General features: G+C 45.6%; 1 protein-coding gene across 1 annotated transcript; it reads right to left on the bottom strand.

Annotated features, from left to right (window-relative positions):
* Positions 1–16,786: 16,786 nt before the first annotated feature.
* On the bottom strand, positions 16,787–131,758 carry GSTCD (glutathione S-transferase C-terminal domain containing). The gene is made up of 12 exons (XM_038755132.1): positions 131,674–131,758; positions 126,907–127,335; positions 122,475–122,879; positions 106,848–107,102; positions 99,982–100,075; positions 66,190–66,305; positions 60,979–61,023; positions 58,796–58,924; positions 36,872–37,005; positions 31,296–31,326; positions 21,549–21,618; positions 16,787–17,335 (listed from the first exon to the last, which is right to left on the bottom strand). The coding sequence occupies exons 2-12, from the start codon at positions 127,312–127,314 to the stop codon at positions 17,199–17,201; spliced, it is 1,824 nt and encodes a 607-aa protein (XP_038611060.1). The 5' UTR covers positions 127,315–127,335; positions 131,674–131,758; the 3' UTR covers positions 16,787–17,198.
* Positions 131,759–137,400: the final 5,642 nt, after the last annotated feature.

Genomic DNA, 137,400 nt, shown 5'->3' with positions numbered 1-137,400 from the left:
GGGTGCGCGCGCCGGGGGGCGGCAGGCCTCGGGGCCAAGGCGCGCGCGCTGCGCCCCCAGACGGGCGGGCGGACGGGCGGGCGGACGGGCGGGCGGGCGCTCCACTGCGCCTGCGCGCCCCCGGCCGTTCTCCTCAGGGGGGCGGGAAGGGGGTAGGCTTCATAATAATAATGATGGCGTTTGTTAAGCGCTTACTAGGTGCACGGCACTGTTCTAAGCGCTGGGGGGAAATACATTCATTCATTCATTCATTCAGTCGTATTTATTGAGCGCTTACTGTGTGCAGAGCACTGGACTAAGCGCCTGGGAAGTACAAGTTGGCAACATATTCATTCATTCAATCGTATTTACTGAGCGCTTACTGTGTGCAGAGCACTGGACTAAGCGCTTGGGAAGTCCAAGTGGGCAACACAGAGAGACGGTCCCTACCCAACAATCAATCAATCGTATTTATTGAGCAATTACTGTGTGCAGAGCACTGTACTAAGCGCTTGGGAAGTCCAAGTTGGCAACATGTAGAGACGGTCCCTACCCAGCAGCGGGCTCACAGTCTAGAAGGGGGAGACAGACGACAAAACATGTTAACAAAATAAAATAAATAGAATATTAAATATGTACAAGTAAAATAAATAGAGTGATAAATCTGTTCAAGCCTACATACAGGGGCTGTGGGGAGATGGGGAGGAGGAGAGGGAAAAGGGGGCTCAGTGTGGGAAGGCCTCCTGGAGGAGGTGAGCTCTCAGTAGGCCTTTGAAGGGAGGAAGAGACACTGTTCTGAGCGCTCCTCTGGGGGGCGGGGGGAATACGAAGTGATAATACTTCGTAAATAATAAATAATGGTATTTATTAAGCGGTTACTATGTGCAAAGCACTGTTCTAAGCACTGGGGAGGATACAAAGTGATCAGATTGTCCCACGTGGGGCTCAAAGGCTTCATCCCCATTTTACAGGTGAGGGAACTGAGGCCCAGAGAACAATGGGGATGGTGTTTGCTTTAAGCACTTACTATGTGCCGAGCACCGTTCTAAGCGCTGAGGTGTGGCTCGGTGGAAAGAGGCCGGGCTTGGGAGTCAGAGGGCGTGGGTTCGAATCCCGCCTCCGCCGCTTGTCAGTTGGGTGACCCGAGGCAAGTCGTTTCATTCATTCAATCGTATTTATTGAGCGCTTACTGTGGGCGGAGCACTGTACTAAGCGCTTGGGAAGGACAAGGTGGCAACAGATAGAGCCGGTCCCTACCCAACAGCGGGCTCACAGTCTAGAAGGGGGAGACAGACCACAAAACACGTTAACAAAATAAAATAAATAGAATATTAAATATGTACAAGTAAAATAAATAGAGTAATAAATCTGTTCAAGCCTATATACAGGGGCTGTGGGGAGATGGGGAGGAGGAGAGGGAAAAGGGGGCTCAGTGTGGGAAGGCCTCCTGGAGGAGGTGAGCTCTCAGTAGGGCTTTGAAGGGACACTGTTCTGAGCACTCCTCTGGGGGATGGGAGGAATACGAGGTGACAATAATAATGGCATTTATTAAGCACTTACTATGTGCAAAGCACTGTTCTAAGCACTGGGAAGGATACAAAGTGATCAGATTGTCCCACGTCAGAGGGAGTCAGAGGGCGTGGGTTCGAATCCCGCCTCCACCGCTTGTCAGCTGGGTGACCTGGGGCAAGTCGCTTCACTACTCTGGGCCTCAGTTCCCTCATCTGTAAAAAAATGGGGATGAAGACTGTAGAGCTTAGTAGAGTGCTCTGCACCCAGCAAGCGCTCAGTAAATACGACTGAATGAATGAATGAATGACAACCTTGATCACCTTGTATCCCCCCCCAGCGCTTAGAACAGTGCTTGGCACATAGTAAGCGCTTAACAAATACCAACATTATTATTACAAGGTGATGAGGTTGTCCCACGGGGGGCTCACAGTCTTCATCCCCATTTTACAGATGAGGTCACTGAGTCACAGAGAATCAACCAATCCATCAATCGTATTTATTGAGCGCTTACTGTGTGCAGAGCACTGTACTAAGCGCTTGGGAAGTACAAGTTGGCAACACATAGAGACGGTCCCTACCCAACAGCGGGCTCACAGTCTAGAAGGGGGTGACAGAGAACAAAACCAAACATGTTAACAAAATAAAATAAATAGAATAGATATGTACAAGTAAAATAAATCAATAAATAGAGTAATAAATGCGTACAAACATTTGTACAGGTGCTGTGGGGAAGGGAAGGAGGTAAGGCGGGAGGGATGGAGGGGGGAGAGGAAGGAGGGGGCTCAGTCTGGGAAGGCCTCCTGGAGGAGGTGAGCTCTCAGTAGGGCCTTGAAGGGAGGAAGAGAGCTAGCTTGGCGGCTGGGCAGAGGGAGGGCATTCCAGGCCAGGGGGTGTATGGTGGATGTGTAGCGGGCCAAAAGCGAGGAAAATTGAGGAGCTGGATGTTCCCCAATACTGCAGGTGCCAGATCCAATTTTTCATTTCATTTAATCGTATTTATTGAGCGCTTACTGCGTGCAGAGCACTGTACTAAGCGCTTGGGAAGTACAAGTTGGCAACATATAGAGACGGTCCCTACCCAACAGTGGGCTCACAGTCATCATCATCATCATCATCAATCGTATTTATTGAGCGCTTACTATGTGCAGAGCACTGTACTAAGCGCTTGGGTAGTACAAATTGGCAACATATAGAGACAGTCCCTACCCAACAGTGGGCTTGCAGTCTAAAAGGGGGAGACAGAGAACAAAACCAAACATACTAACAAAATAAAATAAATAGAATAGATACGTACAAGTAAAATAAATAGAGTAATAAATATGTACAAACATATATACATATATACAGTCTAGGGGAAGCAGCGTGGCTCACTGGAAAGAGCCTGGGCTTTGGAGTCAGAGGTCATGGGTTCAAATCCCAGCTCCACCAACTGTCAGCTGTGTGACTTTGGGCAAGTCACTTAACTTCTCTGGGCCTCAGTGACCTCATCTGTAAAATGGGGATTAAGACTGTGAGCTCTCCGTGGGACGACCTGATCACCTTGTAACCTCCCCAGCGCTTAGAACAGGGCTTGGAATTAGAAGAATTAGAGAATTTTCCTTCATAAAACCGAGTAACTAAGCAGAAGCCATCATGAGGCCAAAATGAAAGGGTTCTGCTGAAGCGGTAGCAAGCCAAGACTAGATGGCTCCATCTTCACGCCTCCTAAAGACGACATATCATCATCATCATCAATCGTATTTATTGAGCGCTTACTATGTGCAGAGCACTGTACTAAGCGCTTGGGAAGTACAAATTGGCAACATATAGAGACAGTCCCTACCCAACAGTGGGCTCACAGTCTAAAAGGGGAGACAGAGAACAAAACCAAAGATACTAACAAAATAAAATAAATAGAATAGATATGTAGAAATAAAATAAATAAATAAATAGAGTAATAAATATGTACAAACATATATACATATATACAGTCCCTACCCAACAGTGGGCTCACAGTCTAAAAGGGGGAGACAGAGAACAAAACCAAAGATACTAACAAAATAAAATAAATAGAATAGATATGTAGAAATAAAATAAATAAATAAATAAATAGAGTAATAAATATGTACAAACATATATACATATATACAGGTGCTGTGGGGAAGGGAAGGAGGTAAGATGGGGGGGATGGAGGGGGGACGAGGGGGAGAGGAAGGAAGGGGCTCAGTCTGGGAAGGCCTCCATATGTTACCAAGACATATGTTACCAACTTGTACTTCCCAAGCGCTTAGTACGGTGCTCTGCACACAGTAAGCGCTCAATAAATACGATTGATGATGATGATGATGTCACTTGCAGGCATTGACCGAAAACGTTTGTCCGTGGGGTGTGAGGAAACCAATCCAATCATCTGTTTTGAACGGCCAACTCCTCCTCTAAACTCCTTGTGGGCAGGGGTCCCATCGACCGACTCCGTTGGAGTGGTACCCTCCTGACCGTTTGGTATGGGGCTCTCCGCGAAGCGAGCGAGCGCTCAGTACATAGCAGGGATCAATCGATCACCGTCAACAGATAAGCAGTGTGGCATGGCGACAGGGTAAAGGCCTGGGAGTCACGAGGTTTGCTGCCATTTGTCTGCTGCATGGGATTAGGGCATGGGCCTGGGAGTCACGACCTTTGCTGCCATTTGTCAGCCGCGTGACCTTGGTCGAGTCACTTTACTCCTCCGTGCCTCAGTTCCCTCATCTGCAAAATGGGGATGGAGACTGTGAGCCCCCCCGTGGGCTAGGGAGAGGGTCCAACCCAATTTGCTGGGTACCACCCCAGCTCTTAGAATGGTGCCTGGCACGTGGTAAGTGCCTAGCAAACAAATGATAATAATAGTAATAATAATAATAATAATAATAATGATAATGATAGCATTTATTAAGCGCTCACTATGTGCCAAGCACTGTTCTAAGCGCTGGGGAGGTTACAAGGTGATCAGGATGTCCCCCGGGGGGCTCACAGTCTTCATCCCCATCCTACGGGTGAGGGAACTGAGGCACAGGGGAGCCAAGCGACTCGCCCAAAGTCGCACAGCTGACAAGTGGCGGAGCTGGGATTTGAACCCATGACCTCTGACTCCAAAGCCCGGGCTCTTTCCACTGAGCCTCGCTGCTTCTCATCCAAGTACCACTGATCTTATCATTATTAGTAGTATTAGCATTAATCGGGCTGCACCTTGAATTAATTCAGTCCCAGCAGGAGGAAGGAAAGGATCATCGCGCCCAGCCCTTTTCACAGATGGGGAAACTGAGGCTCAAGGGATCCGAAAACCCCAGATCAGGCTAGATCAGACTCAAACTTCCCGCTGAATCGAACCTCCCCGATTGCTGCTCCTGCATATTCCCCTCAGGGCCAAGATGCCAGCGGTCCCTGCATCACTCATTCTCATCATCATCATCAATCATCAGTCGTATTTATTGAGCACTTACTGTGTGCAGAGCACTGTACTAAGCGCTTGGGAAGTACAAGTTGGCAACATATAGAGACGGTCCCTACCCAACAGTGGGCTCACAGTCTAAAAGCTCATTCTCGCTGGACAACTGCGGGAGAAGTGAAGTGACTTGCCCAAGGTCACCCAGCTGACAAGTGGCGGAGTCGGGATTCGAACCCATGACCTCTGACTCCCCAGCCCGGCCTCTTTCCTCTGAGCGACATCAACTTGTACCTCCCAAGCGCTTAGTACAGTGCTCTGCCCACAGTAAGCGCTCAATAAATACGATTGAATGAATGACTCTGCCTCGTCCACTCAGTCATTCGGGCGTGCTCAGCGCTTAGAACAGTGCTTGGCCCATAGTAACTGAGTAATAAATGCCATCATTACTATTTATTGAGCGCTTGTTCTCATTCATTCACTCATTCACTCGTTCGATCGTATTTATTGAGCGCTTAGTCTCATTCATTCATTCACCCTTCATTCATTCGTTTGATCGTATTTATTGAGCGCATATTCTCATTCATTCAACCGTATTTATTGAGCGCTTAGCCTCCACTCATTCACTCCTCATTCATTCACTTGATCGTATTTATTGAGCGCTTAGTCTCATTCATTCACTCATTCAGTCCTCATTCATTTGTTCGATCTTATTTATTGAGAGTTTAGTCTCACCCAAGCGCTTAGTACAGTGCTCTGCCCACAGTAAGCGCTCAATAAATACGATCGAATGAATGACGCTGCCTCGTCCACTCAGTCATTCAGGCGCGCTCAGCGCATAGAACAGTGCTTGGCCCATAGTAAGCGCTTAATAAATGCCATCATTACTATTTATTGAGCGCTTGTTCGCATTCATTCACTCATTCGATCGTATTTATTGAGCGTGTATTCTCATTCATTCATTCATTCACTCCACAGTCATTCAATCGTATTTATTGAGCGCTGAGCCTCCACTCACTCACTCCTCATTCATTCACTCGATCGTATTTATTGAGCGCTTAGTCTCATTCATTCATTCAATCGTATTTATTGAGCGCTTAGTCTCCACTCATTCACTCCTCACTCATTCGTCCGATCGTATTTATTGAGCGCTTATTCTCATTCATTCACTCCTCATTCATTCAATCGTATTTATTGAGCGCTTCTTCTCATTCATTCACTCCTCCTTCATTCAATCGTATTTATTTTTAGACTGTGAGCCCACTGTTGGGTAGGGACTGTCTCTATATGTTGCCAACTTGTACTTCCCAAGCGCTTAGTACAGTGCTCTGCACACAGTAAGCGCTCAATAAATACGATTGATGATGATGATTGAGCGCCTGTTCTCATTCATTCACTCCTCACTCATTCATTTGATCGTATTTATTGAGCGCTCAATAAATCATACGTATTGAGCGAGGGGGCCACTCCTCGGCTGGGGGGACCCGGGCCGGTGCCCAGCGCTTAGAACAGTGCTTTGCACATAGCACTTCACAAATGTCAGCATTCATTCAATCGTATTTATCGAGCGCTTACTGTGTGCAGAGCACTGTACTAAGCGCTTGGAAAGTACAATTCGGCAACACATAGAGCCAATCCCTACCCAACAGTTTGGCCGACTCCCCTCCACCTCAAACCCCCTAACTGTGGATGTTCCTGGGACCCCTTTTCTTCTCACTTTCCACTCACTAAATCAATCAATGGGATTTATTGAGCGCTTACTATGTGTTCTAAGGGCTTGGGAGAGTTCAATACAAGAGAAATTCCATGCATCATCATCATCATCATCACCACTGCCCTCCTCTGGGCCTCACTGCTTTCCTCTGGGAAAGGGGGGTGAAGGCTGGGGACCCCCTCCTCACCTCATTCATCATCATCATCATCATAAATAATAATAATGATGCCACTTTGTTCATTCATTCATTCAGTCAGCCAGTCAGTCGTATTTATTGAGCGCTTACTGTGCGCAGAGCACTGTACTAAGCGCTTGGGAAGTCCAAGTCGGCAACATATGGAGACGGTCGCTACCCAACAGTGGGCTCACAGTCTAGAAGAGGGAGACAGACAACAAAACAAAACATGTTAACAAAATAAGATAGAAGAAGCATGGCTCAGTGGAAAGAGCACGGGCTTGGGAGTCAGAGGTCATGGGTTCGAATCCCGCTCTGCCACATGACTGCTGTGTGACCTTGGGCAAGTCACTTCTCTGAGCCTCAGGTCCCTCATCTATAAAATGGGGATTAAGACTGTGAGCCCCAAGTGGGACAACTTGTATCCCCCCCGGCGCTTAGAACAGTGCTCTGCACATAGTAAGCGCTTTACAAATGCCATTATTATTATTATTATTATTATTATTATGTATTAAGCACTCACATTGTGGAAAGTACAATTGGGCAACACGTAGAGACAGACCTTACCCCACAACAGGCTCCCGGTCTAGAAGGGGGAAGACAGACGACAAAACAAGGTGACAGGCACAATACCATCAAAATAGTTCAATAGAATTATAGTTATATACACGTCATTAATAAAATAGAGTAAAAATACGTACAAATATACACAGGTGCTGTGGGGAGGGGAAGGGCTTGTTAAGCGCTTACGGTGTGCTAAGCGCTGTTCTAAGCGCCGGGGTAGATAGAAGGTAGACAGTTTGGACCCGGCCCCTGTCCCATGTGGGGCTCACCGGCTTCATCCCCATTGTACAGATGAGGGGCCTGAGGCCCAGAGAAGTGAAGTGACTTGCCCAGGGTCACACAGCAGACGCGTGGCAGAGCCCGGATGAGAATCTTCTGGGTTCTGGCCAGGAAGCCACGCTGCTTCTCCTGATCTCCCCCAGCACTTGGAACAGTGCTTGGCCCAGAGTAAGCGCTTGACAATCAATCAATCAATCAATCGTATTTATTGAGCGCTTACTGTGTGCAGAGCACTGTACTAAGCGCTGGGGAAGTCCAAGTTGGCAACGTAGAGAGACGGTCCCTACCCAACAGCGGGCTCACAGTCTAGAAGGGGGAGACAGAGAACAAAACAAAACATATTAACAAAATAAAATAAATAGAATAGATATGTACAAGCAAAATAAAGAAATGGAGTAATAAATACATACAAACATATATACTTATATACAGGTGCTGTGGGGAAATACAATCATTATTATTAACTTATTTGTCTCCTGTCCGGGGGACAATTGCTCTCCCCCACCAAGCCTTATTGAAGGCGCGTCACCTCCAAGAGGCCTTCAATCATATTCAGTTGTATTTATTGAGCGCTTACTGTGTGTGGAGCACTGTACTAAGCGCTTGGGAAGTACAGGTTGGCAAGTCTTCCCAGACTAAGATCCCCCTTTCCCTCTTCTCCCCCTCCCTTTATTCATTTCCCCCAATCCTAGATCCACAGAACTTGTGTACATGTTGTAGTGGATAGAATGGTCCGGGAGTTAGAGGGTCATGGGTTCCAATCCTGCCTCTCTGCCCCTTGTCTGCTGTGTGACCTTGGGTAAGTCATTTCACTTGTTTGGGCCTCCATTCCCTCATCTGTAAAATGGGGATTAAGACTGTGAGCCTCATGTGGGACGAGGGAATGTGTCTGTTTATTATTGTTATTATGGTATTTGTTAAGCGCTTACTATGTGCCAAGCACTGTTCTAAGCGGTGGGGTAGACACAAGGTAATCAGGTTGTCCCACATGGGGCTCCCAGTCTTAATCCCCATTTTACAGATGAGGTAACTGAGGCAGAGAGAAGTTAAATGACTTGGCCAGAGCTTACTATGTGCCAAGCACTGTTCTAAGCGGTGGGGTAGACACAAGGTAATCAGGTTGTCCCAGATGGGGTTCCCAGTCTTAATCCCCATTTTACAGATGAGGTAACTGAGGCACAGAGAAGTTAAATGACTTGCCCAAAGTCACTCAGCTGACAAGTGAGCCCACTGTTGGGTAGGGACCGTCTCTATATGTTGCCGACTTGTACTTCCCAAGCGCTTAGTCCAGTGCTCTGCACACAGTAAGTGCTCAATAAATACGATTGAATGAATGAATGAAAGTGGCGGCGGCAGAATTAGAACCCACGACCTCTGACTCCCAAGCCCGGGCTCTTTCCACTGCGCCACGCTGCTTCTCGTCTATTGTTTATTGTTATATTGTACTCTCCCAAGCGCTCGGTAAAGTGCTCTGCACGTAGTAAGCGCTCAATAAATACAAATGAATGACCCTGTGCTCAGGGAAGCCTCAGTGTGACCCGAAGAGGGGTGCAGAATTACAGGAATTTATCCCTGCACTGGAGTCGCACTCTTGGCACTATTTTTTCCTTCTAAAATAGAGATAACATTAACTCCCCTTTGGCTCAAAATCAATCAATCAATCAATCAATCGTATTTATTGAGCGCTTACTGTGTGCAGAGCACTGTACTAAGCGCGTGGGAAGTACAAGTTGGCAACATATAGAGATAGTCCCTACCCAACAGTGGGCTCACAGTCTAAAAGGGGGAGTCTTCTTCAGTTAAGATAATCGATCGCAGTTAGAAGAGTCTGTTTCGTCCGGAATTCACGGCCCGGAGGTAGGTAATAATAATTCCAATAATAATAATAATAATAATAATAATACATAATTCCCGTTTCTATTTTCATACGCTATGTTATGTAGCGTAGTCAGGGATGGCCCCCATTTCTGAAGTCCCGGGCTATGGAAGGGCCCCAAAGTCCATCCTCCCACCCGCCGACTTCACCTTCCCTCGGGAAGGAGAGGAATTTGTGCATCCCTTCCCCGCCACACTCCCACCCCCAATCCAGGAGGGTGATGCTCCCGGAGGGCAACTGTCAGTTCGTCCTGGAAAGATTAAATATTTAAAACTGTTTCTGAAGCGTCTGATTTCCCAAGTTCAGTGGAAGGAACGCCAGGACTGGCAGTCTTAGTTTCCCCGCTCTGCCTCAGTTTCCGCATCTGTCAAATGGTGATTAAATACCCGTCGTCCCTCCTCCTTAGGCTGGTGAGCCCCATGTGGGACGGGGACTGTGCTTCCCATCTAATTATCTTGTGTCTACCCCCAGAGTTTAGTACAAAACGAAGGCTTAACAAATACAACACAGCGTCACGATTATTATTCATCGTAAGTACAGTGCTAAGCGCTTAGTACAGTGCTCTGCACACAGTAAGCGCTCAATCAATACGATTGATTGATTGATTGTACTGGATTATTATGGGTCTTAGTTTCTGAGCGACTTGGTATCTGTATGTTGCCGAAATTGTGAGCTCAATAAAAGTAACAGTCCTTGTGGTTATTCGATTTATTTTCCCTGGTGCTTGAGACTTTGTAATGTATTTAATAATAAATGATGATAATGATGGCATTTATTAAGCGCTTACTACGTGCAAAGCACTGTTCTAAGCGCTGGGGAGGTTGCAAGGTGATCAGGTTGTCCCACGGGGGGGCTCACAGTCTTCATCCCCATTTGACAGATGAGGTCACTGAGGCACAGAGAAGTGAAGTGACTTGCCCAAAGTCACACAGCTGACATTTGGCGGAGCCGGGACTTAATAAATCATCGGGGTGATGATGATTTAGCATTTTATATCTGCCAAGATTCGTACTTTGAAGCAGCGTGGCTTAGTGGAAAGAGCATGGGCTTTGGAGTCAGAGGTCATGGGTTCAAATCCCGACTTCTCCAATTGTCAGCTGTGTGACTTTGGGCAAGTCACTTCACTTCTCTGGGCCTCAGTTACCTCATCTGTAAAATGGGGATTAAGACTGTGAGCCTCCCGTGGGACAACCCGATCACCTTGTAACCTCCCCGGCACTTAGAACAGTGCTTTGCACATAGTAAGTGCTTAATAAATGCCATCATTATTAACTATTGGAAATGGGACAGGCTTCTCCAGTTACCACTCCCACCAAGTTAAATCAAAGTTTAGGCAGAGTAATGGCCCACAACCCAATATCACTATCTAAACTGCATTCCTTTGACTCACTATGGTAGCTATTAGTAGGCTTATTTTATTTTAAGGCTTAAAATGTTCCTTTGACTCACTCTCGCAGATATTAATAGGCTTGTTTTATTTTAAGGCTTAAAATGCTCCCCAAATTTAGAAGACATTTTTGATGCTAGAGTCTTATGCGCCCGTTTTGCCTGACCGCATAAACTTTCCCTAAGAGTAGGCAAGATAAATGATTTCAACACAGACGACGCCTTGATTTCCAAATCGTTTTCAGTGAGCAAAACAAGAACAAATTTCTATTTTAAAATCAGGAAACATGATGAGTCCGTACCAGTTCAGCCTGGGACATTTTTTTAGGCAAACAGCTTGTTGTCATCTACTCCAGCTCCCGAGCTTAATGCAGCCCCCAAATTCAGGAATCAAAATATTTTTCTTCAAGTTTTTATTAATGTCATGCAGGCTGGGTTCCAAGATGCCGGGTTGCTGCTCCTCTGAGTTCTTGACCTGGATTAGAAAGTAAATTCATTCAAAATACCGTGGGTGAACGGCGGAGGAGAAACTGAAGCCCAGAGAGGTCCAGAGATTTTTACAAGGTCACACAGCGGGCCAGTGGCGGAGCTGGTCTTCTGCCTCTCAGATCAATGCTCACGTGTTTTTCTGCCCTCAAGGAGCTCACAGTCCTAAGGGAGAGAGACAGAGAGAATTATTTTCAAATATAGGGTGAGTAGGAGGATCGAACAGAAAGTGGTTTAAGTAACAGCAGAATTAGTATTTGAACATTCAAATGAACACCTTAAGAAAATACGTTTATTTACCTAAGTGCCGAGGATTGGAAAAAAATAGAATGGAACAGAGTGCTAAGGGGGGTTGGGTGTTGTGGATTATTCAGGAATAACATCCTGAAAGAGATGGGATTTTAGGAGGACTTTGAAGATGGCGAGAGCTATGCCCTAGGTACAATGGTGGCACATAATAAGCACTTAAGGAATGCCATAGTTATTATTATTATTCAAATCCTATTTTCTGGGCAGGGCCCTCATCCCTCAACACTGTTTTGGCTTCAGGGCCACTCAATCGGTTTGTTCCTAAACCTTTCAGCTTGCTGCTCACCTCTGCAGAGAGCTTTCCCACCCCCGTTAGCAGCCCCAACTCTCAACCTGTCTAGCTTTGACCTTACCTGGCCAAATTTTCATCTCCTATCTCCCTCTTGCTTCCCACTTTGGGCTCTGTGATTATTGCTTTTGATTCCTGCTATCCCACCCACCAGTGACTCTTCCTTCTCTCTTGTTCTGTCCCAAACGCCTAGTCCAGTGCTTTGCACCCAGAAAGCACTTAAAACATACCATTGATTGAGTGACACTCCAACGGAGCACGTAGAAAGGCAGAGCAGGCAGCTATTAATGATATTAGATATTGTCCTTCTTTCCTAGAAATCTGAACAAAAGGCCCAAGGTTTTTGAGCCCATAAACATGTCTAAGTGTCCCGGCCGTGATAATCAGCAAGGAGAGCGGGACACCGGGAAAAGGAACAAAATAAAGAAGACAGGGAAATAGAACGGGACTCGGGTTGTGGTAAAATGGGCTTGTAAATGAAATGTTTAGATGTGGGGAGAATATGGAATGGAGAAGACGTAAGATTCTGGACAAACTGTGAAAGTCGAGAAACACCAGGTGTTTGTGAAAGAAAAAGCTTTTCCGATTTTTTCCCGGTGGAGAGAGGTCAGAATCATTTAGGAAGCCACTGGCAGAGGGGGACAGTATGCCACTTCTCATGACCTTAGTTAACTTGACCGGTGAACACAAAACCTTCCAATGTCTCATCTGGTTCTATTCCATTTCATTAGGGAGTAAATGACTTTGGTTAAATAAAATCTAGTTTTGGTGGTCTTGGGAGCCAGGATGTTAGTGTGTCACAGATGGAAGTTAGGTCCCTTTCAGAGCGTGATCATCCAAGACAGTGCAAGCATTTTCAAGCTATTACGATTTCCAGACATTGATGGTTCTTGACTGGTGTATTTTGACTTTATTTAAAGCTGAAATGGATTCTGAAATGCACATCACGAGGCACTGCATCACTCAAATTCTTCCAAAGTGACTTTTAATGATCTCTGTCCGTCTTGTTGCGTTTTTGCAGGATACAATCATTATAGGGGTTTTTTTAGAGGTATTTGTTAAGGGCTTACTATGTGCCAATCACTAAGCGCCGGGTTAGGTACAGGGTCATCGAGTAAGCGCTTAGTACAGTGCTCTGCACAAAGTAAGCGCTCAATAAATAGGACAGGACACTGACCTTAGACCAGTGGAGTTCAGAGTACTGGAGCTTCCAGCTAAGTTCTTCCAGCTAGTGATACAGAATAATAACCACCACAACAATAATAATAATAGCATTTGTTAAGCACTTACTATATGCCAAGCGCTATACTAAGCACTGGAAAGGATACAGGATAATCAGGTCCCACGTGGGGCTCACAGTCTAAGCCGAAGGGAGAATAGGTATGGAATTTACATTCTGCAGATAAAGGAATCGAAGCACAGAGAAGCGAAGCTACTTGCCCAAGGTCACACAGCAGACAGGAGGCAGAGCTGGGATTAGAACCCAGGTCCTCTGATGCCCAGGCTCTTTCCACTAGGCCATGCTGCTTGGTAATATATTTTGGTGGGTGATTGAGTTGGTAGGAGAACACCATAACTCAGGCTGCCTTGAAAATAACTCGCAGTGACAACATGCTTGCATTCCGACTGATTTTTTCTTAGGGTGAAACTTTCCTGAAAAAGCCAAGGAAATCTCCAGGGAAGCAAATGTCCGAAGTCTGTCACTTCTGCAGACCGGGTCGGGAGAGAGCCTTGAGCAGCTTCTTTTATCGCTGAGTTTTCTAGGCTTTCGCACAGGAATACCTGTCTGTGTTGAGCTGGCCCGGCCCACAACCACCTTTAAAGAATTTCCCATTTCCACCCTGAATACCATGTTTTTATGTTAAAAACCGGATCATAAAATTCTTTTAAAAACCGGTCCTAAACGGGCAACTCCCGCTGTTCATTTTCCATTCTAAAAGATTGCATCTGGCAAACCCATTTTATGATCCGGGAGGTAAATGACCCTGGAAATTACAGACCTGCAGGCTTAAGTAGTCGGAAAAATAGGGGGAAAATAATCACAAAACCAATTTACAGATACCTTGAAAAGATCGGGGAGATGAGTAAAAGGTTGCATCGCTCTGGAAAGAATAAAGTCCACTTCGTCTGCTTTAATACCTACTGCGTTAGAGTAATAGGCCTGCAAGATTAAAGAGGAAACTAGATGAAATTGATCTCAACATTTAATAGGCTTTGGATTCTGACCTCGAGCCACCCGTCATTAATAATCTTCAGAAACTACGTTCTGAACTAATGCTGATCATTCCTTTTTCGAGGGCACAATATGTCAGAAATCAGCAAGTATCTCAAATACTCAAATGATTGCTGGCCTTCCCTCTCTACCCACTAGCTCGGCCACTTTCTTCGCAGTTCTTGCTTTACTCGGCCTGTCTGCGGATCTCAAACCCACCTTCCCTCTAGACTGCATGCTCGTTGTGGGCAGGGATATGTCCATTTACTGCAATTATGTACTCTCCCAAGCACTTAGTACAGTGCACATGGTAAAAGCTCAATAAATGATTGACTGACTGTCTTCATGCCCACCCTGTGATGCCTCTTAGTTCTTTCCCTTCCCCTCCTTTCGTTCAATTGTATTTATTGAGCGCTTACTGTGTGCAGAGCACTGTACTAAGCGCTTGGGAAGGACAAGTCGGCAACATATAGAGACGGTCCCTACCCGACAACGGGCTCACAGACAAGGCGCATCTCCTCCAAGAGGCCTTCCGGCTCAGTGGAAAGAGTCCGGGCTTGGGAGCCAGAGGGCATGGGTTCTAATCCTGGCTCCGCCACTTGTCAGCTGTGTGACTCTTGGCAAGCCACTTAACCTCTCTGTGCCTCAGTTACCTCATCCGCAAAATGGGGATTAAGACTGTGAGCCCCACGTGGGACAACGTTGATTACCTTGTATCCCCCCCAGCGCTTTGTACTCCTTCCCTCCAGGGAACCAGATTCTAGTAATAATAAGCATAATAAGAATTGTGGTATTTGATAACTGCTTACTATGTTCTAGTAATAATAAACATAATGAGAATTGTGGTATTTGATAACTGCTTATTATGTTCTAGTAATAATAAGCATAATAAGAATTGTGGTATTTGATAAGTGCTTACTATGTGCCAGGCAATGTGAAAAGCACTGGGGTAGATAAAAGCAAATGGGATTGGACACAGTCCGTGTCCCACATGGGGCTCACAGTCTTAATCCCCATTTTACAAATGACGTAACTGAGGCCCAGAGAATAATAATAATGATGGCATTTATTAAGCGCTTACTATGTGCAAAGCACTGTTCTAAGCACTGGGGAGGTTACAAGGTGATCAGGTTGTCCCACGGGGGGCTCACAGTCTTCATCCCCATTTTCCAGATGAGGGAACTGAGGCCCAGAGAAGTGAAGTGACTTGCCCAAAGTCACCCAGCTGACAACTGGCGGAGCCAGGATTTGAACCCATGACCTCTGACTCCAAAGCCCGGGCTCTTTCCACTGAGCCACGCGACTTGCCCAGGGTCGCACAGCAGACAAGTGGCAGAGCTTGTCACATTGTGCTATGGGGATGATGGAGAGGTGAATATCAAGGGCTTAAAGGCTACAGATAAATAATAATAATAATAATGATAGTATTTGTTAATGCACCAAGCACTTATCTAAGCGCTGGGATAGATACAAGGTAATCAGGTTGTCCCATGTGGGGCTCACAGGCTTCACCCCCATTTTCCAGATGAGGTAACTGAGGCCCAGAGAAGTGAAGTGACTTGCCCAAAGTCACCCAGCTGACAAGTGGCAGAGGCGGGATTAGAACTCACGACCTCTGTCGCCCAAGCCTGTGCTCTTTCCACCAAGCCACGCTGTTTCTCATCCAAGCGCATCGGTGACACAGAGGGGAAGCATCGCATGTCTAACAGGGCTACGTTTTCTTTGAGCTTCTCAAGGTGGAGGTGGGTGAGGAAGAGGTTTGAGGAAGGAGCATAAACCCAACCTGCCTTTCATCAGTCAGATGTGGGGACACCAAGAATCTCTGAAAAGGGTTAGGCAGTTCCCCAAATACTCCATTTACGCCGGCCCATCGCGGTCAGAAGTGCCTCGCCGGAAAAATCCTCTCCGCAACTCACTTGCCCGGTGCCAATTTGGTCCTTCTGGGAATGAGCTTTGTGGGAAGGCAATGGAACAACTCCCATCCCAAAAGGAAACAGCTTGGCCTAGGAGCAGGACTGAGAGAGCAGACAGTCAGTGGGGAGTAAAGCCAACTCGCTGGCTCCGTGGTCGCCCTTTCACGGTGGATGAAGAGACCGCATTTGTGCGTCCAGGACTACGAATCCCGGCTTCCTGCTCTCAAAATATTCTTCTTCCCCGCTTCCATCAGTGGCCAAAGGTAAAAAAAAAATGTAATTGGGGTTTCAGGACAGGTAAGGCAAGCGTGGACGCTAATGCCTGTGTTATATGATCGTGGAGACGGGAAAGGTTTCATAAAGGCAATTCTTCTGAAAACCCCTAACCTTCCCTCTTTGCCACTACTTTATACCATGTCTTTCTTTTAAATTAACCCAAGTATTGACTGATTCCTAGGCTCATACTATAGAAGAGTTTTTTGGGATCTATTAATTTCAACCTTTTTTATAAAAGGAGAATTAGTTCCAAAGCGTTGTGACCTTTCAATTTTTTTTAAATTAGGAATTTGCATGTTAAAATAATCTAGTCAGAGAAACTTTTTTACAAGCCGAATGAATAGGTTGACTGCATTAGGTACTCTGCAAGTTCCAATTTAGATGCTGCTTTGTAATAATCACGCTGTAAATGCACGAGTAGCTTTTAAAGAGTTTTATAGCAGAGGTACAGTTGAAACATTAAAAACTGAAAATAAAGCCTAGTCCACTTTCGGTTTTCATGGGGCGAGCTGAAGGGAGAGTATCACGTCACACAATCTTGCCAAACGGTCAAGTTGGGCCAAGGCAGTGAAGGGGAAATCGTTATTCCCTCCAAGAGGCCGGTTCCTTGGTTTAAAGGAGGCCCTGTGAATGGTACTGTTTCGCGAAGCGGCCGTTAATTACACGGTCACAAGCAGCTTTTATGACGCTCTGTAGGTAGCTCTCCTTCCTGGATTATCCCGCTGCTTTCTTTTCTTTAGGTCCAGGATGTGTGGTGTCCGCTCTGCCACGACGTCAAGAGACTCTGATCCCGAATACCGGTGGCAACAGATCGAACGTAAACGTCTCGATCTAAACGGGTACCCCCACTACCATGTTGTTTTTGGGGGAACAGCTTTCTGGCTCCATGGAGATCACTTGAACCGAGTAGCCGCATCCTTCCGCGGCTCTGGCCCGATCGAGGTCGACCAGACCCATGCAGTGTTTTCCTGGAAGAGAATGAAAAAACTCCCATGAGGAATCTGTCGGTAAACCTGGCAACAATCCATTACGCCGGGAGGAGTCTCCGTCGTGACGGAATTCGCAGGTACCGTGGCAGATGCGGTTTTTCCTGTCGTGTCAATCCTTTATGCCGGCCGGTTGGCTCATTTGGTTAGGCCGTGGTACTATTCATGGCGAGGACAATAGAAAGAAGGTTGGAAGCAGGTGCTTTAAGAAGGAACCCCAGGCCATTTAGGGGAATCCGACTACCGTGTCAGAGCCGGACGGGCACGGCTAAAGCCACAGCAGCTCATGTTGTCGGTCACTGAGGCTCTACGGGACCTCCAGGCATACAGCCCGGGGCTCCACGCCATCCCTGGGGGGGCAGAGACTGTCACCAACCCAACAACGTTGAGAAAGATTGGCTGGGCCTCTTGGGACGGATTAACTGGACTCTACCCAATGTGTGGTACAGTGCACGGCATGTAGTAAGCGTAACGAATACCACCATTATGATTATTCTTGTTATTATGACCAGTGGCCTCTGGACAGTCCGGCCTACGTGGAAATGGTTCCTTCATCCAGTGTTCTCCGAAACCTCATTGGGTATTTATTGTTGTCTCTATGTTCGGTAGCTGACTTTATCTCTTCGATCTTTCCTGCCGTGCTCCTAGCACCTTTCAGATGGTGAATTCCCTGAGAGCCCTATTTATCCTTTACTCTCCTCTCTCCCAGTGCTGGGTAGTGTCAAAGGTGTGGTAGTGCTCCTAGCACCTTTCAGTCCCTTCCCAGACTGAGCCCCTTCCTTCCTCTCCCCCTCGTCCCCCTCTCCATCCCCCTCATCTTACCTCCTTCCCTTCCCCACAGCACCTGTATATATGTATATATGTTTGTACATATTCATTACTCTATTTATTTATTTATTTATTTTACTAACTCAGCCCTCTCTTCTGCCAGACAAAACTATTTCTCCTCCCTTATTGACACCCATGCCCATCACCCCCGCCAGCTCTTCCGTACATTCAACTCCCTTCTCAGGCCCCCGGTTCCTCCCCCTCCTCCTTCCCTCACCCCCAACGATCGGGCCTCCTACTTCATTAACAAAATTAAATCCATCAGGTCCGACCTCCCCAAAGTCTCTTCCCCCCTTTCTCCAACCCCCCGGCTCTCAACATTCTCTGCTACTCTCCCATCCTTCCCAGTGGTATCCTCAGAGGAACTCTCCTCCCTCCTCTCAAGTGCTACTCCGGCCACCTGTGCTTCTGACCCCATTCCCTCTCATCTTATGAAATCTCTCGCTCCATCCCTTCTCCCCTCCTTAACTTCCATCTTCAACCGCTCACTCTCCACTGGTTCCTTCCCCTCTGCCTTCAAACATGCCCATGTCTCTCCCATCCTAAAAAAACCCTCTCTTGACCCCACCTCACCTTCTAGTTATCGTCCCATATCCCTCCTACCATTCCTTTCCAAACTCCTTGAACGAGTTGTCTACACGCGCTGCCTAGAATTCCTCAACAACAACTCTCTCCTCGACCCCCTCCAGTCTGGCTTCCGTCCCCTTCATTCCACGGAAACTGCGCTCTCAAAGGTCACCAATGACCTCCTGCTTGCCAAATCCAACGGCTCATACTCTGTCCTAATCCTCCTCGACCTCTCAGCTGCCTTTGACACTGTGGACCACCCCCTTCTCCTCAACACGCTATCTGACCTTGGCTTCACAGACTCCGTCCTCTCCTGGTTCTCCTCTTATCTCTCCGGTCGTTCTTTCTCAGTCTCTTTTGCAGGCTCCTCCTCCCCCTCCCATCCTCTTACTGTGGGAGTTCCCCAAGGTTCAGTGCTTGGTCCCCTTCTGTTCTCAATCTACACTCACTCCCTTGGTGACCTCATTCGCTCCCACGGCTTCAACTATCACCTCTACGCTGATGACACCCAGATCTACATCTCTGCCCCTGCTCTCTCCCCCTCCCTCCAGGCTCGCATCTCCTCCTGCCTTCAGGACATCTCCATCTGGATGTCCGCCCGCCACCTAAAGCTCAACATGTCGAAGACTGAGCTCCTTGTCTTCCCTCCCAAACCTTGTCCTCTCCCTGACTTTCCCATCTCTGTTGACGGCACTACCATCCTTCCCGTCTCACAAGCCCGCAACCTTGGTGTCATCCTCGACTCCGCTCTCTCATTCACCCCTCACATCCAAGCCGTCACCAAAACCTGCCGGTCTCAGCTCCGCAACATTGCCAAGATCCGCCCTTTCCTCTCCATCCAAACCGCTACCCTGCTAATTCAAGCTCTCATCCTATCCCGTCTGGACTACTGCACTAGCCTTCTCTCTGATCTCCCATCCTCGTGTCTCTCTCCACTTCAATCCATACTTCATGCTGCTGCCCGGATTATCTTTGTCCAGAAACGCTCTGGGACATATCACTCCCCTCCTCAAAAACCTCCAGTGGCTACCGATCAATCTGCGCATCAGGCAGAAACTCCTCACCCTGGGCTTCAAGGCTCTCCATCACCTCGCCCCCTCCTACCTCACCTCCCTTCTCTCCTTCTACAGCCCAGTCCCGCACCCTCCGCTCCTCCACCACTGATCTCCTCACCTGTACCTCGCTCTCGCCTGTCCCTGCCATCGACCCCCGGCCCACGTCATCCCCCGGGCCTGGAATGCCCTCCCTCTGCCCATCCGCCAAGCTAGCTCTCTTCCTCCCTTCAAGGCCCTCCTGAGAGCTCACCTCCTCCAGGAGGTCTTCCCAGACTGAGCCCCTTCCTTCCTCTCCCCCTCGTCCCCCTCTCCATCCCCCCAGCCTTACCTCCTTCCCCTCCCCACAGCACCTGTATATATGTATATATGGTTGTACATATTTTTTACTCTGTTTATTTATTTATTTATTTATTTTACTTGTACATTTCTATCCTACTTATTTTATTTTGTTGGTATGTTTGGTTCTGTTCTCTGTCTCCCCCTTTTAGACTGTGAGCCCACTATCGGGTAGGGACTGTCTCTATGTGATGCCAATTTGTACTTCCCAAGCGCTTAGTACAGTGCTCTGCACATAGTAAGCGCTCAATAAATACGATTGATTGATTGATTGATTGATTGTACATATCCATTCTATTTATTTTATTTTGTTAGTATGTTTGGTTTTGTTCTCTGTCTCCCCCTTCTAGACTGTGAGCCCACTATTGGGTAGGGACTGTCTCTATATGTTGCCAACTTGTATTTCCCAAGCGCTTAGTACAGTGCTGTGCACACAGTAAGCGCTCAATAAATACGATTGATGATGATGATGATGATGGTGAATTCCCTGAGGGCCTTTACTCTCCTCTCTCCCAGTGCTGGATAGTATCAACGGTGTGGTACTGATTGAGCGCTTACTGAAGGCTTATCTCTTGGAAGAGATGTGACCTGAATAATAATAATAATAATAATAATGATGGCATTTATTAAGCGCCTACTATGTGCAAAGCACTGTTCTAAGCGCTGGGGAGGTTACAAGATGACCAAGTTGTCCCACGGGGGGGGAGCTCACAGTCTTAATCCCCATTTTACAGATGAGGTAACTGAGGCCTAGAGAAGTGAAGTGACTTGCCCTTCTAGACTGTGAGCCCACTGTTGGGTAGGGACCGTCTCTATATGTTGCCAACTTGTACTTCCCAAGCGCTTAGCACAGTGCTCTGCACACAGTAAGCGCTCAATAAATATGATTGATTGATTGATTGCCCAAAGTCACACAGCTGACAGTGGCGGAGCCGGGATTTGAACCCACGACCTCTGACTCCAAAGCCCGGGCTCTGTCCACTGAGCCACACTGCCTCTGCTTCTCTGAACAATACTTTGAAGGTGGGGAGAGTGGGGGTCTGGCATATACTGAGGGGGAGGACGGGCGAAACTCACACAGCCAAAAAGGGGCAGAGCCGGAATTCGAACCCAGGCCTTTCTAACTCCCCGGACCATGCTCTATCGACTAGGCCACACGGCTTCACCACCGAAGCGCAAGCCCTCTTCTTTCCTCGCCCCACCAAAAATCTCTTTCTGAAACGTTTCAGAAGAAGGAGGAGGAAATATAGTTACAAAATATTCTTGAATCAGGGGCAAATATCCCGGGCCCTCTGAACTCGAATTCTGTGTTGATAAACGAATTGGTCCTTCCCATATATAGTAAATGAGCATAACCCCAAGCATACTTGACATCATCTTCTCTACAGCTGCTCTTTGAAAACACATACCTATGAGCCTGCGCTCTAGCGGGAGCTGAACAGCTGTCTGATCTGCAAATCTGCAGAGAATCATGTGCTCCTAGAAGAAAAAGCATTGGGATATTATTTTATTTCAGTCCACTGTTTCAGAGAATTAGTAATGAAAACTATCTGGATATTCAAAAGGTAGGAAACGATCCAACTCGGCTCAACCACGGCCTAGATAAATATTTTCCTATGAAAGCAAAACGATTTCTCTTCTAAATTAGGATTTTTTTTCGGCAGTGGTTTTTGCTTTCCAAAAGTGTGCAGAGTAAGCTTTTCCCAATCTTTTCGCCCTTCCGCATTTCAGGTGGAGGCCCTGAGGACAAGACTCTGCCTGAGAGACAAAGGTAGGGAAGCTCTCTAGTTCTTCCTTGACCTTTTTTTGTTCTTGATCAAATTCTGAAATCCAGATTAAACGAAGAACGGATTTGGACTCCATTAATGGGTTTTTGCTATCAACCAACCAATCAAGCAGTCTATCAGTGGTATTTATTTAGCATTTACTGGATGGAAAAACACTGTTCTATGCACTTGGGAGGCTATACGCTCTCTGTGGGCAGGGAATGTGTCTACCAACTCTGTTATATTATACTCTCCCACGTGTCTGCACACAGTATGCACTCAATAAATACGACCGATTGATGGATATAATACAAAAGAGAATATAGACATGATTCCTGCCCTCACGGAGCTGACCGACTGATGTGTTTCAACAGATCTGAAACGCTGACTGGGCTCGAAACCTTCAGTTCCACTGAAAAATGTTTTTGGGGAAGGAAAATCCTCTGCCACTCTAGATCTAAAATTCACTTAATAATTTCCTTTTCTAAACTGCCCGATTTGAATTGCAGGAACAGGGTTTCGTGAGGTCAGTTTCTAGCTCTTCCGTCAGAAGAGGAGCGAAAACAGGAGGTAACTGGCCCTCGACTAAACTCAAAATTTGAGTTTCCCACACGGCTTCCCAAGGAAGAAGTGTAGCCTAGTGGAAAGAGGACGGGCCTGGGAACCAGAAGACCTGGATTCTAATCCCAGCTCTGCCACCTAATCATAATAATATTATTAATAATTATTAATTAATAAATTGATATTATTATAATTATCATATTTATATTATTATTATATGTTGCCAACTTGTACTTCCCAAGCGCTTAGTACAGTGCTCTGCACACAGTAAGTGCTCAATAAATACGATTGATGATGATAATAATAACTATGGTATTTGTTAAGCACTTACTATGTGCCAGTCACTGTTCTAAGCACCGGGGCAGATACAAGATATTTGGGTTGGACACAGTCCCTGACCTACATAAGGCTCCCAGTCTTAATCCCCATTTTACAGATGAGGGAACTGAGGCACAGAGCAGTGAAGTGACTTGCCCAAGATCACACCACAGACAAGTGGTGGAGCCTGGACTAGATCCCTCGACCTTCTGAGCCCCAGGCCCATGTTATTATTATAATGGCATTTGTTAAGCGCTTACTATGTGCCAAGCACTGTTCTAAGCGCTCAGGGGGGATACAAGGTGATCAGGTTGTCCCACGGGGGGCTCACAGTCTTCATCCCCATTTTCCAGATGAGGTAACTGAGGCCCAGAGAAGTGAAGTGACTTGCCCAAAGTCACACAGCTGACAAGTGGCGGAGCCGGGATTAGAACCCGTGACCTCTGGCTCCCAAGCCCGGGCTCTTTCTACTGAATCACGCTGCTTCTATCCTCTAGGCCACGCTGCCCCTCTGCTGTGTGACCTTGAGTAAGTTACTTCTCTGGGCCTCAGTTTCTTCATCTCTAAAGTGGGAATTCAATATCTGTTTTCCCTCTCACTCAGACTGTTAGTCTCATTTAGGACTGGGGCCATGTCTGGCTTGTAACCACCCCAATTCTTAGTGCAATGTTGGCACATAGTTGGGGAAGCAACGTGGCTCAGTTGAAAGAGCCCAGGCTTTGGAGTCAGAGGTCATGGGTTCAAATCCCGGCTCCGCCAACTGTCAGCTGTGTGACTTTAAGCAAGTCACTTCACTTCTCTGGGCCTCAGTTCCCTCACCTGGAAAATGGGGATTAAAAAACTGTGAGCCCCCCGTGGGACAACCTGATCACCTTGTAACCTCCCCAGCGCTTAGAACAGCGCTTTGCATATAGTAAGCGCTTAACAAAAACCATCATTATTATTATCGTTCATTCATTCATTCATTCAATCGTATTTATTGAGCGCTTACTGTGTGCAGAGCACTGTACTAAGTGCTTGGGAAGTACAAGTCGGCAACAGATAGAGATGGTCCCTACCCAACAACGGGCTCACAGTCTAGAAGGGGGAGACAGACAACAAAACAAAACAGGTGTCAAGACAGGTGTCAAAACTGTCAGAATAGAATTATAGCTATATGCACATCATTAACAAAATAAACAGAATAGTAAATATCAATCAATCAATCAATCGTACTTATTGAGCGCTTACTGTGTGCAGAGCACTGTACTAAGCGCTTGGGAAGTCCAAGTTGGCAACATATAGAGACAGTCCCTATCCAACAGTGGGCTCACAGTCTAAAAGGGGGAGACAGAGAACAAAACCAAACATACTAACAAAATAAAATAAATAAATAAATAAATAGAGTAATAAATATGTACAAACATCATCATCATCAATTGTATTTATTGAGCGCTTACTATGTGCAGAGCACTGTACTAAGCGCTTGGGAAGTACAAATTGGCAACATATAGAGACAGTCCCTACCCAACAGTGGGCTCACAGTCTAAAAACATATATATATATATATACATATCTATATATATCTATATATATCTATATATATAAACATATATACAGATATATATATATATATATATATATACAGATATATAATATTCGTTATTATTATTACCACAGTTATTTTTATTACCACGGGCAGATGACAGAACCCCAGTTACCCTAACCCTTAGTGTCATCCAGAGGCCACCGTCCCCTCTCCCCCGTCATGAACTGAAGACCCTCTCTCTCTCCTCTTCTCCCTACAAGCAAAGGAAATATGTACAAACATATATACAGGTATATATATATATATATCTGTATATATATACAGATATATAATAATCGTTATTATTATTACCACAGTTATTTTTATTACCACGGGCAGATGACAGATCCCCAGTTACCCTAACCCTTAGTGTCATCCAGAGGCCACCCGCCCCTCTCCCCCGTCATGAACTGAAGACCCTCTCTCTCTCCTCTTCTCCCTACAAGCGAAGACTGTGAGCCCCCCGTGGGACAACCTGATCACCTTGTAACCTCCCCAGCGCTTAGAACAGTGCTTGGCCCATAGTAAGCGCTTAATAAATGCCATCATTATTATTATTATTATTATTATTAATCCTCCCTCCCAGAAGCATAACTGTTTCTCCAATACAGAGCCCAGATTAAAGATCAGGAAGCTACTCTATATATCGCGACTCTCGAGGATTACACTACGGTAGGGCATCCCGTACTGTGCTGAAAAACTGAGCCTGGGAGTTGTCAGCTGTAAGTGACCGAGCACTGGACAGAAAGGTATTTGAGAATCCTCGAGAGTCGCGATATAAAGTAGCTTCCTGATCTTTCATCAGGGTTCTGTATTTGAGAAGGGTCCCGCTGAAGAAGATGGGGGGAGACAGCTGTTGAAATTGGGGCAGCTGCAGTTACTATTAATAAGGATGATGATAATAATAAGGATGGCTTTTGTTAAGCGCTTACTATGTGCCAGGCCCTGTACTACGCGCTGGGGTGGATACAAGCAAATCGAGTTGGTCACGGTCCTTGTCCCGCGTGGCTCTCCCATTCTCAATCCGCAGTTTACAGATGAGGTAATGGAGACCCAAAGACGTGAAGTGACTTGCCCAAGGTCACACGGCAGCAAGTCACTTCACTTCTCTGGGCCTCAGTTCCCTCATCTGTAAAATGGGGATGAAGACTGTGAGCCCCCTGTGGGACAACCTCATCACCTTGTTAACCTCCCCAGCGTGTAGAACAGTGCTTTGCACATAGTAAGCACTTAATAAATGCTATTATTTTGTTGTCTGTCCCCCCCCTTCTAGACTGTGAGCCCGCTGCTGGGTAGGGACCGTCTCTATATGTCGCCAACCTGTACTTACCAAGCGCTTAGTACAGTGCTCTGCACACAGTAAGCGCTCAATAAATACGACTGAATGAATGAATGAATTTACTATTCTATTTATTTTATCTTGTTAATATGTTTTGTTTTGTTGTCTGTCTCCCCCTTCTAGACTGTGAGCCCGTTGTTGGGTAGGGACCGTCTCTATATGTCGCCGACTTGGACTTCTCAAGCGCTTAGGACAGTGCTCTGCACACAGTAAGTGCTCAATAAATACGACTGAATGAATGAATGAATTATTATTAAGTGGTGAAGCCAGGATTAGAACCCATGACCTTCTGACTCTTAAACTCACGTTCTCTCCACCACACCATGATTTCTGGCCATTTGCTTTTAGTTCCCAATTGGTAGTGGAGGGTCATGTGAAAACGGAGGCAATTAAAGTTTACAGGGAGCACGAGTCTTTCAGAAGGAAATATTTTCTGATCTTTAAGAACTTCGACCTCCGTTAGGCCCCGCGCTGAACCTCTAAACACGATGGGGTTTAGGGCTACTGAACATAGAAGCGGCATGGCCTGGTGGATAAAGCACGGGCCTGGGAATCAGAAAGACCTGGGTTCTAATCCTGGCTATGCCAACTGCTTGCTCTGTGACCTTGGGCAAGTCACTTAACTTCTCGATGCCTCAGTTACCTCATCTGCAAAATGGGGGTTAAGAGTGTTGAACCCAATGTGGGACATGGACTGTGTCCAACCGGATTAGCTTATATCTACCTATATCTATGGGAAGCAGCGTGGCTCAGTGGAAAGTGCCCGGGCTTTGGAGTCAGAGGTCAAGGGTTCAAATCCCAGCTCCACCAATTGTCAGCTGTGTGACTTTGGGCAAGTCACTTCACTTCTCTGGGCCTCAGTTACCTCATCTGTAAAATGGGGATTAAGACAGTGAGCCCCCGCCGTGGGACAACCTGATCACCTTGTAACCTCCCCAGTGCTTAGAACAGTGCTTTGCACATAGTAAGTGCTTAATAAATGCCATTATTATTATTATCTACCCCGGCGCTTAGTATCCCGGCTTTGCCACTTGTCTGCTGTGTGACCTCGGGCAAGTCACTTCACTTCTCTGTGCCTCAGTTACCTCATCTATAAAATGGGGTTGGAGACTGTGAGCCCCGTGTGGGACAGGGACTACGTCTAAACCAATTTGCTTGTATCCACCCCAGCGCTTAGTACAGTGCCTGGCACATAGTAAACTCTTAAGAAATACCGCCTGGCACATAGTAAGCTCTTAAGAAATACCGCCTGGCATATAGTAAGCGCGTAACAAATACCACAAAAGAAAAAAAAAACATATCACGTCTCTGCCTGCAAGGCATCTTATATAAGAGTGGCAGAGTGGAACTCTTCACTGATTCATTCATTTAATCGTATTTATTGCGCGCTTACTGTGTGTGGAGCACTGTACTAAGCACTTGGGAAGTACAAAACGGCAACTTATAGAGACGGTCCCTACCCAACGACGGGCTCACAGTCTAGAAGCAGGGGAGAGTCTAGAAGAGGGGGACGGTCTAGAGGGGGGAAACTCTTCAAAATCTTATCCCAGCCTTTGTAGAACCACTTAACTTGCAGCCTCCGACACCCAGATTTGAGAAAGTTCCTCTGAAACTGAAAAGATATTTGTTATATCACTGCGTCTGGAAAACGGTGTCACCTGAATGGAAAGAGGAGGGGCATAGGAGTCGGAGACTAATCCCAGTCCTGCCACTCGTCTGCTGTGTGACCTTGGGTAAGTCACTTCACTTCCCCATGTCTCGGTTCCTTCATCTTTCAGATGGGGATTCAAATTCTGTTCTCCCTCTTACAGCCTCATGTGGGACGGAGACTCCGTCTGACCTAATTATCTCGTGTCTACCCCAGCGATTAGGTCAGTGCTCGGCGCACAGTAAAAGGGCTTAACATAAACCAAAATTATTATCAAGCACTACTAGAATAATCTTTTGATTTTTTTTCGGCTGAGATAAAAAATCAAAAGACTGCCTTGCTGTGAACTATTATAAGCGATCAAATCCTGCTTCTTTGTAGAATGGAAGGTCGATTTCCCCTTCCTCCTGGATAAGTAAACATACTCTGGTCACCAATCTCACACAGACAACTTCAATGTTAAATTAACTCTAGGAAGCTGATAGCGTTATTCTTGGATAGAGCTCAGTAGGAAACAAGCTTAATCTTTAATGATGGAAACTGTACAAATGGGAATACTGAGGAATATAAGGAAAATGGTCCCAGGGCGGATAATTTACTTCCTAATCTACTTACGTGCAGCTCTGAAGTGAAAGAAATGGAGGGAAATTTAGGGAGTTATAGTTTTGGGACCCCTCAAGTCCCCTAAGTAGGCAAATCATTTGACAATATGAAAATGATATAACCATCAAACTGTCAGGGCTTTCGAAGTAAATTATTCCTTTCTTAGTGCTCCAAGGCTGAAGATACATAGCCTCTGTCCTACGGTGATCCATAGTGGTGTATTTTACATCAATACTTCTGTCATAGCTCTCATTCTGCTGAGTTTAAGGTACCCACTGATTCCTAGAAGAAGGTAAATTAAGCACTTTTGGCAACAAACACCCACAGGGGATATAGGAAGGCCCCCTCCAGACCCGCTCAATGTCCTCGGTAACTGAAGTGATCTAATTTAAGCTCAGATTAATCTCTATCAATAGGAATTATGACAAATCACCAGAAGTCCTTCAATATAACTGAGAAAAAAGAACGGAAAGTAAACTATGTGAAGTAAAGGCAAGATCCCTAAAGAATTAACGGAAGATAGATTATTTATAATATCTGTGGCAGTTGTTAAGTGCTAAACTCTGCGTCAAGCGTTGTTCTAAGTGCTGGGGAAGACAGGATGATCAGGTCAGACGCAGTCCCGGTTCCTCACAATCCAAGTAGGAGGGAGAACAGGGATGGAACACCCGTTTTACAGAGGAGTAACTGAGGCACACAGAACTTAAATGACTTGCCCAAGGTCACCCAGCAGACCCGTGGAGGAGCTGGGTTTGGGTTCTCATGGTATGTATGACTACAATTTAGCCATTAACCAGCAATCGTAAATAATGTACCATATGAAAATGGCAGTGACTTGGTCTTTGAAGATCTCTCCCCCAGAAAACAGACGCAAACAAGACATCACGACTAGAATGGCAAGAAGCGAATTCCATTTATCTCAAAGACATGTATTTTGGGAAAAATGGGGAGGTTCAACTGGAATAAAAGCCATCAATTTCCAAACTGAACTGAACTCAACCTCAATTTCCCTTTGTGACACAGGAGAAAAGAACTATGATGCCCACAAGAATGTAGGCATGAAAAACGGCTTCCTGTTTTTGCTTGGTTAACAAATGAACTGGCTTGGGAAAAGTGGTTTGAGTCTGTAATTGATGGATTCTTTGGAGAAGATCTGGCCGCCTGCTTTCTAATCTGTTCACCACTGGCCACTCTGGGGGTTAAAGATGTTCCGTGAATCCTCAAAAATTTTCGGGCAATTCCCGATGGAAAAAACTGAGGAGTCATAGATCAATTTCTCGGGGAATTTAAATGACTTCGGGACTGAGGGACACAGGACGGCAAGCGCTAAGAGTGCGAAAATATATGAGGTATTTGACAGGAAACTCACGTCTCCCATTCAACCCACGGATTCAGTCTATTGCTAAATCCTGTCAGTTCAACCTTCACGACATCGCTAAAATCCACCCTTTCCTCTCCACTCAGACCGCTACCCTGTTAATCCAAGCACTTACCTTATCCCTCCTGGATTACCGTATCAGCCTCCTTGCTGGCCTCCCTGCCTCCTGTCTCTCCCCACTCCAGTCCATATTTCACTCTGCTGCCCCGATCATTTTTCTACGAAAGCGTTCGGTCCACGTCTCCCCACTTCTCAAGAACCTCCCATCTACCTCGGCATCAAAGAGAAACTCCTCACCATCGGCTTTAAAGCACTTCATCACCTCACCGTACTACTCTCCTTCTACTACCCAGCCCACCCACTTTGCTGTCTAATGCCAAGCGACTCGTTGTACCTCGATCTCATCTAGCTCACGGCTGATCTCTCGCCCACGTCCCATCTCTGGCCTGGAATTCCTTCCCTCTTCATATCTGACGGACAATTACCCAATCTTTGAAGCCTTATTGACAGCATATCTCCTCCAAGAGGCTTTTCCTGACCAGGCCCTCATTTCCTCTTTTCCATTCCCTTCTGCATCACCCTGATTTGCTCCCTTTATTCACCCCTCCGGCAGCCCCACATATATAGCCGTAATTCATTTATTTACATTAATGTCTGTCTCCCCCCTAGACTGTGAGCTCACTGTGGGCAGGGAAGGTACCATCTCTGTTCATCCATTCATCCATTCTATTTATTGAGCGCTGACTGTGTGCAGAGCACTGTACTAAGTGCTTGGGAAGTACAAGTTGGCAACATAATAATAATAATGGCATTTGTTAAGCACTCACTATGTGCAAAGCACTGTTCTAAGCGCTGGGGAGGATACAAGGTGATCAGGTTGTCCCACCTGGGGCTCACAGTCTCAATCCCCATTTTACAGATGAGGGAACTGAGGCTCAGAGAAGTGAAGTGACTTGCCCAAAGTCACACAGCTGACAAGTGGTGGAGCCGCAATTTGAACCCATGACTTCTGACTCCCAAGCCGGTGATCCTTCCACTGAGCCATGCTGCTTGTTCTCCCCCAAGCGCTTAGTACAGTGGTCTGTGAGCCCGTTTCTAGACTGTGAGCCCGTTGTTCGGTAAGGACCGTCTCTATATGTTGCCAACTTGTACTTCCCAAGCGCTTAGTACAGTGCTCTGCACACAGTAAGCGCTCAATAAACACGATTGAATGAATGAATGAATGGTCTGCACACGGTAAGTACTCAATAAATATGACTGATTGATGACTGAAATAAAATTTACTGAATCAACTTTAACCAGTTGAAGACATTAAGTGGTAGAGAGGATGTAGAAGTCTCTTCTCAATCGTATTTATTGAGCGCTTACTGCGCGCACAGCACTGTACTAAGCGCTTGGGAAGTACAAGTTGGCAACATATAGAGGCGGTCCCTACCCAACAACGGGCTCACAGTCTAGAAACGGGCTCACGGACCACCGTACTAAGCGCCTGGGGGAGGACAATATGTTCCCTGCCCACAATAAGCTTACAGTCTAGAGGGGGAGAATGACATTATCCTAAATAAATAAATTACAGATAGGTGCACCAGGGCTGTGGGACTGAGGGAGGGGGGCCGATGAAGAAAGGGAGGAAATCAGGGTGACGCAGAAGGGCGTGGGAGAAGAGGAAATGAGGACTTTGTCGGGGAAGGTCTCTCAGAGGAGATGTACCTTCAATAAGGCTTTGAAGGTGGGGAGAAGAACGGTCGGTCGGATATGAATTTTGATTGGAAAGAATATCTGATGGTTTGCTACTGTTCACCATCTATTTTTAAATTGCTGGTTGCAAAATATCATTTTGAAAGAGATAGGAAGGCAAAATAGCAGCACCGATGAAAAGAATTTGCAGTGTGCAAACACGCAGTTAAAATGTGAACGCAGATTACCGATTTGAATCGAAAGGGCATAAAAAGAAACAGGACAAAAACGTAACTCACCTTATAGGATAAAACATCCCTGAACTGTTGACTGAAAAAGAAGGAAATGGAATCAATCATCTCTCGAAATAACTGTGCTCAGGGTATTCAATTACTTGATTGAATTCAAATTCAAGTAGGGTTATGAAGGAGAGTATTTAACAAGATTCAGAAGCAAATACTATAAATGATAAAGACATTAAGCTGTTCATTTTAGCAACTGGATGATTTTTAGTTATGAAAGTTCAAGTAACTATTTTTCATTCAAGATTATATTTAGTACTAATGCCCTTGGAGACACAAAGCCGTAAAGAAATTATTTTAAGAAACCATTCCAAGAACTGAAAAGAAAATACTTTTATGACAGTCTTTACAATGCAAAACAAATCATAAAAAAATGATGGCATTTGTTAAGCGCTTACTATATGCAAAGCACTGTTCTAAGCGCTGAATAATGGTATTTGTTAAGTGCTTACTATGTGCAAAGCACTGTTCTAAGCGCTGAATAATGGTATTTGTTAAGCGCTTACTATGTGCAAAGCACTGTTCTAAGCGCTGAATAATAGTATTTGTTAAGCGCTTACTATGTGGAAAGCACTGTTCTAAACACTAGGTAATAATTATGGTATTTGTTAAGCGCTTACTATGTGCCAAGCACTGTTCTAAGCGCTGAGATAGATACAAGGTATTCGGGTTGTCCCACATGGGGCTCATACCTTTAATCCCCATTTTACAGATGAGGTCACTGAGGCACAGAGAAGTCAGATATTTAAAAATGATTATTTAATAACTGTTATAGACAGCAGATCACTATTCACGGGAATGTCTTTGTTTATAGGGTTACTATAAATACTTTCATATTTCACCTTTATTGATTTTACCTTTTATGATTAGTAGCCTAGGAAAAATAAATAATATGTTTAACCCTCCCTGCTCATCTCACGCTTTTTTTTCAGTTTTATTATTACGGATAGAATAAGCCAAAGTAATGGCTTTGAAGAGACAGGAAGCTGTCCCCTAGACTGTAATCTTGTTATTCTTCTAGACTGTGAGCCCACTGTTGGGTAGGGACCGTCTCTATACGTTGCCAACTTGTACTTCCCAAGCGCTTAGTACAGTGCTCTGCACACAGTAAGCGCTCAATAAATACGACTGAATGAATGAATGATGATAACAATAACACTAACAGTACTTGTTAAGTGCTTACTACATGCCAAGCTCTGTTTTTAGACTGTGAGCCCACTGTTGGGTAGGGACTGTCTCTATATGTTGCCAACTTGTACTTCCCAAGCGCTTAGTACAGTGCTCTGCACACAGTAAGCGCTCAATAAATACGCTTGATTGATTGATTGTTCTAAATGCTGGGGCAGATTCATTCATTCAATCGTATTTATTGAGCGCTTACTGTGTGCAGAGCACTGGACTAAGCGCTTGATATAAGTTAATCGGGTTGACACAGTCCCTGTTCCACATGGGGCTCACACTCTTAATCCCCATTTTACAGGTGAGAAAACTGAGGCCCAGAAAAGTGAAGTGACACAGCAGACACGTGGTGATGGCGGAATTAGAACCCAGATCCTTCTGACCCCAGGCCCGGGCTTTAGCCACCAAACCACACCGCCGCTTCTCATTGCGGGCAGGGAACATGCCTACGAACTCTGCTATAGTGTACTCTCCCAAGCGCTTAGCTCAGTGCTCGGCACACAGTAAGCAAGCATCAGCGTGGCTCAGTGGAAAGAGCCCGGGCTTTGGAGTCAGAGGTCATGGGTTCGAATCCCGGCTCCGCCAATTGTCAGCTGTGTGACTTTGGGCAAGTCACTTCTCTGGGCCTCATCTGTAAAATGGGGATTAAGATTGTGAGCCCCCCGTGGGACAACCTGATCACCCTGTAACCTCCCCAGCGCTTAGAACAGTGCTTTGCACATAGTAAGCGCTTAATAAATGCCATTTAAAAAAATACCACCGATGGATTGATATTTTAGCAACTGAAATGAGTCCAAAAAGTGAACGTGAAAGTTCAGTATACCATGCAGCCACCTGTCACCATCACAACGAACGCTGTGGCGAATGATATTTGTGGCATTTGTTATGTGCTGACTTTGTGCCGAGCACTGCGGTAGATACCTGTCTCACCTGGGGCTCAGCTTAGAAATGTTCCAAGATATCTACAGATATAAAAGTTACTTCTCGTTTAAATTTAGAGCAACTACGTGGCAAGCTGTCATCCTTTCCCCCCCGCACCACATCCTTCCCCTCCCCACAGCCCCTGTATATATGTTTGTACAGATTTATTACTCTATTTTACCTGTACATATTTACTATTCTATTGATTTTATTTTGTGAATATGTTTTGTTTTGTTGTCTGTCTCCCCCTTCTAGACTGTGAGCCCACTGTCGGGTAGGGACCGTCTCTATATGTTGCCAACTTGGACTTTCCAAGCGCTTAGTACAGCGCTCCGCATGCAGTAAGCGCTCAATAAATATGATTGATTGATTGATTAGTACAGTGCTCCGCACACAGTAAGCGCTCAATAAATACGATTGAATGAATAAATGAATGAATTTGGGTCCATACCGGGGCCTCGAACAGACAAGATATAAAATAGATCTGGGTTCTAATCGCGCTCCGCCACTCGTCTGCTGGGTAACCTTGGGCAAGTCACTTGATTTCTCTGTGCCTCTGCTACCTCATCTGTAAAATGGAGATTGAGACTGTGAGCCCCATGTGGGTCAGGGACCGTGTCCAACCTGGTTCGCTTGGATCCACTCCAGCGCTTAGTTCAGTGCCTGGCGCAGTGGAAGCGGTTTTAATCAATCAATCAATCAATCAATTGTATTTATTGAGCGCTTACTGTGTGCAGAGCACTGTACTAAGCGCTTGGGAAATACAAGTTGGCAACATATAGAGACAGTCCCTACCCAACAGTGGGCTCACAGTCTAAAAGGGGGAGACAGAGAACAAAACCAAAGATACTAACAAAATAAAATAAATAGAATAGATATGTACAAGTAAAATGAATAAATAAATAGAGTAATAAATATGCACAAACATATATACGTATATACAGGTGCTATGGGGAAGGGAAGGAGGTAAGATGGGGGGATGGAGAGGGGCACGAGGGGGAGAGGAAGGAAGGGGCTCAGTGTGGGAAGGCCTCCTGGAGGAGGTGAGCTCTCAGCAGGACCTTGAAGGGAGGAAGAGAGCTAGCTGGTTTCAGAAGTAAAAAAAAATAAAAGCCCCTCCTACCGCCTACAAAAGTCAGAGTTAGAAATGAAAATATCACTGATAAACATTGCTCCAAATAAGGTTTAAAACCTGATAGAGTACTCATCAATATGGCATAGCATGAAGAGGGCTGAAGGCGACTCAAAGCCTTAAAGTCTTTTAAAGTCAGCTCAACCCGACTGTGAGCCCACTGTTGGGTAGGGGCCGTCTCTGTATGTTGCCCATTTGTACTTCCCAAGCGCTTAGTACAGCGCTCTGCACGCAGTAAGCGCTCAATAAACACGACTGAATGAGTGAAATTAAATCATAAACACGACTGAATGAGTGAAATTAAATCAGACTAGTGAGAAAGGGGCCACAGCTCTTGAAAATTCTTTAAGAAGCAGACAATTTTTTTGGGGGGGGTATTTAAGTGCTTACTATGTGCAAAGCACTGTTCTAAGCGCTGGGGAGGTTACAAGGTGATCAGGTTGTCCCACGGAGGGCTCACAGTCTTCATCCCCATTTTCCAGATGAGGTAACTGAGGCCCAGAGACGTCAAGTGACTTGCCCAAAGTCACACAGCTGACAGTTGGCGGAGCCGGGATTTGAACCCATGACCTCTGACTCCAAAGCCCGGGCTCTTTCCACTGAGCCACGCTGCTTCCCTCTATATGTTTGTACAGATTTATCACTCTATTTATTTTACTTGTACATATTTACTGTTCTATTTATGATGTTCATTTAGCTTTAATTCTATTTGTTCTGACGACTTGACACCTGTCTACATGTTTTGTTTTGTTGTCTGCCTCCGTCTCCGTCTGGGACCGTCTCTATATGCGGCCAACTTGTACTTCCCAAGCGCTTAGTACAGTGCTCTGCACACAGTAAGCGCTCAATAAATACGATTGAATGAAGGAATGAAGGAGAGAGCTCGGGCCTGGGACTCAGAAGACCTGGATTCTACTCCCGGCTCGGCAACTTGCTCGCTGTGTGACTTGAGGAAGCCACTTCATTTCCCTGGGCCTTACATTTCTCATCATTCATTCATTCAGTCGTATTTATTGAGCGCTTCCTGTGCGCAGAGAAGTGGACTAAGCGCTTGGGAAGTACAAGTCGGCGACATAGAGAGATGGTCCCTACCCAACAGTGAGCTCACAGTCTACGCTGTTGGGTAGGGACTGTCTCTATGTGTTGCCGACTTGTACTTCCCAAGCGCTTAGTACAGTGCTCTGCACACAGTAAGTGCTCAATAAATACTATTGATTGATAGAGGGGGGAGACGGACAACAAAGCAAAACACGTGGACAGGTGTCAAGCCATCAGAATAAATAGAAGTAAAGCTAGACGCACATCATTCACAAAATCAATCAATCGTATTTATTGAGCGCTTACGGTGTGCAGAGCACTGGACTAAGCGCTTGATCATAGCAGCGTGGCTCGGTGGGAAGAGCCCGGGCTTTGGAGTCAGCGGTCGTGGGTTGGAATCCCGGCTCCACCGCAAGTCTGCTGTGTGACCTTGGGCAGGTCACTAACCTTCTCTGAGCCTCAGTTCCCACATCTGTAAAACCGGGGATTAAGACTGTGAGCCCTACGTGGGACAACTTCATCATCATCATCATCAATCGTATTTATTGAGCGCTTACTATGTGCAGAGCACTGTACTAAGCGCTTGGGAAGTACAAATTGACAACATATAGAGACAGTCCCTACCCAACAGTGGGCTCACAGTCTAAAAGGGGGAGACAGAGAACAAAACCAAACATGCTAACAAAATAAAATAAATAGGATAGATATGTACAAGTAAAATAAATAAATAAATAAATAGAGTAATAAATATGTACAAACATATATACATATATACAGGTGCTGTGGGGAAGGGAAGGAGGTAAGATGGGGGGGATGGAGAGGGGGACGAGGGGGAGAGGAAGGAAGGGGCTCAGTCTGGGAAGGCCTCCTGGAGGAGGTGAGCTCTCAGCAGGGCCTTGAAGGGAGGAAGAGAGCGAGCTTGGCAGATGGGCAGAGGGAGGGCATTCCAGGCCCGGGGGAGGACGTGGGCCTGGAATCTTGATCACACTGTATCCCTGCCCAGCGCTTAGAACAGCGCTTTGCACGTAGTAAGCGCTTAACAAATGCCATTATTATTACTATTATGATTATCAAATCGAATAGTAAATATGTACAAGTAAAATAAAATGGCGATTCGCTACCCAGTTCCCCTTAAACCGTGGGGCCTACGTGGGACAGGGACCGATGCGACTGCGAGCTTGGCACGTAACGAACACTTCCCAGACAACCGTAATTATCATCCCGCCTCTTATCGTTTTTAGGACAGATGAGGGGGAAGCGGATTGCCGTCTCTCCCGCCCCCATTTTTTGTGTTTTTCTTTACCTTCGTGGGAACGTAAACTTCACCGTGTTCTGAACGAAGCCGTAGCAACATGGGCAGGTGACGAAGGCGGCCCGGGCGCGGATGCAGTGCTCAATCACCATGTCCGTGGCCACGCCGCAGGCGTGCAGGGCCACCTGGGGACAAAACCGAAATTCAGGATGGGCTCACCCCCGATCGGCCGTTTTTCGGGGCGAGAAGCCACCCCCGGGATGCTCCCGGGGCCTAAAACGTGTCCGCGGGCTTGTCCGGCGACGGTCCGATCCACCGACGGAGAGATTTCCCCCAGGTAGGAACAGGGCGCTTCGCCGGCACTAGAAAACCAGCTACGCCGAAAATGAACACGGCGCCACGGAAAGACAAATCGGTGACATTTGAGCGGGTTCTACCTCCCGCGCCCGGGCTGGGGAGCCAGAGGTCATGGGTTCGAATCCCGGCTCCGCCGCTTGTCGGCTGCTTGACTTGGGGCAAGTCACTTCACTTCTCTGGGCCTCATCTGGAAAATGGGGATGAAGACCGTGAGCCCCCCGTGGGACAACCGGATCACCTTGTAACCGCCCCAGCGCTTTGAACAGGGCTTTGCACATAGTAAGCGCTTAATAAATGCCACCATTATTATTATTATTATTAAGGGAGTGGGAGAAGAGGAAAGGAAGGTTTAGCAAGGAAGGCGCAGTAATGGAGAAGCTGCTGTGGCTCAGTGGAAAGAGCCTGGGCTTTGGAGTCAGAGGTCATGGGTTCAAATCCCAGCTCTGCCAACTGTCAGCTGGGTGACTTTGGGCAAGTCACTTCACTTCTCTGGGCCTCAGTTACCTCATCTGGAAAATGGGGATGAAGACCGTGAGCCCCCCATGGGACAACCTGATCACCTTGCAACCGCCCCAGAGCTTAGAACAGGGCTTTGCACATAGTAAGCGCTTAATAAATGCCATCATTATTATTATTATTAAGGGAGTGGGAGAAGAGGAAAGGAAGGTTTAGCAAGGAAGGCATGGTAATGGAGAAGCTGCTGTGTTTCAGTGGAAAGAGCCTGGGCTTTGGAGTCAGAGGTCATGGGTTCAAATCCCAGCTCTGCCAACTGTCAGCTGGGTGACTTTGGGCAAGTCACTTCACTTCTCTGGGCCTCAGTTACCTCATCTGGAAAATGGGGATTAAAATTGTGAGCCCCCCATGGGACAACCTGATCACCTTTGTAGCCTCCCCAGCGCTTAGAACAGTGCTTTGCACATAGTAAGCGCTTAACAAATACCGAAAAAAAAAGTATCTGTGGAGGTGTAAGGCACTGCACTAAGCAATCAGTCAATCCGTGGTATTTATTGAGCGCTTACTGTGTGCATAGCACTTAATAATAATAACAAATAAAAAACAAAGATTAATAATAATTTTCTAAGCGCTTGAGAGAGTACAATGCAAGATTTGGTAGGCACATTCCCTGCCCACAGTGAGCTTACAGTCTAGAGCACTCAGGAAAGAACCATGGACGCCCAAGACACGTTCCTTTTGCAGCGTGGCTCAGTGGAAAGAGCCCGGGCTTTGGAGTCAATCAATCAATCGTATTTATTGAGCGCTTACTGTGTGCAGAGCACTGTACTAAGCGCTTGGGAAGTACAAGTTGGCAACATATGAGTCAGAGGTCATGGGTTCGAACCCCGTCTCCGCCACTTGTCAGCTGTGTGACCTGGGGCAAGCCACTTAGCTTCTCTGTGCCTCAGTTACCTCACCTGTAAAATGGGGATTAAGACTGTGAGCCCCAAGTGGGACAACCTGATCACCTTGCATCCCCCCCAGCGCTTAGAAGGGTGCTTTGCACATAGTAATAATAATAATAATGATGGCATTTATCAAGCCATTAATAAATTATTAATTTAAATTAATTTAAAGCATTTATTAAGCATTTAAAGCATTTATTTAATTTAAATTAATTAAATTAAAGCATTTACTAAGCTATTTATTTATTAAGCACTTCATAGTAACCACTTAACAAATAGCATTATTATTATTATTATTATTATTATTATTATTATTATTATTATGACATGCTCACGGAGGAGACGGCCATAAAAAAAATTTACAGAGCATTCAGAGTTGAAAATTGACTGTACAGTTGATCATACATATTTTCACAGGTGCAGAGGGAAGGGCAGGGAATGTGTCTACCAACTCTGTTATATCGTACTCTCCCAAGTGCTTAGTACACTGTTCCGCCCATGGTAAATGTCAAGAAATACGACTGAATGAATATCTGCAATTTATTTATATTAATGTCCGTCTCGCCCTCTAGACCGTAAGCTTGTTGTGGGCAGGGAATGTGTGTCTTTTTATTGCTACACTGTGCTCTCCCAGGCGTGTTTGGCTCACAGTAAGCGCTCAATAAATATGACTGACTGACTGAATGAATGAATCTATCGGTGAGAAGCAGTTCCAGTCCCGGGAAACGGTGCGGGTGAGGGGACGGGGGTGGGAAACTCGAGAGCGAGGTAGAGTTGGCATCTGTTGCCAACTTCTACTTCCCAAGCGCTCAGTACAGTGCTCTGCACACAGTAAGTGCTCAATAAATACGATTGATTGATCGATTAATAGAGTTAGACATTTATCTTGGGAGGAATAAAGAGTGACAGCAGTGTGGCTCAGTGGAAAGAGCCCGGGCTTTGGAGTCAGAGGTCAAGGGTTCAAATCCCGGCTCCGCCACTTGTCAGCTGTGTGACTTTGGGCAAGTCACCTCACTTCTCTGGGCCTCAGTTCCCTCATCTGTAAAATGGGGATGAAGACTGTGAGCCCCCCGTGGGACCTTGTAACCTCCCCAGCGCTCAGAACGGTGCTTTGCACATAGTAAGCGCTTAATAAATGCCATAAAAAAAAAATTCAGGAGGTCTTCCCAGACTGAGTCCCCTTCTTCCTCTCTCCCTCCTTCCCCTCCCCACAGCACCCGTATATATGTATATATGTTTGTACGTATTTATTACTCTATTTTATTTGCACATATTTATTCTATTGATTTTATTTTGTTAATATGTTTTGTTTTGTTCTCCGTCTCCCCCTTCTAGACGGTGAGCCCGCTGTTGGGTAGGGACCGTCTCTATATGTTTCCAAGCGCTTAGTACAGTGCTCTGCACACAGTAAGCGCTCAATAAATATGATTGAACGAATGAATGAAAGCAGCGAGAGATGGTGGAGAGCCCCGAAGCCGATCACGAGGAGTACTTATCTGCTGAAGAGGGAAACGGGAAGCCAGTGGACATTTTTGACTCCTGTCCCGACGCACGGTCGGATCTGGGGAGGAAAAACTCACCGGATCGAGCGAAAGGCCGAATGGGAGAGGCCCAGAGGAGCTGAGGATGACACCATGGAATTGGGTTTCTACAGCAGAGTAGACAATAGAATTATTGACCAAGCTGGGGAAGTTTCGGGGAGGATCCGGGGATGTGGTGGGGCTGAGACGCGGCCAACTTTCAATTCGAGCTATTGGGCAGCGAGTCCTTAATAATAATTATGGTATTTGTTAAACGTTCACCATGTGCCAAGTGCAGTTCTGAGTGCTGTAATAAGAATAATAATAATAATACTGATGGTATTTGTTAAGCACTATGTGCAAAGCACTGTTTTTTAAATGGTATTTATTAAGCACTTACTATGTGCAAAGCACTGTTGTAATAATAATAATAATGATGGTATTTGTTAAGTACTATGTGCAAAGCACTGATTTTTAATGGCATTTATTAAGCACTTACTGTTCTAAGCGCTGGGGGGGATACAAGGTTGTCCCACGTGGGGCTCACAATCTTAATCATCATCATCATCATCATCAATCGTATTTATTGAGCACTTACTGTGTGCAGAACACTGTACTAAGCGCTTGGGAAGTACAAGTTGGCAACATATAGAGACAGTCCCTACCCAGCAGTGGGCTCACAGTCTAAAAGTCTTAAAAGTCTTAATCCCCTTTTGACAGATACCTCACATGCCTGAATGAATTTATTAAGCGCTTACTATGTGCAAAGCACTGTTCTACGCGCTGGGGAGGTTACAAGGTGATCAGGTTGTCCCACCGGGGGCTCACAGTCTTCATCCCCATTTTCCAGACGAGGTAACTGAGGCCCAGAGAAATGAAGTGACTTGCCCAAAGTCCCACAGCTGATATGTGGCGGAGCCGGGATTAGAACCCATGACCTCTGACTCCCAAGCCGGGGCTCTTTCCGCTGAGCCACAAGGCAATCAGGTTGTCCCTCGTGGGGCTCACAGTCCTAATCCCCATTTTACAGAAGAGGTAACTGAGGCTCAGAGAAGTGAAGTGACTTGCCCAAGGTCACGCAGCAGCTTGTGGAGGAGTCGGGATTAGAATCCACGTCCTCTGGTTCCCAAGCCCATGCCCTGAGGTAGCAATGTAGCCCAGTGGCAGCTAGACGCCTTCAGAATGAACAGAATTTTGGACTGAAAAATTAATTTAAAACAAAATAATTTAATAATTTAAATAAGAATTTAAATAATAATAATAATTTTAAACTCCCCTGCTTGTTGGAGACCACGTCCTCAAATCTGAGACCAAAGTATTTATTTGCGTGGGCCCAATCTTGCCAGTTAGGAATTTCAGTTCGGACGAGAATAGCCCACTTCTTTTTTAAGCAAGGGTGTTTACTGAAATGGGCATCCGGTCATCCAGAGATAAGCTCAGCCCCCTAGAAGTGCTTAGTACAGTGCTCTGCACACAGTAAGCGCTCCGTAAATACGATTGATTGAATGAATGAATGTGCGTACACACACACCCACACAAAAAACACACGCTCAAAACCCATGGCTCACACACAGATTCCCAAGCACTCCTGGGTTAGATGGGGTCCGCTTCTACCCTCCTTACCCGCGGCTCAATGGAAAGAGCCCGGGCTTGGGAGTCCGAGGTCATGGGTTCAAATCCCGACTCCGCCAATTATTTCTTTGTACATATTTATTCTATTTATTTTATTTTGTTAATCAGTTATGTTTGGTTCTCTGTCTCCCGCTTCTAGACTGTGAGCCCACTGTTGGGTAGGGACCGTCTCTAGATGTTGCCAGCTTGTACTTCCCAAGCGCTCAGTACAGTGCTCTGCACACAGTAAGCGCTCAATAAATACGATTGATTGATTGATTGATTAAAAGAGAAGACCGGGGGCGGGCAGCAGGACCGAATGGCTCCATTTCGTAGCGGGGCATGAATTCCGAGTCAGTCACGACTGCTGACGCTACGGGTCATCCAAGGGGCGGCGAAAAATAGGAATGGAGCACTTGTTAGGCGGGCTCATGGTGAGGAGCCCTCTGAGAGAGATCGGGGCGAAAATGGAGGGAGATGGCCAGGAGAAGGGAATCATCGTCATAATAATATCATCAATCGCATTTATTGAGCGCTTACTATGTGCAGAGCACTGTACTACGCGCTTAATAATAGTAAGTAATAGTAATAATAGTATTCCTTAATCACTTGCCGTGGGATAGAGACAAGATTATCAGGCTGGACTCCGTCTGCGTCCCACAAGCGGCTCGCAATCCGAGGGGGAGGGAGAACAGGTACTGAACCCAAGCGCTTAGTACAGTGCTCTGCACACAGTAAGCGCTCAATAAATACGACTGATTGATTGACTCCCTGTTTCACAGACGAAGAAACCGAGGAACTGAGAAGTTAATAATAATAGTAATAATAATGATGGCATTTATTAATTAAGTGTCTTGCCCAAAGTCACACAGCTGACAGTTGGCAGAGCCGGGGATTTGAACCCATGACCTCTGACTCCAAAGCCCGGGCTCTTTCTTACTGAGCCACGCTGATACTTGTACTTCCCAAGCGCTTAGTACAGTGCTCTGCACACAGTAAGCGCTCAATAAATACGACTGACTGACTCCCTGTTTCAAAGACGAAGAAACCGAGGAACTGAGAAGTTAATAATAATAGTAATAATAATGATGGCATTTATTAATTAAGTGTCTTGCCCAAAGTCACACAGCTGACAGTTGGCGGAGGCGGGGATTTGAACCCATGACCTCTGACTCCAAAGCCCAGGCTCTTTCCTACTGAGCCACGCTGATACTTGTACTTCCCAAGCGCTTAGTACAGTGCTCTGCACACAGTAAGCGCTCAATAAATACGACTGATTGATTGACTCCCTGTTTCACAGACGAAGAAACTGAGGAACTGAGAAGTTAATAATAATAGTAACAATAATGATGGCATTTATTAATTAAGTGTCTTGCCCAAAGTCACACAGCTGACAGTTGGCGGAGCTGGGGATTTGAACCCATGACCTCTGACTCCAAAGCCCGGGCTCTTTCCTACTGAGCCACGCTGATACTTGTACTTCCCAAGCGCTTAGTACAGTGCTCTGCACACAGTAAGCGCTCAATAAATATGACTGATTGATTGACTCCCTGTTTCACAGATGAAGAAACCGAGGAACTGAGAAGTTAATAGTAATAGCAATAATAATGATGGCATTTATTAATTAAGTGACTTGCCCAAAGTCACACAGCTGACAGTTGGCGGAGCCGGGGATTTGAACCCATGACCTCTGACTCCAAAGCCCGGGCTCTTTCCTACTGAGCCACGCTGATACTTGTACTTCCCAAACGCTTAGTACAGTGCTCTGCACACAGTAAGCGCTCAATAAATAAGATTGATTGATTGACTGATTGATTGATAGTAGGCACATGGGAGCGTAGGATGCAACAGAATTAGCAGACACATTCCCTGTCCATTATCGCAGGCGCCGGGGAGGTTACAAGGTAATCAGATTGTCCCACGGGGGGCTCACATTTTCCAGATGAGGGAACTGAGGCCCAGAGAAGTGAAGTGACTTGCCCAAAGTCACCCAGCTGACAACTGGCGGGGCCGGGATTTGAACCCATGACCTCTGACTCCTAAAGCCCGGGCTCTTCCCGCTGAGCCGCGCTGCCTAGCAAGCGAACGGAACGGGATAAAGGGCCTGTTGGGTAAAATCGGGAGGGCATCATGCAGTAGTTGAGGGCCGGGCGACTTCCAAATTGGACCAGATGGCTGCGGTTACCGCTCTCCAAACCTGCTTCCGATATTTACCGAGCAGCGTATCCAGTCGGAGCCGCGTAAAGCCAGGGGACGCGTGGCTCGCCCAAGGTCGCACAGCAGACAGGAGGCAGGGCCGGGATCAGAACGCAAATCCCGATTCCCAGGCCCGTGCTCTTTCCCCCAGACCCCGGGGCCGCAAATCCAGGGAGCGGGAGAGTCCGGCTCTTTCAACCGAGAGATGGGGAGACCTGTATATATGCCTGTACATATTTATTACTCTATTTATTTATTTATTTTGCTTGTACATTTCTATTCTATTTGATTTTGTTAGTATGCTTGGTTTTGTTCTCTGTCTCCCCCTTTTAGACCGGGAGCCCACTGTTGGGTAGGGACTGGCTCTATACGTTGCCGTCTTGTACTTCCCAAGTGCTTAGTACAGTGCTCTGCACACAGTAAGCGCTCAATAAATACGATTGATTGAGACTGGCTGAGAACTCGGACCAGACGGGGCTGGACTGTGAGCCCACTGTTGGGTAGGGACTGTCTCTATATGTTGCCAATTTGTACTTCCCAAGCGCTTAGTACAGTGCTCTGCACACAGTAAGCGCTCCATAAATATGATTGATGATGATGATGATGGACTGGAGGTGCCCCAGAGAAAAGGGATAGAGCCACAGCGGTTATAATAATATGGCAAATTATAACAATGAGAGTGGTATTTGTTAAGCACTCTCGCTATAAAGCCAAGGTAAGATGAGAAGCATCTACTACAAGAATTTACAGTTCTCTCAGTGTGGGGTTTTGTCAGATTTGAGGAGAGTTCCAGGCCGGAGAGGGGTGGGCGGTGAGATACGAGAGATTAAGGGTGGACGCAGTGCGTTTTCCCACGTGGGACTCACAGTCTTCATCCCCATTTTAGAGATGAGGTAACTGAGGCACAGAGAATAATAATAATGATGTTGGTATTTGTTAAGCGCTTACTATGAGCCAAGCACTGTTCTAAGCCCTGGGGTAGATATAAGGTGATCAGGTTGTCCCACGTGGGGCTCACAGTCTTAATCCCCATTATAGAGATGAGGTCACTGAGGCACAGAGAATAATAATAATGATGTTAGTATTTGTTAAGCGCTTACTGTGTGCCAAGCACTGTTCTAAGCCCGGGGGTAGATACAAGGTGATCAGGTTGTCCCACGTGGGGCTCACAGTCTTCATCCCCATTTTAGAGATGAGGTAACAGAGGCACAGAGAATAATAATAATGACGTTGGTATTTGTTAAGTGCTTACTATGTGCCACACACTATTCTAAGCCCTGGGGTAGATACAAGGTGATCAGGTTGTCCCACGTGGGGCTCACAGTCTTAATCCCCATTTTAGAGATGAGGTAACTGAGGCACAGAGAACAATAATAATGACGTTGGTATTTGTTAAGTGCTTACTATGTGCCAAGCACTATTCTAAGCCCTGGGGTAGATAAAAGGTGATCAGGTTGCCCCACGTGGGGCTCACAGTCTTAATCCCCATTTTAGAGATGAGGTACCTGAGGCACAGAGAATAATAATAATGATGTTGGTATTTGTTAAGCGCTTACTATGTGCCAAGCACTATTCTAAGCCCTGGGGTAGATACAAGGTGATCAGGTTGTCCCACATGGGGCTCACAGTCTTAATCCCCATTTTAGAGATGAGGTAACTGAGGCACAGAGAACAATAATAATGACGTTGGTATTTGTTAAGTGCTTACTATGTGCCAAGCACTATTCTAAGCCCTGGGGTAGATAAAAGGTGATCAGGTTGCCCCACGTGGGGCTCACAGTCTTAATCCCCATTTTAGAGATGAGGTACCTGAGGCACAGAGAATAATAATAATGATGTTGGTATTTGTTAAGCGCTTACTATGTGCCAAGCACTATTCTAAGCCCTGGGGTAGATACAAGGTGATCAGGTTGTCCCACATGGGGCTCACAGTCTTAATCCCCATTTTAGAGATGAGGTAACTGAGGCACCGAGAATAATAATAATAATGTTGGTATTTGTTCATTCATTCATTCAATCGTATTTATTGAGTGCTTACTGTGTGCAGAGCACTGTACTAAGTGCTCGGGAAGTACAAGCACTTACTATGTGCCAAGCACTGTTCTAAGCCCTGGGGTAGATCCAAGGTGATCAGCTTGTCCCACGTGGGGCTCACAGTCCTCATCCCCATTTTCCAGATGAGGGAACTGAGGCCAAGAGAAGTGAAGTGACTTGCCCAAGGTCACACAGCTGACAAGTGGCAGAGCCGGGATTAGAACCCACGCCCTCTGGCTCCCCAGCCCGGGCTCTTTCCACCGGGCCACATTGCTTCTCTAAAGAGCAGACGGTAATCAATCAACCAGTGCTATTTATTGAGTGCATATTATGCACTTACAGAGCACTGTAATTCATTCACTCATTCAATCGTATTTATTGAGCGCTTACTGTGTGCAGAGCACTGTACTAAGCACTTGGGAAGTCCAAGTTGGCAACATATAGAGATGGTCCCTACCCAACTGCGGGCTCACAGTCTAGAAGGGGGAGACAGACAACAAAACATATTAACAAAATAAAATAATATATATATTTATTCATTCATTCATTCATTCATTCAATCGTATTTATTGAGCACTTAGTGTGTGCAGAGCACTGTACCAAGCGCTAGGGAAGTACAAGTTGGCAACACTGTAATAATAATGATGGCATTTAAGCACTTACTATGTGCAGAGCACTGTTCTAAGCGCTGGGAGGGGGATACAGGGTGATCAGGTTGTCCCACATGGGGCTCACAGTCTTCATCCCCATTTTACAGATGAGGGAACTGAGGCTGCGAAGAGTTACCCAAGGTCACACAGCAGACATGTGGCGGAGCCGGGATCCGAACCCATGACCTCGGACTCCAAAGCCCGGGCTGTTTCCACTGAGCCGCACCGCTTCTCTGTACTAAACGCCTGGAAGAGTGCAATACAAGTTAAGTGACTTGCCCAAGGTCACACAGCAGACAAGAAGATGGAGCCGGTATTCTGACGTTGGGGATGATGATGTTCTCTTCCTTCAGAGGCACTTTCTTCCACGGAGCACATCGCTGCATTTCAGAAATGCCACCGGGTCAGCGTCTAGCCAGGGCTCCAGTCAGTCAGTGGTGTTTATTGAGCGCTTACTGTGCGCAGGACACTGTACTTAGCACTTGGGAGAGTACAGTATAACAGAGCAGAACATTCCCTGCCCACAAGGAGCTTACAGTCTAGAGGGTTCCATCGCTCGACCTGCGTGGCTCTTCTAGTAAGCGCTTAAGAAATACCACAATGATTATTATTACTATTCATTACTATTACTCTATTTATTTTATATTACTCTATTAATTTATTTTATTTGTACAAGTTTATCCTATTTATTTTATTTTGTTAATATGTTTTGTTTTGTTCTCTATCTCCCCCTTCTAGACTGTGAGCCCACTGTTGGGTAGGAACCGTCTCTATATGTTGCCAACTTGGACTTCCCAAGCGCTTAGTCCAGTGCTCTGCACACAGCAAGCGCTCAATAAATACGATTGAATGAATGAATGAATGAATGAATGAATGAATGAACCGGGTCCTTCGGACTGCTGAGCCCACTGTTGGGTAGGGACCGTCTCTATATGTTGCCAACTTGGACTTCCCAAGCGCTTAGTACAGTGCTCTGCACACAGTAAGCGCTCAATAAATATGATTGATTGATTGATTGATTGACTGCTACTTTTTGTGGGTTCCCCAAACTTTGGCCTTGTCGGCTGGATATTGATCATATCGGCTTGGACCCGGAGGTTGCGTAGCCTGCGATACAGTCTGATCAAAAGAGAAGCAGTGTTGCCTAGACCAAAGAGCCCGGGCCGGAGTCAGAGGACCTGGGTTCTAATCCCCAAACTGGCACACGTCTGCTGTGCGACCTTGGGCAAGTCAATTAACTTCTCTGGGCCTCAGCTACCTCATCCGTAAAATGGACATGACGAGTGTGAGCACCACAAGGGACACGGACCGGGTCCGACATCCACCTGGCACATAGACTGTGCTCAACGTAATTAGTTTGTATAATAATAATAATGATGGCATTTATTAAGCGCTTACTATGTGCAGAGCGCTGTTCTAAGCGCTGGGGAGGTTACAAGGTGATCAGGTTGTCCCACGGGGGGCTCACAGTCTTAATCCCCATTTTAATAATAATAATAATGATGGCATTTATTAAGCGCTTACTATGTGCAGAGCACTGTTCTAAGCGCTGGGGAGGTTACAAGGTGATCAGGTCGTCCCATGGGGGGCTCACAGTCTTAATCCCCATTTTAATAATAACAATAATAATTATGGTGTTTATTAAGCGCTTACTATGTGCAAAACACTGTTCTAAGCACTGGGGAGGTTACAAGGGGATCAGGTTGTTCCACGGCGGGCTCACAGTCTTAATCCCCATTTTAACAATAATAATAATAATGATGGCATTTATTAAGCGCTTACTATGTGCAGAGCACTGTTCTAAGCACTGGGGAGGTTACAAGGTGATCAGGTTGTCCTACGGGGGGCTCACAGTCTTAATCTCTTTAGACTGTGAGCCCACTGTTGGGTAGGGACTGTCTCTATATGTTGCCAACTTGTACTTCCCAAGCGCTTAGTACAGTGCTCTGCACACAGTAAGCGCTCAATAAATACGATTGATTGATTGATTGAATAATAATTATTATGGCATTTATTAAGCGCTTACTATGTGCAGAGCGCTGTTCTAAGCGCTGGGGAGGTTACAAGGTGATCAGGTTGTCCCACGGGGGGCTCACAGTCTTAATCCCCATTTTAATAATAATAATAATTATGGCATTCATTAAGTGCTTACTATGTGCAAAGCACCGTTCTAAGCGCTGGGGAGGTTACAAAGTGATCAGGTTGTCCCACGGGGGGCTCACAGTCTTAATCCCCATTTTAATAATAATAATGATAATAATGGCATTTATTAAGCACTTACTATGTGCAAAGCGCTGTTCTAAGCACTGGGGAGGTTACAAAGTGATCAGGTTGTCTCACGGCGGGCTCACAGTCAATCCCCATTTTAATAATAATAATGATAATAATGGCATTTATTAAGCACTTACTATGTGCAAAGCGCTGTTCTAAGCACTGGGGAGGTTACAAGGTGATCAGGTTGTTCCACGGCGGGCTCACAGTCTTAATCCCCATTTTAATAATAATAATAATAATGGCATTTATTAAGCGCTTACTATGTGCAAAGCACTGTTCTAAGCACTGGGGAGGTTACAAGGTGATCAGGTTGTCTCACGGTGGGCTCACAGTCTTAATCCCCATTTTAATAATAATAATAATGGCATTTATTAAGCACTTACTATGTGCAAAGTGCTGTTCTAAGCACTGGGGAGGTTACAAGGTGATCAGGTTGTCCCATGGCGGGCTCCCAGTCTTAATCGCCATTTTACAGATGAGATAACTGGGTCCCAGAGAAGTGAAGTGACTTGCCCAGAGTCCCACAGCTGACATTTGGCAGAGCCGGGATTTGAACCCACGACCTCTGACTCCAAAGCCCGGGCTCTTTCCACTGAGCCACGCTGTTGGGGGAACTGAGGCCCAGAGAAGCCAAGTGACTTGCCCAGAGCCACACAGCTGACGATTGGCAGAGCCGGGATTTGAACCCACGACCTCTGACTCCAAAGCCCGGGTTCTTTCCACTGAGCCACGCTGCTTCTACCCCAGCACTTAATACAGTGCCAGGCACATAGTTAGCGCTTAACAAATACCATTAAAGACGGAGGAATGTCCCAGGAGGGAATTTCTCTCCCAAACCACGCCTAACCCAGGCTCCCCCGAGGCGCAGTCGCTGAAGGCTACATAAGTTCCGTGGAAAGAGGCGAACGGGCTGACAGATTCATCTTTTATCTCCTTAACAGTCTCCTCCACCGTCAGCTACAATCCATTTTCCGATTACGCTCGAGACCATTTCACCTGGATCGTTAATCACAATAACGCGCACGGGGCAAAACCTTCTCAACCAAGGGAGAAAGCAAATCTACACGTTTGTCCTGCAGTGGTAGAAATATAAACGGCCTTGGGGTTATGGACCCTAAAGATGAAAGAATTCCTGAAATGATAGTCAATCAAAAGTATTTATTCTAGCCCATTCCCCCTGCCATAATTTGTCCTATTTTTTTTTTCCATTTCCAAAGAGGCAACTCCACCCACCCCGCCTCCATCAATAATAATAATGATGGCATTTATTAAGCGCTTACTATGTGCAAAGCACCGTTCTAAGCGAGAAATTGTTCCATCCAATGCAGATCTCTCAGGCTTCAGTTTAGGAACAGCACAGTTTAGTGGATAATCACTCAATCAATCAATCAATTGTATTTATTGAGTGCTTACTGTGTGCACAGCACTGTACTAAGCGCTTGGGAAGTCCAAGTTGGCAACATGTAGAGACGGTCCCTACCCAACAATCAATCAATCAATCGTATTTATTGAGTGCTTACTGTGTGCAGAGCGCTGTACTAAGCGCTTGGGAAGTCCAAGTTGGCAACATGTAGAGACGGTCCCTACCCAACCGTGGGCTCACAGTCTAGAAGGGGGAGACAGAGAACAAAACAAAACATATTAACAAAATAAAATAAGAGCACAGACCTGGGATTCAGAAATAATAATAATAATAAGGATGGCATTTGTTAAGCGCTTACTATGAGCAAAGCACTGTTCTAAGCGCTTTACAAGGTGATCAGGTTGCCCCACGGGGGGCTCCCAGTCTTACTCCCCATTTTCCAGATGAGGGAACTGAGGCCCAGAGAAGTGAAGTGACTTGCCCAAAGTCACCCAGCTGACAACTGGCGGAGCTGGGATTTGAACCCACGACCTCTGACTCCTAAGCCCGGGCTCTTTCCACTGAGCCACGCTGCTTCTCAAAAGACCTGGGTTCTAGTCCCAGCTCGGCCACTTGTCATCATCATCATCAATTGTACTTATTGAGCGCTTACTATGTGCAGAGCACTGTCTGCTTGTCTGCTGTGTGACCTTGGGCAAGTCACTTCACTTCTCTGGGCCTCAGTTACCACAACTGTAAAATGGGGATTATGACCGTGAGCCCCATGTGGGGCAAGGACCGTGTCCCACCTGTTGGCTTGTATCTACACCAGTGCTTCGTAGTGTGCCCGGCACATAGTAAGTGCTTAAAAGTACCGTTAAAAAAGTAAAAAGCTCATTTCTTGTCTTTCTCTTCCCTAGCATTCAGTAAGCAAAGACGGAATCAGGACTTTGGGAATGAGTATCTTCCCCTTGCCTCCTCCCCGCCACCGTTTTCCTCAGGATCCCCCCTCTCCCCATTCCTACTCGGGAGCACAGTCAACGGGAAGCAAAGGAATTGGGTTCTAATCCGGGTTCCACCACTTGCCTGCTGTGTGACTTTGAGCAGGTCACTTAACGTCTCTGTGCCTCGGTTTCCTCAACTGCAAAATGGGGATTCGATCCCTGTTCTCCCTCCTACTTAGACTGTGAGCCCCATGTGAGGCGGGAACTGTATCCAGCCAGATTAACTGATATCTACCCAGCGTTTAGAACAGTGCTCGTGACATAGTAGAGGCTTAACGAATACCGTAAAATGAAGAAAAAAAAACAGTAGCCAGGGCCACCTGTCTGGACGTTCTGACTGCTAGTTTTACTTTATCAAGAGACCAAGAGCTGAGAAATGTGGACAGACAGGCTAGGAAATGTTAACAAACACCATAAACAAACAAATTACCCTATATTCAGACCCATCCAAAAACTGACTAAACTTGAGAGGGATAATAATAATGATGGCATTTGTTAAGCACTTATTATGTGCCAAGCACTGTTCTGAGCGCTTAGAACAGTGCTTGGCACATAGTAAGCACTTAACAAATACGATCATTATTATTATTATTACAAGGTGATCAGGCTGTCCCACGGCGGGCTCACAGTTTTAATCCCCACTTTCCAGATGAGGGAACTGAGGCCCAGAGAAGTGAAGTGACTTGCCCAAAGTCACCCAGCTGACAGTTGGCGGAGCCGGGATTCGAACCCATGACCTCTGACTCCAAAGCCCGGGCGCTTTCCCCTGAGCCACGCTGCTTCTCCGTTGGCGAGGGTACTTCCAAGTATGCAGCCTCTCCAGAATGTCAGAGCTACCATGGATTACCAACAACTTCAAAAATAATTTCCTGTGCAACCACAATACCTTTTTCTCAAGCATTACTTCTTTATAATAATAATAATGGCATTTATTAAGCGCTTACTATGTGCAAAGCACCGTTCTAAGCGCTGGGGAGCTGACAAGGTGATCAGGTTGTCCCATGGGGGGGCTCACAGTCTTCATCCCCATTTTACAGATGACGGAACTGAGGCACAGAGAAGTTCATGAGGTTTGGGTAAATTGCCCATCTAACGCGTTTCTCGGTTAAATTCCTCAATTGCCCACATTGGCGCTGATTGTGCACGGAGTTACAAAATGAGGCTGCAATTAAGCAGTGAAGCATCAATAAATTCACACATTAAGCATCACGTCAAAAAAGGAGGAAAATCGCAAGCACAAGCAGGTCAAAAATTAAAGAACATTAACACCTACCCGCTAGTTCATTCATTCATTCAATCAATCGTATTTCTTGAGCGCTTACTGTGTGCTAAGCGCTTGGTTGGTTTCAGAGCTGATGGAGTGTCTTATCTCATCCCGGCCCTGCCTGCTGTGTGAGCTTGGCCATCACACCGACTCTGAGTGAGAATTTAACACCCAGGACGATCCAAGAGAAATGCGGGATTAGAAATGCCCCCCCGGGTCCGGGCGACAGCTTCGCAAAGACCTCGCTAATCGTGGTCAAACCAGACCCCCAAACAACAGCCAAAGTCAAGATTTAATCAATATTACGAACCGCGAAGAGGAGCAACGGAGGCTTGTGGCATAGGTCAGAAGGACCGGGTTCTAATCCCGGCTCCGCCACAGGTCGGCTGCGTGACCTTGGGCAAGTCACTTAACTTCTCTGAACTAGAGAAGCAACGTGGCATAGTGGATAGAGCTCGCGCCTGGGAGTCAAAAGGCCACATTATTCTGGCCCGTTCCCTTCCTCCTTTATATTTCTGGGCCTCAGTTTCCTCATCTGTAAAAGGGGGACTCAGTACCCGTTTCTACCATGAGCCCCAAGGGCGGCCAGCCTGATTATCCCACCTCATTATCCCATCTAATCTACCCCAGTGATTAGAACAGTGCTTGGCACATAATAAGTGTTTATCAAATACCACTGCTATTAAGTCCCTAATCCTCCCTGGGTCTCAGTTTCCTCATCCGCCTATTTCTACCTCACACGGGATGTGGGCGGGTTAAAATGAGATAATTGCTGCGAAACTCTTTGGACAAATCAAAGTGCTTTACAAACGCAAGATTATCTAGGTACCACAGTTTCATTTATGAAACAAAAACGGCTCCCAATATTCAAAATGCTGGAAACATTTTATGTCTATTAATTACAGTTAATGGAGATGCACGCTAATGTAAAACGTACTAATTCATTGTTTCTAATATTTCAAGTTCTTCTCCAAACCGTGATCACTGATTTCTATCAGAAAAGCAAGTGACCAAAAGTCAAGACAAGGTCCCTCATAGCTGCCTATTAGACTTCCCGTTCTTCCTCATTCATTCATTCATTCAATCGTGTTTACTGAGCGCTTACTGTGTGCAGAGCACTGTACTAAGCGCTTGGAAAGCACAATTCGGCAACAGAGACAATCCCTACCCGACAGTTTGGCTGACTCCCCTCCACCTCAAACCCCCTAACTGTGATGTTCCTCTCATTTATTCATTCATTCAGTCGTATTTATTGAGCGCTTCCTGTGTGCAGAGCACTGTACTAAGCGCTTGGGAAGTACAAGTTGGCAACATATAGAGACGGTCCCTACCCAACAGCGGGCTCACAGTCTAGAAGGGGGAAACAGACAACAGAACAAAACATATTAACAAAATCCGGCGCTTAGAACAGTGCTTTGCACATAGTAAGCGCTTAACAAATACCATTATTATTATTATTATTATTATTATTATAAAATAGTACATATATTCATTCATTCATTCAATCGTACTTATTGAGTGCTTACTGTGTGCAGAGCACTGTACTACGCGCTTGGGAAGTCCAAGTTGGCAACATATCGAGACGGTCCCTACCCAACAGCGGGCTCACAGTCTAGAAGGGGGAGACAGACAACAGAACAAAACATATTAACAAAATCCGGCACTTAGAACAGTGCTTTGCACACAGTAAGCGCTTAACACATACCATTATTATTATTATTATTATAAAATAATACATATATTCATTCATTCATTCAATCGTATTTATTGAGCACTTACTGTGTGCAGAGCACTGTACTACGCGCTTGGGCAGTCCAAGTCGGCAACATATCGCGACGGTCCCTACCCAACAGTGGGCTCACAGTCTAGAAGGGGGAGACAGAGAACAAAACCAAACATATTAACAAAATAAAATAAACATGTACAAATAAAATAAATAAATAAGAGTAATAAAGAGCCTCTCTTTATAGCCCTGCTGATATTCCACATCCTCTTTCTCTGATCAATTTTTCTGCTCCCTGGGCCATATATTCCCACCTAACAACTCAGGGCATTCCACCGCCAGAATGTAGGACGTCTGTACATATCAGTGTCTCACTAGTTAAGCGTGAATATCCGTCTTTCAGTCCTCCTCTTCCTTCTCTCTGAAACGAAGGGCCGAACAACAAAAACGCCGGGTTCGCAACTGATGCCGTTTCAAGAACGTCACTGATGGGGCCAGTTTCAGCTGTGCGGTGAAGGAGCTGGGCATTATGAAATTCAACAAAGGGGCAGGATCCACACACCCTTAGCAAACAAATCCTCTTAAGACATCTGCAGGAATTCATCTCTTTGGGAAGCCCTGAAAAAACGGCACAGGCACCTCTACAAAGTCACGTTCGGGATTTACGTTTCAAGTTCTCTGGACGTTTTTTTCTGCGTCCCCAAAGAAAAGGACGACACAAAACACGGCCTGAAGGACTCACTCTGAAAGAATAGTTCAACCCTGTTTGCATTTCCCTCTTCCTGAAATGGAGAAAGCAGTATCGCTAGGGGAACCGGTATCTGTCAGTTGAAAAGAAGTTGTGGGTACTGACATGAAACCAGCACTCCAAGCATTCCAAAATGGTGAAGCTTTTGGTTTTCAAAACTTGCGTACTTAAAATGATATGATGGGTTACGAAATTTGAGGAATTCCTACTCTTTCTTGCTTCTCAACTGTCTGTGGAATTTGAAAATATGGCAGTTTAGTGACTGTGAAGACAGTTCTTCTTAATCTATGCTTAACTTTCAGCCTGTTGACAGTTCGCTATCCACCCTTTGCTAATTCAAACCCCGAAAGGTCAGCTCTGCTATCTGAAGGAAATGTGAACGTCATTTTTCCCCCTTCTCCCCTGTCTTGTTGTCCGTGTACACCTTAAATGACACAGGATGAACTATGACAGCTCATTTTCATCTCAAGGATAACAAAAGAGTTCGGCATTCCTCTGACACGCCCGTAAAAAATGTCCACTACCATGTTGAAGCCTGGACTCTGGCCCAAGTACAATCTTTATCGGGGAGATTTCATCGAGTCGGGAGAAGTTCCGCGTAGCTTAAGGAATGTTTATTCAGTTCTGTTAAATCAACCGACCCTAGACTGGAAATGGGTTGGTTGCCCGCACACGATTTCTGTCCTGAATTTGGGATTGTTTAACTCAGTCTGCCATTTCCTGTCCATGGCCTTTATGACACCACCATGAGGAATGTGTCAATGCAGGACAAATCTGAAACGGTGATTACGAACCTTATTTGGGCTGTACAGAATCACTTCCTTGGAGCCGCGTTGCAATCGCCACTTTTATTTATCCTAATGATCGCCCTTTCTACTGTCTCATGGAAAAGGAAATCTTTTAAACTTTCACCTTTCAGTTTGCACTCTGAAAATCACAGCAGTGAAAGTAACAGATAAGAAAATCAATCCCTGGGAAATGAAAGAAAAAGGCAAATTCCTTCATTTACTACTATGGTGAAGGGGAAAGAAGGACCGCTAAGATGTGACTTCAGAAAAAAATGTTTCTCTGGTGAACTGTAGCAAAATGAAGGCTTATTGCAATCGACATCTCAAATTAACCTCTTAGTGTGACTTCAGACCTCGTAAAAGAAACAATTATCTGTATCTGCCCGCCGTTGACCCCGGCCCGTGTCCTACCTCTGGCCTGGGATCCCCTCCCTCCTCAAATCCGCCAAACTAGCTCTCTTCCCCTCTCCAAAGCCCTACTGAGAGCCCACCTCCTCCAGGAGGCCTTCCCAGCCTGAGCCCCCCTTTTCCTCTGCTCCTCCTCCCCTCCCCATCGCCCTGACTCCCTCTCTCTGTTCTACCCCTTTTCCTGCCCCACAGCACCTGTGTATACTAGTGCATATTTATTATTCTATTTATTTTATTAACGATGTGTCTATATCTATAATTCTATTTATCTAATCTGATGCCTGTCAGTTTGTTTTGTTTTGTTGTCTGTCTCCCCCTTCTAGACTGTGAGCCGGTTGTTGGGTAGGGACTGTCTCTATCTGTTGCCAAATTGTACTTCCCAAGTGCTTAGTCCAGTGCTCTGCACACAGTAAGTGCTCAACAAATACGACTGAATGAATGAAGAACTGAATTGTCTCTATCTGTTGCCAAATTGTACTTCCCAAGTGCTTAGTCCAGTGCTCTGCACACAGTAAGTGCTCAACAAATACGACTGAATGAATGAATGAACTGTCTCTATCTGTTGCCAAATTGTACTTCCCAAGTGCTTAGTACAGTGCTCTGCACAGAGTAAGTGCTCAACAAATACGACTGAATGAATGAATGAATGAATTGTCTCTATCTGTTGCCAAATTGTACTTCCCAAGTGCTTAGTACAGTGCTCTGCACACAATAAGTGCTCAATAAATACGATTGAATGAATGAATGAACTGTCTCTATCTGTTGCCAACTTGTACTTCCCAAGTGCTTAGTACAGTGCTCTGCACACAGTAAGTGCTCAACAAATACGACTGAATGAATGAATGAATTGTCTCTATCTGTTGCCAAATTGTACTTCCCAAGTGCTTAGTACAGTGCTCTGCACACGGTAAGTGCTCCACAAATATGATTGAATGAATGAATGAATGAATTGTCTCTGTTGGCAAACTGTACTTCCCAAGTGCTTAGTCCAGTGCTCTGCACACAGTAAGTGCTCAACAAATGCGATTGAATGAATGAATGAATTGTCTCTATCTGTTGCCAACTTGTACTTCCCAAGTGCTTAGTACATTGCTCTGCACACAGTAAGTGCTCAACAAATACGATTGAATGAATGAATGGTCTCTATCTGTTGCCAAATTGTACTTCCCAAGTGCTTAGTACAGTGCTCTGCCCACAGTAAGTGCTCAATAAATACGACTGACTGACTGAATGAATGAACTGTCTCTGTCCGTTGCCAAACTGTACTTCCCAAGTGCTTAGTACAGTGCTCTGCACACAGTAAGCGCTCAATAAATACAACTGAATGAACAAATGAATGAAGGTGGGGCATTCTGGGAGTGATGAACCCATGGAGTCGCTACGGGTCAGAAACGACTCAACAGCATAAGACATTCGTAAAGATGGAGGAGGTAAAGGCTGGGTGTCTTTCTGCCCCTTTTTAAGATGGTGGGCGCAGCGCGGTGATGCTCTACAGAAGCAGCGTGGCTCGGTGGAAAGAGCCCGGGTTTCGGAGTCGGAGGTCATGGGTTCAAATCCCGGGTCCGCCAATTGTCAGCTGGGTGACTTTGGACGAGTCACTCCACTTCTCTGGGCCTCAGTTCCCTCATCTGGAAAATGGGGATTAAGACTGTGAGCCCCCCATGGGACAACCTTGTATCCCCCCAGTGCTTAGAACAGTGTTTTGCACGTAGTAAGCACTTGACAAATACCATCATCATCTAGCAGGCCAGAAATCGAGGGTCCAGAATTAAGCTGCCTGGTGTGCTTGGTTGAGAGGTTGTGGAGGGGAGGCAGGCGGTGGGGAAACACTCGGGGAATCGACCTCCGCAAAACGATACGTATATCCACGTCTTCCGCAAGCCCCTCCAATGGTTGCCAATCCACCTCCGCATCACACAGAAACCGCTCACGATACGCTTTGAAACATTAAACCAGTCTGCTCCCTCCTTCCACACCTTGCTGACTTCCTACTCCCACCCAGCCAGCTCTCGTTGTTTCTCTACCGCCACTGAATCGTGAGCTAGAACAGTGCTTTGCACATAGTAAGCGCTTAACAAATACCATCATTATTATTATTACTGCTGATGCCGTGTCCACATCCTGGCCTGAAACTCCCTTCCCCTTCATATATGAAAGATCGTCACTCTCCCCAGAAGGTAAGTAGCGGAGCCGGGATTAGAACCCGACAAGCAGCGCGGCTCACTGGGAAGAGCCCGGCACAGGTCATGGGTTCAAATCCTGGCTCCGCCACTTGTCAGCTGTGTGACCTTGGGCAAGTCACTTAACTTCTCTGTGCCTCAGTTACCTCATTTGTAAAATGGGGATTAAGACTGTGAACCCCACGTGGGACAACCTGATCACCTTGTATCTCCCCAGCGCTTAGAATAGTGCTTTGCACATAGTAAGCACTTAACAAATACCACCATTATTATTATTATTATTCTCTCCCCAACCTTTGACTGCACTTCATCCTCTAAGGGATAAAGTTTCTCCACGCCGGATTTAGATGGGGGGATGGACATTCAGCTGATGAGAAGTGAGTCAATTTTGCCCTTATTTTGTCTATTAATTTGTTTACGCAGTTCTTTCCAAGTTAATTCAAATCATTCCCAATGGAAAAAAAAAAATCACTTACCCCGATATTAAACATCCCCTTGAAGTAGTCTAGGTTTGCTTGGATAAACCAAATGTTGGTGAGACCTAGTTCGTCACTTCTGCTCTTCGCTCGGACCAACGACAGCTCCTTATTTTCTATCAATATCACCTGGATGGCAGGTACGAAAGAGACGATATTCAGTTCCGTTATTCTGTTTATGACGCATTTACAACTACAGTGATACAAACGTGTCAGTTCTGCTCGAAGAGAGTAAACGTTGCCGAAACTGATAGGCGAAGGGCTACGTTTACATTACCGGCATGGCCCTTTATGATCAAGGCATAAGAATTGTGTTCTATTAGTAGATGAAGCACAGTAATTGAGCTTGAAACTCCATCTGCAATATCCTCAGGAGCTTTAGGACTCCCTTCGTCTCCTTCCTTATTCTGCGCTTGAAGTCCGTGTCTGCCGGAATACTGCTATGGATTCCTGCCCTTCTTCCTGCCCGGGTGCTGGAGGAAAGTGAAGCCGCAGGGTACGGGCTAACCTACCCATTTTGTAAGCTTATCTTTGCCGAGTCAGAAGGGCAGAGGGATTCATTCATTCAATCGTATTTATTGAGCGCTTACTGTGTTCAGAGCACTGTACCAAGCGCTTGGGAAGTACAAGTTGGATGGTTTTTCCCCCTTGTGCTTGGGTGGATTTCTGATCCGTGCCCATCCCAACTCACAGGGGAGGATCGGGCCTGTCGAGAACTCGCCTGAGAGCTACGTGAATTTGCACTACTTCCCGTAATTTCAGCATCTAAAAGTCTCTGGCATTAAAACGACCATAAGTCAGAACCTAAGTGTGGGACATATCCAAGAGTTACGGGATTTAGAGATGCCTTTAGAATACCCAAGTCTGGACTGCAGATTGGAAGGGGATCTAAGGTTCGTTGCTGCTAGATTGTATATCCCAAGGAAGAGGGCTCACGTATTAACTTGGTTCTATTAAGCCTGTCCTTCGTGGCATTCAATTCCATGCCCTGGAATTGATGAACTATTGACGATTGGTAAAGATAAGCAGTCATTCCTTTCCCTTTGGTCAAGAATGAAATGGATCAAGATTGTTAACCAGCAAATTTCTTTTTCCCCGCTCTCAACTTTTCTCATTCACTCATTCAATCGTATTTATTGAGCGCTTACTGTGTGCACAGCACTGCACTAAGCGCTTGGGAGGTGCAAGTCGGCAACATATAGAGACAGTCCCTACCCAAAAACGGGCTCACAGTCTAGAAGGAAGAATTGTCTCATGACGATCCCTAGGCCTAGGACACTTTATCCCTGCAGGCCCAAGTTCCTGTACGGTAATTATGGTACTTTTTAAGCGCTTATTATGTGCCAAGTACTGTTCTAAATGTTAAGGCAGATATAAGTTAATCAGGCTGGACACAGTTCCTGTTCCACATGGGGCTCACAGTCTTAATCCCCGTTTTACAGATGAGGTAACTGAGGCCCAGAAATCCGCCTCCCCGAGGAAATTTTCCCTAAGTGGAACTGAGGATGTACCTCCTGAAGGCTGATCCTCTTATTGTTGAAATCTGGGCTAATGCAAATCCAATCCTACGTCTGTAAGCTTCGGGCTACCACGAAGGGAACTTGGGTTTCGGGCCTCCGGCATTTGGAACATCTTTCCAGGAAATTCCCTCATTCCGAAGGGCCAGAACTGAGGATGCTCCAGCACAGAAGTGGCAATCCAGTCATTTAAAATGAGCAACAGTAGTGGAGGGTTAGTTGTCTGAACAGGAGAAACAGAGTAATGCCAAAACCATGGTGTTTGCATATTCTTCTTAATACAAGCTTATCCTGGACTGTCTCAGCTACTTTGTAATAGAAGAAAACGTTTCATTAAAATTGAACTATAGGCTTATTTCACATTCCCTTCTTCAGTGCTAAAATTTGCAGTTTTCCTTTCTCCTTACAGTCACTGAACGAAAGGTTATTTCTGGGGGCGTCTCTGCCGACCTTACAGTTTGGAATTGAATACATTACTGTGGGATGATTTTAAAAGGAAAAGACAACATTTAAAATGGGTGCTTGGGCACCAGTTTGTGTGTTAACTATAACATGAAAATAGAATGAGTCATGTTTGACCAACTCATCTTCTTATGGCTGTTTCAATCTTCCAAAATATCATCAACTGCAAATAAAAAAAAAAAAGATACTCCCTTTATTTATTACCTGACATGATGGCAGGAGATAGGCCAGGACAATTCCAACATGGCCCTACGAAAGAAGACACAAACACCTTAATGCAGCCAGAGCAAACAAAAAGGAATGCTTCTCAACACGGCAGATGGAAATCACACGAAATAACATCGGCAGTTGAATGCTTCTTAACATAACAGATGGAAACCGAACGCTTGGCACGCGAAGGTGTGCTAGAAAATATCAGTAGGTTCAAGAGGGATTTGGTATGAATTCAGGGGCAAGAGATCTAAAATATGTTATTAGAGGGAAAGTTGGGGACAGAGAGGAGAAAAGATAAGAGCTATTAAAAGGCACCTATTACCTTGCATTATCTTGAAGCTACCTAAGCATTTAGGTCAGTGCTCGGCACATAGTAACCGCTTAACAAATACCACAATTATCATATTATTCTTATTATTGTTAATAATAGTAACAATTGTAGTGATGATATTTATTGAGCACCCACTGTGTGCAATGTATTATGGTAACTTCTTCAGAAAGTGCGACACAAGCCAGCGACATATTACTTGTGCATAAGAACCTTACACAATAATAGAGGGGACTGACATAAAAATACCCTGCTTTATTCACATAATTGTCCGATTTTGGGATATGTTTTGCAGCCCAAAAGCAGGAGCGGGGCTGTTATGGAGGGAATTAAACAACAATGCCAAAGACTTTTAGATGCTGAAATTACGGGAAGTAGTGCAAAATCATGTAGCGCTCAGGGAGCGGAAAAAAAAGAAAGACGAAACGAAAACAAGAGGATAGAAAGAAGAGAAAGGTTAGAGTTCAGTATCTTCTTTTGCAATCGCCTCAGTGCTGCACACAAAAGCCCCTCCAAGAATTATGGTAACAATCCCTCTCCCCGCCACCCCCTCTACCAGCGCTTAGAACAGTGCTTGGCACATAGTAAGCGCTTCATAAATGCCATCATTATTATTACGCTAGCACACACACGCGTGTTTCCCCACCAAAAAACCCCCTTTGTGGCTTGGTCTGTACCTTGGGTGTTCTGACGCTACCTTTCTTCCTACCCTAGTAACCACCACAATCAATGCTTTAAAAGAAAATAATTTCCTTCTCAAAAATATGCAGGGATGAAAGGAAACCGGGGGTCGGGGGGGATTATGCAGTGGAGGCAATATTGTGTGAGTAAAAATAAGTGGTAGTTCCAACAAGAGTAGTAAGAATAACTGACCAAAAAAATCCTCTTTTTTCCCAGGCCCCTAATTTGGCTTCCACCCGCTTTGCGCCACAGAAACCCCTCTCAGTCACCAGTGATCTCCTGTTTGCCAAATCCGACGGCCTCTACTCCATCCGAATCCTCCTCGACTTCACAGCTGCCTCTGACACTGTCGACCACTCCCGTCTCCTGGGGACATTATCTAAAATCTTGTCTTCACTGACACAGTCCTCTCCTGGTTCTCCTTGTATCTCTCTGCCTGCTCATTCTCAGTCTCTTTCATGGGCTTCCCCTTCCCGTCAAGGTTCATTTCTAGATCCCCATCAATTCTCCATCTACACTCACTCCCTCGGAGAACCCATTTGCTCCCAGGGCTTCAACTACCATCTCTATGTGCATGACATCATCATTATTATTATTATTATTATGACACCCAAATCTAATGATAACAATAATTTACGATACTTGTCAAGCGCTTACTATGTGCCGCGAACTTTTCTAAGCGCCGGGGTGGATGCAAGTTAATCAGGTTGGACCCCATCCCTGTCCCACATGGGGCTCACACTCTTAATCCTCATTTTACAGATGAGGTCATTGAGGCCCAGAGAAGAGAAATGAGTTGCCCAAGGTCACACAGCAGGCGGGTGGCCGAGCCGAAATTAGGACCCAGGTCCTTTTGACTCCCAGGAACATGTTCTACTCACTAAGCCATACTGTTATCAGCCCTACATCTACATCTATATTTCCATTTCCATCTCCAGCTCTGATCTCTCTTCTTCTCTGCAGTCTCACATTTCCTCCTGCCTCAGGACACCTCTACCTGGATGGCCCGCTGACTCCTCAAACTTCTTATCTTTCCGCCCAGACCCCGTCCTCCCCCTGCTTTCCTGTCACTGTAGACAGCACCACCGGTCTCCCGGTCTCACAGGCCCATAACTTTGGCTTTATTCTCAACCCACATATTCAATCTGTCGCCAGACCCTGTTGGTTCGACCTTTATAAATATCGCTAAAATCCACCCTGTCCTCCCCATCCAAACTGCTACCAAGTTAATTTAAGCGCTTATCCTTTTCCACCTTGACTGCGGTATCATCCTCCTTGCTGCCCTCCCTGACTCTTCCCCATTCTAGTCCATACTTCACTCTGCTTCCCGGATCATTTTTCTACAAAAAAAGTCCAATCCATGTTTCCCCACTCCTCAAGACCCTCCAATGGTTGCCCATCCACCTTCGCATCAGATAGAAACTCCTTACCGTCGGCTTTAAAGCACTCAATCATCTTGCCTCCTCCTACCTTACCTCCCTGATTTCCTAATACAACCCAGCCCATTCACTTTGCTTCTCTAATTAATAATGGTATTTATTAAGCGCTTACTATGTGCAAAGCACTGTTCTAAGCACGCCACTGTTCACTATACCTAAATCTTGTCTAAATCAATCAATCAATCACATTAACTGAATGCTTACTGTGTGCAGAGCACTGTACTAAGTACTTGGGAGAGTACAGTATATCAGAGTTGGGAGACACATCCCCTATACTTTCCAAGTGCTCAGTATAGTACTCTGCACACAGTGAGCGCTCAATAAATACGATTGAATAAATGCACGAATCAATCGAGCTTGCAGTCAAGAAGGGGAGACAGACATTAATAGACATAAATGAGTTTCAGATGTGTACATAAACGCCGTGGGGTTGAGGAAGGGGTGGATAAAGTGTGCAAATCCAAGTGGAAGGGTGATACAGAATAGAGTGGAGAAGAGGAAATGCCTTCAATAAGGCTTGTAGATGGGGAGTGTGATCATCTGTCAGAAATGAGAAGCAGCGTGGCTCAGTGGAAAGAGCCCGGGCTTTGGAGTCCGAGGTCACGGGTTCAAATCCCGGCTCCGCCAACTGTCAGCTGTGTGACTTTGGGCAAGTCACTTCATTTCTCTGGGCCTCAGTTCCCTCATCTGCAAAATGGGGATTAAGACTGTGAGCCCCACGTGGGACAACCTGATCACCTTGTATCCCCCCCAGTGCTTAGAGCAGGGCTTTGCACGTAGTAAGTGCTTAACAAATGCCATCATTTATTTTTTTTTTATATATGACGAGTGAGGATGTTCCAGGCCGGAGGCAGGACACGGGCGAGAGCTCGGCGGCGACACAGATGAGATTGAGCTGTGGATCTTGAAAAAATGATCCGGACAGCAGAGCGAAGTATGGACTGTGAACCCGCTGTTGGGTAGGGGCCGTCTCTACATGTTGCCAACTTGTACTTCCCAAGCGCTTAGTACAGTGCTCTGCACGCAGTAAGCACTCAATAAATACGATTGAATGAATGAATGAATGACTGGAGTGGGGAGAGACATGAGGCAGGGAGAGCGGCAAAGAGGTTGATGCGGAAATCAAGGCGAGATAGGATACGTGCTCGGGTTAACGTGGTAGCGCTTTGGATGAAGCAGAAAGGGTAAATTTTAGTGACGTTGTGAATGTTGAACCACCAGGATTTGGTAACAGATGGACTATACTGGTGAAATGAGAGAGATGAATTGAGGATAAAACCACGGTTACAGGCTGGTGAGACGGGAAAGATAGTGGTGCTGTCTACAGTGACAGGACTCGTTCATTCATTCAATCATATTTATTGAACGCTTACTGGGTGCAGAGCACTGTACTAAGCACTTGGAAAATACAATTCGGCAACAGATAGAGACAATCCCTACCCAACAACGGGCTCACAGTCTAGAAGGGGGAGACAGACGACAAACCGAAACAAGCAGACAGGATAGTCGCGGGAGGACAGGGTTTGGGTGGGAAGATAAGAAGTCCTCTTTTGGACATGCTAAGTTTGAAGAGTCGGCGGGACAACCAAGTAGAGATGTCCTGAAGGCAGGAAAACATGCGAGACTGCAGAGAAGGAGAGAGATCAGGGCTGGAGATGTAGATTTGGGAATCATCCTCAAAGAGATGGTAGTTGAAGCCATGGGAGTGAATAAGTTCTTTAAGGGAGTGGGTGGAGATGGAGAAGGGGACTCAGAACTTGAACCTTGAGGGATTCCCTCAGTTAGGGGATGGGAGGCAGAAGGGGAGATTGTCAAAATGACTGAGAATGAGTGGCCAGAGAGATGGCGGGCGGGGGACAAGCTAGGAGAGGACAGCATCAAGTGAAGCTGAGGTTGGATAATGTTTCCAGGAGGAGAGCGTGGTTAACAACGCCGAAGGCAGCTGAGAGGTTGAGGAGGATTAGGTCGAAGCAGAGGCCGTTGGATTTGGCAAGACGGGCGTCATCGGTGACCTCTGAAAGGGCGGTTTCTGTGAAGTGAAGGGGGCGGAAGCCAGATTGGAGGGGGTCAAGGAGAGAACTGGAGGAGAGGAGCTTGAGACAGCGGGTGTGGACGGCTCACTCAGGGAGTTTGGAGAGGAATGGGGAGATAAGTGGAAGGAGCCATGGGTCCAGTAAGTTTGAAAGCAGTGAAGAAAAACCCTCCATGTGTCCGTCCCAGCTCCCTTTCTCCTTATTCTTAGATTGTTAGCCCCTTGGGGCCAGGGACCATGTCTCTAGCTCATCCTTGTTCTTCTTCCCCACTGCTTAGTACAGTGCTTTGTACCTAGTAAGCGCTCAATAAATACGATTGAATGAATTGAACGAACTTAAAAAAATACTACCACACTATTTCCACTGCAGACCACAGTGGTACGGGTGACCACACCAATGTGTCCGTCTGTTGTTGTATCGTACCCTCCCAAGCCTTCAGTACAGTGCTTTGCACACAGTAAGCGCTCGATAAATACAGCCAGACGAAAGAATACCAGTGAAAGAACAATGCGCTTCTGAAAACGGCACAGAATACAATCCGGTGTTCCTATATCATCAATCGTATTTATTGAGCGCTTACTGTGTGCAGAGCACTGTATTAAGCACTTGGGAAGTACAAGGCACTTAGGAAGTACAAGGCGCTTGGGAATTTGGAAAAAAAATTAATAAAGGTCTCATGTCTGGGGAATTATAGCGTAAGGTAGAGCTAATGATACATTACCCCGCCGCTACAGAAATCCACAATTGTGTCACCGGGCTTGGCCAATCGTGTCACCATGGAAACCAGATTGTTCAACTGCTGCTGCTTCCTCACAGCGCGATCACTGGACATCTTACCTAAGGATGACAAGAGAAGTAGAAAATAGAGTTTACCTCACAGCGAATAATACTGTGAGTGGGAATACTGGGAATAAAATGGTTTCTATGGCAAAATCCTAGCGGTATTTGGGGGTGAGGGGAGGAAATTGGGGGAAGAAGAACAGAAGGTAGGGGATAAAGTAACTGCGAGCCCCATGAGGGACAGGCTGCGTGTGATCCGGTTTGTTCAATTGTCTTTATTGAGTGCTCACTGGGTGCCAAGCACTAGCGTGGCTTAGTGGAAAAAGCACAGGCTTGGGAGTTAGAGGTCATGGGTTCTAATCCCGGCTCTGCCACTCGTCAGCTGTGTGACTCTGGGCAAGTCACTTCCCTTCTCTGTGCCTCGGTGACCTCATCTGTAAAAGGGGGATTAAGACTGTGAGCCCCACCTGCTCCCCTTGTATCTACCCCAACGCTTAGAACAGTGCTCGGCACACGGTGAGCGCTTAACAGACGCCATCATTTATTTTTCATTTGATTTTTCTACTAAGCGCTGTAGCCTAGTAGCTGATTGTAGCTTTTCTACCCTCAGCGTTTACTTCACTCTGCTGCCTGGATCAGAGCACTGTACTAAGCGCTCGGGAGGGGACAATACAGCAGAGTTGGTAGCCACGTTGACTGCCCGCGACGAGCTTGCGGCCTAGAGTTTCTAGCCCTTCTCCCGACCCCACTGTTTTCAGCGAGGAGTAGAAAGGCCTAACCTTGGAACTGAGATGAGCTCTTTTTGGCTCTCTAGCTGAGAGGATTTTCCTACGCATGTAGTCTGTATTAGGAGGGAAAATTATCTCTCCCTCCGGCCCTTTCACGGGTTGTGAACGTTCGCCTGCCTCGGACAGGGCGGTCAGCTTGAAAGGAGGCAGGGCACGTGGCTGAGTATGTTCTGTGTTGGGTCCGTAATCCGTACACGTGTGTTCGCCTTCTGGGAATCAGACATTTCTGCTGGGGAGATTATATCCATGTGTGAGTGTGACTGGAACATGGATATGTGAACGACTGCGTCCCACATTCTCCCCACGGGGAGTTAATCCTTTTCCCGGCTGCAGCATTCCTTATTTGCGAGGTTCGGGGCCGTTTCTGGCTCGCGATAATTCGGTTGAACTGTCCTCTCCCAAGCGCTTAGTCCAGTGCTCTGCACATAGTAAGCGCTCCATTAATACCACTGATCGATTGAATGTAGGAAGAACTAGACGGTTCTTCTCCTGAGTCATCATCTTCGCTGTAAGTTCCCCCTCGTGGGACTTAGGGCAGACTAGCAAACAAGCGGCATCTTCTTGTTTTCCGAGCCAGTTAAAACTAAGGGTGTCAAAATGTTCACTGGGAAACTTCCTTCTTCAAACTTTTTCTCTCTGCAAATATTTCCTGTCCCTCCGAGCCAGCTTTTATAAAGACCCCGACTGCTAGAAACACAAGCAGAGCCTCGTGAGGACGCAAACAAATTAGAAAATCGGGATTTTGAGGTCTCGGATTCGTTTTAAAAGCAAATGTACTTTCTATTTTTATCACTGTACTGGTGTCTTAGATCCCATTTCGACAGAGCAGTGAAAGGAAACCACTTTAGGCTCTCTTAGCTTGGCTATAAATGATTCTCAGCTGAATGTTGAATCAGATTTAGCTCAATTTTGGATGAAATGACCTCATCTGCCTGGTGGCGTCGAGTCCTTTGGCCCTCCGTGCTCCGTGGATAACTTTCTCTTTCCCAGGCCAAGTTTATCAAATCCTAAATTTTTACACCATTTTGATGTTGGTCAATAATAATGACGACGATGATGATCGTGGCTTTCCACGTGCCAAGCACTGTATTATGTAAGCGCTGGGGTCGATAAGAGATAATCAGGTCAAGTCAGTCAATCACATTTATTGAGCACTTACTCTGTGCTGTGCACTGTACCAAGCGCTTGGGAGAGTACAATATAACAACAGACACTTTCCCTGCCCGCAAAGGGTTTACAGTCTAGAGGCTGGGACTCGCAGTCCACAGGGGAGGGAGAACAGACTTCGAATCCCCATTATACAGATGAGGAAACTGAGGCACGGAGAAGTTAAGTGACTTGCCCAAGGCCACACAGTCCACAAGTAGCAGAGCCGGAATTCCAACCAGGTCCTCTGACGCCCAGGCCCTCGCTCTTTCCACGAGGGCACGCTGCTTCCAGGCGCTGTTCAGACATTAGCCTTGCAAAAAATGACAGAATAAATCTGAAAGCAGGGATCTTTTTTCCATTTTAGGATGATATAATGTGGGAATACAAGCATATTTGTTCCAGCGCATCAAATAAGGCAATGAAACTCTCACAGTGTGACCTAGTATGGACGCTGTAATTTATAATATGCAAACAGCTGTCAGGTTTCGGGCCTAGGAACTCCTCAAATAATCCGTGCCTCACATTAGATACTTTTGCTTTTCCTTTTCTTTGCCTAAAGCAGCAACTTACTTAGCATGGCATAATTTATTTGTTACGGGGAGAAGATAATAAGCGGGCCCAATTTAGACTCCTCCTGATTTACTTCGAAAATATTTCTTTTGGCTCCCTCACAAAATGCTGTGAGAAAAGTAAAAGGCAAGAGAAAAATAATCACTCACAATGGTAAAAAAAGCTAGAGTCCTTGACTCGAAACAGAACTTGGTGGTGATAATGAATATTGATACTTGTGAAAGGGGCCACAGACTCGGCCTTAAGCCAGAGTTTGAGAAACAATAGTTTTAGAGCGCTGAATGGGGAGCTGGAAAATCTTAGTTGCATTTCCAGCGCTTAGAACGGTGCTTCAGCGCTTAGAACAGTGCTTTTGCACATAGTAAGCGCTTAATAAATGCCATTATTATTATTATTTCCAGTTTATCCACTGACTTTTTTATGAGCATGGAGCATTTTCCTTCCTGAGCGCTTATCAGTAGACTGGGGATGAGGAAACACCTGCCTTTTGGGGATGCTCTCACTGTTTCTGTGAAGCATTTTAAGCTCCACAAGAACTACTTAATAATAATAATAACAATGATGGCATTTGTTAAGTGCTTACTATGTGCAAAACACTGTTCTAAGCGTCGGGGAGGTTGTCCCACGGGGGGCTCACAGTTTTAATCCCCATTTTCCAGATGAGGGATCTGAGGCACAGAGAAGTGAAGTGATTTGCCCAAAGTCACGCAGCTGACAGTTGGCGGAGCCGGGATTTCATTCATTCATTCATTCGTATTTATTGAGCGCTTACTGTGTGCAGAGCAGTGTACTAAGCGCTTGGGAAGTTCAAGTTGGCAACATATAGAGACGGTCCCTACCCAACAGTGGGCTCACAGTCTAGAAGATTTGAACCCATGACCCCTGACTCCAAAGCCCGGGCTCTTTCCACTGAGCCACGCTGCTTCTTTAAGCAGAATACACCAGAGTAAATGAAGTGAAAACCCTTTTGATGAAATGGAAGAGACGAATTTTGGAAGACTGGGAGTTTTGGGTATGAAGGTTTTTTTAAACGGGCTTTCCGTCAGCTGTAGAATCTCAGGCTGTTGCATACGGCATCATTACGGGAAGCAGCGTGAGCTGGTGGAAAGAGCCCAGGCTTGGACGTCAGGAAACCCGGGTTCTAAAGCTGGCTCGGCCCCTTGCCTGGGTTCCCGAGGAGTGGGAAACGTGGACTGAATGGTCTAGAGAAAAATGATCCAATAATAATAATAATAATGGCATTTATTAAGCGCTTACCGTGTGCAAAGCACTGTTCGAAGCGCTGGGGAGTTTACACGGTGATCAGGTTGTCCCACGTGGGGCTCACAGTCTTCAGCCCCATTTTACAGATGAGGGAACTGAGGCGCAGAGAATAATAATAATAATAATGATGGCATTTATTAAGCGCTTACTATGTGCAAAGCACTGTTCTAAGCGCTGGGGAGGTAACAAGGTGATCAGGTTGTCCCACGTGGGGCTAAAAGTCTTCATCCCCATTTTATGAGGGAACTGAGGCCCAGAGAAGTGAAGTGACTTGCCCAAAGTCACACAGCTGGCAAGTGGCGGAGCCGGGATTTGAACCCATGACCTCTGACTCCAAATAATAATAATAATAATGGCATTCATTAAGCGCTTACTATGTGCAAAGCACTGTTCTAAACAATGGGGAGTTTACAAGGTGATCAGGTTGTCCCACGTGGGGCTCACAGTCTTCATCCCCATTTTACAGATGAGGGAACTGAGGCCCAGAGAAGTGAAGTGACTTGCCCAAAGTCACACAGCTGACAAGTGGCGGAGCCGGCATTTGAACCCATGACCTCTGACTCCAAATAATAATAATGATGATGGCATTTATTAAGTGCTTACTATGTGCAAAGCACTGTTCTAAGCGCTGGGGAGGTTACAAGGAGATCAGGTTGTCCCACGTGGGGCTCACAGTCTTAATCCCTATTTTACAGATGAGGTAACTGAGGCCCAGAGAAGTGAAGTGACTTGTCCAAAGTCACACAGCTGGCAAGTGGCGGAGCCGGAATTTGAACCCATGACCTCTGACTCCAAAGCCTGTGCTCTTTCCACTGGGCCACGCTCCTTCTGCTCCAGGCAGCAGAGTGAGGTCTAGACTGGAGTGGGAAGAGACGGGAGGCTGATGCTCTATTATCAGCTGTGTGACTTTGGGCAAGTCACTTCACTTCTCTGGGCCTCAGTTCCCTCATCTGTAAAATGGGGATAAAGACTGTGAGCCCCCCATGGGACAACCTGATCACCTTGTAAACTCCCCAGCGCTTAGAACAGTGCTTTGCACGTAGTAAGCGCTTAATAAATGCCATTATTATTATTATTATTACTCTATTTATTTATTTATTTTACCTGTACATATTCTATTAATTTTATTTTGTCGATATGTTTTGTTTTGTTCTCTGTCTCCCCCTTCTAGACCGTGAGCCCACTGTCGGGTAGGGACCGGCTCTAGATGTTGCCAACTTGGACTTCCCAAGCGCTGAGTACAGTGCTCTGCACACAGTAAGCGCTCAATAAATACGATTGAATGAATGAATGATGCGGTCAAGTGGGATGGATAAGTCCTCGGCTCGCCGTAGTAGTAGTTTGAATCGAGAGAAGAGTGCGGATTTTCGCAATGTTGTATGGCTGGACGGACAGGATGTGGTGACAGCCGGATTAGACCCCTCACCACTGGCTTTAAAGCAGTCAATCACCTTGGCCTCTCTTACCTCACCTCGCTTCTCTCCAGCCCGCACGCTTTGTTCCTCTGCTGCTAACCTCCTCCTCCTCCTCCTCAATCGTATTTATTGAGCGCTTACTATGTGCAGAGCACTGTACTAAGCGCTTGGGAAGTACAAACTGGCAACATATAGAGACAGTCCCTACACAGCAGTGGGCTCACAGTCTAAAAGGGGGAGACAGAGAACAAAACCAAACATACTAACAAAATAAAATAAATAGAATAGATATGTACAAGTAAAATAAATAGAGTAATAAATACGTACAAACATATATACATATATACAGGTGCTGTGGGGAAGGGAAGGAGGTAAGAAGGGGGGATGGAGAGGGGGACGAGGGGGAGAGGAAGGAAGGGGCTCAGTCTGGGAAGGCCTCCTGGAGGAGGTGAGCTCTCAATAGGGCCTTGAAGGGAGGAAGAGAGCTAGCTTGGCGGATGGGCAGAGGGAGGGCATTCCAGGCCCGGGGGATGACGTGGGCCGGGGGTCGATGGCGGGACAGGCGAGAACGAGGTACGGTGAGGAGATTAGCGGCGGAGGAGCGGAGGGTGCGGGCTGGGCTGGAGGAGGAGAGAAGGGAGGTGAGGTAGGAGGGGGCGAGGTGATGGACAGCCTCCTCATCTGTCTCGCCTCCAACTTCTTGCCCATATCTTACCTCTGGCCTGGAAAACCCTCCCTCCTTATGTCAGACAACAGTTCTCCCCCACTTCAAAGCCTTATTGAAGGCACATCTCCTCCAAGAAGCCTTCCCTGACTAATCCCTCCTCTTCTCCCACTCCCTTCTGCATCACCGACTTGCTGCCTTCATTCAATCAATCAATCAATCGTATTTATTGAGCGCTTACTGTGCGCAGAGCACTGTACTAAGCACTTGGGAAGTACAAGTTGGCAACATATAGAGACGGTCCTTACCCAACAGTGGGCTCTCATTCATCCTTCCTTCCATCCCCACTGCACATATGAATATATCTGTAATTTAGCTATTTATGTATATTCATGTCTGTGTCCCCCTCTAGATTGTGAGCTCATTGTGAGCGGGGAATATGTCTGTTTGTTGCTCTATTGCAGTCTCCCAAGTGCTTAGTACAGTGCTTTGCACACAGTATATGCTCAATAAATACTACTAAATGAATGAATGAATGAATGTCTGTTTGTTGCTCTATTGCAGTCTCCCAAGTGCTTAGTACAGTGCTTTGCACACAGTATATGCTCAATAAATACTACTAAATGAATGAATGAACGAATGTCTGTTTGTTGCTCTATTGCAGTCTCCCAAGTGCTTAGTACAGTACTTTGCACACAGTATATGCTCAATAAATACTACTGAATGAATGAATGAATGAATGTCTGTGTCCCCCTCTAGATTGTGAGCTCAGTGTGAGCGGGGAATGTGTCTGTTTGTTGCTCTATTGCAGTTTCACAAGTGCTTAGTACAGTGCTTTGCACACAGTATACGCTCAATAAATACTACTGAATGAATGAATGAACAAAAGTCTGTTTGTTGCTCTACTGCAGTCTCCCAAGTGCATAGTACAGTGCTTTGCACACAGTATATGCTCAATAAATACTATTGAATGTATGAATGAACGAACGAATATGTCGTTCATATTCGTTCTAGACTGTGAGCCCGTTGTTGGGTAGGGACCGTCTCTATGTGTTGCCAACTTGTACTTCCCAAGCGCTTAGTACAGTGCTCTGCGCACAGTAAGCACTCAATAAATACGATTGAATGAGTGAATGAATGAATGTCGAATGAATGAGAGAGATGAGTCTGAGGATAATGCCAAAGTTCCGGGCTTATGACACAGGGAGAATGGTGATGTTGTCTACAGAGAAGCATGGCTCAGTGGAAAGAGCCCGGGCTTTGGAATCAGAGGTCATGGGTTCGAATCCCAGCTCCGCCACGTGTCTGCTGTGTGACCTTGGGCAAGTCACTTAACTTCTCTGAGCCTCAGTTTCCTCACCTGGAAAATGGGGATTAAGACTGTGAGCCCTATGTGGGACAACCTGATCACCTTATATCCCCCCCAGGGAACACAGAACCATATGCACATAGTAAGTGCTTAACACTTAACATAGTAAGTGCTTAACATAGAAAGTGCTTTGCACATAGTAAGTGCTTAACACCATCATTATTATTATTATTATTACAGTGACGGGAAAATCACGGGGAGGACAGGGTTTGGGTGGGAAAATGAAGAGTTCTGTTTTGAACATATTAAATCTGAGGTGTCGGCAGGATATCCGACTAGAGATGTCCTGAAGGCAGGGGGAAATGCAAGACTGAAGAAAAGGAGAGAGATCAGGGCTGGAGTTGTAGATGTGGGACTCTTCTGAATAGGGATGAGAGTCGAAGCCAGGAGAGAGAAAGAGTTCTCCAGGTGTAGATGGAGAATAGAAGAGGACCCTGAGCTGAACAGGGTGAGAGGCGGAGGAAGAGACCGTGAAAGGGCCAGAGAAATAGGAGGAGAACCCAGAGAAGACAGGGTGAGTGAACGTTTCCAGGAGAACCGGGTGGTTGACGGCGTCAAAGGCAGCTGAGAGGTCGAGGAGAATGACGACGGAGAAGGAGCCCGTGGATATGGCAAGAAGGAGATGGTCGGTGACCTTTGAGAGGGCACTTTCCGTGCAGTGAAGGGGGAAGAAGCCAGTCATGGAGAGAACTGGAGGCGAGGAAGCGGAGGCAATGGAAGGAGACAACTCACTCAAGGAGTTTGGAGAGGGATGGATGGGAGATGGGGTGATAACTGGAGTAGGCTGCGGGACCAGTGGGGATTTTTTTAAGGATAGGGGATTCGTGAGCATATTTGAAAGTACTGTACATTGCAGACACTCTATTAAACGCTGCGGGTAGATACAAGTTCGAATCCCGTTTCTGGCGCTCATCTGCTGTGTGGACTTGGGCAAGTCAGAGAAGAACAGAGAAGGCTCAGTTACTTCATCTGTAAAATGGGGATCAAGACTGTGAGCCTCATATGGGACTTGGAGTAGGTCCAACGTGATTACCTTGGATCTACCCCAGTGCTTAGAACAGTGCTTGGCACATTCATTCATTCATTCAATTGTATTTATTGAATGCTTACTGTGTGCAGAGCACTGTATTAAGTGCTTGGGGAGTACAAATTGGCAACATATAGAGACGGTCCCTACCCCAAAACGGGCTCACAGTCTAGAAGGGGGAGACAGACAACAAAACAAAACAGTAAGCGTAAGCGCATACAGAGTAAGCACATAGTAAGTGCTTAACAAATACCATTGGAAAAAAAAGACAAAGAGGTTGGACACAGCCCCGTCAGACGTGGGACTCACAGTTTAAAAAAGGGGTAAAAAGAGTTAAGAGTTTTACACAGCACAGCACTAAGTGGCAGAGCCGGGATTAGAATCTAGGTCTTCTGGCTCCCAGGAACCAGGCTCTTTTTTTACCTCCTCTTCTGTGCCCTCAAACCTTAATGATGGGGGTCCCTCGGGGCTCAGTTCTGCATCCTCCTTTAGCCTCCATCAACACCATGTCCTTTGGGGGACTTATCCACTGCCATCACGTTACCACCTCCAAGCTTCTGACGCCCAAATCTCTCTCCCTCTCCCTGACCTTCTCGGCGATCTCTGCGCTCTCGCAGGAGTTCCTGCCTCCAGGACATCTCTCCTGCAAGCTCAGCCGTCCCAAACTGAACTCTCATTTTCCTTCCCAAATGCTCTCCTCCGCCTAACATGTCCACCACAGTCGACATCACCATCCTCTCTGGATAAGCCTCGACGCCTCCCTCTCTTTCGACGCGGTCCGTCACCCAATCCAGGGATTTAATCTCTATTTTGCAGATGAAGGAAATGTGGCACAGAAAAAGTGGTGGAGCCAGGATTAGAACCTAAATTTTTGGACTCCCGGTATTGTCCTCTCTCCACTAAACCACTCGACTTCTTACATCTCCTCCAAGAGGCCTTCCCTAAACCCTCACTTCCTCTTCTCCCACTCCCTTCTGCCTCACTCTTATACTTGGATTTAAATTCACCCCTTCCTCAGCCCCACAGCACTTACGTACATATCCCTAATCTATTTTTTTGGATTAATATCTGTCTCCTGCTCTAGCTCTTTGCGGGCAGGGAATGTGTCTACCATAGTTGCATTGTACTTTCCCAAGTACAGAGCTCTGCACACAGTTAATACTCAACAAATACCACTGATTGATTAAACTCATTAATCCTCTAACCCTTTAATTCCCATGAGATTTTCCCATAATGTGAAGTTCCTCAAGAACGTAACCCCCCGCCGCGTTATAGGAGAGTTGGATGAATGTGCAGTGAAAACTTTAGTGGTCGTAAGACGACTCGCGTGGATGAATGAAACGGTAAGCCAGTTTGCCTCTGTAATTTCTGCAAGATGAAAACGATTTAGTTCAAGAACCCAAGAGCTCTGAGTTGAATTAAAATCATATGCCTCCACTGTGTTGAGAAACCACTTCTACCACATCACGGCAAGCATTACTCCTCACTGGTATTTTACGAACAAAGTTTCACAGCTCGCTTGCAGGCCGGCCACAAGACGGAAACAAAACAAATGCCACATTGAGCTTTAAGGACAATACGGAAAACACCAGTTGGAGGCTGTTCAACCGTTTCTCCTTCCCCTCAAAAGCGTAATAATTTAGCAATTTTCCTAGAAGAAATGAACGATGCAGGCAAACTATTCCAAATTATTTCCATACTTATTTTTAGTAGCTTGATGTCAGCCCCTTGATACAAAATAATAATAATAATCAGATTTAAGTGCTTACTATGTGCCAAGCACATAGCCAAGAGCTGGGGGAGATACAAGGAAATCAGGTCGGATACAATCGCTGTCCCACGTGGGGCTCACAGTCTTAATCCCTGTTTTACAGGTGACGGAATTGAGTCACAGAGAAGTGAAGTGACTTGCCTAAGATCACACAGCAGACGAGTGGTGGAGCAGAGACACAGAGAAAGAAATGGAGATGGGAGATAGGGAAAAAGAGAAAAGGGGAAGAGACTGAGTCAATCGATCAACCATATTTGTTGAACTATTACTGTGCGCAGAGCACTGAACTAAACACTTGGGAGAGTACACTGTAACAAGACAATTAATTAATTCATTAATTCATTCAATCGATCATGTTTAATGAGTGCTTACCGTGTGCAGGACACTGTACTAAGCACTTGGGAGAGTATAATTCAACAATAAACAGACACATTCCCTGCCCGCAACGAGCTGAGTCCAGACTGAGTGAGAAGAAAGATCCAACATTTGCTCCAGATGGAGTTTTTAAGCAATTTTAGCCTAAACGTGGAATTCCAGGCTACAGTTTCTTATAAAATAAGGGCTCCGGGAGTGTTGACCAAACTCAGGAGCTGATAACGCTGCCCTTCTCAAACACAATAGGTGAGCCTTGGAAAGTCAAATTTTCCCTGCTATGTTTTAGAGCAGTTCCAGTCTTCTAATCCTTCCATGACCCACTTTGGCTCAGTGCTGAAAGGGGCACATTGTTTAATCTGGATATTAGCTTTTAAGTAGATTAGCTCCCAGGAAAAGTAAGGTATTTTGCATTTTAAGAACGAAGCCCACATGCATTTTCAGAGCTAAGTCAGCTCATAACCTTAAGGGTACAGTAGAAAATGTCCAAACAGTATTAAAACGCTTTGGAATATCAGGTTATAATTTTAACAGCAGAGATCAACAATCGTAGAGAAATCCTATTCTTCTGATAAGCAGCATTGCCTAGTAGAAAGAGCACGAGACTGGGAGTCAGAGGACCTGGGTTCTCATTCTAGCTCCGCTGCTTGTCTGCTGTGTTACCCTGGGCAAGTCACTTAACATCTCTGTGCCTCAGTTGCCTCATCTATAAAATGGGGATTAAGACAGTGAGCCCTAGTGGGAAAGGGTCTATCCAGCCTGATTATCTCCTATCTATCCCAGTGCTTAGTACAGTGCCCAACTTGTACTTGCCAAGCACTTAGTACAGTGCTCTGCACCCAGTAAGCGCTCAATAAATACGATTGAATGAATGAATGAATGCCTGGCACACAGTAAGCGCTTAAAATATCACAATTAGTATTCTTAACTGAGGAAGATAAAATCAGTGAAAAATGAATAAATATATTTTCAAACCTCACATACCTTTATCTAACCAAGTCAGTTATTAACGAATCAGATAGGAAAATGGACACAATTTTCCCTTTAATCTCTCAAATTAATTTGCACTGGATTATTAAATATGGTTTAAAATGGAAATGTAAAGAGAGATTCCAGTCTCTCCTTATTCTTCAAGCAATTCCAACTATTTGCAGAGACTCGATGACTCTGTACCTGTTCTTAGGAGAAAAACTGTACAACCCCCAATTAGAAGACGAACGAACGAATGCATGATTCTTCACTACAGTGGATAATTCCGCCGAAATGAGGAGTGATCCTGAAATGCAAACTCTCTGGATCATTTTTCTAAAAATACCCACATTCAGTCCACGTTTTCCCACGCCTCAAGAACCTCCAGCGGTTGCCCATCTACCTTCGCATCAAACAGAAACTCCTTCTTACCGTTGGCTTTAAGGCACTCAAAGCTTTCTCCCTCCCTACCGTCTCACTGACTTTCGACTACAATCCAGCCCAAACAAACCGCTCCACTAACTCCAACCCACTCGCTGTACGGCGATCTCATTTATCTCACCGTCAATCCTTTTTCCACGTCCTCCCTCCAGCCTGGGTCTCCCTCCCATTTTATATACTTTGGAGAAGCAGCGTGGCTTAGCGGAAAGAGCCCGGGCTTGGGAATCAGTGGATCCTAATCCCGGCTCCGCTACTTGTCAGCTGTGTGACTTTGGGCTAGTCACTTCACTGGGCCTCAGTTATCTCGTCTGCAAAATGGGGATTAAGACGGTGAGCCCCATGTGGGACAGCCTGATTACCCTGTATCTAACTCGGTGCTTAGAACAGTACTTGGAACATATACCAGCATCATCATCATATACGACCGACCACCTATCTCCCAACTTTCAAATTAAAAATCACATCTCCTCCACTAGACCTTCCCCCAGCAGGAAAATGTGGAGCGCTGTGAGACTGTGGTTAAAAAACTGGCAACGGGTAGCCCAGGACTTCCTAGGACAAATCGAAAAGATGATGAAGCAATATTAGAAAGCAGGATTCTGGGATTCTGGGGTTTTCCTCCATGGTAGATGGGAGCTAAAATCCAACAGTTGTAGACTTTAGTCATCCTCATGGCAAGCTTTCTGTCAGGTGGACATAAACTGGAATAACAGGAGAAGGGATTGTCCTCTTCCCCAAAAAGCAATCCCCCAGAAGAACACAGCTCCGATTCAAAGTTTGGTTCTACGTAGGTTAAGTTTGGAAAATCGTTACGGAGGGAAAAGACAGGCTGAAGTTGGGACTGAAAAAGCAGTTGTGTTCACTGTACGGATCTTTTCCTTCACCTTTCATCACCTCCATACCTTCCCCCCATTCCTCTGTGAACTAAGCTGACACCAAGTGACGTACAAAGTGTTATGGAGTAGGGCAATAAACCCAAGGAATGGGGATTAGTACGGGAGTCACGTGTGGTCAGGTTTCACGTGAGTTGGGTGGCTAATAATCAGTAAGCTGTTTGCCTCAATGCAATCTGATACGATCAGATTCTATTTTTCAAATCTCATAAATTTGTTTTCGTTTTGGTTTATACAGGTGGACCTTTTTGATTAAAGTTTTCTTAGTTCCGGTAGGACTACCTAGATTTAAACACCTGAACTTTGAAATTACACTACTAATTTCAAACGCTTTGAGCGGATAACAGTGACCCACACAATACCTTATTCTCTCCGAGCGGCACAGCATGGTGAAGAGAGCACGGGGCTGGGAATCAGAGACCTGGGTTCTAATCCCAGCTCCACCACCTGCTGCTCGTGTGACCTTGGGCACACCAGCTAACTTCTCTTTGCCTCAGTTTCCTCAGCTGTAAAACGGGGGTTAGATCCTACTCTCTCCTAGATGTGAGCCCCATCTGAGACAGGGGCTGTGGTCAACCTGATGAGATTGTATCCACACCAGCATCTAGGGCAGGGCTTGGCACAGAGTAAATACTTAATAGATACTATGATGAAATGAATAAAATAGAACTGATCTTGTTGGGCGGCCACTTAATTTTTCTGGAATAAAGGCCTAATCTCCTTCCCCATCTCCTTTCCTCCTCCTTCCCCATCTCCTTCCCTCCTTCCCCATCTCCTTCCCTCCTCCTTTCCTTTCCCCTTCCTTCCTCCTTTCCCTCCTCCTTCCCCATCTCCTTTCCTCCTCCTTTCCCATCTCCTTCCCTTCTCCTTTCCTCCTCCTTCCCCATCTCCTTCCCTCCTCCTTTCCCATCTCCTTCCCTCCTCCTTTCCTCCTCCTTTCCCATCTCTTTTAGACTGTGAGCCCACTGTTGGGTAGGGACCGTCTCTATATGTTGCCAACTTGTACTTCCCAAGCACTTAGTACAGTGCTTTGCACACAGTAAGCGCTCAATAAATACGATTGATGATGACGATAATTCCGGTTTGGAATGACCCCAATATGTAAAATCCGGAGACACATCATCCACTGATCGCTGACGTAGCTCAGGATCTGTAAATCCCACCTGACACTGCATCCAATCACTGCTGGAAAAAACAATATCCTTCCTGCTCCCTTCACCCCCGGCATAGTTCCGTTCCGGCTCTGCCCCATTTTGAGCAGGTTTCCTCCTCTGCCCTGTCCCGAGCAGGTTCGCTCCCGCTCCCGGCTCCTGCCCCAGAACTTTCCTCGGCTGTCTCCTCCCATTAATTGAATTGAATTGAAGCAGGGGAGAGAAAAGCATCTCCGTGGCCTCGTTTGATGACAAAATAGCTCGGCATTTGGACTGCCTTAGAAAAAAAATTCAACTGAAGATTTGGGGCGGGGGGGAATGGTTATGGGTATAATAATTTTGGTATTTGTTAAGCGCTTACTGTGTGCAAAGCACTGTTCTAAGCGCTGGGGAGGATACAATAATAATAATAATAATTTTGGTATTTGTTAAGTGCTTACTACGTGCAAAGCACTGCTCTAAGCGCTGGGGAGGATACAAGGTGATCAGGTTGTCCCACGTGGGGCTCACAATCTTAACCCCATTTTCCAGGGGAGGTAACTGAGGCACAGAGCAGCTAAGTGACTTGCCCAAAGTCACACGGCTGACAAGTGGCGGGGTCGGGATTTGAACCCATGACCTTTGCCTCCCAAGCCCGTGCTCTTTCCACTGAGCCACGCTGCTTAGCAAAGGTATTCCTGAACCATTGCTGTACAGGATTAATACGGATTAAAATATTTTCGAAGAAGCTAATTGTCTGTCTCCTTCTAAATCTCCAGAGCGTCAACAAACGTGTCTTTTCTTGACGTGAAAGCAAAGGGGACGCATCCCTCTGCATTCAAAAGTTAGTCCACAAACACACTTGGAGGGGAACGTAACTTGAGTTCACAGAATTTTTCACAGTCCAACTAATCCTGTTTAAGCCACTGATAATGGAGGAGTGAAAAGTCACCAGCACGTGAGTTCCCAAGCCTCAGGATTGACACCACTTGAATTTCAGGACACTCCCTACCTCGCTCCAGCTAATCCGGCTTCAAAAAGAGAACTACCCCCTTGCATAGCCTAGCTCTCTCAGGGGGGGCCTTGTCTTTACTCCCACTAAATTTACGAGGGCTGAAAATGCTGAGACACCCACCAATCCCCTTTAAAGCCTTTGGGATAGTGGTGAGATCGGGGAAAAAAGAAAAAGGAAGGTTCCTTTGGTTTTCGAAGACTTTACGCAATGGTTCAAAGCTGTCATCCCCTTGAAGAGGGGAAGAGAAAACAGGAGAGAGAGAGAGAGAAGGGAGATAAAGAGAAAGGGAAAGACAGAGAAGGAAGGACCATGGTGGAGAAAGAAAAAAGGAGAGCGTTAGAAGCAGTGTGGAGCACGGGCTTGGGAGTTAGAAGGACCTGAGTTCTAATCCTGTCTCTGCCACTTGTCTGCTGTGTGAATTTGAGTCACTTACTAATAATAATAATGGCATTTATTAAGCGCTATTACTATGTGCAAAGCACTGTTCTAAGCGCTGGGGAGGATACAAGGTGATCAGGTTGTCCCACGTGGGGCTCACAGTCTTAATCCCCAGTTTACAGATGAGGTAACTGAGGCACAGAGAAGTTAGGTGACTTGCCCAAAGTCACACAGCTGACAAGCGGCGGAGCCGGGATTTGAACCCTTGACCTCTGACTCCAAAGCTTGTGCTATTTTCACTGAGCCACGCTGCTTCTCTGGGCCTCAGTTCCCTCATCTGGAAAATGGGGATTAAGACTGTAAACCCTATGCGGGACAGGGACTGCAGCCAGCTCAATTAGCGTGCATAATAATAATAATAATGGGATTTATTAAGTGCTTACTATGTGCAAAGCACTGTTCTAAGTGCTGGGGAGGCTACAAGGTGATCAGGTTGTCCCACGGGGGTCTCACAGTCTTCATCCCCGTTTTACAGATGAGAGAACTGAGGCCCAGAGAAGTGAAATGACTTGCCCAAAGTCACCCAGTTGGCAGAGCCGGGATTCGAACCCCTGCCCCTTTACTCCAAAGCCCGGGCTCTTTCCACTGACCCACGCGGCTTCTCTATTAGATATAAGCTAATTAGGTTGGACACCGTCCATGTCCCATGTGGGGTTCACAGCTTAACCCCTATTTTACAGACGACGTACCTGAGGCCCAGAGAAGTGAAGTGACTTGTCCAAGGCCACACAGCTGACAAGTGGCAGAGCTGGGATTAGAACCCAGGTCCTCCTGATTCCCAGGCTCGAACCACTAGACCACGTTGCCTCTCACAGGGCCTACTAGAGGAGGGGAGAAATGGCAGCAGGAGATCGCAGCCACCTCCTTCGCCAGTTTTCTAGAGTTCCCATGCCCAGTCATCTTGGTTGGAATAGGGAGGCAGTTCTCTTTATTTTTTTTCCTTCAAAAACGCTCAGGACGTGTTTCCTCACTCCTCAAGAAACTCCAGTTGTTGCCCACCCACCTCTGCATCAAACAAAAACTCCTCACCACAGGCTTTAAAGCACTCAATCACCATGTCCCCTCCTACCTCACACCTCACTACTCTCTTGCAACAACCCAGCCCACATACTTTGCGCCTTCTCACTGGGCTTCCATCTCATAATAATAGTAATAATAATAATAATGTTGGTATTTGTTAAGCACTTACTATGTGCCAAGCACTGTTCTAAGTGCTGGGATAGATACAGGCTTATCAGGTTGTCCCACTTGGGGCTCACAATCTTAATCCTCATTTTACAGATGAGGTAACTGAGGCACAGAGAAGTGAAGCGACTTGCCCAGAGTCACACAGCTGACAAGTGGAGGCCTCTCGCCCACATCTTGCTTCTGGCCTGGAACACCCTTCCTCCTCAAATCCGACAATGACTCTCCCCCAAATCAAAGCCTTGTTGAAGGCCCACCTCCTCCAAGAGGCCTTCCCTGACTAATCCTTCCTTTCCTCTTCTCCCCGTCCCTTCTGCGTCGCCCTGACTTGCTTCTTTTATTCATCGACCCCCTCCAGCCCTTTAATCTTTAATTGATTATTTATCTCAGTGTCCGTCTCCCTCTCTAGATCGTATTGTTCTCTCCCAAGTGCTTAGTACAGTGCTCTGCCCACGGTAAGCATTCAAGAAACAGGACTGAAATCTGATTGAATTCTCTGGGCAGAGGCTATGATAGAGGTAATAATAATAATAATGGCATTTATTAAGCGCTCACTATGTGCAAAGCACTGTTCTAAGCGCTGGGGAGGTTACAAGGAGATCAGGTTGTCCCACGGAGGACTGTGAGCCCACTGTTGGGTGGGGACCGTCTCTATATGTTGCCAACTTGTACTTCCCAAGCGCTTAGTACAGTGCTCTGCACACAGTAAGCGCTCAATAAATACGATTGATTGATTGATTGATTGATTAATCCCCATTTTGCAGATGAGGTCACTGAGGCCCAGAGAAGCAAAGTGACTTGCCCAAAGTCACACAGCTGACAATCGGTAGAGCCGGGATTTGAACCCATGACCTCTGACTCCAAAGCCCAGGCTCTTTCCACTCAGCCACGCTGCTTCTCTAAATAATAATAATAATAATAATGGCATTTATTAAGCGCTTACTATGTGCAAAGCACTGTTCTAAGTGCTGGGGAGGTTACAAGGTGATCAGGTTGTCCCACGGGGGGCTCACGCTGCTTCTCTAAATGCACATTACTAATAAAATAGAGTAATAAAAATGCCCAAATATACACAAGTGCTGTGGGAAGGGCACGAGGGTAGGGCAGAGGGAGGGATTCAGAGCAATGGGGAGGAAGTGTAGAAAAAATGGGGGGTCTCAGACTGGGAAGGCCTCCTGGAGGAGGTGAGCTCTCCGAGTTCCCCGAAGACATCTGTAATTTGCGTGATTGAAACGGTGACAGCTTTGCATGTGGGGACCCAAACTGTGTGACCATGACAGCTGTAAATAGACAATTCCAGACAGGGCTTAATTAACTCATTAATATTTTTCCTAGAGTGCTTACGGCATGCAGAGCACAATACCAAAAGCTTCAGGGAGAAGTAGTAACCGTAGAAGCTGGAGGCTATAGCTGCCTCCGTTCCCTGCTGTCTCAACTTAATCCAAACGCTTAGTACAGCGCTCTGCACACAGTAAGCGCTCAATAAATACGACTGAGTGAATGAATGAATGAATTCTGCCGGCCGCTGCCCAGCGGCTTGTTGGAGATCTGGTTATTCCTTGCCACGCTATCCCAGGAGCCCTGCTCGAAAAGCCGTAGAGTCACAGGACGCAACATGCTACTGTCCTGTCCCGAGCTGCTCATGTGGTCACGTTACATATGTGGAAAACCCTTGCCCTTTTTTTAGCCTGTCAAAAAAAACACTGGGAAGAAGGAAAGAAAAGTAGGGGTTACATTATCGCGGACATCGACAAAAATACCCCCCAAAACGTGGTTTAACTTTTGTTTCTGCTGCACTGACAAGACGCATTCAGGCTAAACTCTGCGGATGGCTTGTGATTCATTTCACGCTAAAGCTGTTTCTAGTTCATTTTTACGGGATAAAAAATCCCATTGCTAAATGCTAGAATCAAGGAGCCGCTTAATGAGCAGAAAAACGCCACCGGAAAGGGATAAACAGTACATTGAGTTTCTATCAGACCTTCCAAATAACAGTTCAGTCATTTTCCAAGCAGGTTGTCGGAATGGATATTAACTGTGATGGGAGATCACTATTTAGAATCGAGTCGACGTCTGCTAGGCTGCGAGTTCATTTATACTCTCTGAAGCGATGCCTTTTGATTTCTCCACTGACAGTACGTTGGGCGAACGAATGAGGTGAGGGCCTCATTAAGCAGAGAAATCGTCAGAAGCTGCTCGGGAAGTCATTTCAGTAGCCCACCAAAATTTCCAGCACACCACAGAGTTCCCAAGCTTCCTCTCTCCCACCCAGCTAAATGCGCTGTCCTCCCATTTCATAATGCTTAAAGGCATTATGAGAAGAAATACAATGACTTGAATAATCCCTTCGGGGCACATCGCAGCAACAGACTCCACCGATGCCAAAAGCGGCACGGTAGAGAACCTCTCCCAGATCCCCTCCTTCGGCTGCCCATTTTGCCCCTCTTCTACACCCCCTCCACAGCTTCTAGTCTGCGGAGTCCCGGCTCTTCCCGGCCTTCTGGTACCTAATGACATTGAACGACAGTGGCCTGGAGCAACAGAGTGCCAGGATTCTGCAGAAAAGCTGGAATAAAAACCATTTCGGCAAGCAGACCGCCGGTGATAGTGGCTTAGCCGCCCTATCCTCTGTGGTCACTGAAAGCCTGGGGACCACGTTGGCTTCCAAAATTGTTATTTCAAGTGACGTCTCCTCCCAAGCCGCGACCGCCTCCGTGGTCCCCTAAAGCCCTGGGGACCACGTTGGCTTCCGAAATTGCTATTTCAAGTGACGTCTCCTCCCGAGCCGCGGCCGCCCCCGTTTTTGCCTTCCCAGGGAATCTGCAGTCGTTCTGCGTGACCCAAGAGGGCTGTCATCTGCCGTAACTATTATAAAGAAATCTGTCGTAAAGAGTCGGCACTTTGTCGGCAGGTACGGTTCCAGGCTGACCGTACCTGCGAGGAGAGACCAGTTCCCGGACCTCCATGAAGACCCAGGAGTCTGGTCAGAAGAGCTAAAATTTCAGGGGGGTTCCGGGCCTCACACCAGGCTTTGGTCCTTGATTTCTGGCAAACGTCAGTGGTGAAGTTGGAATTTAAATCGGAGGCCCTGGGATTGTTAGTCAGCCCCATGTATCTATCTCTATCTCTTCTCCCTCCTATTTAGAGTGTGAACCCCAAGCGGGACTGTGTCCAACCTAATTAATTTGTATCTACCCCGGCGCTCAGGACAGTGTTTGACACCTGGTGAGCACTAAGATACCATTTAAAAAAGTGCTTGGAAAGAACAAAACAAAGTGCATTCTGTCGTACTGTCCTCTCCCAAGCAGTTACTACAGTGCTCTGCACAGAGTTAGTGCTCGTTTGATCGATTGACGTGACACATTCCCTGCCCACAAGGAGCTTACACTCTTAACGGGGGAGACGGAGGCAAAATATTCATTTGAAACAACAAAGAAAGGGAGGAGAGTCACCAGCAACTGGGACTAGCTAAGTGTGTGTAAAGCTGGCTGGACGGCTCTAGTCTTTGCCCGAAGGAAACGGAAACAATTTGAGTTAGGGCAGAGGGGAACGGAGAGTTCAAGAACAGGTTTCAAGGGGCAGGGACTCAACCCTGCATCTACATCCGCTGCCACATATTTCTTTCTGCATAATTACAATGCCTGGGGAACTTTGTAGTCAAGCAGTGGTGTTTATCAAGTGCTCACTGCGTGCAGGACACAAGGAGTGTGAACAGGAAGAAGGATTGGAAAATCACGTCAAGTACAGAGGACACATCAAATATCTCCAACCCTAAGTCCCCAATAAATGGGGATATTTGGGTCTATCAGACGGACACTGGGTTTGGGGGGTGGGGAGGGAGTAGGGGGAGACGAGAGCACATGCGTATCACTATTACTATGAATGGTAATACATAATATTATATGTATGATAATAATAACGGCATTTATTATTCATTCATTCAATCGTATTTATTGAGCGCTTACTGTGTGCAGACCACTGGACTAAGCGCTTGGGAAGTCCAAGTTGGCAACATACAGAGACGGTCCCTACCCAACAGCGGGCTCACAGTCTTGAAGGGGGAGACAGACAACAAAGCAAAACATATTAACAAAATAAAATAATATACATATTCATTCATTCATTCATTCAATCGTATTTATTGAGCGCTTACTGTGTGCAGAGCACTGTACTAAGCACTTGGGAAGTACAAGTTGGCAACATATAGAGATGGTCCCTACCCAACAGCGGGCTCACAGTCAAGAAGGGGGAGACAGACAACAGAACAAAACATATTAACAAAAGAAAATATATAGAATAAATATGTACAAATAAAATAGAGTAATAAATACGTACAAACATATATACATATATACAGGTGCTGCGGGGAGGGGAAGGAGGTAAGACGGGGGGGATGGGAAGGGGGCGGAGGGGGAGAGGAAGGAGGGGGCTCAGTCTGGGAATGCCAGCCTTCGGTAAGGCTACGGGCTCTGAAAGTGTTCCTTACAGAAAACGTTACAGTTCAGGACATCATCGACTGTATTATTTTAAGTCATCGCTGAAAGATTTCTAGTGATCATTCACGTACCACAACAACCAAATAACCTTGGGGATTTCCTCGTAGAAATGCTATTTATTACTATGTGCAAAGCACTGTTCTAAGCGCTGGGGAGGCTACAAGGTAATCAGGGTGTCTCACGGTGGGGGGGTGGTCACAGTCTTAATCCCCATTTTCCAGATGAGGTAACTGAGGCCCAGAGAAGTGAAGCGACTTGCCCAAAGTCACACAGCTGACAATTGGTGGAGCCGGGATTTGAACCCATGACCTCTGACTCCAAAGCCCGGGCTCTTTCCACTGAGCCACGCTGCTTCTCTATGTATGTATACTATGTATGCATGGAGACTGTGAGCCCACCGTTGGGTAGGGACCGTCTCTATGTGTTGCCAACTTGTACTTCCCAAGCGCTTAGTACAGTGCTCTGCACACAGTAAGCGCTCAATAAATACGATTGATTGATTGATTGATTGGTATGTACGAATACTATGCATAGCACTACGATTACTATGTATGAATCAGTTGTCTCTATTGAGCACTTACTATACGCAGAGCGCTATACTGAGCGCTTGGGAGAGCACAACAGAACAGACCTTCATTCGTATGTGAGTTTTGATTTTTCAGTGGGGATCGCGGTCGATGTCATGTGACTGTCACAACGACAAGAGACCTGCAGTGTTAATGAGAATGCATTTCTTACCGAATTTCCGTCACGGTCAGAGTGTCGGGTGCTTGAGAGGGGCAAAGGATGCACGGTGGAGAGAAGTGGGTTAAGAGAGTTGATTTGTAAGATGAAGAGAGCTCAAAAATCTCCAGTGACTGCCCGTCAACCTATGCGTCAAGCAAAAACTCCTCACTCTCGGCTTCAATAATAATAATAATAATAATGATGGCATTTATTAAGCACTTACGATGTGCTTTGCACCATTCTAAGCGCTGGGGAGGTTACAGTGTGATCAGATTGTCCCATGGGGGGCTCACAGTCTTAATCCCCATTTTCCAGATGAGGTCACTGAGGCCCAGGGAAGTTAAATGACTTGCCCAAAGTCACACAGCTGACAACCGGTGGAGCCGGGATTTGAACCCATGACCTCTGACTCCAAAGCCCAAGCTCTTTCCACTGAGCCACGCTGCTTCTCGGCTCTCCATCACCTCGCCGCCTCCCATCTCACCTCCCTTCTCTCCTCCGCTCCTCTGCCGCTGTGTTATTATTCTTCTATTTATTCTACTTGTACACATTTACCATTCTATTTATTTTGTTAATGATGTGCATTTAGCTTTAATTCTATTTGTTCTGACGACTTGACACCTGTCCACATATTTTGTTTTGTCACCTGCCTCCCCCTTCTAGACTGTGAGCCCGTTGTTGGGTTAGGGACCGTCTCTATATGTTACTTCCCAAGTGCTTAGTACAGTGCTCTGCACACAGTAAGCACTCAATAAATACGATTGAATGAATGAGTCAATCGTATTTATTGAGCGCTTACTGTGTGCAGAGCACTGTACTAAGCGCTTGGGAAGTACAAGTTGGCAACATATAGAGACGGTCCCTACCCAACAGTTGGGCTCACAGTCTAGAAGAGGGAGACAGGGAACAAAGCAAAACACTGTGAGCCCACTGTCTTTTAGACTGTGAGCCCACTGTTGGGTAGGGACTGTCTCTATATGTTGCCAATTTGTACTTCCCAAGCGCTTAGTACAGCACTCTGCACATAGTAAGCGCTCAATAAATATGATTGATGATGATGATGATATTAACAAAATAAAATAAATAGAAATGGAGAGAGAGAGAAACAGAGAGGGGGCAGAGAAACTGAGAGACAGAGAAAGAGAGGAAGAAACAGAGAAATGGAGAGAGAGAGAGAGAGAAACAGTGAGGGGGCAGAGAAACAGACAGAGAGGAAGAAATAGAGAAATGGAGAGAGAGAGAAACAGAGAGGGGGCAAAGAAACAGACAGAGACAGAGAAAGAGAGGAAGAAATAGAGAAATGGAGAGAGAGAGAGAAACAGAGAGGGGGGAGAGAAACAGACAGAGACAGAGAAAGAGAGGAAGAAATAGAGAAATGGAGAGAGAGGGCAGAGAAACAGAGACAGAGAGACAAACAGGCAGAGACAGAAAAACAGAGACAAACAGGGAAACAGAGGCAGAGACAGAGAGAGAGAGAGGAGGGGGCTTCAGAGCCCGAAGCCAGGCCCCTGTCCCCAAAGGCCAAGGGGTCTTGAATGAATGAATGAATGGTGGACAGCCCTGAGGTCAATGATAAGAAATTTCGGCTTGATGCAGAAGGAAATAAGGAATCACCGAAGGTTTGGGTGCAGGCCAATAAATCAATCGACGGTATTTATTGAGTGCTTAGTGAATGAAGAGCTCTGTACTAAGCGTTTTGGGGAGTGCCCTCCAACAGAGTTGACACACACGATCCCTGCCCACAAGGAGCTTACGGTCCGGAGGGGGAGAGTCGAGCTTGAAATAAGATATTTCAAGCAGCAGCGTGGGAGATGATGGCTGAGGTAAGAAAGTTGGTTTAGAATCTAATCTTGATTTGACCAGACACTATAGAGAAAGAATTAGCAAGTTTTAGCGGTAGAGTGGATCAATCAATCAATCAATCGTATTTACTGAGCGCTTACTGTGTGCAGAGCACTGTACTAAGCGCTTGGGAAGTACAAGTTGGCAAAATATAGAGACAGTCCCTACCCAACAGTGGACTCACAGTCTAAAAGTGGGCTCACAGTCTAAAAGGCTGAAAGACGGGAAGGAGTCGTGAATGACGCCGGGCTTTAGGGGTGGTGACGCTATCACGACAGAAGGGAAAATCAGGAAGAGAAGTGGTTAGAAAAAGTAAGAATTTATGAATGACGATGCCTGAAAATCTGAACGGTCACCTTGGAGAATCGCGACACGGAAGTCAGGGAAACAAAGAGTTTATTTTAGCTCTTTCTTCCCTTGGCAGATGGAAACATCATTCTGAATTCACACTGGGTTTTTTTTTTTTGTCTATTTGAATTTGGCTGCAGAAAATTCCTCAAGAATGCTAATGATTCCCGGATTAAAATGGTTTTCTGGCATAGAGGGAGGAAATCTTAATTCCTGCCATAAATTCAAGAGGGCTTCCAAGGACACACATCTCAGGACAAAGCAATATAGGGGGAAGTGTTACATAAAAGACCCTTAATGTATCTTCTATGTGCAGTATGGACTGTGAGCCCACTGTTCGGTAGGGACTGTTTCTATATGTTGCCAACTTGGACTTCCCAAGCGCTTAGTACAGTGCTCTGCACACAGTAAGCGCTCAATAAATACAACTGATTGATTGATTGCAGTCACCAGCACACTAACACTAACCAGATTGCCGGGAATAGATCAAAAAGGAAAGCAAATCGTGCAAGTTGAAAGAACGGCTGAAAAAAGCATCGGGAAGCGAATGATAATTTGCCCTCTGTTTGGACATTTGATCCAGAACCTTGCCTGTCCCCTTTTTGAATTTCGCACGCATGCCTACAAACCTGCTATAATCGCCTACCGCCAAACTTTACTGGGCACTGCAACATTTAAACCTTACAAAAGAGCACATGGTTTTAAAACAATAATGTCCAAAAATGCCCAGGCTCAATTTGCTAATGAGGGTCCCTCTGCCAAAAACTTGGCATTGCAAAAGGGTTGAATCGACGCGTTTGGAATGATAAAACTCTCTTCTAGACTGTGGGGTAGGGACTGTCTCTATATGTTGCCAACTTGTACTTCCCAAGCGCTTAGTACAGTGCTCTGCACACAGTAAGCGCTCAATAAATACGATTGATTGATTGACTGATTGATTTTCTCGCTCAGCTACGAAAATCTGCCTCTCCAGGAAAGGTGGGTCGGAGACGACTTGATGGCATAAAACGAGACATCAAGGGGGACAAGAGGGTAGGGAGTCTAGGTGGGATGGGATAAGAGCTTGGGATAAGAGAAGGGAATCCAAAGATCAGAGGTCTCGGCAGGGAGAGAAAACAGAAGGAAGACTAGAGGGGCAGGAAGAAATGGGTGGCGCATGCTTAATAATAATAATAATAATAATAATAATAATAATGATGATGATGATGATGATAATGACATTTATTAAGCGCTTACTATGTGCAAAGCCCTGTTCTAAGCGCTGGGGAGGTTACAAGGTCACCGGGTTGTCCCACGGGGGGCTCACGGTCTTAATCCCCATTTGACCGATGTGGTCACTGAGGCCCAGAGAAGTGACTTGCCCAAAGTCACACAGCTGATAATTGGCTGAGCCGGGATTTGAACCCATGACCTCTGACTCCAAAGCCCGGGCTCTTTCCCACTGAGCCACGCTGCTTCACTAGGGCCGGATCCCGGACCTTAACGCTGTACACATTCGTTCAATCAATCAATCAATCAATCAGTCGGATTTATTGAGCGTTTACTGTGAGCAGAGCACTGTACTAAGCGCTTGGGAGAGTATAACACAACAATAAAAAGATACATTCCCTGTTCACAGTGAACTTACAGTCTTGGGGAGGAACGGGGGTTGTCCTATCACGTTGTAGCACGTTGGACCGAATCAATCCATCAGTGGTATTTTGCCAACTGGGTATATGTTGCCAACTTGTACTTCCCAAGCGCTTAGTACGGCGCTCTGCACACAGTAAGCGCTCAATAAATACGATTGAATGAACGAGCCATGCTGTGAGCCCCACGTGGGACAACCTGATCAACTTGTATCCCCCCCAGCGCTTAGAACAGTGCTTGGCACATAGTAAGCGCTTAACAAATACCATCATTATTATTATTATTCTTATCAAGCCAGCACAGTCTGTTAGCCACTGCTGTTTTGCCACTTACAGTGTTCAGCGGAAATTTCATGGCTTCAGGTAGTGCTTCAGTGCGAGACGTAATTACATCAAAATCACCCAAGGTTTAGGATGCCAGGAGGGATTTGAGCTAAATGCTGAATTAAATGAAATGGATGGGTGGGCCGATCTTAATCATAATTGTCTACAGCAACAAAGGGCATCGCAATTCAAACCAATTACGACTAATTAGCACGATCCCATTAGCAGAAAACGATCATCAGTCTTTCCTCCAAAGTCTAGCTCGGTAAACATTTAGAGTCCACGCTTCCTTCATTCATTCGGTCGTATTTATCGAGCGCTTACTGTGTGCAGAGCACCGTACTAAGCGCTTGGGAAGTCCAAGTCGGCAACATCTAGAGACGGTCCCTACCCAACGGCCGGCTCGCAGTCTAGAAGGGGGGAGACAGACAACAAAGCAAAACATATTAACAAAATAAAATAAATAGAATAGATAGAATAGAATAGAATAGAATATAGGTAGAATAAAATAAATAGAACTTGTACTTCCCAAGCGCTTAGTACAGTGCTCTGTACACAGTAAATGCTCAATAACTATGATTGAGTGAGTGAGTGAGAAAGGGAAAATCCTCTATTGAACGGTCTGCTCTTAGAGTCCATACAAATCTCTAATTCATTCAATCGTATTTAATCATATTTAATCTTTAATGAATGCTAGAAGTGCCCCTCACCAAAAGAAACATCGGAATCACGTCTTGGATCAAGAAGTGCCTCGGAAGTTCTCGCAAGGAAAGGTCAGGAGGAATTAAAAGAGACTCACAGCCTGTGAAATTCCAGCAGCAATCGAGAAGGGATTAGAACCCTTGGCTTGGGTAGATAGGGAAAAGTATTTTATTATTATTATTGTTAATAATAATAATAATGGCATTTATTAAGCGCTTACTATGTGCAAACCACTGTTCTAACCGCTGGGGAGGTTACAAGGGGATCGGGTTGTCCCTTGTGGGGCTCACAGTCTTCATCCCCATTTTATTATATTCACGTACTTTCTGCGGTGGCATTTCCTTTCAAATATTTAAAGACCTTAAGCTGTTTTACTGTCAGGTGCTAGATATTTTTAAAAAGTAAAACATTAGAACTTTTTATTAGACTATTACCAGTTTGGAAAATAGTTGACAAAACTACAATCACATTTTCACACAGCTTTGGCATTTGAAAGATGAAACCACCCCGTGCGGGGGGGGGGGGGGGGGGGGGGGGAGTGCAAAGTGCTTATGTGACTAATCTGGTAATTTACTCTTAATTAGGGAAGAAAATGATTTCACAGCTTGGACACTGCTGAAAGGCGTAAGTTTCTACTAACATTAGGTAAGTATCATCCTCATAAATAAAGTAAACAAACATGTCATTCTTAACCACTTCTCTTGACTATTTACGCAAGGGACAAAATAATGATTTTGTGCCTGTTCCCTCATCCGTAAAATGGGAATTAAAGACTGTGAGCCCCCCTGTGGGACAACCTGATCACCTTGTTACCTCCCCAGCGCTTAGAACAGTGCTTTGCACATAGTAAGTGCTTAACAAATGCCATCATTATTATTATTATTATTACAGATGAGGTAACTGAGGCCCAGAGACATGAAGTGACTTGCCCAAAGTCACACAGCTGACAAGTGGCGGAGCCAGGATTTGAACCCGTGACCTCCGACTCCAAAGCCCCTGCTCTTTTAGACTGTGAGCCCATTGTTGGGTAGGGACTGTCTCTATATGTTGCCAACTTGTACTTCCCAAGCGCTTAGTACAGTGCTCTGCACACGGTAAGCGCTCAATAAATACGATTGATTGATTGATTTCCACTGAGCCACACTTACCGACCTTTTCTGTCACCCTGAAACATAATTAATGTCAAAGGACTACCCAGTTTCTGATCATTCTTTCAATCGTATTTATTGAGCGCTTACTGTGTGCAGAGCACTGTACTAAACGCTTGGGAAGTCCAAGTTGGCAACATATAGAGACGGTCCCTACCCAACAGTGGGCTCACAGACCAGAATAAAAACAGAGTCCAAAGAAACATTTTTTTATGGTATTTATTAACGCACTTATTAGGTGACAGGCACTACAACAACGATGACGGCATTTGTTACGAGCTTTTAAGGGCTTAGCAGAATGTGTCGCATATCCAACGGGCCAAAAAATACTTTATCGATTGATCGTGAGCAGCAGCGAGAAGCAGCGCGGCTCAGTGGAACGAGCCCGGGTTTGGGAGTCAGAGGTCACGGGTTCAAATCCCGGCTCCGCCGCTTGTCGGCTGTGTGACTTTGGCCAAGTCACTTCACTTCTCTGGGCCCCAGTTCCCTCATCTGGAAAATGGGGATTAAGATCGTGAGCCCCATGAGGGACAACCTGATCACCTTGTATCCTCCCCAGCGCTCAGAACAGTGCTTTGCACATAGTAAGCGCTTAATAAATGCCATTATTATTATTATTATTGTATCCTCCCCAGCGCTTAGAACAGTGCTTTTCACATAGTAAGCGCCTAATAAATGCCATTATTATTATTGTATCCTCCCCAGCGCTTAGAACAGTGCTTTTCACATAGTAAGCACCTAATAAATGCCATTATTATTATTGTATCCTCCCCAGCTTAGAACAGTGCTTTGCACATAGTAAGCGCTTAATAAATGCCATTATTATTATTATTGTATCCTCCCCAGAGCTTAGAACAGTGCTTTGCACATAGTAAGTGCTTAATAAATGCCATTATTATTATTATTATTGTATCCTCCCCAGCGCTTACAACAGTGCATTGCACATAGTAAGCGCTTAATAAATGGCATTATTCTTATTATTATTGTATCCTCCCCAGCGCTTAGAACACTGCTTTGCACATAGTAAGCTCTTAATAAATGCCATTATTATTATTATTATTGTATCCTCCCCAGCGCTTAGAACAGTGCATTGCACATAGTAAGTGCTTAATAAATGCCATTATTATTATTATTATTATTGTATCCTCCCCAGCGCTTAGAACAGTGCTTTGCACATAGTAAGCGCTTAACAAATGCCATTATTATTATTATTATTATTATTGTATCCTCCCCAGCGCTTAGAACACTGCTTTGCACATAGTAAGTGCTTAATAAATGCCATTATTATTATTATTATTGTATCCTCCCCAGCGCTTAGAACAGTGCTTTGCACATAGTAAGCTCTTAATAAATGCCATTATTATTATTATTGTATCCTCCCCAGCGCTTAGAACAGTGCATTGCACATAGTAAGTGCTTAATAAATGGCATTATTCTTATTATTATTGTATCCTCCCCAGCGCTTAGAACACTGCTTTGCACATAGTAAGCTCTTAATAAATGCCATTATTATTATTATTAGTGTATCCTCCCCAGCGCTTAGAACACTGCTTTGCACATAGTAAGCGCTTAATAAATGCCATTATTATTATTATTGTATCCTCCCCAGCGCTTAGAACAGTGCTTTGCACATAGTGAGCGCTTAACAAATGCCATTATTATTATTATTATTATTGTATCCTCCCCAGCGCTTAGAACAGTGCTTTGCACATAGTAAGCACTTAATAAATGCCATTATTATTATTATTGTATCCTCCCCAGCACTTAGAACAGTGCTTTGCACATAGTAAGTGCTTAAGAAATGCCATTATTATTATTATTGTTGTATCCTCCCCAGTGCTTACAACAGTGCTTTGCACGTAGTAAGCGCTTAATAAATGCCATTATTATTATTATTATTGTATCCTCCCCAGCGCTTAGAACAGTGCTTTGCACATAGTAAGCGCTTAACAAATACCCAAATTATCATTATTATTATCATTGAGTATATCAGCTATCCATACTAATTGCTCTAAAATATAATAATAATAAAACCTGATCACCTTGCAACCTCCTCAGCGCTTAGAAGAGTGCTTTGCACGTAGTAAGTGCTTAACAAATGCCATTATTATTATTATTATTATTATCTAAGCACTTACTATGTGCCAAGCGCTTAACAAATGCCATTAATATTATTATTATTTGCTAAGCACTTACTATGTGCCAAGCACCGTTCAAAGCACTGGGGTAGATATAAATAATCAGGTTGTCCCACGTGGGGAGTGCATCCTTTCTACTTGGAAATAAACAACCGTCCCTATTTCCTGATTTTATGTCCTCCTCATTTCACCCCGGAGGCTCAGCGTTTTCAGTGAAAGCTGAACTGAGCACAGTTCGTTTTCCGTTGGACTTGTCCGCTGTGTGACCTTAGGCAAGTCACTTCACTTCTCTGGGCCTCAGTTCCCTCATCTGGAAAATGGGGATTAAGATCGTGAGCCCCCCGTGGGACAACCTGTTCACCCTTGTAACCTCCCCAGCGCTTAGAACAGTGCTTCATACATAGTAAGCGCTTAACAGAGAAGCAGCGTGGCTCAGTGGAAAGAGCCCGGGCTTTGGAGTCTGAGGTCGTGGGTTCAAATCCCGGCTCCGCCACTTGTCAGCTGGGTGACTTTGGCCAAGTCACTTCACTTCTCTGGGTCTCAGTTCCCTCATCTGGAAATTGGGGATTAAGTCTGTGAGCGCCACATGGGACAACCTGATCACCTTGTAACCTCCCCAGCGCTTAGAACAGTGCTTCGTACATAGTAAGCGCTTTAACAGAGAAGCAGCGTGGCTCTGTGGAAAAAGCCCGGGCTTTGGAGTCCGAGGTCGTGGGTTCAAATCCCAGCTCCGCCACTTGTCAGCTGGGTGACTTTGGCCAAGTCACTTCACTTCTCTGGGTCTCAGTTCCCTCATCTGGAAATTGGGGATTAAGTCTGTGAGCCCCCCGTGGGACAACCTGTTCACCTTGTAACCTCCCCAGCGCTTAGAACAGTGCTTCGTACATAGGAAGCGCTTAAAAGAGAAGCAGCGTGGCTCAGTGGAAAGAGTCCAGGCTTTGGAGTCCGAGGTTGTGGGTTCAAATCCCAGCTCTGCCACTTGTCAGCTGTGTGACTTTGGCCAAGTCACTTCACTTCTCTGGCCCTCAGTGACCTCATCTGGAAAATGGGGATTAAGATCGTGAGCCCCCCGTGGGACAACCTGTTCACCTTGTAACCTCCCCAGCGCTTAGAACAGTGCTTTGTACATAGTAAGTGCTTAACAGAGAAGCAGTGTGGCTCAGTGGAAAGAGCCCAGGCTTTGGAGTCTGAGGTCATGGGTTCAAATCCCGGCTCCGCCACTTGTCAGCTGGGTGACTTTGGCCAAGTCACTTCACTTCTCTGGGCCTCAGTTCCCTCATCTGGAAAATGGGGATTAAGATCGTGAGCCCCCCGTGGGACAACCTGTTCACCTTGTAACCTCCCCAGCGCTTAGAACAGTGCTTCGTACATAGTAAGCGCTTAACAGAGAAGCAGCGTGGCTCAGTGGAAAAAGCCCGGGCTTTGGAGTCCGAGGTCGTGGGTTCAAATCCCAGCTCTGCCACTTGTCAGCTGTGTGACTTTGGCCAAGTCACTTCACTTCTCTGGGCCTCAGTTTCCTCATCTGGAAATTGGGGATTAAGTCTGTGAGCCCCACGTGGGACAACTTGATTGCCTTGTACCTACCCCAGTGCTTAGAACAGTGCTTTGCACTTAATGAATGCCATCATTATTATTATTATTATAATGATAATGATGGTACATGTTAAGCGCTTACTATGTGCCAAGTACTTGTACTTCCCAAGCGCTTAGTACAGTGCTCAGCACACAGTAAGCGCTCAATAAATACGACTGAATGAATGAATGAAAGTACTGTACCCAGCGCCGGGGTAGATACAAGATAATCAGATTGGACACAAACCACATCCTACTTGCTTATTTTTACTTTGAGTGTTTCTTTCCTTATTTTTTTTTTGTTGCTTTCTTGTTGATACTTTTTACTTTGTGCGCTTTCTGTCAGTCAATCATATATACTGAGCGCTTACCGCGTGCAGATCACTGTACTGCTTGGGAGAGTTCAACAGAATAATCAATCAATCAATCGTATTTATTGAGCGCTTACTGTGTACACAGCACTGTACTAAGCGCTTGGGAAGTACAAGCTGGCAACATAATATCACGGACACATTCCCTGCTTCTCGACTTGCGTCGTTTTAGCGTTTTTTTGGCTTCACCTCTCTTTAGATGTCTCTCATCGGTTCTCCCTCGCGGGCTTGGGACCGCACTTAGAGGCCGTGTGACTTGGAGCAAGTCACTTCACTTCTCTGGGCCTCAGTTACCTCAACTGTAAAATGGGGATGAAGACTGTGAGCCCCATGTGGGACAACCTGATCACCTTGTATCCTCCCCAGCACAGTGCTTGGCATATAGTAAGCGCTTTACAAATATCATTATTATTATTAAATCCCGCCCCCCCCAAGATGCCCTTCATTCATTCATTCATTCAATCATATTTATTGAGCGCTTATGTGTGCAGGGCACTGTACTAAGCGCTTGGAAAGTACAATTCAGCAATAAAGCACCTACAGTAGCGCTTAGCATACAATAAACCCATTGTTGGGTAGGGACTGTCTATATATGTTGCCAACTTGTACTTCCCAAGCGCTTAGTACAGTGCTCTGCACACAGTTAGCACTCAATAAATACAACTGAATGAATAAACTTTCAATAAATACTATTACCACTTCAAGTTCTACAGCTACTATAATTACATTAACTGGGGGCAAAGGAGAATGGGGAAGAGATAGTTTCATTCATTCATCCAAATGTATTTATTGAGCGCTTACTGTGTGCACAGCACTGCACTAAGCGCTTGGAAAGTACAATTCAGCAATAAAGTAGCTTCAGTAGCGCTTAACATACAATAAACCTGTTGTTGGGTAGGGACCGTCTCTATATGTTGCCAACTTGTACTTCCCAAGCGCTTAGTACAGTGCTCTGCACACAGTAAGCGCTCAATAAATACGATTAAATGAATAAACGTTCAATAAATACTACAAGTTCTACAGCAACTATAATTACATTAACTGGGGGTGAAGGAGAATGGGGAAGAGATCATTTCATTCATTCATTCATTCAAATGTATTTACTGAGCGCTTACAGTGTGTACAGCACTGTACACAGTGAGAAGCAGTGTGGCTCAGTCAATCAATCAATCAATCAATACTATTTATTGAGCGCTTACTGTGTGCAGAGCACTGTACTAAGTGCTTGGAAAAGAGCCCGGGCTTTGGAGTCATAGGGCACGGGTTCAAATCCTGGCTCCACCACTTGTCAGCTGTGTGACTTGGGCAAGTCACTTATCTTCTATTTATCTTCTATTTATTATTTCTATTTATTCTATTTATTTTATTTTGTTAATATGTTTTGTTTTGTTCTCTGTCTCCCCCTTCTAGACTGTGAGCCCGCTGTTGGGTAGGGACCGTCTCTAGATGTTGCCAACTTGGACTTCCCAAGCGCTTAGTACAGTGCTCTGCACACAGTAAGCGCTCAATAAATACAACTGAATGAATGACTCTTCTCTGGGCCTCACCTCCCTCATCTGTAAAATGGGGATTAAGACTGTGAGCCCCCCGTGGGACAACCTGATCACCTTGTAACCTTCCCACTGTTGGGTAGGGACCGTCTCTATATGTTGCCAACTTGTACTTCCCCAGCGCTTAGACCAGTGCTTTGCACATAGCAAGCGCTTAATAAATGCCATCATCATCATCACTGTACTAAGCGCTTGGAAAGTACAATTCAGCAATAAAGAGAGCCGATCCCTGCCCACGACGGGCTTCCAGTCCAGAAGCGGGGAAACACGGAAACCAGCATCAGTAGCCTCGATGGAAATGAACGGAATTATGGCTCCGTACACGTCAGAAACCAGAAGGAAACACGTTCGAAAATGTGATTGGAAAACCGCCCGGGATGTCACCCTTTTCGGAAGGGAATTGCAAAAGGGGAAAAGAAAATCGCTCACCCTCCTCCGGCTTCACCGCCGCGGGTAGGCTGCTCCAATCTACGGTCCAGTTTGGGCAGGGATGGGGAGAGAACTGGGCCTCAATGCCTTTTTCCTGTAAAGGGAGAAGTGTGAGTGTCCGGCCGGATCATATAAATGTACACACAACGCACACCACACACACACAACATCACGCTGCTCTGAACGTTTAGGGTGACTTATTGACAATCGCCATTTGCCCATCTCTTTCCTCCCCGCTGCAAAGAAACAAATAAAGTCCATTCGACATAACGGTTCCCGCCTTTTTTCCCGTGCAGTGGGTATACAAGGCGGCGAAAGAGGATTCAAAAACCAGGGATTTTTATTTAAAAAAAGCAAAAATATCCGTACGAGCAAGGCTGATCCACATTTTTCCCCAAATGATGGAGGGGGATTTCAGCGCATTTCCACGCCGAAGCGCACACCCACTTTAAAACCAAAATCTGGGAGTTTTAAAGGGTTGTTTGGTAACACGGCCGCAAAAAGGAAACAACGTCAGGGGGTTAAATTTCTAAAATGGGTCTGGGACTAATGCGGCGCGATCGCCAAGCTGGCGCTTTTTGACTTTGAGGCATCCGTATGAGTGAGTTTTAATTGGAAAAATAGAAATTAGTACTTACACCCCAGGGACCTAAGGCTCTAATAATAGAAACACTTTCTGTAAGAGCGTGAAATTCAAGAATTCTATTACCGGATCTTCACAAATCATTAAGACCGCAAAAATGCAGCTCGGTATGTTAGTTCCATGATCCTTCTGCCCTGTATTCCATCCAAAACAATCATTTTTTATCTATCTATCTGTCTATCTATCTATATCTATCTACCTATCTATATCTATATCCATCTACCTACCTACCTATCTCTAGCATCTATCTATTGATCGATTTATCTAAATATATATGTGTGTATGTCTATATACATATATTCACACAAACCTGATATACACACGTATATATACACACAGACATATATATATACACACACATATATACACAAACATATATACACACAAACATATACATATATTCACACAAATATACACATACAAAAGCCTCAGTCTCATGATCGAAACATTTCCTTAATATATATTAATACCTACATATACACACACATAATATGAATATATGTATATATATGCATTACAATATCCATATATTATTATATTATTATAATATCATGTATTATTGTTAGCACTTAGAACAGTGCTTTGCACATAGTAAGCGCTTAATAAATGCCATCATCATCATATAAAATCAGGGCCGCACCTGGAGAGTTTCCAGTAATAATAATGATGGTATTCGTTAAGCGCTTACTATGTGCAGAGCACTGTTCTAAGCGCTGGGGAGGTGACAAGGCGATGGGGTTGTCCCACAGGGGGCTCCCAGTTTTAATCCCCATTTTCCAGATGAGGTCACTGAGGCCCAGAGAAGTGAAGTGACTTGCCCAAAGTCACCCAGCTGACAGTTGGCGGAGCCGGGATTTGAACCCATGACCTCTGACTCCAAAGCCCGGGCTCTTCCCGCTGAGCCACGCTGCTTCTCCAGTCCTCTACCAGTCTCGGCTATGGGAGGGAGAGTCAAGCAGAGGCCTACAGCACTTAGAACAGTGCTTTGCACATAGTAAGCGCTTAACAAATACCATTATTATTATTATTATTATTATTATTATTATTATTATTATTATTATTGCCCATTCCATCCCTAGCTTGGCCAGCGGGTAGCGAGTGGCAGGCCATCGGCTCCAAGCCCAAACTCCGCTGTGCTGGGCGGCAGCGTCAAAGAAGAGAGTCGAGGGCGGAGACTCGTGTTTTACCGAGCGGAAGGACGCGCCGGGAAACCACTTCCAGATTTTTCCCAGGAAAACTCGACGGATCCGCTCCCGGAATGACTGCATCATCATCGTCATCAATCGTATTTATTGAGTGCTTACTGTGTGCAGAGCACTGGACTAAGCGCTTGGGAAGTACAAGCTGGCAACATAGAGAGACAGTCCAGACGGAGGTGGGGCGCTCTGGGAAAGCTGCGTCTTTGGCGTCGCTGTGGGTCGGAGACGACTCGACCGCATAAGACATGTACATTCATTCATTCAGTCAGTCAGTCGTATTTATTGAGCGCTTACTGTGTGCAGAGCACTGGACTAAGTGCTTGGGAAGGACAAGTCGGCAACGCGTAGAGACAGGCCCTACCCGACAACAGGCTCACAGTCTAGAAGGGGGAGACGGACAACAAAACAAAAATACATATTCATTCACTCACTCATTCATTCATTCATTCAATCGTATTTATTGAGCGCTTACTGTGTGCAGAGCACTGTACTAAGCACTTGGGAAGGACAAGTCGGCAACGCATAGAGACGGGCCCTACCCAACAACAGGCTCACAGTCTAGAAGGGGGAGACAGACAACAAAACAAAAATATATATTCATTCACTCATTCATTCATTCATTCGTATTTATTGAGCGCTTACTGTGTGCAGAGCACTGTACTAAGCGCTTGGGAAGGACAACTCAGCAACACATAGAGATGGACCCTACCCAACAACGGGCTTACAGTCTAGAAGGGAGAGACATTCATTCACTCATTCATTCAATCGTATTTATTGAGTGCTTACTGTGTGCAGAGCACTGTACTAAGCGCTTGGGAAGTACAAGTTGGCAACATATAGAGACAGTCCCTACCCAACAGCGGGCTCACAGTCTAGATGGGGGAGACAGACAACAGAACAAAACATATTAACAAAATCCGGCGCTTAGAACAGTGCTTTGCACATAGTAAGCACTTAACAAATATTATTATTATTATTATTAGAAGATAATACACATATTCATTCATTCAATCATATTTATTGAGCGCTTACTGTGCACAGAGCACTGTACTAAGCACTTGGGAAGTACAAGTTGGCAACATATAATGATGGTCCCTACCCAACAGTGGGCTCACAGTCTAGAAGGAGGAGACAGAACAGAACATATTAACAAAATAAAATAATACATATATTCATTCATTCATTCATTCATTCAATCGTATTTATTGAGCGCTTACTGTGTGCAGAGCACTGGACTAAGTGCTTGGTAAGTCCAAGTTGGCAACATCTAGAGACGGTCCCTACCCAACAGCGGGCTCACAGTCTAGAAGCGGGAGACAGAGAACAAAAGCAAACATATTAACAAAAGAAAATAAATAGAATAAATATGTACAAGGAAAATAAACAGAGTAATAAATATGTACAAACATATATACATATATACAGGTGCTGGGGGGAAGGGAATACCCCAGTGATTAGAACAGTGCTTGGCACATAGTAAGCGCCCCTCCCCATCCCCTCACCTTACCTCCTTCCCCTCCCCACAGCACCTGTCTATATCAATCAATCAATCAATCGTATTTATTGAGCGCTTACTATGTGCAGAGCACTGTACTAAGCGCTTGGGAAGTACAAATTGGCATCACATAGAGACAGTCCCTACCCAACAGTGGGCTCACAGTCTAAAAGGGGGAGACAGAGAACAGAACCAAACATACCAACAAAATAAAATAAGTAGGATAGAAATGTACAAGTAAAATAAATAAATAAATAAATAAATAGAGTAATAAATATGTACAACCATATATACATATATACAGGTGCTGTGGGGAAGGGAAGGAGGTAAGACGGGGGGATGGAGAGGGGGACGAGGGGGAGAGGAAGGAAGGGGCTCAGTCTGGGAAGGCCTCCTGCTCAGTCTGGGAAGGCCTCCTATATGTATATATGTTTGTAGGTATTTATTACTCTATTTATTTATTTATTTATTTATTTATTTATTTATTTATTTTATTACTCTATTACTCTATTTATTTCTTTTATTTGTACATATTTATTCTATTTATTTTATTTTGTTAATATGTCTTGTTGTCTGTATTCCCCTTCTAGACTGTGAGCCCGCTGTTGGGTAGGGACCGTCTCTTTATGTTGCCGACTTGGACTTCCCAAGCGCTTAGTACAGTGCTCTGCACACAGTAAGCGCTCAATAAATACAACTGAATGAATGAATGCACGAATGAATGAATGAATGAAGCGCTTAAACAAGTACCATCATTATTAGTATTTTTATTATTAACACTAGGGTGGAAAACCGGTGGCCGCAGACTGGGGCGATGCTGTTAGGGTGTATCGTTCAGGGTAGATCAGAGGTAGCGTGACTCAGGGGAAAGGGGCCTGGGCTTGGGAGTCAGAGGTCGTGGGTTCGAATCCCATCACCGCCGCTTGTCAGCTGGGTGACTTTGGGCAAGTCACTTCCTTCTCTGGGCCTCATTTACCCTTCTAGACTGTGAGCCCTTTTTTAGGTAGGGACCGTCTCTACATGTTGCCAACTTGGACTTCCCAAGCGCTTAGTACAGTGCTCTGCACACAATAAGTGCTCAATAAATACGACTGAATGAATGAAAATGGGGATTAAGACTGTGAGCCCCCCGTGGGACAACCTGCCTCTTTAGATCTAACCCAATGCTTAGAACAGTGCCTGGCACATAGAAAGCGCTTACCAAATACCATTATTATTATTAATATGTACCCGTCTCCATGCTTTGTTTTGTCGTCTGTCTCCCCTTTTTAGACCGTGAGCCCGTTGCCGGGTAGGGACCGTCTCTAGATGATGCCGACTTGGACTTCCCAAGCGCTTAGTACAGTGCTCAGCAATCAATCAATCAATCGATCGCATTTATTGAGCGCTTACTGTGTGCAGAGCACTGTACTAAGCGCTCGGGAAGCACAAGTTGGCAACATATAGAGACGGTCCCTACCCAACGGCAGGCTCACAGTCTAGAGCACACAGTCTAAAGCACACAGTAACAGCTCAATAAATACGACTGAATGAATGAACGAACAGTAAGCACTCAATAAATACGACTGAATGAATGAACAAACAGTAAGCGCTCAATAAATACGACTGAATGAATGAGAGTACACTCCACTGCACATCTGGGTATATATTTTAAAGTCTTTCGCAGCCAGATGTTCTCTTCTTGAATGACCGAGGCACTTTGCCGCTCCAGGCACGTATTCTCTCTATCCCACTGGGTCCCCGCCAATTCATTTTTTTTACGGGATGTGTTAAGCGCTTACTACATGTCAGAAACTCACTAAGCGCCACGGTAGAGACAAGCAAATCAGGTTCAACCCAATCCCCACCGCATGTAGGGCTCCCCATCTTCATCCCCATGTGGCATACGGGGTAACTGAGGCACAGAGAAGCAAAGTGGCTCACTCAAGGTCACACAGCAGACACGTGGCGGCGCAGGGATTAGAACCCGGGTCCTTCTGATTCCCTGGCCTGTGTTCGAGACGCTAGGCTACGCTGCCTCCTGATGCATGCCCCTTGAACGCTGCGGCAGACGCCGGGAGGTGGGGATCCCGATCCAATTAGGGATACGCAGATGATGATGATGATAACGATAATAATAATAATGTTCTAAGTGCTGGGGAGGTTACAAGGTGATCAGGTTGTCCCACAGGGGGCTCACAGTCTTAATCCCCATTTTAATAATAATAATAATTATTATTATGGCATTTATTAAGCGCTTACTAAGTGCAAAGCACTGTTCTAAGCGCTGGGGAGGTTACAAGGTGATGAGGTTGTCCCACGGGGGGCTCACAATCTTAATCCCCATTTTAATAATAATTATTATGGCATTTATTAAGCACTTACTATGTGCAAAGCACTGTTCTAAGCGCTGGGGAGGTTACAAGGTGATCAGGTTGTCCCACGGGGGGCTCACAGTCTTAATCCCCATTTTAATAATAATTATTATGGCATTTATTAAGCGCTTACTATGTGCAAAGCACTGTTCTAAGCGCTGGGGAGGTTACAAGGTGATGAGGTTGTCCCCCGGGGGTGCTCACAGTCTTCATTAGAAGCAGCGTGGCTCAGTGGAAAGAGCCTGGGCTTGGGAGTCAGAGGTCACGGGTTCGAATCCCAGCTCTGCCACATGTCTGCTGTGTGACCTTGGGCAAGTCACTTCACTTCTCAGAGTCTCAGTTCCCTCATCTGGAAAATGGGGATTAAGACTGTGAGCTCCCTGTGGGACAACCTGATCACCTTGTAACCTCCCCAGTGCTTAGAACAGTGCTTTGCACATAGTAAGCGCCTAACAAATGCCATCATTATTATGATTGTTATAGAAGCAGCGTGGCTCAGTGGAAAGAGCCCGGGTTTTGGAGTCAGAGGTCATGGGTTCAAATCCCATCTTCCCCCACGTCTGCTGTGTGACCTTGGGCAAGTCACTTCACTTCTCGGAGCCTCAGTTCCCTCATCTGGAAAATGGGGATTAAGACTGTGAGCCCCACGTGGGACAACCTGATCACCTTGTAACCTCCCCAGTGCTTAGAACAGTGCTTTGCACATAGTAAGCGCCTAATAAATGCCATCATTATTATGATTATTATAGAAGCAGCGTGGCTCAGTGGAAAGAGCCGGGCTTTGGAGTCAGAGGTCATGGATTCAAATCCCGGCTTCCCCCACATGTCTGCTGTGTGACCTTGGGCAAGTCATTTAACTTCTCTGAGCCTCAGTTACCTCATCTGTAAAACGGGGATTAAGACTGTGAGCCCCACGTGGGACCATGTGATCACCTTGTATCCCCCCCAGTGCTTAGAATAGTGCACATAGTAAGCGCTTAACAAATGCCATCATTATTATTATTATTACAATCCCCATTTTCCAGATGAAGTCACCCAGCCGACACCTGGCGGAGCCGGGATCTGAACCCGTGACCCCCGACTCCAAAGCCCGGGCTCTTTCCGCCGAGCCACGCTGCTTCTCAAGCATCGGAGATGATGTTTAAAAGGGAAGCGTCCGGACAGAGCGTACTTACCATCAACTTGGACATCGTGGGTCTGGGGCCTCCGACGAACCGAGGGTCGCCGGGAACCTGCGCGGCGTCAGGAACCGCACCCGGGCTTGGCGGCTGTTTTTCCCGGGCGGCCCCTGAATTGGGGAACTGGAGAAACCGGATTCCACAGTTTTGAGCGGCTCTCTTCACTCCGGGTACCGCCTGAACTCTCTGATACCAAGAGGCGATCAGGGGAAGCTCGTCCAGATATTTACTCTGCTTCTTGCAGGCTGAAACCTTGGGGAGGAAAAGCAATATTTGGTATTGAAATAATAATTTTGGTATTTGTAAAGCGCTTACTATGTGGAAAGCTATGTGCCCCTTCCTCCATCCCCCCCATCTTACCTCTTTCCCTTCCCCACAGCACCTGTATATATGTTTGTACATATTTATTACTCTATCTATTTATTTTACTTGTACATGTCTATTCTATTTATTTTATTTTGTTAGTATGTTTGGTTTTGTTCTCTGTCTCCCCCTTTTAGACTGTGAGCCCACTGTTGGGTAGGGACTGTCTCTATATGTTGCCAATTTGTACTTCCCAAGCGCTTAGCTCTGCACAATTAAGCGCTCAATAAATACGATTGATGATGATTGATGATGATGATGGAAAGCACTGTTCTAAGCGCCGGGGACGATACAAAGTGATTCTACTTCATCATCATCAATCGTATTTATTGAGCGTATTTATTTATCGTATTTATTGAGTATAAAGCAATTTATACTTCCCTCTCAGGGTCACGCCGGGGGAGTTTCCAGTCCTCTACCAGTCTCGGCTACGGGAGGGAGAGTCGAGCAGAGGCCTAACCGTTCCATCCCTGGCTTGGCCAGTGGCTAGCGAGTGGAAGGCCATTGGCTACAATCAATCAATCGTATTTATTGAGCGCTTACTGTGTGCCGAGCACTGTACTGAGCGCTTGGGAAGTCCAAGTTGGCAACATCTAGAGACGGTCCCTACCCAACACTGGGCTCACAGTCTAGAAGGGGGAGACAGACAACGAAACCAAACATAGTAACAAAATAAAATCAATAGAATAGATATGTACAAGTAAAATAGAGTAATAAATCTGTACAATCATATATACAGGTGAGGTGGGGAAGGGAAGGAGGCAAGACGGGGGGGATGGAGAGGGGGACGAGGGGGAGAACAAGTCCAAACTCCCCTGTGCTGGGCGGCAGCGTCCAGGGAGAGAGTCGAGGGCGGAAACTCGAGTTGACCGTGACGGGAAACCGTTTCCGTATTTTGATCGGGAAAACTCTCCGGAGACACTACCAGGACGGCGGCAGATGGAGAGCGGGCCGTTCCGGGGGAGATGCATCCGTGGTGTCGCTACGGTCCGGAAACGACTCGACGGCGTAAGACGGCATTTTACCATTCGATCCGAAAGGCGAAGGAGTTCATAATGACAGTACAAGCCTTCGAGCAAGGACTAAGTCTGCGGCGGTGTTGCCAAACGCTGTACTAAATGCCGGGGGAGAGACAAGCTAAGCAGGCCGAACACAGTCCCCGTTATCCATTCATTCAATCGTATTTATTGAGCGCTTACTGTGTGCAGAGCACTGTACTAAGCGCCTGTCCCACATAGGGCTCCCAGTCTCAATCCCCCTTTTACAGATGAGATATCTGAAGCTCAGAGAAGCCAAGTGACTTGCCCAAGGTCATACAGTGGACAAACCGACGGGTCCTCCCGACCCCCGAGCTCAAAAATTCGCCACTGGGCCATGCTGCCACGCTGTTGAGGGGGGAAATATGTGATTCTTGTGCGATCAAATAGAAGTTAAAGAATAACTGTGTACCCTATTTTATCTGCCGTTCAATCGCATTTTTTAATGTCAGGTGTTCTTTCCCTTTATGGCTGCAGAGGGAATGGGATAAATCCTGTAATAGTCTATGTTAAACCACAACCAGGAAGAGTTCCTAAGAGTGCTGTTAACAGAAGCGAATAATGATCAATAATCACAATTTTCTGTTAATTGTTATGCAAAATAATATTTTTAATCAGCCTCCTTCTTGCCGTGCCTTGCTTCATTTTATTATTTTTTCAGGTTACAAAGGGTTCTTTTGCGATCAAATAGAAGTTAAAGAATAACTGTGTACCCTACTTTATCTGCCGTTCAATCGCATTTTTTAATGTCAGGTGTTCTTTCCCTTTATGGCTGCAGAGGGAATGGGATAAATCCTGTAATAGTCTGTCTATGTTAAACCACAACCAGGAAGAGTTCCTAAGAATGCTGTTAACAGAAGCGAATAATGATCAATAATCACAATTTTCTGTTAATTGTTATGCAAAATAATATTTTTATCAGCCTCCTTCTTGCCGTGCCTTGCTTCATTTTATTATTTTTTCAGGTTACAAAGGGTTCTTTTGCGATCAAATAGAAGTTAACAACTGCGTACCCTATTTTATCTGCCGTTGAGTCGCACTTTTTAATGTCAGGTGTTCTCTCCCTTTATCCCTCATGGCTGCAGAGGGAATGGGATAAATCCTGTAATTGTCTATGTTAGACCACAACCAGGAAGAGTTCCTAAGAATGCTGTTAACAGAAGCGAATAATGATCAATAATCATAATTCCCTCTTAATTGTTGTACAAAATGATATTTTTATCAGCCTCCTTCTTGCCGTGCCTTGCTTCATTTTATTATTTTTTTCAGGTTGCAAAGGGTTCTTTTGTGATCAAATAGAAGTTAAAGAATAACTATGTACCCTATTTTATCTGCTGTTCAGTTGCATTTTTTAATGTAAGGTGTTCTCTCCCTTTATCCCTCATGGCTGCAGAGGGAATGGGATAAATCCTGTAATTGTCTATGTTAGACCACAACCAGGAAGAGTTCCTAGGAATGCCGTTAACAGAAGCTAATAATGATCACTAATCACCATTCTCTTTTAATTGTTGTACAAAATAATATTTTTATCAGCCTCCTTCTTGCCGTGCCTTGCTTCATTTTATTATTTTTTCGGGTTACGTACACAGTCTTAATCCCCATTTTACAGACGAGGTCACTGAGGCACGGAGAAGTTAAGCATCGAATCAAGCCATCGTATTTATCGAGCGCTTGGGAGCGGGGATATGTACGTAAGTGCTACGGGGCCGAGCGAGAGGTGAGAAAAGGGTGGTGCAAAACGGAAGGGACAATGCAGAAGGGAGAGGGAGAAGAGAAAATGAAGGTTAGTTGGGGAAGGCCTCTTGGAGGAGATGTGATTTTCATAAGGTTTTAGTAAACCATGCAACCCCCTGGCTTCATTCATTCATTCAATCGTATTTATCGAGCGCTTACTGTGTGCAGAGCACTGTACTAAGCGCTTGGGAAGTACAAGTTGGCAACATGCTTTCCCAAGAAGACGCAAGAAACTATGAAACCAGAAGAAGCAGCGTGGTTCAGTGGAAAGAGCCTGGACTTTGGAGTCAGAGGTCATGGGTTCAAATCCCGGCTCCGCCAACTGTCAGCTGTGTGACTTTGGGCAAGTCACATTACTTCTCTGGGCCTCAGTGACCTCATCTGTAAAATGAGGATTAAAACTGCGAGCCCCCCGAGAGACAACCTGATCACCCTGTAACCTCCCCAGCGCTTGGAACGGTGCTCTGCACATAGTAAGCACTTAACAAATACCATATTTGTTATTATTATTATATTATTATTACTATTATTATTATTACTGCATATTATTATTATGCAGTGCAATCAGCTCCAGCCCCCTAAACTGGGGGGGAAAACCTTCTTTCCCGGGCTCCCAAACTGTACATTCAGCTGGAGGCAAAGGCTATTTTCAGAGCAGGGGAAAAGTGAATCGGAAAAATGCTTTTCCAGGCGAGATTCCGAACGGACAAAGAAATGGATCAGGCGGTCATCTCATGAGTGTTCAGGAAGAGCGGGAAGAAGGACTCTCTCCCCTCTGCCCGATCCAAATTAACATTATCTTCTTTCCGCGGCCAAGAGCCTTGTCTCCCTCGGTTCATCCAAATTAGGCGGTCAACGCTTGGGGGTGAGGCGGCGAGTGGCGTTGCCATGGCAACGGCTATACTGTCACAAACGGGAGATGGAGACTTATGATTAGGAAGGGATAGGAGCAGGAAGGTCAGGCCAGAGGCGCTCTCTGGACTCACGGCCGCCTGGCAATTATCGGGGCTGAAGGAAGAGCCGGGAACGCGAAATCAGAAAATCCGTCCCCGCCTCCTCGGTGGTTGAATTCTTGTTGGATTCTGATTGGCATTAAGGTTAAATAATCGCCGGAAAGACTAGGTAGAAATGGCAATAAATCTGACCCCTGTCCCTACGACGCACACGATTCTTATTCTCCAGCGAGGGCCACGGCTCCCATCGGCCCTGTTTCCCACGATCCGGTCCGGTGGCGTTGCTTACCGTCTCCTGAATTCCTCTCCCCCTGCCCTTCTTCCTCTGAAACCGCCCACGTTTCCCCTTCCAGCCGCTGCCCATCCGTCTCGGCATCAAACAGGGACTCCTTCTCGGCTTCAAAGCTCTCTGCCACCTTGCCCCCTCCTGCCTCGCCTCCCGGCTTTCCTAAAATCGCCCAGTCCACACACTTCGTAAAGTCCACCTACTCGCCGTACCTCCATTTCATCTACCGAGCCCTCAATCATCCCGCCTCTGGCTTGAAACGCCCCCCTGGCTTTATATCTGACGGACGATCGCTCTCTCCGCTCCCTTAATTCACCCCTCGACGTTTACGTACACGTCTGTAAATGACATTAATTATTTGTATTAACGTCCGGTTCCTCTAGACTGTAAGCCCCACGACGTTTATGTACATGTCTGTAAGTGATATTAATTATTTGTGTTAACGTCCGTCTCCTCTAGACTGTAAGCCCCACGACGTTTATGTACATGTCTGTAAATGATATTAATTGTGTTAACGTCCGTCTCCTCTAGACTGTAAGCCCCACGACGTTTACGTACACATCTGTAAATGATATTATTTGTGTTAATGTCCATCTCTTCTAGACTGTAAGCCCCGCGACGTTTATGTACCTGTCTGTAAACGATATTAATTATTTGTACGAATGTCCATTTCCTCCTCTACACGTCTGTAAGTGATATTATTTGTATTAACGTCTGTCTCCTCTAGACTGTAAGCCCCATGACGTTTATGTACATGTCTGTAAATGATATTAATTACTTGTGTTAACGTCCTTCTCCTCTAGACTGTAAGCCCCATGACGTTTATGTACATGTCTGTAAATGATATTATTTGTGTTAATGTCCGTCTCCTCTAGACTGTAAGCCCGATGTTTATCTACACGTCTGTAAACGATATTATTTGTACGAACGCCCGTCTCCTCCTCTACATGTCTGTAAATGATATTAATTATTTGTATTAACGTCCGTCTCCTCTAGACTGTAAGCCCCACAACGTTTATGTACATGTCTGTAAATATTATTTGTGTTAACGTCCGTCTCCTCTAGACTGTAAGCCCCACAACGTTTATGTACACGTCTGTAAATGATATTATCTGTTAATGTCCGTCTCCTCTAGACTGTAAGCCCCACAACGTTTTGCACATCTGTAAACGATATTAATTATTTGTACGAACACCCATCTCCTCCTCTACACGTCTGTAAATGATATTATTTGCATTAACGTCCGTCTCCTCTAGACTGTAAGCCCCACGACATTTATGTGCGTCTGTAAATGACATTATTTGTGTTAACGTCCGTCTCCTCTAGACTGTAAGCCCCACGATGTTTTACACGTCTGTAAACGATATTATTTATACGAACGTCCGTCTCCTCCTCTACACGTCTGTAAATGATATTAATTATTTGTGTTAACGTCCATCTCCTCTAGACTGTAAGCCCCACAACATTTATGTACCTGTCTGTAAATGATATAAATTATTTGTGTTCATGTCCGTCTCCTCTAGACTGTAAGCCCCACGACGTTTATGTACATGTCTGCAAATATTAATTATTTGTGTTAACGTCTGTCTCCTCTAGACTGTACGCCCACGGCGTTTATGTACACGTCTGTAAATGATATTAATTATCTGTGTTAATGTCCGTCTCCTCTAGACTGTAAGCCCCACGACGTTTTACACATCTGTAAACGATATTAATTATTTGTACGAACGCCCATCTCCTCCTCTACACGTCTGTAAATGATATTATTTGCATTAACGTCCATCTGCTCTAGACTGTAAGCCCCACGTTTATGTACGTCTGTAAATGACATTATTTGTGTTAACGTCCGTCGCCTCTAGACTGTAAGCCCCACGACGTTTATGTACCTGTCTGTAAATGGTATTATTTGTGTTCATGTCCGTCTCCACTAGACTGTAAGCCCCACGACGTTTATGTATATGTCTGTAAATGATATTAATTATTTGTATTAATGTCCGTCTCCTCTAGACTGTAAGCCCCATGACATTTATGTACACGGCTGTAAATGATATTATTATAAATAAATTATTTGTGTTAATGTCTGTCTCTAGACTGTAAGCCCCACGTTTATGTACACGTCTGTAAACGATATTATTTGTACGAACGTCCGCCTCCTCCTCTACAAGTCTGTGAATATTATTTGTATTAACGTCCATCTCCCCTAGACTGTAAGCCCCACGACGTTTATGTACACGTCTGTAAATGATATTAATTATTTGTGTTAATGACCGTCTCCTCTAGACTGTAAGCCCCACGACGTTTATGTACACGGCTGTAAACGATATTAATTATTTGTACGAACATCCGTCTCCTCCTCTGGACTGTAAGCTCGTTGTGGGCAGGGCGCGTCTAGCGACTCCGTCATGTTGCCCAGCGGCGTAGTGAGCGCTCGATAGATGCAATCGAGTCACGGACTGATTGAACCTCCCGGAGTCCACCTTATATCTGAGAAGGCTTTGGAAGGGGTTTTTCACTCCAATCTTGGAGAGAGGACAAACGACAACGGGGGAGCGCACATCGTAAGCGCTTAATAAATGCCATCATCATTATTATTAACCTCCCCAGTGCTTAGAACAGTGCTTTGCACGTAGTAAGCGCTTAATAAATGCCATCATTATTATGCAAGGAGGCAGTTGTGTGGAGGTGTGGGACTGGGAGATGGAGACAGTTTGAAACGCTCTGGTGTTTAAAAACGCGGGCAACTGCCAGGGCCACTAGCCAATCCCAAGAGGGAAAGAAAGGGGGTCCACTCCGGCCCACTAATTATTTATTGCTTTTATTTTTGTAATTATTATTACTGTTATTCGTTAATTATTGAGAAGCGGCTCGGCGTAGTGGATAGAGCCGGGGGCTGGGAATCAGAAGGTCATGGGCTCCGCCAGGTGTCCCGCTGTGTGACCATGGGTGAGTCACTTCACTTCTCTGGGCCTCAGTTACCTCATCTGGAAAATGGGGATTGAAACCGTGAGCCCCCTTTGGGACAGGGATTGCGTCTAACCGGATTTGCTTGTACCTCCCCGGCGCTTAGTAATAATAATAATGATGGCATTTAGTAAGTGCTTACTATGTGCAAAGCACTGTTCTAAGCGCTGACAGTGCCTGGCACATAGTAAGCGCTTAACAAATATCATAAATATTGGAGCAGCAGCGTGGCTAGTGGCGAGAGCCACTTGGGAGTCAGAGGACGTGGGTTCTAATCCCAGCTCCTCCATTTATCTGCTGTGTGACCTTGGGCAAACTGCTTAACTTCTCTGTTGCCTCAGTGACCTCTTCTGCAAAATGGGGATGCAGACTGTGAGCCCCACGTGGGACAACCTTGTATCTATCCCAGCGCTTAGAACAGTGCTTGGCACATAGTAAGCGCTTAACAAATATCATTATTATTATTATTTTGCAGGCACCCTAAAGTTAGGCATTCCGCACTCGGGGCAGGGCAGCTCCTTGAGGACAGGGACTGTTGTGGTCTCCCAAGCGCTCGATAAATACGATGGCTCGATTCGGTGCTTAACTTCTCTGTGCCTCAGTGACCTCGCCTGTAAAATGGGGATAAAGACTGTGAGCCCCACGTGGGACAACCTTGCATCTATCCCAGCACTTAGAACAGTGCTTGGCACATAGTAAGCGCTTAACAAATACCATTATTCGTATTATTATTTTGCCGGCACCCTAAAGTTAGGCATTCCGCCTAACTCGGGGCAGGGCAGCTCCTTGAGGACAGGGACTGTTGTGGTCTCCCAAGCGCTCGATAAATACGATGGCTCGATTCGGTGCTTAACTTCTCTGTGCCTCAGTGACCTCGCCTGTAAAATGGGGATGAAGACTGTGAGCCCCACGTGGGACAAGCTTGTATCTATCTCAGCGCTTAGAACAGTGTTTGGCACATAGTAAGCGCTTAACAAATACCTTTATTATTATTATTATTTTGCCGGCACCCTAAAGTTAGGCATTCTGCACTTGGGGCAGGGCAGCTCCTTGAGGACAGGGACTGTTGTGGTCTCCCAAGCGCTCGATAAATATGATGGCTTGATTCGGTGCTTAATAATAATAATAATGATGGCTTAACTTCTCTGTGCCTCAGTGACCTCTTCTGTAAAATGGGAATGAAGACTGTGAGCTCCACGTGGGACAACTTTGTATCTATCCCAGCGCTTAGAACCGTGCTTGGCACATGGTAAGCGCTTAACAAATACCATTATTATTATTATTTTTATTATTACTTTTCCGGCACCCTAAAGTTGGGCATTCCGCACTCAGGGCAGGGCAGCTCCTTGAGGACAGGGACTGTTGTGGTCTCCCAAGCGCTTGATAAATATGAGGCTTGATTCGGTGCTTAATAATAATAATAAGAAGAATGATGGCTTAACTTCTCTGTACCTCAGTGACCTCGTCTGTAAAATGGGGATGAAGACTGCGAGCCCCACATGGGACAACCTTGTATCTATCCCAGCGCTTAGAACAGTGCTTGGTACATAGTAAGCACTTAACAAGTACCATTATTATTATTATTTTGCCAGCACCCTAAAGTTGGGCATTCCGCACTCGGGGCAGGGCAGCTCCTTGAGGACAGGGACTGTTGTGGTCTCCCAAGCGCTCGATAAATACGATGGCTCGCTTCGGTGCTCAACTTCTCTGTGCCTCAGTGACCTCTTCCGTAAAATGGGGATGAAGACTGTGAGCCCCACGTGGGACAACCTTGTATCTATCCCAGCGCTTAGAACAGTGCTTGGCACATAGTAAGCGCTTAACAAATACCTTTATTATTATTATTATTTTGCCGGCACCCTAAAGTTAGGCATTCCGCCTAACTCGGGGCAGGGCAGCTCCTTGAGGACAGGGACTGTTGTGGTCTCCCAAGCGCTTGATAAATATGATGGTTTGATTCGGTGCTTAATAATAATAATAATAATAACGATGGCTTAACTTCTCTGTGCCTCAGTGACCTCGTCTGTAAAATGGGGATGAAGACTGTGAGCCCCACATGGGACAACCTTGCATCTATCCCAGCACTTAGAACAGTGCTTGGCACATAGTAAGCGCTCAACAAATACCATTATTCGTATTATTATTTTGCCGGCACACTAAGGTTAGGCATTCCGCACTCGGGGCAGGGCAGCTCCTTGAGGACAGGGACTGTTGCGGTCTCGCAAGCGCTTGATAAATACGATGGCTCGATTCGGTGCTTAACTTCTCTGTGCCTCAGTGACCTTGTCTGTAAAATGGGGATGAAGACTGTGAGCCCCACGTGGGACAACCTTGTATCTATCTCAGCGCTTAGAACAGTACTTGGCGCATAGTAAGCACTTAACAAATACCATTATTATTATTATTATTATTTTGCCAGCACACTAAAGTTAGGCATTCCGCCCTCGGGGCAGGGCAGCTCCTTGAGGACAGGGACTGTTGTGGTCTCCCAAGTGCTCAATAAATACGATGGCTCGATTCGGTGCTTAACTTCTCTGTACCTCAGTGACCTCGTCCGTAAAATGGGGATGAAGACTGCGAGCCCCACGTGGGACAACCTTGTATCTATCCCAGCGCTTAGAACAGTGTTTGGCACATAGTAAGCGCTTAACAAATACCATTATTATTATTATTTGGCCGGCACACTAAAGTTAGGCATTCCGCACTCGGGGCAGGGCAGCTCCTGGAGGACAGGGACTGTTGTGGTCTCCCAAGCGCTCGATAAACACGATGGCTCGATTCGGTGCTTAACTTCTCTGTGCCTCAGTGACCTCGTCTGTAAAATGGGGATGAAGACTGCGAGCCCCACGTGGGACACCTTGTATCTATCCCAGTGCTTAGAACAGTGCTTGGCACATAGGAAGCGCTTAACAAATACCATTATTAGTATTATTATTATTTTGCCGGCGCCCTAAAGTTAGGCATTCTGCCCTCGGGGCAGGGCAGCTCCTTGAGGACAGGGACTGTTGTGGTCTCCCAAGCACTCGATAAATATGATGGCTTGATTTGGTGCTTAATAATAATAATAATGATGGCTTAACTTCTCTGTGCCTCAGTGACCTCTTCTGTAAAATGGGAATGAAGACTGTGAGCTCCACGTGGGACAACCTTGTATCTATCCCAGCGCTTAGAACCATGCTTGGCACATGGTAAGCGCTTAACAAATGCCACTATTATTATTATTATTTTGCCGGCACCCTAAAGTTAGGCATTCCGCACTCGGGGCAGGGCAGCTCCTTGAGGACAGGGACTGCTGTAGTCTCCCAAGTGCTCAATAAATACGATAGTTTGATTTGGTGCTTAATAATAATAATAATGATGGCTTAACTTCTCTGTGCCTCAGTGACCTCATCCGTAAAATGGGGATGAAGACTGTGAGCCCCACATGGGACAACCTTGTATCTATCCCAGCGCTTAGAACAGTGCCTGACACATAGTAAGCGCTTAACAAATACCATTATTATTATTATTATTTTGCCGGCACACTAAAGTTAGGCATTCCGCACTCGGGGCAGGGCAGCTCCTTGAGGACAGGGACTGTTGTGGTCTCCCAAGCGCTCAATAAATACGATGGCTTGATTTGGTGCTTAACTTCTCTGTACCTCACTGACCTCATCTGTTAAATTGGGATTAAGACTGCGAGCCCAACGTGGGACAACCTTGTATCTATCCCAGTGCTTAGAACAGTGTTTGGCACATAGTAAGCGCTTAACAAATACCATTATTCATATTATTATTTTGCCGGCACCCTAAAGTTAGGCATTCCGCACTCGGGGCAGGGCAGCTCCTTGAGGACAGGGACTGTTGTGGTCTCCCAAGCGCTCGAGAAATACGATGGCTCGATTCGGCGCAAAACCCAGCAGTCGCACCAGAAAGCCCTCTCATTACGGCAAACTCATCCGGCGAGGAGTCAAAAGTTAGAAATCACAGCAGATCTAACAGAAGTCTTGATTCTCATTAATTGTATTTATTGAGCGCTGTGTGCAGAGCACTGTACTAAGCGCTGGATTTTCAGACCCATTATGGAATATTAGCCGCCGTCCTATCCTTCCCCCGAATAGCGATCAACCTCTAGGGGAATGCTTTTTATTAACTTCAAAGCTGCGAAGATATTAACCTCATTCCTATCACGACTTCCGACGGAAGCAGCAAAACTGCTCTATTTTATTCTATTTATTTTATTTTGTTAGTACGTTTGGTTTTGTTCTCTGTCTGCCCCTTCTAGACTGTGAGCCCGCTGTTGGGTAGGGACTGTCTCTATATGTTGCCAACTTAGACTTCCCAAGCGCTTAGTACAGTGCTCTGCACACAGTAAGCGCTCAATAAATACGATTGATTGATTGCATTCTTATCGAAATAAAACTAGGGAGCGGCGTGTTCTAGTGGGAAAAGGGTGGATCTAGGAGGGCAGGGACTTGGGTTGCAATCCGGGCCCTGCCGCTTGCTAGCCGGGTGACCTTAGGCAAGTCACTTTACCTCTCTGAAGCAGCGTGGCTCAGCAGAAAGAGCCCGGGCTTTGGAGTCCGAGGTCACGGGTTCAAATCCCGGCTCCGCCAACGGTCAGCTGGGTGACTTTGGGCTTGTCTGGGCCTCGGTTACCTCATCAGTAAAACGGCAATAAGTCACCCCAGTTCCCTCATCTGGAAAATGGGGATGAAGACTGTGAGCCCCCCGTGGGACAACCTCATCACCTTGTAACCTCCCCAGCGCTTAGAACCGTGCTTTGCACATAGTAAACACTTAATAAATGCCATTATTATTATCATTCATTCATTCAATCGTATTTATTGAGCGCTTACTGTGTACAGAGCACTGTCCTAAGCGCTTGGGAAGTACAAGTCGGCAACAAATAGAGACGGTCCCTACCCAACAACGGGCTCACGGTCTAGAAGGGGGAGACGGACAACAAGACAAAACATGTGGTTACTATGTGCCCAGCACCGTTTTAAGCGCTGGGGTAGATATAAGGTTGTCCCATGTTGGGCTCACACTTTTTAATCCCCATTTTTGCAATGAGGTAACTGAGGCCCAGAGAATAATAATAATAATCTTGGTATTTGCTAAGCGCTTACTATGTGCACAGCACTGTTCTAAGCGCTTGGGAGGATACAAAGTGATCAGGTTGTCCGATGTGAGGCTCACAATCTTAATCCCTATTTTACAGATGAGGTAACTGAGGCTCAGAAGTGAAGTGACTTGCCCAGGGTCACGCGGCAGACAGGCGGCGGAGCCGGGATTAGAACCCACGTCCTCGGACTCCCAAGCCGGGGCTCTTTCCGCTAAACCACGCTGCTTCCGTACAATCAATCAATTAATCGTATCTATTGAGCGCTTACTGTGTGCAGAGCACTGTACTAAGCGCTTGGGAAGTACAAGTTGGCAACATATAGAGACGGTCCCCACCCAACAGTGGGCTCGCAATAATGTCCGTTCGACGGAAAGCAGTCGGCAGTGAGATAGACGAAACTTGAGCATAGAGAGCAAGCCGGCATCAGGGGAGATTTATCTTTCACATTATCCCCACTTTTAGTTTTTCAAATAATAAATGAAAAATAATAAATCACTTTTATTTATTAGTCAGTCAAATAAATCAGTCAGTCAAATCACTGACGACAGGCGGCTCAGCAACACCTCTACGGTCTTTTGGCTTGTTTCTTTCTTTGCGGGTTTTTTTGCTTTGTGTTTTTTGTTTCTTTTAAAGTGGTATTGGTTAAGCGCTTACTATGTGCCGGACACTGTATTAAGCACTGGGGTAGTGGAGGAGCTGGGAATAGAATCCAGGTCTTTCCCCGGCCCGCGCTCTAATCACTAGGCCACACTGGTTCTCCAAACCCCCTTGGGATTTTGTGATTCTGGGAAGATGATGGAGAGGGAGAATCGCGGTCTCCCCACTTTTTTGCCATTTGTCCGTCCGTGTAACATGGCAAAATAAATAATAATAAATAGAGAATGATTTATTTAAAATTATGCAAAATCTTATTATGTAAAATCATAATCATAATGGCATTTATTAAGCGCTTACTACGTGCAAAGCACCGTTCTAAGCGCTGGGGAGGTTACAAGGTGAAATAATAATTATTATTATGGTATCTGTGAGACTGTGCGCCCGCTGTTGGTTAGGGACCGTCTCTATACGTTGCTAACTTGTACTTCCCAATCAATCAATCGTATTTATTGAGCGCTTACTGTGTGCAGAGCACTGTACTAAGCGCTTGGGAAGTCCAAGTTGGCAACATATAGAGACAGTCTCTACCCAACAGTGGGCTCACAGTCTAAAAGAGTGGGCTCACAGTTGCTTAGTACAGTGCTCTGCACACAGTAAGCGCTCAATATATACGACTGAATGAATGAATGAATCAGGTTGTCCCAAGGGGGGCTCAGTCTTCATCTCCATTTTCCAGATGAGGGAACTGAGGCCCAGAGAAGTGAAGGGACTTGCCCAAAGTCACCCAGCTGGCAAGTGGTGGAGCCGGCATTTGAACCCACGACCTCTGACTCGCAAGAACGGGCTCTTTCCGTCGAGCCACGCTGCTTCTCCGTAAAATGGGGTTTAAGACTTGTGAGCCCCTTGGGACGTGGACCGTGTCCAACCTGATTAGCCTGGATAATAATAATAATAATAATAATAATAATAATGATGGCATTTATTAAGCGCTTACTATGTGCAAAGCACCGTTCTAAGCGCTGGGGAGGGGACAAGGTGATCAGGTTGTCCCCCGGGGGGCTCACGGTCTTAATCCTCATTTTCCAGATGAGGGAACTGAGGCCCAGAGAAGTGAAGTGATTTGCCCAACGTCACACAGCTGAGAATTGGCAGAGCCAGGATTTGAACCCGTGACCTCTGACTCCCAAGCCTGGGCTCTTTCCACCAAGCCACGCTGCTTCTCCACAAAATGGGGTTTAAGACTTGCGAGCCCCTTGGGACGTGGACCGTGTCCAACCTGATCAGCCTGGATCTACTCCAGCGCTCAGTACAGCGCCTGGCACTTAGCAAGTGCTTAAATACCGTTAAAAAAAAAAAATAAAAGAACGAAGAGTGACTGGCTCTGTTTTCCAGATAATGCCGAGTGGTGAATTTTAGGAATATCAATATCATTTACAAGCTTTCCCAAGTGCCTGTCTGGCCTGGAATATTCTTCCCCATCCATCTGCTGAGACACAGCAGGGTGTAATAATAATAATAATAATAATAATAATAATAATAATAATGGCATTTATTAAGCGACTCACAGCCCGCATTTTGAGCCGCCAGAGATCTTCTCTGGTTGATCAATCAATCAATCGTATTTATTGAGTGCTTCCTGTGTGCAGAGCATTGGACTCAGCGCTTGGGAAATCCAAGTTGGCAACATCTAGAGACGGTCCCTCCCCACCAGCGGGCTCACAGTCGCACAGATACCATAATAGTAATTATTATTTCACCTTGTAACCTCCCCAGCGCTTAGAACGGTGCTTTGCGCATAGTAAGCGCTTAATAAATGCCATAAAGGCGCTTAATAAATGCCAACAGCGGGTTCACAGTCTAGAAGGGGGAGACGGAGGACAAAACCAAACATATTCACAAAATGAAATAGACTAGATATGTACAAGTATCTGGAGAAGCATATGGAGAAGCAGCGTGGCTCGATGGGAAGAGCCCGGGCTTTGGAATCGGAGGTCAGGGGTTCAAATCCCGGCTCCGCCACTTGTCGGCTGTGTGACTCTGGGCAAGTCACTTCACTTCTCTGGGCCTCAGTTATCTCATCTGTAAACTGGGGATTCAGACTGTGAGCCTCTTGGGACAACCTGATCACTTTGTAACCTCCCCAGCGCTTAGAACAGTGCTTTGCACATAGTCAGCGCTTAATAAATGTCATTATTATTATTATTATTATTAAGTAAAATAGAGTAATAAATATGTGCAAACACATATACAGGTCGGGCCCCTGCGATCTAAGTCTCCCTGAGGTGCCCTTTTCCTCACGTCCGCCTGATGCACGGTGCCAACGTGTCCTTTTCCGAGCGCCGCACCCAGTAGGCGCTCAGTACATACGACTGAGCGCCTCATACCTCATCATCTCCCCCTTTTAGACTGTGAGCCCACTGTTTGGTGGGGACCGTCTCTCTACGTTGCCGACTTGGACTTCCCAAGCGCTCAGTCCAGTGCTCTGCGCACAGTAGGCGCTCAATAAATACGATTGATTGATTGATTGATTGATTGATTGACTGAACGGACGAACGAGGTCTCCTCCGTTCCAGGACGCGGACTTACCCAGAACGGGTGGACGCAGGGCAGGAGGACCAGGTCGGCGAGGGTGACGGACAGCCCTTCGGCGAAGACGCGATGGAGAGGGGGAAGCGCCGGGGTCGGCACTTTCCCGCCGGGAGCCCCGAGGGAGGGCTCTGTGGTGGCCGCCTTCCGCTCCGGGGGGGCAGCCGGGGACCCCCGGGTTCCCTCGGGGGGCTCCGGGCCGGCCCTTTCTCCGACCGCTCTCCGCTGCTTCAGCTGGAGCCTCCGGATTTTGTCATCGTTGTGGACCCTGACGGGCTCTCCGAGCTTCTCCTCCAGCTGCCGGATTTCCGGGGGGACGGGGCCGGCGTCTTCTCCGGCCCACCGCAGGAATCTCTCCACGGCGAGGGGGACGCCGAGCTCGCACAGTCGGGTCCACTGGCTGACCTGAGAACAGCGAATGATAATAATCATAATCATAATAACAACAATAATAATAATGATGGCATTTGTTAAGCGCTTCCTATATGCGAAGCACTGCTGGAGGCTATAAGGCGATCAGGTTGTCCCACGGTCAATCCCCATTTCCCAGATGAGGGAGCTGAGGCCCAGAGAAGTGAAGCGACTCGCCCAAAGTCACCCAGCTGACAAATGGCGGAGCCGGGATTTGAACCCATGACCATATGGGTTATATGGCAACTATATGTTGCCAACTTGGACTTCCCAAGCGCTTAGTACAGTGCTCTGCACACAGTAAGTGCTCAATAAATACGATTGACTGATTGATTGATTGACCACTGAGCCATGCTGCTTCTCTATGAAGGTGTTTGTTAAGTGCTTACTAAGTGCAAAGCACTGTTCTAAGCGCTGGGGAGGCTACAAGGCGATCAGGTTGTCCCACCGGGGGCTCACAGTCAATCCCCATTTTCCAGATGAGGGAACTGAGGCCCAGAGAAGTGAAGTGACTTGCCCAAAGTCACCCAACTGACAATTGGCGGAGCCGGGATTTGAACCCATGACCACTGACTCCAAAGCCCGGGCTCTTTCCACTGAGCCACGCTGCTTCTCTATGATGGTGTTTGTTAAGCGCTTACTATGTGCAAAGCACTGTTCTAAGTGCTGGGGAGGTTACAAGGTGATCAGTTTGTCCCACGGGGGGGCTCACGTTTTTTTTTTTTTTAATCCCCATTTTACAGATGAGTTAACTGAGGCCCAGAGAAGTTAAGTGACTTACCCAAAGTCACACAGCTGACAGTTGGAGGAGTCGGGATTTGAACCCATGACCTCTGACTCCAAAGCCCATGCTCTTTCCACTGAGCGAATGGAGTTCGAATCTCAACGTCAACTACATCGATGTCTCTTACTATTAGGTAACATAAGAGAAGCAGTGAGGCTCAGTGGAAAGAGCCCGGGCTTTGGAGTCAGAGGTCGTGGGTTCAAATCCCTGCTCCGCCACTTGTCAGCTGGGTGACTTTGGGCAAGTTACTTCACTTCTCTGGGCCTCAGTTCCTCATCTGTCAAATGGGTATGAAGACTGTGAGCCCCACGTGGGACAACTTGATCACCTTGTAACCTCCCCAGCGCTTAGAACAGGGCTTTGCACGTAGTAAGCGCTTAACAAATACCATCATTATTATTATTATTACTATTATTATTATAAGAGAAGCAGTGTGGCTCAGTGGAAAGAGCCTGGGCTTTGGAGTCAGAGGTCATGGGTTCAAATCCCAGCTCCGCCACTTGTCAGCTGGGTGACTTTAGGCAAGTCACTTCACTTCTCTGGGCCTCAGTGACCTCATCTGGAAAATGGGGATTAAGATTGTGAGCCCCCCGTGGGACAACCTGATCACCTTGTAACCTCCCCAGCGCTTAGAACAGGGCTTTGCATGTAGTAAGCGCTTAACAAATACCATCGTTATTATTAGTACTATTATTATAAGAGAAGCAGCGTGGCTCAGTGGAAAGAGCCCGGGCTTTGGAGTCAGAAGTCATGGATTCAAATCCCTGCTCTGCCACTTGTCAGCTGTGTGACCTTGGGCAAGTTACTTCACTTCTCTGGGCCTCAGTGACCTCAACTGGAAAATGGGGATTAAGACCGTGAGCCCCACGTGGGACAACCTGATCACCTTGTAAACTCCCCAGCGCTTAGAAAGGTGCTTTGCACATAGTAAGTGCTTAATAAATGACATTATTATTATTATTATTAAATGGCCTGCATCTGAACTCTCAGCCCACCAGTCCCAAGGCGCTTAGAACAGTGCTTTGCACATAGCAAGTGCTTAATAAATGCCATTATTATTATTATTGTTATTATTATTATTAAACGGCCTGCGTCTGAACCCTCAGCCCACCAGTCCCAAGGTGCTTAGAACAGTGCTTTGCACATAGCAAGTGCTTAATAAATGCCATTATTACTATTATTATTAAACGGCCTGCATCTGAACCCTCAGCCCACCAGTCCCAAGGCGCTTAGAACAGTGCTTTGCACATAGTAAGTGCTTAATAAATGCCATTATTATTATTATTATTATTAAACGGCCTGCGCCTGAACCCTCAGCCCACCAGTCCCAAGGTGCTTAGAACAGTGCTTTGCACAGAGCAAGCGCTTAATAAATGCCATTATTATTATTATTATTATTAAATGGCCTGCATCTGAACCCTCAGCCCACCAGTCCCAAGGCGCTTAGAACAGTGCTTTGCACATAGTAAGTGCTTAATAAATGCCATTATTATTATTATTATTATTATTATTATTATTATTATTATTATTATTAAACGGCCTGCATCTGAACCCTCAGCCCACCAGTCCCAACGTGCTTAGAACAGTGCTTTGCACATAGTAAGTGCTTAATAAATGGCATTATTAATATTATTGTTATTATTATTATTAAACAGCCTGCATCTGAACCCTCAGCCCACCAGTCCCAAGGCGCTTAGAACAGTGCTTTGCACATAGTAAGTGCTTAATAAATGCCATTATCATTATTATTATTATTATTATTATTATTATTAAACGACCTGCATCTGAACCCTCAGCCCACCAGTCCCAAGGCGCTTAGAACAGTGCTTTGCACATAGTAAGCGCTTAATAAATGCCACTATTATTATTATTATTATTATTATTATTAAACGGCCTGCGTCTGAACACTCAGCCCACCAGTCCCAAGGCGCATAGAACGGTGCTTTGCACATAGTAAGCGCTTAATAAATGCCACTATTATGATTATTATTATTATTATGATTATTAAACGGCCTGCGTCTGAACACTCAGCCCACCAGTCCCAAGGCGCTTAGAATGGTGCTTTGCACATAGTAAGCGCTTAATAAATGCCATTATTATTATTATTGTTATTATTATTATTAAACGGCCTGCACCTGAACCTTCAGCCCACCAGTATCAAGGCGCTTAGAACAGTGCTTTGCACATAGTAAGTGCTTAATAAATGCCATTATCATTATTATTATTATTATTAAACGGCCTGCATCTGAACCCTCAGCCCACCAGTCCCAAGGCGCTTAGAACGGTGCTTTGCACATCGTAAGCGCTTAATAAATGCCATTATTATTATTATTAAATGGCCTGCGTCTGAACCCTCAGCCCACCAGTCCCAAGGTGCTTAGAACAGTGCTTTGCACAGAGCAAGCGCTTAATAAATGCCATCATTATTATTATTATTAAATGGCCTGCGTCTGAACCCTCAGCCCACCAGTCCCAAGGTGCTTAGAACAGTGCTTTGCACATAGTAAGTGCTTAATAAATGCCACTATTATTATTATTATTATTATTATTATTATTATTATTATTATTAAACGGCCTGCGTCTGAACCCTCAGCCCACCAGTCCCAAGGTGCTTAGAATGGTGCTTTGCACATAGTAAGTGCTTAATAAATGCCATTATCATTATTATTATTATTATTATTAAACGGCCTGCATCTGAACCCTCAGCCCACCAGTTCCAAGGCGCTTAGAACGGTGCTTTGCACATAGTAAGCGCTTAATAAATGCCATCATTATTATTATTATTATTATTATTAAATGGCCTGCGCCTGAACCCTCAGCCCACCAGTCCCAAGGCGCTTAGAACGGCGCTTTGCACATAGTAAGTGCTTAATAAATGCCATTATTATTATTATTGTTATTATTATTATTAAACGGCCTGCATCTGAACCCTCAGCCCACCAGCCCCAAGGCGGTAAGTGCGATGAAGTGCAATCAAAAGCCATCGGATTTGAGCTCTGGTCACCATTCCGGATTCCCGATTCCTCCCGGCCCGATCCGCGCTCCCGGGCCGCCCGCCTCCAGCCCTGAAATTTCCACCCGTCCTCTCCCGAATCATCTCCGGGGGCTCTGACGGCTTAGTCTTAATCCGAATTAAAAACGAAACCCGCGAGGGAGCTACAGTGGCCGCTCACCATTCGCTTCGGCGGTGTTTTTCCCCCCGGAAAAGGCCACGGTAAAGAGAAAAGGGGCACTCACTTCAGCACAGGATTTCAAGCAAGTCTTTTTGAAGCCCAGAAGTTCCAGAACGTCCTTCTTGGACGGATCCGCGTCGAAGGCCTTCTGTATGACGTGCCTCAGCACCACGGAAAGTCCCACTCGGCAGAAGTTTTCCGCCGTGCCCACCACAGCGGGCAGACAGCAGCTCTGAATCACCGCGGGGAGCTCCCGTCTCGAAATGATCCGGATTTCCAAGTCCCCGGGCCGCCCGGCGTTCCCGACGGGGCCCTCGGTGCTCCCGGCGACGGGAACTAAGAAGATCCTGAATATTTTGCAGTCGCAGTAAGCCAGCAGGAACAGCGATATCGACGTGTGGAGCGGGAAAATGCTCTCTTCCGACTGGTGAGAAAATTCCAGGTACAGGTGCTCTTCTGGAACGCCTTTCATTTTCCTCGTTGGCGGCAGAACCTGAAGGGGAAATCAGAATTGGAATTGAAAAGCCCCGCCAGCTTCAGGAAACTGGAGATATTTTTATTTCCTTTTTACGGAGCTCTGTCAGCCTCGCGTAGTTTTGTTTTCGTTGGGTTTTTTTTTTTTAAATGGTATTTATTACGTACTTGGTAAGAGCCAGACACTGTACTGAACGCTCGGACAGAGACAAGCTAATCAGTCCAGATCCCAAAAGGGGCTCACGGCTGACAGATGAGGTAACTGAGGCCCAGAGGAGGTGAGTGACTTGCCCAAGGCGAGGCTTAGTGGAAAGAGCCCGGGCTTGGGAGTCAGAGGACGCGGGTTCTAATTCCGGCTCTGCCGCTTGTCTGCTTCGTAATAATAATAATAGTGATGGCATTTATTAAGCGCTTACTATGTGCTGTTCGCAGCGCTGGGGAGGTTACAAGGCGATCAGGTTGTCCCACGGGGGGCTCCCGGTCTTCATCCCCATTTTCCAGATGAGGGAACTGAGGCCCAGAGAAGTGAAGCGACTTGACCAAAGTCACACAGCTGACAATTGGCGGAGCCGGGGTTTGAACCCTTGACCGCGGACTCCAAAGCCCGGCCTCTTTCCGCTGAGCCACGCTGTGTGACCTTGGTTTCACTTCTCTGGGCCTCAGTTCCCTCATCTGTAAAATGGGGGTGAAGACTGTGAGCCCCACGTGGGGCAACCTGATGACCTTGGATCTACCTCGGTGCTTAAAACAGTGCTTGGCACATAGGAAGTGCTTAATAGATACCGTAATTATAATAATTATTATAATTATCCCTTATCCCAGCCCCACAGCACTTATGTACTGTAGAGAAGCAGCGTGGCTCAGTGGAAAGAGCCCGGGCTTGGGTGTCAAAAGTCATGGGTTCAAATCCCGGCTCCACCAACTGTCAGCTGTGTGACTTTGGGCAAGTCACTTCACTTCTCGGTGCCTCAGTTACCTCACCTGGAAAATGGGGAGTAAGACTATGAGCCCCACATGAGACAACCTGATCACCTTGTATCCTCCCCAGCGCTTAGAACGGTGCTTTGCGCATAGAAAGTGCTTAACAAATATCAAAATTATTATTATTATGTACTTACCTGTAATTGTTTATATTAATGTGTGTCACCCCTTCGGGACTGTAAGTTCACTGTGGGCACGGAATGAGTCTATTTCTTGTTATATTGTACTGAACAAGTATCAAAATTATTATTATTATGTACCGATCTGTAATTATTGATACTAATGTGTGTCACCCCTTCAGGACTGTAAGCTCGCTGTGGGCAGGGAATGAGTCTATTTCTTGTTATACTGTACTTAACAAATATTAAAATCATTATTATTATGTACCTATCTGTAATTATTTATATTAATGTCTGTCACCCCTTCGGGACTGTAAGCTCGCTGTGGGCACGGAATGAGTCTATTTCTTGTTATACTGTACTTACCAAATATTAAAATTATTATTATTACGTACCTATCTGTAATTATTTCTATTAATGTCTGTCACCCCTTCGGGACTGTAAGCTCGCTGTGGGCACGGAATGAGTCTATTTCTTGTTATATTGTACTTAACAAGTATCGAAATTATTATTATTATGTACCTATCTGTAATTATTTATATTAATGTCTGTCACCCCTTCAGGACTGTAAGCTCGCTGTGGGTAGGGAATGAGTCTATTTCTTGTTATACTGTACTTAACAAATATCAAAATTAATATTATTATTATGTACCTATCTGTAATTATTGGTATTAATATCTGTCACCCCTTTGGGACTGTAAGTTCGCTGTGGGCATGGAATGAGTCTATTTCTTGTTATATTGTACCTAACAAATATCAAAATTATTATTATTATTATTATTATGTACCTATCTGTAATTATTTACATTAATTTCTGTCACCCCTTCGGGACTGTAAGCTCGCTGTGGGCAGGGAATTAGTCTATTTCTTGTTATACTGTACTTAACAAATATCAAAATTATTATTATTATGTACCTATCTGTAATTATTGATATTAATGCCTGTCACCCCTTTGGGACTGTAAGCTCGCTGTGGGCTGGGAATGAGTCTATTTCTTGTTATATTGTCCCTAACAAATATCAAAATTATTATTATTATGTACCTATCTGTAATTATTTGTATTAATGCCTGCCACCCCTTCGGGACTGTCAGCTCGCTGTGGGCAGGGAATGAGTCTATTTCTTGTTATAGTGTCCTTAACAAATATCAAAATTATTATTATTATTATGTACCTATCTGTAATTATTGTTATTAATGTCTGTCACCCCGTCGGGACTGTAAGCTCGCTGTGGGCAGGGAATGAGCCTTATTTCTTGTTATACTGTACCCTCCCAAGCGCCTGCTTCTCTGGGATTTGATCAAATCAGATGGGGATATATATGTATATATGTATATGTGTTTGTACATATTTATTACTTTATTTTACTTGTACATATTTAGTCTATTGATTTTCTTTTGTTGACATATTTTGCTTTGTCGTCTGTCTCTCCCTTCTAGACTGTGACCCCGCCGTTGGGTAGGGGTCGTCTCTCTATGGACTATCTCTTGTACTTCCCAAGCGCTTAGTCCAGTGCTCTGCACACAGTAAGCGCTCAATAAATACGATTGAATGACTGAATGAAATCAGTGACCCAAATGACACTGGATATCAGCCAGAAAGCTCACTGGTGAACAGGTCTATGGAAGAAACAGGAAGAGGTGAATTCTTCCAAAATCTCTCTCTCTCTATCTCTATCTATCTATCTATCTATCTATATTCATTCAATTGTATTTTCATTTAATCGTATTTATTGAGCACTTACTGTGTGCAGAGCACTGTACTAAGCGCTTGATATATGCATATATGTAATATATATATATATATATATATATATATATATATATATATATATAAACACACACACACACACACACACACCATGGACTGTTTGACTTATTGAATTGATTCTTAAAGACATCTGATCATCATCATCATCAATCGTATTTATTGAGCGCTTACTGTGTGCAGAGCACTGGACTAAGCGCTTGGGAAGTACAAATTGGCAACATATAGAGACAGTCCCTACCCAACAGTGGGCTCACAGTCTAAAAGAGGGAGACAGAGAACAAAACCAAACATACTAACAAAATAAAATAAATAGAATAGATATGTACAAGTAAAATAAATAAATAAATAAAATAATCTGATAAAAGTTTACTCGTAGACTTCAGGTAAAATCAATGTCACATCCAGCGTAATTTCAGTCTACCGATCGATGGCATTTATTGAACACTTACTGGGTGCAGAGCACTGTACTAAGCGCTTGGGAGACTACAAGAGAGTTGATTGAGATAGTCCCTGCCCACAAAGAACTCCCAGTCTATCGGGGAATGCGTCCTTTTATAGCACTGTACTAAGCGCTTGGGAGACTACAACAGAGTTGATAGACACGTTCCCTGCCCAGAAAGAACTCCCAGTCTATTGGGGAATGCGTCCTTTTACAGCACTGTACTAAGCGCTTGGGAGACTACAACAGAGTTGATAGACACATTCCCTGCCCACAAAGAACTCCCAGTCTATATGGGAATGCGTCCTTTATAGCACTGTACTAAGCGCTTGGGAGACTACAACAGAGCTGATAGACGCATTCCCTGCCCACAAAGAACTCCCAGTCTATCGGGGAATGCATCATTTTATAGCACTGTACTAAGCGCTTGGGAGACTACAACAGAGTTGATTGATATATTCCCTGCCCACAAAGAATTCCCAGTCTATCGAGGAATGCGTCATTTTATAGCACTGTACTAAGCGCTTGGGAGACTACAACAGAGCTGACAGACGCATTCCCTGCCCGCAGGGAACTCCCAGTCTATCGGGGAATGCGGCCTTTTATAGCACTGTACTAAGCACTTGGGACACTACAACAGAGTTGATAGACATGTTCCCTGCCCACAAAGAACTCCAGTCTATCGGGGAATGCGTCCTTTTACAGCACTGTACTAAGCGCTTGGGAGACTACAACAGAGTTGATAGACGCATTCCCTGCCTACAAAGAACTCCCAGTCTATTAGGGAATGCATCATTTTACTTTATTTTATTTCCCTAACCCCAAAGTCAGCCTGTCAGAATTGGTTCTCTTTAAGCTCCATCCTTTCCAAGGCCTTAAATGCGGAATATCAATGCCCGTCTCCCCCTTCCTAGACTGTAAGCCCAGCGTGGACGGGGGATTGTCTCTCTTTATTGCTGAATTGTACTTTCCAAGAGCTCAGTACGGTGCTCCGCACGTAGTAAGCGCTCAATACCCATGAAGGACTGAATTAACGGAAGGCTGGTCTACCCTGTCGTTGTTTCGTAAAATTCTTCTGCTTCCCAGGCGCTTAGTACAGTGCTCGGCAATTCACAATTCCGGAGCAGGGTTTTGACACTAGATGGCATCCTTTAAAAGCAATCCCTCGGATCCCGAAATATCCTGGCAGGAAAAAGCGGATGGAGATTTAGCAGAGGGACAAGCTCATCAATTCCCTCTTCCTTTCCCTCCCTCCCTCCCTCCTCTTCTCCCCCACAGGCCGGGCCCTAGAGGCACATTAACCATTTTAAATTTTATCCAGTGTACTAGATGGCATCCTTTAAAAGCAATCCCTCGGATCCCAAAATATCCTGGCAGGAAAAAGCGGATGGCGGTTTAGCAGAGGGACAAGCTCATCTATTCCCTCTTCCTCTCCCCCGCAGGCTGGGCCCTAGAGGCACATTAACCATTTTAAATTTTATCCAGTGTACTAGATGGCATCCTTTAAAAGCAATCCCTCGGATCCCAAAATATCCTGGCAGGAAAAAGAGGATGGAGGTTTAGCAGAGGGACAAGCTCATCTCTTCCCTCTTCCTCTTTCTCCCTCCCTCCTCCTCTCCTCCACAGGCCAGGCCCTAGAGGCACATTATAAGGATGGGATTTGTTAAGCGCTTACTATGTGCCAAGCACTGTACCATTTTACATTTTATCCAGAGTACTAGATGGCATCCTTTAAAAGCAATCCCTCGGATCCCAAAATATCCTGGCAGGAAAAAGCGGATGGAGATTTAGCAAAGGGACAAGCTCATCAATTCCCTCTTCCTCTCCCTCCCTCCTCTTCTCCCCCGCAGGCCGGGCCCCAGAGGCACATTAACCATTTTACATTTTATCCAGTGTACTAGATGGCATCTTTTAAAAGCAATCCCTCGGATCCCGAAATATCCTGGCAGGAAAAAGCGGATGGAGATTTAGCAGAGGGACAAGCTCATCTATTCCCTCTTCCTCTCCCCCACAGGCCGGGCCCTAGAGGCACATTAACCATTTTAAATTTTATCCAGTGTACTAGATGGCATCCTTTAAAAGCAATCCCTCGGATCCCGAAATATCCTGGCAGGAAAAAGCGGATGGAGATTTAGCAGAGGGACAAGCTCATCTATTCCCTCTTCCTCTTCCTCCCTCCCTCCTCTTCTCCCCCGCAGGCCGGGCCCTAGAGGCACATTATCCATTTTAAATTTTATCCAGTGTGATGAAATCCGGCCTTCCCAGACTGAGCCCCCTTTTTCCTCTCCTCCTCCCCATCCCCTTGGCCCTACCTCCCTCCCCTCCCCACAGCACCTGGATATACGTTTGCACAGATTTATTACTCTATTTATTTTACCTGTACATATTTACTATTTATTTTGTTAACGATGTGCATTTAGCTTTAGTTCTATTTGTTCTGACGACTTGCCACCTGTCCACAAGTTCTGTTTTATCGTCCGTCTCCCCCTTCTAGACTGTGAGCCCGTTGTCGGGTAGGGACCGTCTCTGTATGTTGCCAACTTGGACTTCCCAAGCGCTTAGTACAGTGCTCTGCACACAGTAGGCGCTCAATAAATATGAATGAATGAATGAAGGAACCACCCGACATGATTTAATAATAATAATGATGATGGTATTTCTTAAGTGCTTACTATGTGCCAAGCACTGTTCTAAGCACTGGGGAGGTTACAAGGTGATCTGGTTGTTCCACGGGGGGGCTCACAGTTTTAATCCAAATTTTCTAAACTGTGAGCCCGCTGTTGGGTAGGGACCGTCTCTATATGTTGCCAACTTGGACTTCCCAAGCGCTTAGTACAGTGCTCTGCACACAGTAAGCGCTCAATAAATATGACTGAATGAATGAACCACCTATGATTTAATAATAACAATAATAATGATGGCATTTGTTAAGCGCTTACTATGTGCCAAGCACTGTTCTAAGCGCTGGGGAGGTTACAAGATGATCCGGTTGTCCCACGGGGGGCTCACAGTTTTCATCCAAATTTTCTAGGCGGTGAGCCCACTGTTGGGTAGGGACCGTCTCTATACGTTGCCAACTTGGACTTCCCAAGCGCTTAGTCCAGTGCTCTGTATATATGTATACCTGTATATATGTATATATGTTTGTACATATTTATTACTCTATTTATTTTACTTGTACATATCTATTCTATTTATTTTATTTTGTTAGTATGTTTGGTTTCGTTCTCTGTCTCCCCCTTCTAGACTGTGAGCCCACTGTTGGGTAGGGACTGTCTCTATATGTTGCCAACTGGTACTTCCCAAGTGCTTAGTACAGTGCTCTGCACACAGTAAGCGCTCAATAAATACAACTGAATGAATAAGTGAATGAAGTATGGCCTATTCTTTTCATGGATCGAAGAGACCACCGAATCCGGGATTATGGTTTGTCGATCAATAGCTCACTTCTTGCTCCGTACAATCAAGGCATTTATATTTGGCGCTCCGTCTTTTTTAGACTGAAATCTCCTTAGACGCGTGAATCTCATCCTTGATAATCAATTAATTGTAGCATTTGTCCATTAATAATAAAAATAATAATTATGATAGTATTTGTTGAGCACTTTCAATGTGCCAGGCACTGTTCTAAGCGCTGGGGGGGGATACAAGGTGATCAGGTTGTCCCACGGGGGGCTCACGGTCTTTAATCCCCATTTTCCAGATGAGGGAACTGAGGCACAGATAAGTGAAGTGACTCGCCCAAAGTCACACAGCTGAGAAGTGGTGGGGCCGGGATTAGAACCCAGAGCACCTATGTACGTATCTTTAAATTATATATTATAAACATCTAATTCACTATTAGTATGTGCCTTTATCTCATCTCAAAGCCCAGGCTTTGGAGTCAGAGATCATGGGTTCAAATCCCGGCTCCGCCACTTGTCAGCTGGGTGACTTTGGGCAAGTCACTTCACTTCTCTGGGCCTCAGTTCCCTCATCTGGAAAATGGGGATTAAGACTGTGAGCCCCCCGTGGGACAACCTGATCACCTTGGAACCTCCCCAGCGCTTAAAACAGTGCTTGGCACATAGTAAGCGCTTAATAAATGCCGTCATCATCATCATCATCATCAGTAGTTCATTAAACCACCAACTCACAGACTGTGAGCCCGTTTCTAGACTCTGAGCCTGTTGTTGAGTAAGGGTTGTCTCTTTCTGCTGCCGAATTGTACTTTCCAAGCGCTCAGTACAGTGCTCTGCCCGCAGGAAGCGCTCAATAAATACGACTGAATGAATGAATGAAATTTTGTATTCATATTAATGTCCGTCTCCCCCTCCAGACTGAAAACTCGAAATGGGCAGGGAACGTAGCTGTTAATTCTGTTGTGCTGTACTCTCCAAAGTGCTTAGTACAGTCCCTTGCACATAGTAAATTCGCAATAAATACAACTGAGAAGCAGCGTGGCTCAGTGGAAAGAGCCCGGGCTTTGGAGTCAGAGGTCATGGGTTCAAATTCCGGCTCCGCCACTTAGCTGGGTGACTTTGGGCAAGTCACTTCACTTCTCTGGGCCTCAGTTCCCTCATCTGGAAAATGGGGATGAAAACTGTGAGCCCCCCCGTGGGACCACCTGATCACCTTGTAACCTCCCCAGCGCTTAGAACAGTGCTTTGCACATAGTAAACGCTTAATAAATGCCATTATTAGAGAAGCAGCGTGGCTCAGTGGAAAGAACATGGGCTTTGGAGTCAGGGGTAATGGGTTCAAATCCCAGCTCCACCACTTATCAGCTGTGTGACTTTAGGCAAGTCACTTCACTTCTCTGTGCCTCAGTTACCTCATCTGTAAAATGGGGATTAAGACTGTGAGCCCCAAGTGGGACAATCTGATCATCTTGTAACCCCCCCAGCGCTTAGAACAGTGCTTTGCACATAGCAGACACTGAATAAATGCCATTATTATTATTATTATTATTAGAAAGTCACATGTGATGTCGGGCATCCATCAGTGGTATTTATTGAATACTTACTGACTGCCGAGCCGCATACTAAATCCCTGGGATCAGTGCTTAGAACTGTGCTTGACACATAGTAAGTGCTTAACAAATACCATTATTATTATTATCATTATTATTATTATTATTATAGTTATTACAATTCACCAGAGTTGATCGCCAGCTCTCCATGTCTAGCCACTAAAGGACAACTGAGAATCAACTTTTCTCGTGCTTATCACCATCGTTATTATTATTATTATTATTATTGTTATTACAATTCACCAGAGTTGATCGCCAGCTCTCCATGTCTAGCCACTAAAAGACAACTGAGAATCAACTTTTCTCATGCTTAACAAATACCATCATCATTATTATTATTATTGTTATTACAATTCACCAGAGTTGATCGACAGCTGTCCACGTCTAGCCACTAAAAGACAACTGAGAATCAACTTTTCTCGCACTTAACAAACACCATCGTTATTATTATTATAATTCACCAGAGTTGATCGACAGCTCTCCGTCTAGCTACTAAAAGACAACTGAGAATCAACTTTTCTCATGCTTAACACCATCGTTATTATTATTATTATACTTCACCAGAGTTGATCGACAGCTCTCCGTCTAGCCACTAAAAGACAACTGAGAATCAACTTTTCTCGTGCTTAATACCATCGTTATTATTATTATTATTATTATTACAATTCACCAGAGTTGATCGCCAGCTTTCCATGTCTAGCCACTAAAAGACAACTGAGAATCAACTTTTTTTGCGCTTAATAAATACAATTGTTATTATTATTATTATTGTTATTACAATTCACCACAGTTGATCAACAGCTCTCCATGTCTAGCCACTAAAAGACAACTGAGAATCAGCTTTTCTCGTGCTTAACAACCATCGTTATTATTGTTATTTATTATTATTATTATAATTCACCAGAGTTGATCGACAGCTCTCCCTGTCTAGCCACTAAAAGACAACTGAGCATCAACTTTTCTCGCGCTTAACACCATTATTATTATTATTATTGTTATTATTATTACAATTCACCAGAGTTGATCGCCAGCTCTCCATGTCTAGCCACTAAAAGACAACTGAGACTCAACTTTTCTCCAATCCCATCTACTGCAAGTTATAATTTGGTTTGTCACCTGCAGTTTGGCAGGTTTTTGGGTTTGTTTGTTTTTACAAATCCCCATGTTTTAGACTACAAGAGACCATTTAGCACATAGTTACAGGTAGCGAAGGAATCCAGCCCAGTCTTCTGTCTCATTCAGGTGTATTTATTGAGTGTTTACTGTGTGCAGAGCACTGTACTAAGCGCTTGTCTCCAAAAGTGACATCAAAAGAAGCTCTCCTGTAAAACCTTATCATCTTATCTACGGCCCCTGTTGACAGGCTTCGTGATTTTGCCAATATTCAGCATGTCCCTTCTCCGCTTTGTCTTTCTAAATAGGTTGGCTGCCTCACTCCTCCATCATTTGGAGTTTCCCTTCTCCAAACACCTTCCTGATCTGTCTATCATTGTGCCCCCTTCCAAACCTCAAATAGTTACCCGTTCTTGTCTGCATTAAGTAAAAACTGGCCCGTGGCATTAAGTAAAAACCGCTCTTTCGCCCCTACTTACCCACTCTCTTTCCCACTGCACCCCAGCTCGCCCTCTTCATTCCTCTCAAGCTAAACTAAGCTTTGTTCTCATTTCTCCTTAGAAATTCATTAGCGAATTCTCATTAGAGAAGCAGCGTGGCTCAGGGGAAAGAGCCTGGGCTTGGGAGTCAGAGGTCATGGGTTTGAATCCCAG

The sequence above is a fragment of the Tachyglossus aculeatus genome, chromosome 12 (genome assembly GCF_015852505.1).
Source record: "Tachyglossus aculeatus isolate mTacAcu1 chromosome 12, mTacAcu1.pri, whole genome shotgun sequence".
Lineage (NCBI taxonomy): Eukaryota > Metazoa > Chordata > Mammalia > Monotremata > Tachyglossidae > Tachyglossus > Tachyglossus aculeatus.
This window is presented reverse-complemented; position numbering and strand designations above follow the sequence as displayed.

Excerpts from the sequence above, each read along its gene's own strand:
- GSTCD (XM_038755132.1), bottom strand. The coding sequence starts at position 127,314 with ATGAAAGGCGTTCCAGAAGAGCACCTGTACCTGGAATTTTCTCACCAG. Across the intron at positions 58,925-60,978 it reads ATCTCCTGCCATCATGTCAG|GTGATATTGATAGAAAATAA; the intron begins GTAATAAATAAA and ends CCTGCCATCCAG. Across the intron at positions 31,327-36,871 it reads AAGTTTACGTTCCCACGAAG|TCAACAGTTCAGGGATGTTT; the intron begins GTAAAGAAAAAC and ends CTTCTTTTTCAG.